The sequence below is a fragment of the Erpetoichthys calabaricus genome, chromosome 12, assembly GCF_900747795.2.
Source record: "Erpetoichthys calabaricus chromosome 12, fErpCal1.3, whole genome shotgun sequence".
Taxonomy (NCBI): Eukaryota; Metazoa; Chordata; class Cladistia; order Polypteriformes; family Polypteridae; genus Erpetoichthys; species Erpetoichthys calabaricus.
Genome location: NC_041405.2, coordinates 92,126,055 through 92,262,971, shown reverse-complemented (window position 1 = coordinate 92,262,971; position 136,917 = coordinate 92,126,055). Strand labels below are relative to the sequence as shown.

General features: G+C 39.4%; 1 protein-coding gene across 1 annotated transcript; it reads right to left on the bottom strand.

Moving 5' to 3' along the window:
- Positions 1-40,297: 40,297 nt before the first annotated feature.
- Positions 40,298-133,590, bottom strand: xpnpep2 (X-prolyl aminopeptidase (aminopeptidase P) 2, membrane-bound). Its single transcript, XM_028815885.2, has 21 exons — positions 133,220-133,590; positions 127,925-128,028; positions 92,955-93,065; positions 92,388-92,451; positions 80,140-80,244; positions 78,434-78,520; positions 76,707-76,850; positions 71,157-71,258; positions 64,304-64,385; positions 60,519-60,714; positions 58,578-58,667; positions 57,882-57,991; positions 57,706-57,783; positions 55,551-55,622; positions 52,416-52,476; positions 50,568-50,637; positions 46,472-46,576; positions 46,157-46,216; positions 43,328-43,404; positions 42,363-42,455; positions 40,298-41,150 (listed from the first exon to the last, which is right to left on the bottom strand). The coding sequence occupies exons 1-21, from the start codon at positions 133,275-133,277 to the stop codon at positions 40,947-40,949; spliced, it is 2,073 nt and encodes a 690-aa protein (XP_028671718.1). The 5' UTR covers positions 133,278-133,590; the 3' UTR covers positions 40,298-40,946.
- Positions 133,591-136,917: the final 3,327 nt, after the last annotated feature.

Sequence of the window (136,917 nt, the reverse complement as noted above, 5' to 3'; positions counted from 1 at the left end):
AGGTTGGAATACACAAAATTGAAAGGACAATATATGAGAAGGATTTAGGAGTCGTAGTGGACTCTAAGCTATCGACTTCCCGACAGTGTTCAGAAGCCATTAAGAAAGCTAACAGAATGTTAGGTTATATAAAACAATGTGTGGAGTACAAGTCTAAGGGGGTTATGCTCAATCTTTATAATGCACTGGTGAGGCCTCATCTGGAGTACTGTGTGCAGTTTTGGTCTCCAGGCTACAAAAAGGACACAGCAGCGCTAGCAAAGGTCCAGAGAAGAGCGACTAGGCTGATTCCAGTGCTACAGAGGATGAATTATGTGGAAAGATTTAAAGAGCTGAGTCTTTTCAGTTTAAGCAAAATGAAAGACATGATTGAAGTGTTTAAAATTATGAAGGGAAGTAGTACGGTGGGTCGAGACTGTTATTTTAAAATTAGTTTATCAAGAGCGCAGGGACACAATTGGAAACCTGTTAAGAGTAACTTTCACACAAACATTGGGAAGTTTTTCTTCACACTTAGAAGCATGGACACTTGGAATAAGTTACCAAGTAGTGTGGTAAACAGTAGTACTTTAGGGATTTGCAAAACTTAACTTAATGTTATTTTAGAAGAATTAAATGGATAGGACTGGTGAGTTTTTTTTTTGTTTGCTTCATCAGGCCGTGATCTTCCGCTCTCTCTGGATCGGTTCGCAGCTGAGTATGAAGTGGCTGGGATGGGAATCAGCACCTCCAAATCCGAGACCATGGTCCTCAACTGGAAAAGGGTGGAGTGCCCTCTCAGGGTTGGGAGTGAGATCCTGCCTCAAGCGGAGGAGTTCAAGTATCTTGGGGTCTTGTACACGAGTGAGGGAAGAATGGAGTGTGAGATCGACAGGCGGATTGGTGCGGCGTCCGCAGTGATGCGGGCTCTGCATTGGTCTGTCGTGGTGAAAAAGGAGCTGAGCCGTAAGACAAAGCTCTCAATTTACCAGTCGATCTATGTTCCTACCCTCACCTATGGTCATGAGCTATGGGTAGTGACCAAAAGAACAAGATCGCAAATACAAGTGGCTGAAATGAGTTTCCTCCGCAGGGTGTCTGGGCTCTCCCTTAAAGATAGGGTGAGAAGTTTAGTCATCCGGGAGGGGCTCAGAGTAGAGCCGCTGCTCCTTCGCATCGAGAGGAGTCAGATGAGGTGGCTTGGGCATCTGATCAGGATGCCTCCTGGACGCCTCCCTGGTGAAGTGTTCCAGGCACGTCCAACCAGGAGGAGGCCCCGGGGAAGACCCAGGGCATGCTGGAGGGACTATGTCTCCCGGCTGGCCTGGGAACGCCTCGGGATTCTCCCGGAAGAGCTAGAAGAAGTGGCCGGGGAGAGAGAAGTCTGGGCATCTCTGCTCAAGCTGCTGCCCCCGTGACCTGACCTCAGATAAGTGGAAGAGGATGGATGAATGGATGGATGGATGGATGGATGGATAGATGGACTGGTGAGTTTTGTTTGACTGAGTTGCCTGTTCTTGTCTAGATTATTTGAGACATAAAAGTTTATGTCCTGGTCCTTGGTTTTGAGTGTTGCCCTGGCAGCACTGAGCCTGCAGGTAGACCTCTTGTCTGTAAGCAACCTCATTGTTGTTGGTGACCAGGTGGTGATTCCCCCATATAGTGGGATTTGGCTCCAGCCTACACTCTGGGTAACAAACAGTATCAGGGTGAGAGACACAGACTAAATGATATTACAAAACGGTGATGCGGTTTATTTACAAAGCGTACAACTGAAAGCAATTCAGTGTCATGTAGTCTTTAGGACGCAATTCATCAGCAATCACACACAAAAAATGAAAAAGGGCAAAAAGTAAAAATAGTGATTATATACAATATTTTCAGTGTACTCCCAAAAACCAAATAATGGTGGAAAACACAAAAAGCAGTATTTCTCTATAAGCAAAACAGTTCAGGAAGAGCTCTTCTTTAAACAAAAATGAAGCAAACATATTCACAAAGAAAAAATGTATATATAAAAATATATCCACTAAAACTACACAGAGGCTTTCAAAATATTTAGAGGAAGAATACAGCAAAGCCACTGCTGCTTTCCACATTCACAAATGGTCAGTAGATCTGATTTCTTCATCAGTCCTTTTGACAAAAGACACCCTATACTGGATGTAAACTTGTTTTATATCAGGTTGAAGATTCTACAGCCAGTCTGCTCCCCCTAACCAAAAGCAGCAGATGCAGTTATGTCCTCCTGGCACAGCATGAACTGCCAATGCAAACCCTTCTATTATTTTGGACCAGTTTCTTGTGCACATGCATGTAAGAACCTGCCATGTGCGAGCAAGCAGACTCGTACTGTCTCTATGGTAAGTTTGCAACACTGTCTTTGGGATCCCATATACCTAAATTATGTTGACGCACTAAACTTAGATGCTCTGGTTCTTAAGAATTTGTTCTTGTGCGTTTTTATGAAATTTGATTGGCACATTTCGTTCTGTGCTGTGTCTTCTTTTTCCATCCATCCATTTTCCAACCCGCTGAATCTGAACACAGGGTCACGGGGGTGTCTTCTTTTTGTATTTTTCAATTTTGTAGTGTTGTGACGAGGATGGACAGGATTAGAAACGAGTACATTAGAGGGTCAGCTCAAGTTGGATGGCTGGGAGACAGAGAGGCAAGATTGCGTTGGTTTGGACATTTGCAGAGGAGAGATGTTGAGAATATTGGGAAAAGGATGCTAAGGATGGAGCTGCCAGGCAACAGGAAAAAAGGAAGGCCTAAGCAAAGGTTTATGGATGTGGTGAGAGAGGACATGCAGGTGATGGGTGTAACAGAACAAGATGCAGAGGACAGAAAGATATGGAAGAAGATGATCCGCTGTGGCAACCCCTAATGGGAGCAGCCGAAAGAAGAAGAAGAAGAAGAAGAAGAAGAACTATACTTATGTTTATTAGTCCATTGTCAAACCTATTTAATATACTTCAGGTTTGTAGTTTGTGATGAAATTCTTTCTTGGACTTGGCACCAAAGTACTTTAGATAACAAATAAGGGCACATTTAAACAAATGTAATAATAAGCAGGAAATAATAATATATTCAATCATGTCTGACTATTTGGCTGTATGTTGGTAACAAAGTGTACAGGTCATTGAGACTCTGGGGGTATGGAGTGGGTCACCAGTAGGCACACTTTAACTGACAGTCCTTTTATCAGGGTTCTGTGCCGCACTTTTGAACTACTCATCATCTGTTTCCCCCCCTTCCCCTTCCCGTGCAGCAGGTTCAATTGATACTTCATGGGGGTCTTCCCCATGCTCATCATTCATGTGTTGGTGCTTTGTGGTGTTTGTTATGTCATGTGGAAAGCTCTGTGTTAACTTGTTGGTATTTTGCGGCAACTGATTGATAATTCATTGGGGAAAGCTCTTGTAGTGTAGTAGGATTGATTAAATCAGCCGATAAAGAAAACTACCAGCACATTTATTTTTCACATTCACTCATCAGTGGAAATAAAAATAGTACAAAACAGAGGGAACATTGGCCATTAAGTATGAATGGCCTCACCTCAGTCGGCTGTAAACTGGCACATGACTGTATGTATATTACAATTATAAAGTTACAGTTTATATACAAAGGAGTATGTGTAAGTTTTTTTAATTCCACAGCAGTTCCACACCCACTCATACTGGGCCTGTTTAATTTTTTGTTTCCTTTTTAAATGTTTCTCTGGAACTGCTGGAACTACTTAATGATAGGATTTCCCTCACAAATCTATGATAAGAAACAATTTACAATTACTTCTTTGAAACAAGAGGGTGGCCCTAGATGACTCTCCACACCAAAAATAATGAATACAGATCCCATAAATATAGATACATAAATATTATAATATAATACGTTTGTCTGATCATAGGTAGAATATAAAGATAACAAAAACAGAAAACAAAGGAGCTGTTGTCTCTGACTGCTTGGTGGTGTGGCTACACCACTTTTCAAATTCTCATGTGCTCTTCCTTCTCTCCTTCTGCCTCTCTTCCTCTTCCTCTTTCTTTTGACCCTGGCTTGTCTTTTTACCACCAAATGTTGCCACAGAGAGCACTTCTGACACTAGACTCATCTTTGAAACTGGCAAAGGTAGCTTTAGACTCCATCCCAAGGTTATTTCCAGGTCATTCATGGTGATCTACAGCTTTAGAGGCACCAAGGTGGGGCTCTTTCTTGAGTTGCTATTTTAAAGCTCGTTCTTTTCCTTTTCATTGCTGGTTTCATTTTTTTTTTGTTGTTGTTGTTTTGTACATTTCTTGTCTTTTTTTGTTGTCTGTTTATGTGATCATTCTCCTTGATTTTCAATGGGCACTGTGCAATTACTAGGCAACGTGGTGAAGAAAAACACAACAATTTCAATGTGGCAACATTCTTGACTTTCTTCTGCTAACTCCCAAATGAAAGAATTTTGTAATATCTGCCACTTGCAAATTAACTTTGCTCCCAGAGAAGTGGCATCATAAAGGCATAATTCTGCATGGAGACATGAACGGGTAAGTTTGATGCTTTGACTATAAATTTATGAGTTTGGAGTTTATGTTTTTTCCTCTGTTGACTGCTCATTCAATAACTGGCAGATTCCATTGGCAAGAACCAAGATTTGTACTAAAACCAAATCCATTTAAAAGGCCTCATTCATTCGGTTTAGCAACAAATTAATTGCTACCAGGTGCCTTATTCACCGTTGTTATAAATACTAAGATGTTTATTGAAATACAGCACATAAAGAGAACATGTTAATGTAGAGGACTCAAATTTAAGACCCGGGCAATTTCACCAAACTATACTAAGGAAATGTAAAATACAACAGTGAAATGATCAGTAACATGTAAGTAGCCTCAGTGGACTTTAGTGAAGATTCAGGTAATATTAATCAGTGCAGTGTGATGTGTTATAAAGAATAAAAAAAATTAGATTAAAGGACTGGATACAATTTATCCTACAATTATTGAAGAAATGAAGATCTTTATTTCAAAGACCACTACACTACAAACAAGGGAAATTCCTAAAGCCCTATAGCTAGACAGTGTTGTGCAATTAAATATAAAAGTGCATACTAATGACTCTGCTAAGCACCATTTAGGACATAAATCAGAAATGTGTACACTATATACACTATATTTTGAAACTTTTGTCTAATACACACTATGTACTGAAATGTATGTTTTTTGCCATATTAATTATAAAAACTTATTCTATTTAATAATCCCTCAATGTGCCAAATATTACCAATTAATAAACAGCTGAAAAAAGAGGAACTGTACAGTAGAGGAAGTGTACTTTAAATGTACTCTGCTGTTGTTTTTTAGATTAACACCTAGACACAGTGAAATGTGTGCAGTCCTTTAACTCTGCCGTCCCTGAGCTGTGATTCCTAGGATACAAAGAAAACTGCTCAGCCATATCTTCATCGGTAAACACGTGTTGAACAGTGCCGTGAGCTGACATAGCAGGCTGCATTACAATGCCAGTCCCCTCACATAAATTGTCAAAACAATGCAAACACATATATGGTAACCAGGCATTCCCAGAGGAAAACTGCAGGCCCCCTCCAATTTAGGTGGTCCAACTTGTTCTTAAAAATTTTTTTGTTATGCCTGATTTGGTTGTGAATAATTTCTCAATAACACACTTGGGATTGTATGCTTGCAGATACATCAGTGAATTATGTTTAATTTACAGGCATATCCTGACATGCCTGTATAGAGTGCTTAGCCAATGTATGCCCCCTGCAAAAGATAATTTTTAGTGAAAAGTACGGCCCTAAAGCAGAGAACGACCAGTCTACAGCCGAAAAATAAAAATTACAGTGAAGTGCTTTTACATCTTGCCTGAAGAAGGGACCTGAGTTGCCTTGAAAGCTTGCATATTGTAATCTTTTTAGTTAGCCAATAAAAGGTGTCATTTTGCTTGACTTATCACTACATTCATAATGGCTAACAAGGTACAACACCCTAGTACTAGTGAAGTGCTCTGAGAGACATCTCCTCCAGTTTGCATATTATCACAAGCAATCTACAGATGATGCCATGTTCCCTACACCTCATAAAGTATAATAAAAATTGTTCAAAAAACTGTCCTGTTTATAGACCACAGCTCAACATTTATTGTTGTGGTACCATTACATCTTATCTCCAAACTTGAGATTTAGTGCCATTGTCTGCAGTTGGATTTTAGACATCATAATGGGCAGACCCCAGTTAATGACACTTAGTGTAAGCACACCACAGGGTAGTGTGTTGAACATTGTGCTGTATTCCATGTTCTCCTGTGACTGCATGGTCAAATATAGTTCCACCATCATAGGCCTGATCTCTAAAAATGAGAAGATGGCTTACACAAGAAAAGCTGTAACTTTCTGACACTGTGGTGTCATCACAAGAAATTTCTCTTTTAAAGAGAACCTTTACTTCCTTAGATGTCTGAGGAAGGCCGACATTTGTCCAGCTACGCTCACCAAATTTTGCAGATGCATGGAGGAATCCATTCTCACAGACCGCTTAATATCCCGGTGCAGCACCTGCTCAGCTCAGGACTGCAAAGCACTGCATGGGGCTGAACACGGCCTTCTTCTGTTCAGGACACATGCAACACTCACTGCCTCAGAAAGACAAACTGTGTTATTAAAGATCTCAGCCATCCTGCAGAGTCACTCTTCTTCTCCCTCTGTCTTACACCAATAGCACTTTACACACTGATTCAAGAATAGTGTTATCTAAAATTCATAAGGGCAACTGACATTTGCAAGATACAACATCCTTAACAGTAACCCAGTTATGAGTTTACATAGCCACATAATCAAACTAGTCATGGAGAAATCTACCTCTGTTGATCAGGTTTCTAAGGGACCAGTAACCTGAGTTCTATAATCAGAGTACAGGTTTACATGGCATTTTAGAAATTGGGCTTCTGTGAAAAATCGGTTTATTGAAGCATACGTAAATCTGAGGAACACAGATTGCAAAAGGTGCTTAATTTCAAAGAGAGCAAAGTCTATGATATTCTCAGAATCATCCTGAACTGAACCTTAAGAGGAACATTTTCAATACATAGTGGGGGGCAAAAAAGTATTTAGTCAGCCACCAATTGTGCAAGTTCTCCCACTTAAAAAGATGATAGAGGCCTGTAATTTTCATCATAGGTATACCTCAACTATGAGAGACAAAATGAGAAAAAAAAATCCAGAAAATCACAATGTCTGATTTTTGAAGAATTTATTTGCAAATTATGGTGGAAAATAAGTATTTGGTCACCTACAAACAAGCAAGATTTCTGGCTCTCACAGACCTGTAACTTCTTCTGTAAGAGGCTTCTCTGTCCTCCACTCATTACCTGTATTAATGGCACCTGTTTGAACTCGTTATCAATATAAAAGACGCCTGTCCACAACCTCAAACAGTCACACTCCAAACTACACTATGGCCAAGACCAAAGAGCTGTCAAAGGACACCAGAAACAAAATTGTAGACCTGCACCAGGCTGGGTAGACTGAATCTGCAATAGGTAAGCAGCTTGGTGTGAAGAAATCAACTGTGGGAGCAATTATTAGAAAATGGAAGACATACAAGACCACTGATAATCTCCCTCGATCTGGGGCTCCACGCAAGATCTCACCTCATGGGGTCAAAATGATCACAAGAACGGTGAGCAAAAATCCCAGAATCACACGGGGGGACCTAGTGAATGACCTGCAGAGAGCTGGGACCAAAGTAACAAAGGCTACCATCAGTAACACACTACGCCGCCAGGGACTCAAATCCTGCAGTGCCAGACGTGTCCCCCTGCTTAAGCAAGTACATGTGCAGGCCCGTCTGAATTTGCTAGAGAGCATTTGGATGATCCAGAAGAGGATTGGGAGAATGTCATATGGTCAGATGAAACCAAAATAGAACTTCTTGGTAAAAACTTTACTCGTCGTGTTTGGAGGAAAAAGAATGCTGAGTTGCATCCAAAGAACACCATACCTACTGTAAAGCATGGGGGTGGAAACATCATGCTTTGGGGCTGTTTTTCTGCAAAGGGACCAGGATGACTGATCCGTGTAAAGGAAAGAATGAATGGGGCCATGTATCGTCAGATTTTGAGTGAAAACCTCCTTCCATCAGCAAGGGCATTGAAGATGAAACATAGCTGGGTCTTTCAGCATGACAATGATCTCAAACACACCACCCGGGTAACGAAGGAGTGGCTTCGTAAGAAGCATTTCAAGGTCCTGGGGTGGCCTAGCCAGTCTCCAGATCTCAACCCCATAGAAAATCTTTGGAGGGAGTTGAAAGTCCGTGTTGCCCAGCGACAGCCCCAAAACATCAGTGCTCTAGAGGAGATCTGCATGGAGGAATGGGCCAAAATACCAGCAACAGTGTGTGAAAACCTTGTGAAGACTTACAGAAAATGTTTGACCTCTGTCATTGCCAACAAAGGGTATATTACAAAGTATTGAGATGAACTTTTGTTATTGACCAAATACTTATTTTCCACCATAATGTCCTCACAGGTGGCGCAGTGGTAGTGCTGCTGCTTTGCAGTAAGGAGACTGTGGAAGATTGTGGGTTTGCTTCCCAGTTCCTCCCTGTGTGGATAGTGCTTTGAGTACTGAGAAAAGCGCTATATAAATGTAATGAATTATTATTATAATTTGCAAATAAATTCTTCAAAAATCAGACAATGTGATTTTCTGGATTTTTTTTTCTCATTTTGTCTCTCATAGTTGAGGTATACCTATGACGGAAATTACAGGCCTCTCTCATCTTTTTAAGTGGGAGAACTTGCACAATTGGTGGCTGACTAAACACTTTTGTGCCCCACTGTTAAGTACGTTTTACCAACTATGAGGCATGATATGTTGGACCAGGATCTAGAAATGATTAATTCTCATTGTGTACACTAAGAAACAAGAGAGAAATTCCTGGTAATCATCTCTTGGCTGCTGGGCTTCAATAGCATGTGGTAAGTAAGCATTTCACGTCACAGTTTGCACATTACTGGGTCCTCAAGCAGGTCATCAGTAGACAAGGCATATGCATCATGATTTTTTGATGCCTTTCTTTCTGACATTACTTGAATAGCGCGGTTAACAGGCCTTCTGTTTGACTGGTTAAACATGAGAAAACATTCAACAGCACTACTTCCACGATGTGATGACGATCTACAATCCTTCAGTTCAATTCTAATGTACGCTTCTTTATGAAGCCCTGTGATGCTGGCTGTTGTATGTGTAACAACGCGGTCATTACCAGATGCTTCTAAACATTTCTGTGTACACTAGAAATAAATTAGAAACTTCTTACTACTTGAATGCTCTTGGGACTCTTCTGTAAAACTTGAATGTTCTAGAAACTTCCACTTGCAACTAGAATGTTATAGGAACTCCACCTTAGTATTGAATGTTCACTTTATCATTTTTTTATTGATTACAAATCACTCAGGCAGTTAAGAACCCTGCACAAGAGTATGTACGTAGTAACACTACAGATTAAATGTCCAGAATGGAGTGACCTCTAAATGTTTCACAATCAGGCTGAAATTTACATTGCAAAAAATTACATCTGAATAAGTGAAAAGTATTTATATCATGATGTTAAATCTTGTTTTCCTTATTGTAAGAATTGCATTTACAAACATTTAGGATACTTTAAGATTGAAAGCCTAACAACTCCCATTTAAAGTTTTTATTGTTGAGTTTTTGGATATGCATTTTTTGCATTGATAAGCAAGCTTTCTCTAATAGACAAAATAGGCATTGTGGAGATATGATTCTACAAACATCAACTGTTTGTATTAATTTGTGATCTACCCTAATCTATGTATCTGACTTGTCGCTACTTTTCATTCCATCATGCAAATGAGCAGCTTCAGAGCCGTCAGCAGGGGAGACTATAAAAGTGTAAAGTCTGCCAAAGTCATATAAGAATTCCAACTAGAGCACCCACAGTGAGGTGGGTCTGTGTGCACTTTTGGACTGTGAATAAACGTGTGGTCTGCCTGTCTGTGTCCGGGGCCCGTTCCACAGTGGCGTAGTCGGCAAGATGTGGCCTGATGTGTGCCACGGGTCCTAGCGCCCTACGCCCCAAGCTGGTGGCGACCCCGTGTTGGTCTGTAGGGACGCAGACGGGACAGGGTCTGTGCTTTTGCTGTTGGAAGACCCAAACCATCACGGCATCCCAGAGAAAGAGAAGGAATTGGGGGAAGAGAGCCGAGTCCTCTGATACGAAGGGACATGATGCTGGGAGCTCACGTCCAGAGAAGGGCCGCCCTCTGCGGAGGCAGAGGGAAACCCCACCACACGTTTATTCACAGTCCAAATGTGCACACAGACAAGCCCCAAGACTCCCCCAAAGTCCAGGCTTCTGCCTGAGCCTTCTCTCTCTCTCTTCAGGCCTCTCCTTGCCTCCTCCCAGACCTCGTCCTTCTCCTCACCTGACTCCAGCCCTCAATGAAGAGAGGCGGCCTCTTTTATAGGCGGCCGAATGGGTACCACGCCCAGCCGCGTGCCACAATATATATCGTTTTGTTGTAATTCACATATTTTTTCTTTACTTTGTTGATGAATCTGTTGCCTTGTAATTACATTTATTTAAATGCCTAAGTCTGTTTAATGAAAATGATGGCAGCTTTACATTTTTAATAATGGGACAATATCCTCCAGAGGCTGGAACATCTGGACAAGAGGACAGGCATTACCAGAAACTGACAAACCTGGTGAAATGTTCTCAGAGGTGGGAGAATGTCAGGTTTAAAATAATAGGACTGGGAGACCCACAGGGTGGTAGGACTAAGGCAGATGGGACTGTTGCAGAGTTTTTGTTTATCTGGGCATTTTTTGTTCTCCTTTAATGACTGGTGTTTGATGATGCTGTTAAAATTATCTGGGACTGATAAGATAAACATTTTGTTCTTCCTTACTTTGGCTAAGAGGAATAAAATAGAAGATTATTAAACTTCGGTTCAGCTAATAAAAGAAACCAATTACTTCCCAATCTGAAAAATAGATTTCTAAAAATAAAAAGGGGAAATATCTTCAAATAATTATGAGCAGGGTTAACACATGTCATGACAGGGTTTAGGAGCTAACATTTTATTTTATGTTATTTTATTTTTTTCGAATTGTTTTACCATAGGTATCCTCAAAACGAAACACCAGTCAAATCAAATTATCTTTTCCTAACATTTGTTGTTGTTTTCTTGTTTTTTCGGTGCTAGTCTCTAACAAAGTCTTTCCTTTGATTAGTTGAAGTTTACACACTTTGTTGTGCATGCTGCCCACTCCTGCAGTGGAATTGTGATGGCACAAGTACACTCCATGTTGAGCAGCAACGCACAGTATCATTGGATACAAAATGGCAGCACCCACTGGAAAACACATAGAACAATAAACATGAAAACAGAATGAAATCAACTATAATAACTAATCTCACGAAAATGGAAGTGTCTGAAATTGAATACTAATTTGTCCCTAACCATGATATTACTGAAACAATGATGCTATAACAAATGAGAGCTAACATTTAATGCACATAAAGACAAAAGCAACCAAGTAAAATCTAATCAATTATATACTCTTGACAATTTAATGTTTGACTTCTACCATGTTATCTCTTCTACCAGTCCAGCACTTTTAATTATGGATACCTGGATAAAGTCGCTTAGGTTAGAATCCCGAGTTGATTGAGTTTTATAATAGAAAGAACTTGCAGAAGGGCCTGTGCTAAGCTGAACTAAAATGGCCTTAAACAAGTAAAGAAAATGGGGGCACAAAACATCCAAATATACTCAAAAATACAATGAAATCTAATATGTAAAAGCAGAGGCCCAGATAGAAATATTCTTCAAAATATTTGCCAAAATGTCAAATTTTAAAATTACAGACTCTGACTTCCTTAGAAAGTAGTAGTAATAGCATTTAAACATGACCACCAACACCAAATCACTTAGGCACTGTGAAGTCATAATGTGGCAGCCATCTTGAGTGTTAAGAGATGAATAGGATTGTTAGAAGCGAGTGTAATGGGTTGTGAATAGAACACTGACAGCTAGGATATGACAGGAATAAAGTTAAATGACAAACAGGGGTGAGAAACCAGGAAAACAAAAAAAAGAGCCAAATCAAAACTGTTGGTAAACAGAAGCCATAGACAAAGAGGTTAACTCAACAACATTTATTTCTATAGCACATTGTCATGCACAGGATGTAGTTTAAATATGTTTTACAAGATGTCAAAGATGATGATTAAAAACAAAGAAAAATAAATTAAAACTAGATTACACCAATAATGAATAAGTAACATAAAAATATATAATACACACTTAATAAGGTAGTTAAGAGAAGAAGAGTCCTCATATATGGAATCAGTTTTTAAGTCTGAGTCTGATGATAAAGTCAAATGGCCAAGAGGACAGAAAAAAAAATCTCCATTTAAGTGGAGAAAGGTTCCAAAGCCAAAAGACCACCGAGTCCCAACTGGGCATTCTACCTAACATACCGTAGATGTGTATAAGTAGTTCCTTATTGTAGTGGAGTCGACGTAATTGGTCTCATGGAGTATCCGCTTTTATTCAGACATCAGAGGCAGCTGCACACCTTGCATAGATCAGCTGGTAGTGGTGCAGAATATCACAACCAAAAAACCAGAAAAGGAAACAGAGAAAAGTGGAGATTACCAATGATTGCATATTCATTGGGGAATATGATGATTCTGTGTATATCTAGTTTATAAAGAGCAGAACTAAAATGTAGCTATAAATAAGCAACAGAAAAAAGTGGATTTTTTTTAATGTTCCATGGTGTTAGCCTGGTGTATCTTTATTGGTAAAGAATTCCAAATGTTTATTGCATAATAGCAAAAGGCCGCCATCAAGTTCCTTTTAGTTTCCACTAACACTACCGAGAAAATAGTTGAACGTTTTAGGAAAAAGTTCCAGTACATGGATGCCAGAAGCTGTTTGGCACCATCTTTTATAGGAGGGACACAATGACTCAAAATGCCATGAGACCTCTGTATCATGTATCTGGCAACAAGCACAAGGTCAAAAAGTCTAAATGAGACAACAGACTAATCCAAAAGGACAAAGAGAAAGAGAGTCATCAAGTATTACTATTGCAAAATTCAGAAACAAACTATCCAAAATTATTATCTAACCAAAAAGGAACACATGTACATGCAGAAAAAATTGTTTTGATTTTATCCCAACTCTAGGATACCCAACACGCCATCTTAAATACCTGACATGGAAATCTCACATGAATTGAGAATGCCATTATGAAAATACATCTTAAAATGCTGATGTGATGATGTGACCATCAAGGCAATAAAACAAAACCAATAAAGAAAAAATCAACAACACAAATTCCATCCATCCATCCCGCTATATCCTAACTACAGGGTCACGGTGGTCTGTTTGAGCCAATCCCACCCAACACAGGCAGGAAACAAACCCCGGGCAGGGCGCCAGCCCACTGCAGGGCACACACACACACACACCCACACACCAAGCACACACTAGGGACAATTTCTACATTGTAGAAACATCTACACTGACTACCTGCCTGGAGGAGATAGAGGCATGGATGAGGCTCAATTTTCTTCAGTTGAATAGATCCAAAACAGAAGCCATCTTAGTTGGTACATCACATCATCTCCGCTCTTCTACCATCACCAGTATTACTTTCTCTGGCCAAAATATTCCTCTTTCCACATCTGTTACTAATTTGGGTGTTAGAATGGACTCCCAACTTACTTTTGACACCCACATCAAATATCTCTGTAAGTCATCTTTTTACCATCTCAAGAACATCGCCAAACTCCGCCCAATACTCACCCTGGCAGATGCAGAGAAGCTCGTCCATGCCTTTGTCTCTTCCAGGCTGGATTACTGTAATGCGCTCCTCATTGGGATTCCTGGCAAGAGTATTCAGAGACTCCAGTATATTCAGAACAGCGCTGCCAGGATCCTGATGAGGGTGCGAAAGCATGATCACATCACCCCAATCCTAAAAACCCTTCACTGGCTCCCTGTTTCATTCAGAATAGAGTACAAGGTCTCCCTTCTTACCCATCAGTGCATTTATGGACATGCCCCTCTTTATCTACAGGAACTCCTTACCCCCCATAACTCCTTACGTTCCCTCCGCTCTGTACACACTAACACCCTTCAAGTCCCCAGAACAAAGCTCAGCAGCATGGGTGACAGGGCGTTTTCATCTGTGGCGCCGAGGCTGTGGAATGCCCTCCCTGATTACCTGAGAGCCCCACAGTCGACTGAGGCCTTTAAGCGAAACCTAAAAACTCATCTTTTTAGAAAGACATTTTGTTAAAGTATTTTATAGATTCTTCTGTTTTTTATTAATCTATTTTTACTCTGTAGCACTTTGGGATTGCTAAAATATAAAGTGCAATATAAGTAAAATTTATTATCATTATTAATTTAGAATCGCCAATGCACCTAACCTGCATGTCTTTGGACTGTAGGCAGAAACCGGAGTACCTGGAAGAAACTCACACAGACACAGGGAGAACATGCAAACTCCACGCAGGGAGGACCCGGGACGCGAATCTGTGTCTCCTAACTGCAAGGCAGCAGCGCCACCCACTGCGCCACCATGCCGCTAAACACAAATTACAACTCAAAAATAATCTGGGGAAATTTAGTGAGAGTCCATAAGCTAATATTCAGAATAGTGGCTTTTTAAAAGTTAGCTGGAGTAGGCAGTTAGGGAAATCGTTTAGCACAGAGTGAGACAAGGGTAGTAAGCTCTTGCAGGCTTTGAAAAATGGCTATCATTTCCTGCTTCTTTCTTTTAGGCTTGCAACAGAATAGTAGAACTTCGTACACACCATGTGATGGTTATTTCTGGCAAGTGTTCATGTCTGAGTAAATACCAGGCTATGTTTTTATGTCTTCTAATTTTTTTCTGCTGGTTGACTTTTCACAATAATAACGTTTCCATGAATTTATGAGTCATAGATGATACTGAGAGTCAATTTGGGTGAGAAAACTGGAATAAATACATAAATGTTACTTGTTTTTCCCAGTGAACCAAAAGCACGTCCAGTCCTTTTCAGCCTAGCAAAAGTGAAATTAAGAAGAGACATAATAAAGATATTTAAAATGGTAAATGGAGTTACTAAGGTTGATTCCATATAATACTTGGAAACTACATTCTTCTAAAAGAACACAAGGGCTCAGATACAATTTGTAACAGTCAGTTAGTCATTGTCCACTCCGCTATATCCTAACACAGGGTCACCTGGGTCCACTGGAGCCAATCCCAGCCAACACAGGGGGCAAGGCAGGAACAAATCCCGGGCAGGGTGCCAGCCCACCGCAGAGCACACACACACACACACACACTCACACACCAAGCACACACTAGGGACAATTTAGGATCGCCAATGCACCTAACCTGCATGTCTTTGGACCGTGGGAGGAAACCATTAAACAAAATTCTTCTTTAATTGATTTTGTAGTTGCTTTATATCATAAAAAATGCAGTATGTTACCAAGACTTGACAAGCAATACTGGATTGAATGGCCTGCTGTCAAAAATAAAAAGTGTGGTTTTTTTTTACTTTAGTTTCATGTTTCCTTTTCAGTTGTGACTGTACTCTGAGTGCAAGCTCTGTGCATAGTATATGAAGACGCATTAATTTAGGGTATGACACAGTACTTTATTATTTGGAACTCTACACAGACAATGGCTCCAACTACTCTCCGGTATACCCAAAACACCAAATTGGCACATGTCTTAACCAAACCCAGAAGTAGTTGAACATGCAACACAAGGCTAATGGCAGGTTACATTTACTGTTGTCACTGTGAAGTCCATTCCTTCATCCTTCCAAGATGTCACAACTTGTTCACACAGCATCAGGAGCAACACAGGAAGCAGCAACGGGTGGGACATCAGTACAACGCAATGCACACTCGTGCACACATCCTCACTCACACAGGGCCAAAGCTTCAGTGAATGTGACGTGCACATCTTTGAGATGAGGGAGGCAACTGGACTTCACCAAGAAAGGATACCTAAACAGAAAGTGCAGCTCCACACGGCTTTGCACCTCCCTTTTGACGACACAGAAAATTCAGTAAAAAGAAAACTGCAGTAAGTATAAATAGTGGGCCCATATCAGTAAAAATAGGAACCACATTTTTTAAGTTCCACATTTTTGAAAGTCTCCTCTCACCAGGTTCACAAAGTCACTTTACAAAGGATTTCATATTATTCTACATTAAGGAGCCTGACTTATTACCCCATAGGGAATTTTTGTTTTGTTGGATTTCATTCTGGGTTGACTTGCACTTTAACCAAAGTAATTTGTGTGCAGCAAAGTTTTTGTTTTTGATTTGTTAGGATGAATGATATTGAGATAATTGTTTAGGGCATCATATTGGCACGGTGGGCAGTATTGCTTCATCAGACAACCTGGGGCATTGACTGGTGGCACCAAACTAACCCAGTGTGAGGGGCTGTGGGTGTGGGCACTGACCTGTTCTAGAATGCGGATAGCGGCTGACTTGCACCTGCGTCAGCAGAGACAGACTTTGGCAGTAAAAGGAAATTTTGAAAATTGTTGATTGGAAGGAGGAAGGTGACACCTTTAAATGAATGTCCACACAGCAGAGTGCTTATGCGTTTATAAATACAGCTCAGTGTCATCAGCATTTGAATAAAACCTAAAATTTCTAATAAAGAAGAAAGAAATTTCAAGGTAAGATAGTTAGACTCACTGACCATCGTTCGTAGAAATGTCAACTTGTTGCATGTTGATTAGCACAGGCAACTGAGAATTTGCTCCAATAACCCCGTTAGTAGCGTATCAGCGTTCAGTTATCGGGGCTGTACAGTACTTCTTGCATCTTTTAAAATCTAAAAGGTCATGCAGAGGAATGTGTTCTCAGGAAAAACATATTTTAAATTTTCATTTTTATCCCAGGTGTTAAACTACAATATGGCAAAGGAGCATTCTCCTACAGAACCAGCACATTGGACAACTGCTCTCTAAAGTTCATCCTCAAGCCCTTGTGGTTTGGAAGGACTCTCATGATTTTTTAAAAATTTAATATGGCTTTAGTTGAGTACGGTAGCTAAGGGCTAAGTCAGTGAAATAATAACAGTTCTTCTAAAGAGAATATAGGAACACACTTAGTGGTTTTCATTTCTTGCTTTGCTTTTTTTCAATAAGCAGATAATTAGCATTTAAACTTTGCCTGATAGTGCTAATAGTGGTTAGTGGTGAAACATAAAATTGTTTTTGACTTAATGCCCTTTGAAATCACCAGCATAATTAGTATGGGCCATGCCGATGCGATCAAAGCATCCTCAATAAACAGTGTGACAGATAGAGGGCGCTGTCATCCTCTTGAACCCTCAGACTTGACTCCAGACACCAGGTAAAAGTCCAATAATTCGTTTTATTTGGACAATACAGTGCACAAAGCACCCTCCACTCCACAATACTCATAAATTAAATAATACAATACTCAATAATCACAATCCTCTACTCCCAGACGCGTTGCCACCCTTCCACCCAGCTCAGCTCAACGTCTGGGATTTCCCATAGTCCTTGACCCGGAAGTGTTTCTCCCTCTCTGTCCATGTGACCTGGAACACTTCAGGGTCAGATTAAAACTCTTCTTCTTCACCCCGGAAGCATGTCATTCTTCCTGTCGCTATGACTACGACGTCCTTCCGGGTTATAGGGCACATAATAGTCTCGGGGCCTTTCTGCAGCATCCCCTGGAGGTTCCCATGGTATCCAGCAGGGCTGTGATGAAAAACTCCACTGTCCATGATGCCCTGCTGGAACTCGGGGCACCTCTATGTTGCAGGCAGGGCACCACCTGGCGCCCTGGGGGTATTGGCCGGGATAAAAGGCCGGCCATGTCCCACAACAGTTAAGCACAAAGTCTTGATAGAATGATCCCTAAGTACAGCAGAAGTAGACCAAAACTGCCCACTTCAGAAATGAGTTCTGCCATTTCGTGATGACTGATGTTGAACTTTCAGCTTTTACTTTACTAGAAACTCGGCAGTGCAAGATTGCAGAGGAATGACAAAAGAATTGCAGATACACTCAAAGACGATTTTGAAAAACAGTTAATAAATTTTAACTTGGTTAACTAATTATCAAGTTTTGCCTTTGGCAATACCAGTAATTAATCAAATCATTCGGCAAGGCTCCTACTTTCTTTACCTTACCTTTCTCTGCTGTGTTAGGGGGTCTTTTAGCCTTCAGACTTGTACCAAGGTAACTGAAGCACATTACTCTTAAGAAACAGAATGATACAATTTATTGATAAATGCAAGGATTATAGAAATATGATGACTCCCTATATATATTGACATTTAAGACTGGACGCAGACATGCTAGGCAGACAAACACATGACACAGAGAGGCTGTCTGTTTATTTGCATTTTAGAGTTGTAATTTACCTTGGAACAGATAAATAGTTTTCTATTACCAAGTCTTTAAAGATGATGTCTGATATTGTTTGGAGTTGTTGCTTTGTTGCTGCTCCGGGTTTAAGTAGAGGATTCTTCTTACATCGGAGTGGACTCTTTCTCTTTGATGCATGATCCTTTATTGGTGGAGTGTGGTGCTTTTTTCAGCTAAGTCCTTTTATGTGTTGTCTGCAACTCTTTCTGGCACAAGAGTTTAGATGCTGAAGTTCCCTTCTTGAAGAGATGGCCCACAACTTTGGCTTGGCAAACTGGATCTCTTCTTTCGGGCCTATAAAGAGGTTTCCAGTTCTCTGGTCCCCAAACACAGACTGGCTCATTGACTTTTAGTTTCAGAGCTTTTCAGTCGTTTTTGGAGAATGTGCTCAGGAGTGACATTATGCCCTAGGGAGTCCCCTGAGAGAGACTGGGAATATCCCAAAAAGATATATCTTCAGGATGGTGCAGAGAGAGTTAAGAGAATGTATAATTTTTCCTGATTGGATTAAAGGCACTTCCAGTTACAAAATCAGTGTCTTCTAATAGGTGAGTTCTTCTGTCCATCTGAGTTGCCATTCCTTGTATTACAGCTCTTTGTTCTTGTTTGAGTCCATTTCACACCTTCTGGCTTAAGAAGTCTGCAGAGGAGCCTCCGGAGAGATAACACTGCAACTCTGATTTGCACTTTTGTTATCAGATGAAGTCCAGGCAGACCCTGGTACAAGCTGGAGTCCAGTCACTTAGCTTGAAATGCAAGTGGGGGAAGGCGCAGCTGGAGGTTTGCTAAATTTGCTGCCCTACAGGCCTAGTGTGCCACTAAAGCCTAGCAGAATGAGCAATGCCCACTTTGTCTTACAGTGGTTAGTAACATATTAGCCAGTCTAAGTGAGGAAAGCAACTTATATTCAAAGTGATTGGTTATTGGATCCTAGGGGATCCCTTATTTTAAAACAGCACTTTAAGAATCTTATTCATACCAAACAAAGCTTTTATTAAGATCTTATTACATAGCTGCTAGTGGCTCATAGATGTACTATAATGGGTTACAGTGGGCTACAGTGGGTAGCCTCTACTCTAATATGTTGAAATTGATCATATTATATGTTATTATGAACAAATAAAGTGCTTTTTGTCTAGTCATATAGCAGTAACTGATTAATAGAAGAACTATACTGTAGGTAGCCAATGTTCTGAAGTGCTACCTGGAAGTTATTACTTTACTCTTCAAAGGTCGACATACTCAGTAAGCGTTAGTGGAAGAGCTGCTGTAGGGCACTGAGGGAAAAATCATGATTAGGGTCCAAACACACCTGCACAGCATAGCATGTAAAGTATTCTTGGAGAAAAAGGGGTTTCTGTTCAAAATTGGAGTACCATGCCCTTGAGTAGGTGCAAATTATTGTCACAAACAAAAAAGCCTGAAGCATCACTATTTCTCCAGTGCTTAAATTGGGCTAAGACAGGCAGTGTGGCATAGTATTGAACCTTAGACTGCAAGACTTCGGGTTCAGTCTTTACTTTCAGTCACTGTGTGACGCAGAGCTATTCAACATAACCTAATGAAATTACAAATGATTTAATCGTATATTTTAAATTGCCACTGGTTCAAAAATGTTAGTCATTATTCAGCATTAATAATAAAGTAACATCTCTTTTCTGAGTAGATTCTTCCTCTTCCAACCAGAAACAAATTAGTTTTTGCTCTGTATTTTAACTTGAGATTTGAAAAGAAAAAAAAATGAAAAAGTTTGTTCCTGCTGAACCCTTATGCTCTCTATAACATGATTTCGTTGTAGCTCAGTTGGTTTTTGGTTTAATCTTGTGGTTCCTTTTTAATATTATAAAATTAAAAATAGGTTTTAATGTTTTATTTTGTAACATCATTAAATGCAATTCTGTACTTTTTTTGATAATGCAGACATCTTGTGTCATTTTGTGCCAAGATTCTATCCCTGGCTGTTTATTTGATCTTTTAGTTGTGTGTTAAGAATTATTTGGTAAGCACTTTTCATGTTTATGTTATGCATATGTATGATTTTTGATTATGTAATATCTAATTCTTTTTATTTATTTCCTTGGGGATGTAATATTGAGCCCAAGGAGATGGGCCTCCTGATGCTGCAGATGTTGCTTTGCCATTTCTTAATTGTTCTGTTCTTTGAATCTCAGTTTTGCATTTTGGATTCCCTGTTTCTGACTTTTTGACTTTTGAGATTTGTTTAAGGTTCTGTTTTTGCATTTTAAATTTTTGGTCCCTTGAGGTTTAGGCAAAACTTGTTTTGTTTTCTTTATTTTTTGCTGTTTCCTTTTTTTGTTATACTTTTGATTTTTTTTTCTTCTCTCACATTACTGATATTTTAAAATTTTAAAACCTTTGCCCCATTTTGGGCCCAAGTTTGTGTGTTTTGCAAATTGGGTTTTGGATATCAATCCTTTCTATTCCTCATTGTGTTTAGACCTCCCACTTGGCTCTCATCTTTAAGCTTTTCAGTTCCATCATGGTGTTCTTATCTACCAGTTTTCTGCTATTATTGTCTCCTAAGAGCATTTGTTCTGTTACAAATTGTCCTTACCATATAGCATTACTTATTTCATTTGATTTGTGATGAACCTTGCCTTGTTTGGAATATTTATTCCCCAGATGATTTTAATCCACTTTACAATTTTGGAAAGTCTAATAGTTTTGGGAACAAGGTGTCAGTTAATCACAGGACATGCTTACATCCACACTGTGAATTCCTTTCATATTTTCCCTGTGCTCTGGTGCATTTGTGTACCTGATACTGTAGTTTCATATTTCAAAGATGTGCATGCTAAATTAATTAGTGAAGCTAAACTGGCTTGATGTGAGTGAGGGTCTGTGTTTAAATGAGCCAGACTATCCAGTGATGAACTACCTGATACAGTCAGGATAGACACCAGCTCTAGCAGATAAAGAGATTGGACAGCATGGTGGTGCAGTGCTTAGTATCATTGACTCACTTCTGTGGGACACTGGATTTGAATCCCAGCCATGTTACTTTTCCAGTTTGCATATTCTCCCGAATGCATATAAAACATGTGGGTATTCCTTTGGGTATTCTGCTTTATTGCACCTATCCCAAAAATGTACAGATTAGGTGTATTGTACACTCTGTATTGGCCCCTTTTTTAATTTGGGTGTTTGCACAAGTGACCTGTCCAGGATTGGTCTCTGCCTTGCACCCTACGTTTTAAGGAAATTTTGTTCTACCCATCTCATTTCTGAAAAATATGGAAAACAAATGAATGTATTACCAGCAGCCTGTACACAGGACGAAGAGATTGCAGCTTAATTATGATTTAAAAACTTGTACAACTAACAAATTCATTCTTAAATTTTTCATATCTTCCACAATTGAAATATGAAGAAATCTGACAAATGGCCTCAGGTTGCAACATCTCCACCATCAGCATTGAGTTGACTCAACATTTCAACATTCATCTTGATAAGATGGACAGCCTAATTTAGTTGAAAAATTAATAGAAGAATTAAAAAAAATAAAATAAAACTACAGTTGGATGAATGGACTGAATTGTTATTTGTCCAGAAACAGGAGAAGCCGACCCCCACTAGGAACCTGTCACATAAAATACACTTGTGAACAATGAGGAACAAATTGGAAGTCTTTATTAGCATATCTTGCATTTTCTGATTAATCCTTGTCGGCCCAACTTGGCTTTTTTCCTAAAATTTGAAAATAGTGCAGGAGAGATGTTATGTCTTTGAACATTTATAGGTGAGAAAAGTAAATACAAAATATATCATATCTGAAATATATGTTATCCAAAATATTCAAGAAATTATGTACAAATAGTACATGTTTTCCATTATTTGAAGAGTATAAGATTTTAGTGCAACATCTGATTCTGCAAATGTTCATGCACATAGAACAAAGATGGATTAAGTGGTTTGTTCACAGTAATTGATTTTAAATAAAATAATAAAATAAAATAATAAAACATTTGAGATTTAAAACTTCTACCTCTTGGTTTTGGGTAGCAGGAGTTAAAAAACGTGGTTCTCATGCCGGCCCAGCCACTGCAAGGCTTGAAGGTGGCAGGCAGCCTGTGCATGCTGCACTACACAGTTGGGGTTTTGGTGTGTTCCACATTTTCAGTTTACTGTACTAACCATGAATCCATCTAAATCTGTTAGCCCCTATTTTGTGCACAGCATTTGTGTAATATTTTTAATCTTCTCTCATATTTTAACTGTAAGTCCATTTTAAACAGAAAAACAAGATGTTTAAAATTTTGCAAAAACAATGTGTGTTAAGCTCTATATTTTAATAAAAAGTCAATTGAAATTGTTAGTTATGTCACTCTCATCTTTGAACCTTTGTGCTGTGTTACAGTATTTATCATCTTATTTTGTTTTTATTTACTTTTCTTGCTTATGCTGTGTGTATTAGTCCATCCATTGTCCAACCCACTATATCCTAACACAGGGTCACGGGGGTCTGCTGGAGCCAATCCCAGCCAACACAGGAATAAATCCCGGGCAGGGCGCCAGCCCACCGCAGTGTCTGTATTAGTGTCACAAATAATTTACTTTCTAGATTAGTTTGTTAGTCCAGAAAGAAATATTCTCACTTAAATGTTTGTTAATCCATCCATCCATTTCCCAACCCGCTGAATCCGAACAGGGTCACGGGGGTCTGCTGGAGCCAATCCCAGCCAACACAGGGCACAAGGCAGGAAACAATCCTGGGCAGGGCGCCAGCCCACCGCAGTGTCTGTATTAGTGTCACAAATAATTTACTTTCTAGATTAGTTTGTTAGTCCAGAAAGAAATATTCTCACTTAAATGTTTGTTAATCTCCAAATCTTTATCATGTTTGAGCATAATATTGGTGACACCTACCACTGAAGGCATTGCATTTAGAAGGTCAGACACTCTCACCACACCCTACTTCACTCTTAGTTCAGGCCCATTGTGACTCATTGTGACATTAAACCTTGTTCAATGGCTGCTGACTCATTTATTGTGCCTAAGACTAAGGCTAAGTTTCAGTTAGGTGCTTATTTTGGATAAAAATCATTTTAATATATCATAAGACACATTTCAGACACTGTTGTGGAAGCTATGTTGTGTTTTGTGTGTTTTTAAATGAATGCAATTAAAAAAAACCTCAAGATTAATATCTATCTATCTATCTATCTATCTATCTATCTATCTATCTATCTATCTATCTATCTATCTATCTATGGATAAAAATCATTTTAATATGTCATAAGACATATTTCAGACACTGGTGTGGAAGCTATGTTGTGTTTTGTGTGTTTTTAAATGAATGCAATTAAAAAAAACCTCAAGATTAATATCTATCTATCTATCTATCTATCTATCTATCTATCTAATACATGTGTGTCATTTGCCATATTTGAAAAGGTGGTGAGGTCAGCCCTGGTACTGGCACTCAAATGTTCTCGAAGTGAGAGCTGAGCCTGTAAAGTATTGTGCCGCCAAGCAAGTTTGTTCCAGTGGCCTGGTCAGTGCACACGTTTGAGGGAGGGCCTCCTCTCCACTCACAACAATAAATTGCAAAGAGAGGTACAATAAACACAATTTATTATAATTTCACAACTTTTGACTATGTACGTTTTTCTGCCATTGCACAATTTGTTTCGCTTACCTCTTAACGTTCTGAGGTATAACCCTAGGGGTGCACATACCCCAGGTTGGGAAATGCTTTTCTAGAATAACAGAATTTGTTAGTAGAGAAAGCAGAATCCTAGAATAATTCATGTGTTGCCACTCATCGTACATTTTACTAACTAAAAGATTATTTATTACAACTTGAGCATTATCAGTGCAGTAAAAGGACATCTTCAGAGGAGCCTGCAGTTCATTTTGAATTGATAAAGGCATTTCTTTTAAATGATTACAGCTTTCAAAAATTTTAGATGCTTCAATTCCTTGTAATGTCCTCAACTTCAGAATTGTTTAGTTTCACTACCGGACATTTGCATAGTGCAATTACAGTAATTTAATTTAGTGAAAATTTAGGGAACACCATAAATGGAAGAAACTCAGTCTTTCATTATTAAGCACAAAACAAGATTGACACCTGGACAGGGTGCTCCTTGAATGGCGGGGGCACTCATTCTTACATCTGCATTCTGGAAAAATACAGAGCTGTCAAGGAATGCATACTGCATATTAGTCGGGTCAGGGAAGAAGTGAATGTACATGGAGAAAACAAATGTAGACACGGGGAGGAAAACAAACTCCTTTTGGGCAGTTACTGAATCGGGCTTTTCAGCTAGGAATCTAAAGATGTGAGGAAGCAATCCTAATTGATGTGACACCCCAGATTTAAGGCAGACTAAAATTCAGTCAGTCCTAGAAAATGCTAGATTGTAGTCCTGTGTTGCAGTTTTATCATGGAGAGTAAATATTTTATTCAGTGTCTGTTCCTTGTGAGTTTACCTGTAGAGCAGGTTCTGAAAGCAGATGTCCATTGTGTGTGGTCATTTAGCTTTTCATGTTTTGAACGAGAGTCAACATTACTTGAAGCCATCAGCATTTCCTTCCACTGAGAACAGATGCCAGGCTACTTGTTCTTCAGATTACCCATGATGTTGACTCCAGCAATGAGAAGATCAGTACATTTTTTATGTCACATTTGTTGTATTTCTTTTGGATCTGTGGTCATCCAACAGTTCTTGGCAGCCTCATTAGCTCCTTTGTGTTCCTCACATTTAACTGAAGATTGTGATGTTGACCGCCTCTGCCTCAAATTGCACTTCAGTTTGATGGGGTCTATTTGTGTAGTGTCATCTGAAAACCCTATGTCCTAATCAATTATTACATTTACATTTACTTATTTAGCAGATGTCTTTATCCAAGCTGATTTATAGCATTTATGATACAATTGGTTACATTTCTTTTTGGTTTGCAATTGCAGCACAGGCTGGCCAAGTATCCTGCTCATGGTTACACAGTGTCAGTAGTGGGATTTCAACTCACAACCTCAGTGTCGGAACTCCAAAGCCTTAACCACTACACCACACTGCCTGTCCTTATTGCTCAGTTGTTAGCATAAAGATGGAGATGTGTAAGCAGCAATCACTGTGTATTTTGGAGCTCCTGTAGATGAGTGTCAAATGGCAGGTGAAAGATTATTGGTTTCTTCTTGAGCAAAAATGAATGAGATAGGACTCCACTTGTAGCTCCTGGTTTAGATTTTATTGTTGTTCAGTATGTTCTCAACAAGCACAGTTATAAAGTTTAGACAAAAAGTGTAACATCTCTCTCAGCCACGTTATTTCAGGACGTTTACTTAGTAAAATCGGGTCTCTGGGTATTGACTGACTTAATCACCATCATTACTTCACAAGCTCTCTCTCATAGATACTGTATTTATCAGGTCAATGTTTTAAATGATACAATTTAGAATTTTCATTATGAGAATATTAATATTAGTTTTTTTTTCCTGGACCTGTGCTATCCGCTTCTTGTCTCTATATTCATTTATCTGCATTCCCTAAGAAGGAACTTAGCTGTCTTTGTTGGTATTAGCACCTTCTCACCAGAAATGAATACTACAGGATGTAAAGAGAGAGAAAGAGGGAGAGACTCGTCTAGTGTTTCCTAATAAAGAACACTTAACAGTGCATCCAAGAGAGCCAATCACTGCAGGCTCACTGTGGCCTTCTCGGATTATTTCGTTTGCTTTAGTTTTTTGTTTTGTTTGTTTTGCATTGGTAGTGTCTCACAGATATTCTTGGTTCTTCTTGTTTCCTTTCAGCAGAAGTCCAATGCTGCTGTAGAGACAGAGCCCTTAAAGACATCAAGAGAGGCACATTTTGAGTTCACAGTATACTTACTGTGCAGTAGGTGGTAGCTGTATGTGCTGATGGATGTGCATACATTAACTTTAGAAACCTTCTACACAAACAGAGTGGATATAAGAAAATGCACAACAGTTCAATGTTTATTGAGCAAATTTTTCTTAATGTGTAGCATGCCAGCAGCATAATTCACAAGAAAGAATCAATAAACTAGAAGAAACTGTGAGAACCAAAATCAAAGACAAAACACAAAATGGAAAAAAAATGTTGTACAATCCTTGCTTTATTTGCCCCTAGCTAACTCTGGTGTTTGGATACCAGTATCTGTTCTGCCCCATTTTATATAAGGGGGACGAGATGATATAATATGTCATGTGACTGGCAGTGAGAGTGGCAACTGGAAACAACCTGGCTGAAACCATGCAAAGATTGGAACAATACAGCAGTAACCATTCTATAACAAGAAACAAAATGGTAAAAACATAATGCTAACTTTTGTAAACAATTTATTCAGGCACCAAATGAGAGGTAACAGAAACAAAAAGGGTAAAGTTGAAGAACTGGAAGAGGTGAGAAAAAAATCAAAGTCAAATGGGCAAAGTTCAACTAAATCCAACACACAAAATAAAATAAGTCATTGTTCTTGCAGAAAAACATTTGACTACCAGGAATTTCAATACATTAATTATTGCACAGAGATTTGCTTTTACATCCAGAAACTCTGACATGGTAGAGAACATGGTTCCATCTTAAATAGAAAATTCCTGATTCCATCATGCATTGCAACTTTTCCGTCACAAAGTAGCAACTGAGTACCTTTGCCAACAACTAGCAGCAGCACCAGTTAAAATGAAAAAGGTGGCAAGAATAAAACAAAATTTCATACAATTTCTAAACAATGGGAAAAAATTACAAAAATGCAAAGATCAGTTAAATTCTTATATCAGGGGATTTATCTTACATTACCTAGACACCTTCATTTGCCACTTTTTCTGCTCTTGACTAACAATTTTATATAAAAGTGCCTACCCTTCATGACTGCAGGCTTCATGATATCCATAGACCTTTTCAAGTTAAACTCAATTTCTCTAATCTGATGTCTGATGTCAGGTTATAAATATCTGATTATCCATCTTGAAGGCATAGTGAATTTTAAGAGATTTACTTGTGTCATCCCCAAACTCACAGTAATTCCAAGAAGGCCAAAATACAAAATGAAAGATTATTAGATAAAAATAAGAGAGTGAAGCATGATTGCAAGACCTTAACTCAATGCTAATTATAAAGAATAAAAAACAAACACTTACTGCCTTTTGGGCCTAATTAACAGGTATGTCACTGGCTACATTTTCAAGTGGCCACCCCTTTACCAGTATCTCACATACCAATCACCCTCATCAACATCTCTAGCTAGTCTTCTGGAAATTTCTGGCTTCTCTTCCTTCCACTAGACGAGTGCTTGTCTCGTCTCATCTCTGGCCACCAAATTCAGTACATGTGTATCTGAAAGAGGCGTTTAAGCCCATGTTAAAGATCGTCTCAGAGGTGAGTCCCCTAATTGCTTATAGGGCATGGGTGTTGAACTCCACAGTGGCTGCAGGTTTTCATTCTAACCCTTTTCCTAATCAGTGACCAATTTTCACTGCTAATGAACTTCTTTTCCCTTCATTTTATTAGCCTTGTTTTTAAAGGATTCAGTCCTCTGAATTTATTCTTGTTTTCAATAAATGACTGCCGAACAGAAATGAGATGTGAAACAAGGCAACAGATGACCAGCTAAATTGGGATTTCAAATACAACCAATTTCACTCCAAACAGTCTCTTAATGAGAAGCCCATTCTTGATGTTAATTAAGCCCGTTATTTAATTCCATGGCTTGTTACTGCTCTCATTTTGCCACAGCAGACATTTCCAAAACTGTTGATTTTTCTGTTTTTTCTAAGAACATCGTCAAAATGTTTTGGTGACCTGAGAGATCAACCTTACTGAGACCTTCACCTTTCTTTATTTTCTGATATTGCATGTGGCGGCTTGTTTTGTGTCTCATTATTGTTGGCTGCTAATTAAGGAAAGAAACACCTAAGGGGGCCTGAGTCAAGTTAATTAAAACTAAGGTAAAAGAAATGAATTAGCAGCAAAAACTGGCCACTAATGAAGAAGATGGTTGGAATGAAAACCTGCAGCCACTGCGGCCCTCCAGGACTAGAGTTCGTCACCCCTGTTATAGGGTCAGGGTTGTTCTGTAGATACCCTGAGACCATACACTTAGAGGACATCATGACTACAAAGAAAAATTAGACAGAAAATGCAAATGTTGACTAGAAAGGCAAAGTAAGGGGAAAGGGGAAATCTTTGCAGAGCAGAATCACTGATTTTGCACAGATATTACAGTCAAAATATACACAGTGAACAAAGTTAGAAAGTCAGAGAGAATCGAGAAACAAGTGTCTTAACGAGAGGTCAGTAACATAGTCAGACGCAAACTAACTTCATACCAGTGAAATCTGAACTAGTATTTTTTATGTTTGTTAATTAATTAGTGAGGATGGTGACCTTTATCCCATCACATTAATGGCTTTACATAGCTTGCCTTTCAGTTGTGCTGCCTTATAATAACAGCAGCACAAAATGGCGGCGCCCATAACAAAACTAGCCTGGCGTCACAGAAGAAGGCATTTCATTTTTAACCTCATTATAAGCACATCCTGGAGGGAATGTAAACCTGCCCATTGAATTATCTGACCTCTAACATGCCCTACATGCTATTCAACGTATTTTTAACAGTTCAGGAACATAGTAAAAAATTTTCAAACTGAATTCAAATCTTGACAGAGGATCTTGAAGCAGCCCCAAATGCTCATTTAAAGTGGCAGACGGTCTGTGTTACCCAGTATAGAGCAGGGGTTGAGGAGGAGCAGATGGAAAATGAATGGACTAGACAAGACATCTGAGTGAAGTATACTGTAAAGTCACAGAATTACTATTCAAAGGTCAAAAGTCTTAACTCCTGATAAAATATAATAAATGCATTATAACAAAGAATGGAGAGTAAAAGAAAGGAACACTTGACTTCATATAATTTTGTACATTTACTGAATAATTGCATCACAAACAAGGGGCCCCAGGTGACAATATGGGAGAAAAGAGTAATAGAAAGGGAGAAAACTCAAACCACGACTATTATGTTGCAAAACCACAACTCTTTTTAAGATGGGAGTTGCCAAGCAACGGTGCCCACAATTGGTGCGAATGTTTCTGCAAGAGAAGCAGCTTTCAAGAAAGTATGCCAATGGATCCATTATTTTCAGCAAAGGTTTCTGAACTCCTACATCAGTTAAAAATAGAGTGTTGTGAAAATTAATGTAAGCCTATTAAGTAGGTGAAAATAGAGATGAGTATAATTGTCATTTCTACTTCTCATTTTCAGCAGCTTTTTATTGTTTGGCCATGAAAGCAGGTCTTCCTTTAGTGCTGTGACCCCAAGAAGCTTACTGATTTAATCATGCAAACTAATGATCATGGCTCCCCATTCCAACGTGAGCAATGGGCACGGCTCTTGACAAAATGGTTAGTGTAAAATTGTGAAAAGGGAATGTCAGTGTTGGCCAAAGAATTCTAGGGGTAAACCTTTTCTGTTCTTATGTAGTAGAGTCTTAGTGTGTGTGTGTATTTCCTGTTTGTGAGAGTTTTGTTTTTCCAATACTCAGTTCTTCCTTCACATCCAAACAGAATGTGCAGGTCAAGATGACTGGGTGCTTTGAACTGGTCCTGAATGAGTGAGTGTGGGTGGATGGATTCCTGTCACTTCTTATCCTTCTTTTCAGTATTCTTTGTGTTTTTGCTTTTCTCTTACTTCCTTGTCGCTGCTCTGTTTCAGTTTTTTCTGGTGTCTGATACTTTTTCCCCAGTCTCTTACCTTTAGTTATGTCTGCCATTTGAAGAAACAAGAACTGGTGGCGATTTGGGCTCTTGGGTGTTATGGTCAGTTAGGCTGCTGTTACTGGAGTCCTGTGTAAGATGCCTGCTGCCTCAGCCTCAGTGCGGTGGTATTAGTGGTGGCTGATTGTGTTCTTCGGCACCCTGTCTGTGCTTCTCTTGTTGATTGAACTTGCAGCCTTTGACCGTTCAGGTTTTAGATTTTCATGTACCATATTACATCTGTTAAAAATGTTTACATTTAGAATTTTGGAGTTTTTACACTTGTTTTGTTTTCTTAGCTCTTTTTGCTTGTTATATTGCTTTCTTTTCTTCTTTGCTTTAGTTCAGATGTTATTTTCCATTCAGATTATTGTGTTTTCTTATGGTTTCATTTTCTGTATTTCTTTCTATATGGTATTTTCCGTTATATTGTTGCCTTTAATCTTTACATTCATAATTTGTTTGTGCTGTGTTTTAATTCTACTTTTTGGAAGAATTCTTACAATAAAATCAAGTTGGAATATTTAAAGTTGAAAGGCATTTTTTTCAGCTTTAGCCACTAATTACTCTAAACTTCCATCTGTTGCTTCCTGCCTTGTGTCCAGTGCTGCCTGACCAGGCTCTAGAGGGTTTTCTAATGAAATGTTTAAAAATACGCAGGACACAGTGAAGGACAGCAGTGCAACATTTGCTTCAAGTTGACAACTTCTTTACTTTTTGATTCAGTGTTAGTAAGATGAATGATGCAGAATGGTGTCATCTTAGTTGAATAAAAAACAGCATTAAGCGATGTCACTGGTAAAGTGTTACGGGTAAATAATACAAAGATGCTAAATGTAAATGTGCCGTGCAGCGCTTCTGCATTATGTACAGTATTCTTTCATTGTACGCTAAGTAAGAACAGCTCGGTGACAATGCTATAGGCATGTGCTAATACTGCAGGCTTTTCAACATCTTTATTCAATTCCTATTTTACTTGATGATTTACAGCATTTCCTGTACACTTGGCAGTAATGTCTGGCGAGTTCTTGTATATGGCTGTGGGTTTGCTTTGTTGTTAACAGACATTAATTCGCTGAAGTTAACACTGTGGCTTCGCATCTCCACAGTGCTGGGTTCAGTTCCCAGCATGGTTGCTTTCTGTATGAAGTCTGCATGTCATCATCATGTTTATGTGCTTTCTTTGATTTCTTCACAGGTCCAAAGCACATGTTGGTTAATTGTTAATTATAAACCAAAGTGCTGTGAGTGAACTGGAGTAATGTGTGGGTCACACTGCCATCATAACCAGACCTTGTGCTTTATGCAGAGTGTATATGCTGTAGATTCACACAGTCTTCATCATCCCCATTTTCTTTCCACCTTTCCAGATGATGGCTGCGGTAAAAACAACACACTGAGCTGGGCTGACCAGGTCTCCTTATACCCAACACCTTCCTTCAGACCTTTTTGTTACTAAAAAAGGTTACTTTGATAGATTTAGGTTATGATATATTAATGATAAACTTCATAAATTGTGCCTTTTGTTTACATTTTATTTATATACAGTCATATGAAAAAGTTTGGGAACCCCTCTTAATTCTTTGGATTTTTGTTTATCATTGGCTGAGCTTTCAAAGTAGCAACTTCCTTTTAATATATGACATGCCTTATGGAAACAGTAGTATTTCAGCAGTGACATTAAGTTTATTGGATTAACAGAAAATATGCAATATGCAACAGAACAAAATTAGACAGGTGCATAAATTTGGACACCCCTACAGAGATATTACATCAATACTTAGTTGAGCTTCCTTTTGCAAATATAACAGCCTCTAGACGCCTCCTATAGCCTTTGATGAGTGTCTGGATTCTGGATGGAGGTGTTTTTGATCATGCTTCCATACAAAATTTCTCTAGTTCAGTTAAATTTGATGGCTGCCGAGCCTGAACAGCCTGCTTCAAATCATCCCATAGATTTTTGATGATATTCAAGTCAGGGGATTGTGACGGCCATTCCAGAACATTGTACTTCTCCCTCTGCATGAATGCCTTTGTAGATTTCAAACTGTGTTTTGGTCATTGTCTTGTTGGAATATCCAACCTCTGCGTAACTTCAACTTTGTGACTGATGCTTGAACATTATCCTGAAGAATTTGTTGATATTGGGTTGAATTCATCTGACCCTCGACTTTAGCAACGGCCGCAGTCCCTGAACTAGCCACACAGCCCCACAGCATGATGGAACCTTCACCAAATTTGACAGTAGGTAGCAGGTGTTTTTCTTGGAATGTGGTGTTGTGCTTCCGCCATGCAAAGCGCTTTTTGTTATGACCAAATAACTCAATTTTTGTCTCATCAGTCCAAAGCACTTTGTTCCAAAATGAATCTGGCTTGTCTAAATGAGCATTTGCATACAACAAGCAACTCTGTTTGTGGCGTGAGTGCAGAAAGGGCTTCTTTCTCATCACCCTGCCATAAAGATGTTCTTTGTGCAAATTGCGCTGAATTGTAGAACGATGTACAGATACACCATCTGCAGCAAGATGTTCTTGCAGGTCTTTGGAGGTGATCTGTGGGTTGTCTGTAACCATTGTCACAATCCTGCGCAGCTGCTCCTGTATTTTTCTTGGCCTGCCAGACCTGCTGGGTTTAACAGCAACTGTGCCTGTGGCCTTCCATTTCCTGATTATATTCCTTACAGTTGACACTGACAGTTTAAACCTCTGAGATAACTTTTTGTAGCCTTCCCCTAAACCATGATACTGAACAATCTTTGTTTTCAGATTTTTTGAGAGTTGCTTTGAGGATCCCATGCTGTCACTCTTCAGAGGGGAGTCAAAGGGAAGCACAACTTGCAATTGACCACCTTAAATACCTTTTCTCATGACTGGATACACCTTTCTATGAAGTTCAAGGCTTAAAGAGCTAATCCAACCAATTTGGTGTTGCAATCAGCATTGAGCAGTTACATGCATTCAAATCAGCAAAATTACAAGGGGACCCAAATTTTTGCACAGCCAGTTTTTCACATTTGATTTAATTTCATACAACTAAATACTGCTTCACTAAAAATCTTTGTTTGGAATACACCCCAGTACTCAAATGTTCCTAGGAAATGAAAGACATACCACTGTTATCTTTTTTGTTGAAAGTTGAGTAAATTATTATGTGGGCTAAGAGGGGTTCCCAAACTTTTTCATATGACTGTAGCGCCTGGTGTTGATCTGTGGCAGTCCATCGTTTCAATCTAAAAACCAAAAGAATTGTAAAGGCCTTATTGGAAGGACAATCTCAGAAGTGAACACCTGCCTAAAAGTAAGGCAGCCATAAATATCATCAGACACAGTAATTCTTAAGAAATGAAATGAAAACACAAGAACAGAACAATGTGCAAGTTACAACAGCTAAAGGAAGCAAACTCTTAGCAATAAAGGCTGAAACATACATGCAATGAATCTGGTGTTTGCAGGCTGTATCAGAAAAATGGGAAGTTTCTTTTGCATTGCTTAAGTCTTTTTATATTGAAAAATTGGCCAGCACTGTACACCTGCTGAACACAAGCATGTCCGTATGTTTCAGCACCCAGAGGCTGAACTTTCTAACAATGTGTTCTGTGAAACGTGTCCAGCTGAATCTCAAAAATACAGATCAGGCAAACTAAGAGCAAAATAGTTACTCAAAATAGTAGTCAAGCGTCAAAAGCAAATGTTGTAAACGTAAGAAGATAAAGAACAGACATAATGAAAGACAGGAACTGGCAAGTCCATGCTAGAAACTTCTTTAAACTTTATATCACATTGAGCACAGTGGCATAGCGTAGTGGGGGCGGCAGGGGTGGCCCGCCCCAGGCGGCACTTTTAGGGGGGCGGCAAAATTTCACAATAAATAATAATAATATCTTGTAAAAATTTGAACCATACCTAAATAAGAGGGCGGCGGAATTTTCCTCCGCCCCGGGCGGCTGACACCCACGCTACGCTACTGATTGAGCAAAAACAGTTTCAGGTAAATTCAAAGTAATGGATAGCACAATTCAGTCTAGAGGATGTTGATGTGGATGAAGATGTAGCGAGGCTAAGATCAAATCATCTTAATACATAATTCGACTGCCTCCTCACTCACTCACTCATGTCCATCCGAAGCCGAATGTGCAGTCGCCTTCTGCGCAGCTGCCCGAAAAACCTTACAAGACCGAAATCCAACCCCAACATCGCGGCAGGCAGCGGATTTAGCCTACGCATTATACAACTGTCTTCAACTGATACATTCATGACTTAAACATTTCAAATTTCGTCTCACTTCCAACTTATACAAATGCCTCTAAAGAGAAAATTTGCTTCATCGCGGCAGGCGGTGGATTTAGCCTACGCATTTCGGGATTATTATTCTGAAATCCCAAATTGTTCCGCCCAGGCGTAGGATATTAGCCCCGATCACTGCCAATCCTCACACTCAAAATAATACGTAAGAACATATTATTATTAAGTACTTTCAGCGGGCGAGTGATGTGAAGGTGCAAGTTAAAGATGGGCCACATCAAGGGAAATTACTACCAAACAGTGAGAGTGTCTTCACAAAAAATTTAATCTACAGAGAGATTTTACAACTTTAGTTGCATACTGACAGGCCTTCAGTATACAAACAAAAAACGTTGTCATAGATAGCATGTCTTTTTTAAGTGTACAGTATTTTTTGCCGTGATAAAGTCATACATATCCCAAACCTCTTAGTTAATTATCATTACTTACATCACTTTCTTATTTATTTCTTACTTATCATTTGTTCTTCATACACTACTGACACAAACTCGTGCCTGTTTCATCTTACGTTGTCGAAACGGGCTTTTTGTCTAGTCTCTAATAATCATTTCAAATAATTCCTTAGATTTTGATCTCAATTCAATTAAAAGTATTTTATTTTGAATTGATGTTGATGGGGTAATCATTTTGAATGTGTTTTAGTTATTTTCCTTTCTTTTAGTCTCATGCTTTCATGGAGAAAAAGATAACTGAGGCAGTGGGCATCAATGGAGATCTAAATTGAAAAACAGCAAATAATATCGAAACCTGTTGCATAATCCAGATTCCAGGTGCCTAGTCATATACTCACAAGACGCATGCATTTTTGATAAAATAATGTTAAATAAATCACTTCCTGCAAATCCTCTTGTGCACCACAAAGAAGCCATTCAGATGGGATCAAGCCTTTTGAACTGAAGACCTGCCTGCTCCCAGATTCACTTTGTCATTAGATTGATGTTCATAGCGTTAACCTTCATACTTTCCGATATTTTCCTCAGCAGTTTATGAATTAACCCTCTGCTTGTTGAGGCACCTTGAATATGCAGAAATACATGACTTTCCAGCTGATAATTTGACTATAATTCCTATTTGTAGGCTCTCTCAGACAACACTCCACAATGCTGATATCACGAAGCACCATGATGACTAAAGTTTGAACCTGTAGCTGGACATGACGACTCCTGACCAATGAATGAGGTGCTCTTCAGCTCAAAAGCTCAGTCCTCTCTGAACGCATTTCTGCATGGTGCAGGAGAGAATGTTCTGGAAATGGTTTATTTAACAATATTTTAGCCAAAAAAATGTCTTTAGGATGTTGTGAATTTGCCACTGGATACCTCATACATCGATTATACAACAAGGGTAATTTGTGATTGTTTTTCATGGAATTTTAGGTATTATTTGATGTTGTTCAATCTGGAACTCCATTCAAGCCCACTGCATCAGCATTTCTTTAAATCCCCGCTCCCCATGAAAACATAAGATTAAAAGTTTTTTCCTTGACTATCACTACAAACAACAAGAGTAAGTATCAGCTAAAAAATAAGTCATTTTTGGGTGGGGTATTCCGTTAAAGACCACTTGAACTATAATTTAAAAATGTAACTTATAACATGCATGTTAGTACACAGATCTGCGGTGGGCTGGCGCCCTGCCTGGGGTTTGTTTCCTTACAAACCCTGACTTGGTCAGGGTGTAGCGCATCACTCTGCACACTCACTCCCTCACACACACTGGCTCAGGCAGTGCCAATCTGTTAGACTTTTCTGAGCAGGCGACTGATGCAGCAGACGAAAACAAAGCCCATGATGTATGGAATTTATTTAGACTTTCAAAAATGAATCTATCTAACAGTTTTTTTTTCCCTTGAAGGTTAATCAACTGGAAGCCATTGGCATCATAGGAAATGTACAAACCTGTATTGGGTAATCTGGCCAAGAAAAAGAGTACGAATCAGCGAAGAATGATCCCCTTGGGTTAAGGTCATTGATGGGACCCCTCAAGAGTCAGTGCTTTGAATGTTTCTCTTTCCAATTTATCCTAATGATATGTACTCTGAATTAGTGATCAAAGTTCTGAATTTTTCAGATAATAACAAAACTGGATGGATATTAAATAATGAAAGAAAAATTCTAAAAGACCTGTAGGATTTTCAGAACAGGATGAACGCTTAAAAAGTGCAGTTTATTGTATAACAAGGGGGGCTCCGCCCCCTGCTTGCTTCGCTCGCCTACCCCCGGCGTTGGGTATCCTGAAATACATTCGTCGAGCTAGTTCATCTTGGAGCCGTGCCTGCTTTGCTTGCGGCATTTCAGACGCATGTTGTAGGCGCCTGCGTTCATTGATTTTATCCAGCCGGGCTCATGTTTGTATATCTGTCAGTCGAGCTCGTTCGTTTTGAACCTGTGCCTGCTTTGCTTCCGCAGTTTCAGACGCGCGTTGTAGGCGCCTGCGTTCATTGATCTTATCTAGGTGGGCTCGTGTTTGTATCGTTGAGCTGTATTGTGTTTGAATTCGGTGTAAAGCGTTCAGTGGTTTGTACAATCCCAAGCAGCACATTATTCCTAACTTCACTCCGCAGTAGTGCCACTCACAATATGGTGGTGTCGCCTGTGCCTTCCGTAGTAGTGCCACTCACAATATGGCGGTGACGCCTGCGCCTTCCATACTATCATTGTGGACCTGTGGGGCCGCCGTAGCCTCTTCCGTTTGAATCTGGGCTGCAGCGCAGAATCCTCTTTTTTGTATGGCTGTGTCGTTAGTTGTTAGCTATGGGCGCGTTGTTGCTTCATTTCTCATTCACGTCAGTTGAGCTCTTTCGTTTTTGGGCCGTGACTCCTTCGTTCGCGGTGGATACGACTTTGCGTGCGGTTTATGAGACGCGCGCTGTACGCGCCTGCGCAGTATGTCTCATGGTCCCATCGCCGTGTACCTGCGTCCATGCCATCCGGTTTACCATTCTCGGTTAGTAATATGGATTCCAGCAGCTCCATGTATGACTTTATCTTTTTACCTTTTTCTCTATTTTTCTGTATTTCACTGATCACTCCTACCACTTTCTTTTATATCAATATGCTGCTGCTGGAGTATGTGAATTTCCCCTTGGGATTAATAAAGTATCTCTATCTATCTATCTATCTATCTATCAAAGTATACTGGCAAAGGAAACATGGATGCCGCTGCTCAACAGGAAGACATGTCTAATGTAAGTGTTTTAATACAGCCTGTTTTTAGGCAATATACAGAAACAGTGAAAAAGGCAAAAAAAAAATGTTGTAAAGAATGTTAAATATTAATCAAGAGGCATTATGCTAGGGAGGTGATGCCTGAAGAGGAAGTTTGGTCACCGTGGTACAAAAACAACATAGCAGTACTTTGGGATGAGCAGAGAAGAAAAAAAATGTGCATCCCTGAACTAAAGGACATGTCCTACTCTGACAGGCTTTTTGAATTAAATCTCTTCAGTCTTGAGAAGAGAAGGTTGTTTGGGAAATTTGAAAGAGATGGAAATACTCCTACAAAAGATCAAATCAGATTTCTAGCTTTGCACGTTTGTTTTGGTGGTCAGTCAGGCTCTACACACAAGGAATTGTTGAAAGGAGGACAGGTTAGCTATTAGCTAAGCAAATGAGTTCAATGCACTAAATGGTCTGCTCTCATTTTTTAAATTTCTTATGTTTTTATGTTGACTAAGCACCATCCTGTCATAGTGGGGTTCTCAGAAGGTAGGGTAGTTTGCTGCTTTTAGCCCTGACTCTGAGACAGGTAAAGGTTGGTTGTTCAGATAACAGAAGATCATACACTACAAAGGGGATTTACCCTGTTAGCTGTCGGGATGTTGACAGAGGACCTTTTACAAGAAGAAGAACAGCTTGACATTTCTGTACACAGTAACTGAAGAGGTACTGTAGTTCTATGCGCTTCACTGAACCATGTCAGCCAGCAGCAAGTTGTTTAATGCTCTTTTTTGGCTGAGTTTTCATTGACTAGACTGGGGTGGGCAATGTCAGTCCCGGAGGGCTGTAGTGGCTGCAGGTTTTCATTCCAGCCCAATTGCTTGATTCCTTGCCAATCTCAGCCCATATTTAATTTTATGGGTTGTTAGTCTGTGCAATGTAAGGTTCTTTTTCCTTTCCAAGGATATAATCCAAATGATTTGAAGCCTAAAACGAATAATTTTCAGACTCACATTTTTCTATTAGGCTAAGTGTTTTATTAAATCAAACAGTGCATGATGAACACACACAGACGTAACTGGAAAAAAGCTAGATGAAGAACAGCTGGCTCTTTTGTCATTTACATCTTATTGCTAATAAGGAGCCATTAAAACACTGAATGCAGTGGCGTATCTATGGGCGGGAGGAGAGAGCGGTCCGCCCCGGGCGCAACATTTTTGGGGGCGCCATTATTGGCCTAAAGGCTGAGTACAATTCGCGTGTAAGCAGCAGGGTTTGGAAAAATATCACTCATGAATGAGAAAAGTAAAATTCTCTGATTTTTTCCAGAAATGCTTCAAAAATAATTTTCAGACTGTCCTCCTGTGATGGCATCAGACACAGCAGTTGAAATTTATGAGGCAATAACAACAATAAATATAAACATTACACTGATAATAATTTCTAGGAAGATAACAAGAGAACAACTAATTTAAAATTTAAAATTTCATTTTGTTATCAATCCGAATGCATTCTTAAAACATCCCCACCTATCACTTGTACACTACACTGGTTCTGGTTTTTGCAACATAATTATATTAAACTAATAATTAGAACATGGCTTATCAGTGCATCTATACTATATTCTTGTCTGGTTGATGCTTATAAATAATTATATGTGAAAAATTATTGCTGTTTCTCTATATATGAATAAATCTATGCAAAATGTATCTTAATTTTTCTCTATACATCATTTTAATTTTCTATCTAAATAGGTTAACATATTCAAATATGTTGGAGGGCGGCAAATTGAAGCACTGCCCGGCCCCGAGCAGCACCAACTCTAGCTACGCCACTGACTGAATGCAGCAGTTTAAGATTGAAATAAGCAATCAAGGGTGGAGAACCTTAACAAGTGAGACCACTAAAATGAAGCATCAAAATATCACTTAAGCAATAAGTGCATCATCAGCGGTAATTGACTTCTCATTAAGAAACTGGGCTGGAACAAAAACCTGCAGCCACTGCGGCTCTCCAGGACCGACATTGCCCACCCCTGGACTAGACCATTTGCAATACTTAATGTTCCCTTATTTGATGTTGCAAGTTGCTGATGTCTGGAAAACAAAGCAAAGGTCACAATTCTAGACTGGATAAGGCAGACATCTCTATTTTAAAGCAATTAAAGCAAGAAGATTGATGTGCTAGACTCTTTTTACATGCCAAATGAGAAGAACTGCAGATTTGACCCATGTTTCTAAATATTCTCACACATATAATCTGACATTATTAATATAACTAAACCCTGCAAAGTAGTAGAAAGTGAGCAAAAAAGAATGACTTAAAGAGGAAACAAAAGCAGAAGAGTAGCAGCAAGGCAAAATTCAGACTTCCTGTAAACGCTTCTTTCCACTCACTGGCGTCATAGTTTGCCATGTGCACATGTGAACTTCCCCTTTATGAGATGAATCATGGCAACCAAACCAACACTGTGACATGACATTAAAAGCAATTGTGGTATGGAGGTATCTGCTCAAATGTATTTGAAGCTCACTTGTGGAGTAATTTACTTGGGCCACCATTGCTTGCACTTGGTGTAGTAGAGACGTGGCAGCTACCTGCACCACGAGGACTCAACCTAAACACTCGCCACTTCCATGGGGCAGGGCTGAGGGAGAGTTTATTGAGACTGAGGGAACAAATAGGATGAAGTTTTTAAATGTTCTTTACATCATAATTCTTTCATAAGTTCTGATACTTTATCGGGGATTTGGTTTTGAGACACATACTGTGCACATACTGAGTTTCTAGATTATAACAATTCAGTCAATGAATCATTTAGTCTTCTCCAGAGCTATAATAATCACAACATAGTCCACATGACATTTTATGCTATTGCACTTTATGACAATCTCGGTCCCACGCTCTGATCCTTACCTCATGCTCTGTTGTAGCAGCACAAATAGAAATAGGGGAAATGTTTAAGTTAAAACCTGGACCTTTGATCATACAGGATCCAAATTGTAGTCACTTTTTCTTTAAAAACAAAGAGTAGAAGAATGCTGCTTTCATTATGTTGTCATCCAGCAGATATGCTTTTTTTGTGAATATATGAGAACATATCATCTTATACCGCATGTGTGAATAAATAGATTTGTTTCATTTTAGGTACTAATCAAAAACCAACACAATAATTTTAATTAAGGAAAAAAAATACACATTTTAGTTTAGTTATAACTTATTAAAATCCTGAATCCAAATTTTCAGTAAAACTGACCATCCAAAGCTGCAGTGCCAATTAGATGAAAGTTTTTAGCAAATACTTTGCAACACGATGGCATTTGAAATGAAGGCCGCTGCCACGCTGAGGACTGAGGCTCTTGTCACAAGGCTGCCAGATTCAAAGGGCTCTGTGTTTTTTTGCAGCCAATTGTATTCTTTTGTCAGCTGCTGCTCCTTTAGTTTCGGTGCAACCACTTTGCGAATCTCTTGGTAGTAATCATTCAGCCATTCAATCTGGAAAGAAAAAAGCAATTAAAGAAGAGAAGAGCCAGCATCTTTTTTTTTTTTTTGTTTATTCTCTTAGTCAAAAAGAGTAGTATAGCCATAAGAGACCCCATCATACAGTATTTGTGTTCTGAACAATGGGGGCCTGTACATATAGGTTAAAAATAAAATAATAGCAATGTCATTATTTCAGCAATGCCAATTAGTGTAAAAAATGAGTGACTTTTTTTTTTGGTCTTATTTGACGCAAACATTGGAGCAGGAGTTAGAGCTGCTGCCTCAGACACCGGGGTTTAAATCTGAGCTTGCACTGCCTCCCCGTGCCCACATTAGTCTTCACTGAGTACTCGGGTTTACACCCACAATCCATAGGTGTGCATGTTAGGCTGATTGAAAATGTGGGCACGTGCAAGAGTCTGCCCTGTGAAGTACTGGCACCTCATCAATGCCTGCCTCCTGACCTAAGCTCATACTGTTGTGATGTGTGGCTACAGAAGATGGACGGATAAACCTTACCTGTATTAGATCATATAACTATATACAGACCTCAGGAACACTGCTTACAAAGATGAACAAAATAAGTGAAATATTAAATATTAGATAAAAAAAGATGTTGTCCTTGGAGACTGCAAATGTGGTGAAGCCCAGTGACTACATTTGTATCCATTCTGCATGGGTACCTGATTTCAAACAAGATTAACACCAGTTTAGAGTTGGAGGCTGAAAGGAACTCAAGATGAGTCAATGCTGTGGATCAGCACATCCTCCTGGCGTTACATCAGCATATGTACAAGAACGTGATGTTCAGTAGTGTGTTTGTGAATGCTAACATATAGTCATAAGGTGAAAGGCTGGAGGCAAAGTCCTGTTTCAGGAGGCCATGTTCATACATCGGCACAAGCGTGATTCAGCTGGGGCTGCTCAGGATGGAAGAAACCTGCAGCTCCACTGGGTCAGCGGAACTGAAAGGGAATTGAATCACATCATCTAAGATTAATGAAGTCTGAGTGGGTAAGGTGATTAAAAAACTTGAAATGTGTAGCTTTTGTATTTTAAATTCATTCTGACTTTGTGAAGACCACCAGATCATTTTCAGATTGTGGATAGTTAATATATTTTTTCTCTACTAGCCCAAGTGAAGAATGAATACCACTGGCAATCACTATGCTTGTTGGCTAAGTTCACATGCTCATGTTTATGTGGTCAGAGTGATCTTCTTACCTGCTCCTTCATCATGATGGAGGTGTCAATGAGTTTCCTGTCATATGGGACCAGAGAGACTGTCTTGAATGTGAGGTATGGGGTGGTACCAAACTGTTGGAAAAGAGAACAAACGAGCAATAGAAAAGGCAAAAAGAGGGACGATGCTGTTCTGCAACATTTAGAGTTATAAACAGTACTTTAATTATGGGCTCTTGCTCTTCTTCTCTAGTGACAGGAATTTACCGTTTTCAGTTGACCAGTTAATTTTAAAGACACGTGAAACTTCCCAAAAAGATAAAAACACATTGTTCACAGTGACATATGAATTAAATGGAGGATTCTAAACATCATATTTTCTTATATACATTTAAGATGAGTTCTTATGGTGTATTTTATAACCATGTCCTACTCTTGGTGAGTTTCTAAACATACAGTATGTTGAGGTGGGGTACTTTCTCATCACATATAGTAAAGTTTAATTATGAAATGAAAAATAATGATACATAAATCAACTCATTGTGTGATCCTCAGTAAATTAACTGCTCAACAAGTTACATTTATTTATAGGACTATAATATTAACAACATGTATAAGACTTTAATATTAACAAATCAATGAAGCAACTATGAGGGAAATTTCAAGACATTCATAACTCCCAGTTTCTTTTATCTGAAATTGTCATATTTAAATGTATATTGCTGATTTTGAAAGTCTTAGGAAAGTCTCAATAAACTGAATACTTAATCGTTTATGACCCTGCCATCAGAATAATACTTCTAGGTTCAGAAATACATGGAGAGGAAATTTCCCAGTTGTCAAAGATGTTGTTTTTGACAGTTTAGTTTTTGAAATAATAGGTTCAGAAATAATTATTATACATTTTAAACAATCGATCCAAATTATTCTGAGTTAGTTCTGAGGTCTTCATTCATTTGGCTGTAAGCTGCCGGCCACACAAGTCCTTGACAGTTTGTTATTCTCACCTGTGTTTCAGCCTGGATCACAAGAGCAATATCTTCAATTCGAATCCCAAATTCACCATCCATGTAAAATCCTGGCTCTGTGTAAAAACACTGAATAAGTAACTTTATATGTCAGAAAACAATATTGTGCATAAAATGCATTTTATGTTCCATCCTTCAGTACCAAGTATCTAAATTAGAATCACAAGTTAAACAAGCCTATAGGTCTTAAACAATAACTCAGAATTCCTTTCCTAACAATATATTTTTTGTAGTTTGTGCTTTGAATTTTTTGCTTTTTTTGTTAAGCTAAGATACAAGCTGTACCATCGGCAGTGCAGTGGCTATCAATAGGATGGATATTGTAGACAATATGGCAGCGCCAGAAAAAAACAAAAAAAAACAAATGGTAAAGTCAACAATACACCATCACATTAAGTAAAAAATAAATAAATTAAAAGTACAACTAAACAAACCATAATAACAAGAGATGACAAGTCATAACAAACACCTAGTTCTGAAATTCAACCACCACAAGAGTAGATCAGAATGCCAAATCTCAAATAAATTTGCTATTCAAAATGCAACAATTTCTTATGTCAGTGTGATGTGGAGTCAAGTAGGCTAGAATGTGTAAAAAGTCAGGTTAAAATACAGTGCTGAAAATTAAATATGGTGTGTGGCGAGCGGCTGGGGGCAGTACCCTGCTGGGACACCCGGAAGGACCGGAGGAGGGATTGCGCCTCCTCCAGACCACGAGGGGGTGACCGCTGTGGTGGCTATGGGTACCACGGGAAAGGAGCTTGGAAGCTCAACCCTATAGGGGCCCGTGGTCATCGCCAGGGGTCACCCAGATGCCTGAGGAGCCCTGGCCTTCAGCACTTCCGCCACACCCGGAAGTGCTGGGGGGAAGAAGACCAGGGACACCCGGAGTGCACAGCCGGCACTTCCACCACACCAGAGAGCGCCGGTAGGCGCTCATTGGGAAGGCACCTGCAGCACGTCTGGGAGGGATATAAAAGGGGCCGCCTCCCTCCATTCGATGGCTAGAGTCGGGAGGAAGAAAGACAGAGCTCGGGAGGAGAGGAGTGGAGGTGGACCTGAAGAGAGAAAGGCATTGTGAGAGGCCTGGACTTTAGGGTTGAGAGTACTGGGTTGTGTGCTGTTTCACTGTAAATATGAATAAACGTGTGTTGGTGTTTGAACCATCGGTGTCTGCCTGTCTGTGTTCGGGCCATATCCCACAGGTGTATATAATAAACCTTTTAGTCACCTTAGCTCACCTTCAGAGCTTTCAGACTTTTTGATTTGTTGGCCAAGGTGAACCTGGAACTGCCTAATTCTATCCACATTCATCTCTGCCTCCATTACTGGCCTTCTGAAAATGGCTTCCCTTCTTCCTATCAATAAATGTCATCCCCAGAACTCTCTGGCTGACCCCAAGACGTCTCCCAATACTGTATATCTTGCTTTATTGACAGCAACTGTTACCATTTCACCCTAGCCCATCACCCCACGTCTCACATTGGCCATAACCCAGACATGTGGTCAGGAAGACTCTTGTCCTATCTGGTGTGTCTGTTGAATCCTGCAACTGAAAAAAGTTGAGCTAACCTAACGTACTGCAATGTTAGGAAATTAGTTGGACAACATCCTATCCTGTGGTTACTTCGTGTCTCTAAATTGTGCTTATTATTGTGTGCCCAGTGTTAAACTGGAGTGCAGTCCTGGACTGACAAGATGCACTCTGACTCCTTGTGACACTGAACTACACTGAGAAACTGCTTGAAACTCTTTGTAAAGTTTAATTGTAGACCCTCCATTTGGAGTAGAGATGCCTCTGGATAACTTTTAATTATTGTGTGACTAATCCATCCCAGGTACTAATGCTTGCTCTAGTTTCAGCATATATTATGCCTTTTATTAGGTGGTCTGTCAAAGAGTGGGTCATTTCTAGCCCTTGCCCTATTACAGCCGCTTCAACTGGGAGGGTCTTCATTTTTTTTAACATGTAAACCTCTATACACATTAAAAGGTTGTGTGACTGGAGGATACAGACCATGCTCCAATACATATTTCTGTCATTTTCCAAACCCACTTATTCCATTTCTAGGTGATGGAGTGAGCAGAGCTGATCCAAGTTGCATCAGGTTCAAAGTAAAGTAATGACCAACCATTGCTGGGCAAACTCACTCCTACACCAACACTCACTCTTACTACTGCATAAATTTAGAGTCCCCAATACCTTCACCCATCCATCATCAGGAAGAGATTATGCCAACTTCATACGTCTAGTGTTTGGACTGGGATTAAAAATGAGGACACCTGAGCCCTAAGACAGCTGATCCAATCAAAGCTTCTATTGTAGGCCTACAGTAAAGTATAAAGACAGAAAACTGGAGTGAATTGAATAGCATCTGTAAAAACATTTCCAAGAGTTCAGTATTAGATCTAGTGATGGATAATTGACTCTTGCCTTCAAGGGAGACATTCAATTTGAGAGAGTGGAGCCGCACACACTCAAGGTAAATTTAGAATCCATTTAATCAACAAGTCTTTGGGGAAGTGGCAGGAAAATGCAAGTGTCTGAAATAAAAACTACACAGATATGGAGATAATGTGTAGACCCCTCATGGACAACAACCTGGTGTGGGAATCAATCCCAGGACACTACCTCGTTGAGGTGGCAACATTATTTCATGTACTGCTAAACCTTGAGTAGAGCATAACACATTAGGCTGCATTTGCTTGAGAAAAGGTGATTCTGTCACCAGCTGTACCACCCAGAGAACTCGTGCCTCCTTGGAGAGGCCTCGGTATGGAAAGATTACAAATTGATGAGGGTCCTACCTATAGAAGTGAACATCCCTGGGCGCATGCCAATATTGTTACCTTGAAACCCAACAGGCCCTATAGAGGAAAAAAATAAATTATATATATTAGAGAAATGCATAAAACAGAATGTTAAAATATCTAGAAAACAAATGCTCAGTATTGTTTCCTTTATATTTACATTACAAAGGTCCATAGCTCCTTCCATTAGGAACATTTCAATATCTTCCTTGAATGTGAATTTATGATTTCATCTTTTTTTTCAGCTATACAGTAGGCTGTTATTTTTTCCCTAATGCCTTCAAAGATCATCAGCACAGTCTTAACACTTACATTCATGAACACAAAAGTAGTTCCCAATTCCATGCCCTGTTCCATGACCATAATTCAGACCAACTTTCCAGAGTGCCTGCCGAGCCAGCATCTCAATGTTTCTACCTGAGGGAGTAAGAGACTTTTTTTAAGCAGCAAAACACTGAAAATACCATCACTAAAAATGCAGTGCATGCAACAACAATTAGGAAATAATCACTCTGCACCCCCCCCCCCCCCTTTAGACTCCACTCCAGAAGATACTCTGTGCTCTTTTGATGATCCATTGTGGTCTTTACTGATACACATTGGCTTGATTTTGTTCTCCCTCTCAAGCCTATCCCCTTCCTATGCCAAAATCATGCCATCTCTGCATGTGGAAAACATTGCCAGCTGGATGGCTCTCCAAGATAAGTTAAAAAAAAAACAACAACTTATGAAAGGTAATTATGTGTGTGTGCGCATATATATATATATATATATATATATATATACAGTGAATCCAGAAAGTATTCACAGCGCATCACTTTTTCCACATTTTGTTATGTTACAGCCTTATTCCAAAATGGATTAAATTCATTTTTTTCCTCAGAATTCTGCACACAACCCCCCATAATGACAACGTGAAAAAGTTTACTTGAGGTTTTTGCAAATTTATTAAAAATGAAAAAACTGAGAAATCACATGTACATAAGTATTCACAGCCTTTGCTTAATACTTTGTCGATGCACCTTTGGCAGCAATTACAGCCTCAAGTCTTGTTGAATATGATGCCACAAGCTTGGCACACCTATCCTTGGCCAGTTTCGCCCATTCCTCTTTGCAGCACCTCTCAAGCTCCATCAGGTTGGATGGGAAGTGTCGGTGCACAGCCATTTTAAGATCTCTCCAGAGATGTTCAATCGGATTCAAGTCTGGGCCACTCAAGGACATTCACAGAGTTGTCCTGAAGCCACTCCTTTGATATCTTGGCTGTGTGATTAGAGTCGTTGTCCTGCTGAAAGATGAACCATCGCCCCAGTCTGAGGTCAAGAGCGCTCTGGAGCAGGTTTTCATCCAGGATGTCTCTGTACATTGCTGCAGTCATCTTTCCCTTTATCCTGACTAGTCTCCCAGTTCCCTCCACTGAAAAACATCCCCACAGCATGATGCTGCCACCACCATGCTTCACTGTAGGGATGGTGCCAGGTTTCCTCCAAACGTGATGCCTGGCATTCACACCAAAGAGTTCAATCTTTTTCTCATCAGACCAGAGAATTTTCTTTCTCATGGTCTGAGAGTCCTTCGGGTGCCTTTTGGCAAACTCCAGGCGGGCTGCCATGTGCCTTTTACTAAGGAGTGGCTTCAGTCTGGCCACTCTACCATACAGGCCTGATTGGTGGATTGCTGCAGAGATGGTTGTCCTTCTGGAAGGTTCTCCTCTCTCCACAGAGGACCTCTGGAGCTCTGACAGAGTGACCATCGGGTTCTTGGTCACCTCCCTGACTAAGGCCCTTCTCCCCCGATCGCTCAGTTTAGATGGCCGGCCAGCTCTAGGAAGAGTTCTGGTGGTTTCGAACTTCTTCCACTTATGGATGATGGAGGCCACTGTGCTCATTGGGACCTTCAAAGCAGCAGAAATTTTTCTGTAACCTTCCCCAGATATGTGCCACGAGACAATCCTGTCTTGGAGGTCTGCAGACAATTCCTTTGACTTCATGCTTGGTTTGTGCTCTGAAATGAACCGTCAACTGTGGGACCTTATATAGACAGGTGTGTGCCTTTCCAAATCATGTCCAATCAACTGAATTTACCACAGGTGGACTCCAATTAAGCTGCAGAAACATCTCAAGGATGATCAGGGGAAACAGAATGCACCTGAGCTCAATTTCGAGCTTCACGGCAAAGGCTGTGAATACTTATGTACATGTGCTTTCTCAATTTTTTTATTTTTAATAAATTTGCAAAAACCTCAAGTAAACTTTTTTCATGTTGTCATTATGGGGTGTTGTGTGTAGAATTCTGAGGAAAAAAATGAATTTAATCCATTTTGGAATAAGGCTGTAACATAACAAAATGTAGAAAAAGTGATGCGCTGTGAATACTTTCCGGATGCACTGTATATATATATATATATAGTATATGCCAAAAAATGCAAAAAGTACACAACATGTGTTTTCCCCTAATTGGGGCTCATTAGGTGTACCCACCTTTTCTTCCCCCTGCAGGGATCAAACCTCAGACGTTGCACCACGGTGGCTGGTTCATTTACCTGACAGGGTGTAGATCAGAGAATTGCATGCATAGGTCTGATCGCAATCTGATATTTGGGTGGTTACCTACCAGGTAACGCTTGTGGTTGTTTGGCCATTCGGCAGACCTCTTCCACTTTCTCTCAGTTGGAAGAAGCAGATCACAGACATGATATATAGTACCAGCTAATATACACTAATGAGTTTTATAATGCATGTAGTAATAAAATGGATTGCATTTTTCATATCAACAGATGGCACATCACAAACATTTGTAGTAATAAAATGCATTCTGCTGTAATGACAAATGCAATGCATATGTCTCTGTTATGTGCCATTCAGCATGGGAATCGTGAAAACATTGTTAGTGTTAGTGATGCACCATCTGTTGGAATGACAAACATAGGAACTGGACAGACACACAGACATATATCCTTTTAATAAGGTGAAAATTCTAGCATTCAAAAAGCAAATTATGGTTAGCATCCAGGAGTCATCTTTTCTTTGTCACAGATGACACTGGTATGTGGCATGTATTTAAGGCAGAAGCCAACTGAGGACCTGTAAGACGTTTGTTTTTCAAACTCCATCTCCTCTTATGCAGCTACACGTCAGGGCTTTCCCTTTCTTTGTCTATCATGTCTAAATCTAGATCACCCTTTTCTCTCCAGACAGTAGCAGACACATTTGTATGAAGTCTTCAGTTTGTTGGTAGCCTCCATTCTGCATAGAAACACCACACAGACACATGTACAGTACATACTCTACATATAAGTGGAATATTACAGTACTGTTGAGAATATTTTACTTTGCCCTTTCGTCTTTATTCTTGTGACTCAAAAGAAATAAATGTTATTCATTGATTCTCATGGTGCTGAATTCACTTTTTGCTCCTTGTGTATTTTTGCCAACCAGGATAGTCTTTGTTTCCTAACATATTGTTGGAAAATGCTAGAAAGTCCCATCTATCACTTCTCTGTTTCCTGGGTGCCTCAGTTTTCAATATAAATTTTCTCATCTGGGGAATACATCTGGCTGTGAACCCTATGAGATGGCTACAGTGTATTCCACCTGCAGCATTTATGAAGTCTTCCCATAGATAAATGCTTTATGACACCATGTGATCAAAAATTTTCATTGCTTTAGTGAAATGGATGAATTGCTGTCTGTTAAAAACTGGTGGTCCTGAGCCTGCAGTCATTTCACACATGTGATAATGAACTCAATTACTTGTGTAAGATCTTAGTTTTTCTTAATGTGGGGGCTATCAAAGTCGGGCTAGGCATAAAGCTTTGAATTTCAAATGTGAGTCAGCATCACATATACAGTATATTATGGCAGGATCTAGTAGTATTTTGTATTATTTCTTCTAATTTTGTGGATTGATGTATTATCTTTTTAATATGTTTCATGTTTATGTTTTGAGTCCTTTTTTGAGCAATGATGATGTGATTGAAGGTTTGGGGCATACTGCTGAAAGTTGACTGTAGCTAAACCTCATGAATGAGAAGACATCTTGTCCTTAAACGCATTTATGGCTTTCATTCTCAGACTTGTGTATCAGAAAGAACAGACTAAATTCTGTGTGAGAACAGAAAATAAATTCTAGTGATTTAAAGAAATCTTTAATGGTTTACATTAGGATAGTTTTATGGCATCAGCATCTTATTTTCTTTGTGGTTCTGGTATGATGTAGCTAGCTAGCTTTATCTCTACTATTCATACAAAATTACAATCCGATCTAAAAGTCATCCAGATAGTTTATGGGTCTGGCAGCACCTTGGCATGTAATCACACTCATCTATATGTACAGTATACTCTAAGTTCACCTACAGTATATTTATTGAGTGTAAGAAAAATAGGATTCCCTGATATTTCAGGCTTACCTCTTGTGCCATCAGGAAAAATGAGCTTTGACAAGTCAATGTTGCCCATAAGAACTCTGGTGTAGGCTGTCTGAAAATGAGAAAATCAAAACCACGTTATTTAAATCAATCTGTTATAAACCATGACAGTTGTAGTGTAATTAAACTTGTTTCTGAAACCTTAGTAACAAAACAAACTGCAACGTAATCCACCGGTTAGTAAAACAAAGTCCTCTAAAATGCTCACTGTAAGCCAGATTTAAGTCCCTTTTTATCTTCACTAAAGATTGCTATTATACATATCTATCCTGGTCCTGATTTGGATAAATCTGATCAGAGGAACTGATTGATGGATGGATGGATTGGCTGATGTTATGGATGTTGAAAAAGATTATGATTAAGTACATCAACATGAACTATCCAGAAGTGTAATTTCTTTTGTAACTCCTGTTATTTTGGAGCAGTACTCTCGGTATACAGTATCTCTCAATCAGGGTCTTGTGTAATACAATAGCGTAATATATGACGTATCTAACTGCACAAAATGATTCACCCCTCTGCGGAGACACTAAAGAGTGAATCGCCACTGGCTTGTAAGATTTCAGTGTTACTCGCCAAACTTTTGTTCATTGCGTATGGAGGTGGGTGACTGAGCCAAAAACGTTATCATCTTTTTTCTTAATTGACTGATCTTATTCTTATCACAATATAGAAATTCATGTTACTGTTATAATTTTTAAAGAGTATCTATCTTAGTGATAGATAGATATATTTTCAGATTCTTATTCTGTTTTTTTTTAAATTATAAACTAAAAAATACCAAGAACTCACTCAAATCCGTTGGATTTTGGGGACAAGCTCTCCCATCGTTTTTGACGCCTGACGTCATCAATGTGATAGGTTGAATACCGAAGTGACGCTCCATTCAGTATCTGTGATTTGGATAAATAAGTAAACAAACCCCTTTCTTTGTGTATTTCTAAGTTTGTTTTTCTGGTCTTGAATGGCTGGTTTATTCCTTTTCATCCATGAAAGAATAGTTCAAAGGTAATAATAGTTAAGTATTTTGGCTTACAGTGCACACTGAAATATACAAGCGTTTGTTTTAGAAATGTCATGTAGAAACTGCTCAAATGGTCAAGTAAGCAAGCAGAATGTTCCAGGGGAATGGTTCAAGAAACTGGCTGATGTTATGTTCTGTCATGCACCTAGTGAGACTTGCTAGTCAGCACGTGTACAGTTTTCATAACAGAATAAGAGCTGAATTAAAGAAATATTGAAGAATGCGGATATAATGGAGGAAGACTTTTGTTTTAGGCTGGTTGTGCTCTATGCTAAAGCACCTCATGTCTTTTAACCAATCAGAGTATTATATGTATGTATTAATCAGCACTTTTATGCAAATTCAATTGCCTATAAATATAAGCCTCTACCTGTACTTTGTGATCACTCTGACTGTGCTGTAACGGACTGCTGTGATGGATGCTCCCTCTTCAGCAAGGTGTGCTGCATGAGTAATAAGTGATACAGATGGACAAGCTTTCTCCTGCTTGATTACTGACTCAAAAAGGCTTAATCAAACTTGTCCTAGTAGAGGATAAGTTTCTTCCTTTAATTAAAGTGTGGATTTCTCCCACACAGCTTTGTTCATGTTTAACATTCTGTTTTTTAGGATGACTTTGTGTTATTTTTACGTTTTTTTTTTGTCTCATTTCCTGGTCTTAAATATTCATCCTGTTTGCTCAGCTTGGCGGTGTGCCTGTACAATTCTTGACTAATTTTTCTTTCTATTTACACTATTAATTATTTCTAAATATATTCAGCACCTAATTTTCACACAAATAATCCAAATAACTGAGTCTGACTGACCTTTTGGAATTCTGAAGGAGTTCCCCAGTGTAGAGTCCTTGTAATGTCAGTGGTGCCATCCCTGGGTACGTAAAACAAACAGAAATGCTTTTCAGAAAATAAAATGCAGACAATACAACAGAAACGGGTAGCAGCAAGCCTTGTTTGGATGAATTTGCATCCATCATGATATAGCTTGCTGGAAAGTCACAAGTTACTACTGCTCTTGCAGCCTGATGTAGTGGACAGTAATGGTTTGCTCAGCAGTAGCCGTGAGGCAGATGAATCAGTCATGAATGATACCTGGCTTCCTCTGCAGGGCAGATAAACAATTCTTTCCTTGCTACCAGCTGCCTATAGGCACACTTTGTGACATTCAGTGGTAACAGCTGCTCAAGTGAGGCCTCAGTGCCACTGCTGCATTTCAGTTCTCATTTCTTTAAATATGATGGCAAATAGCTACAACTATTAAAAGTATTATTTTCAGGATGCACTAAATATGTTCTCAGTATATAATTATACCTCCACAATTCTTGACAACTGCAACAAATTGTGTGTGTTGGTTGCTTGCTAAGGTACCAACTACTCACTCTTAATATAAAATTATTTTGTATATCTATTTACAGTGCATTTAATGGCAGTGGGAGATGTGGGCTTTCTGTACAATTGTATTACAGACTCTCACAGCAACATGAGTTTCTAGGCCTTTCTTCCTCTGTAGTTCCCCCTGCCTCACATTTAACTCAGTCCACGGGAGACTTTATAGAGGGTGTCCCAAAATTCACGCAAGAAGTAATTTTGATAGAGAACACAGGTTTTTAATTAAAAATTGTAAATTTTTAATTGATTCATAAAGTATACAGTATAGGGTTATGTATGGAATAGCATATCGGGTAAATGGCCTCCACGGCTTTGCTGGCACATACGCACTCTTTTGTCGAAATTTTCCATGACCGTTTTGCATAAATGTGGCTGAATTTCGTTGATACATCGCTCAATTTCCTCCTTCAAGGCGTGGGTGGTCGTGGGCTTGATGGCATAAACCTTAGACTTCAAACAATTACTCGTGGATTTTCTGAACCCCAAATGCAACAATTTTTACAATTAACGAAGCCATCAAGATGAAAATGAGCCTCATCGCTGAAGATGATTTTATTCGAAAAATCGGCATTCACTTGTTGTTGTTCCAAAATCCATTCAATGAACTCTCTTCGCTGTGCGTGGTCAGTAGGCTTCAGTTCTTGACTCAATTGAACTTTGTAAGCATGAAGATGCAAATCTTTTGTGAGAATACGCTGTAGAGAGCTTCTGGAAATGTTAAATTCTTGACCACGGTGCCGAATTGATGTTCCTGGACTCTCAGCAACACTCTCACGAACTGCTTCGATGTTTTGTGTTGAACGACTTGTTGAAGGACGGCCAGAGTGTCTAAGATCGCTAATTGATCCAGTCTCCCTGAATTTTTTAATTAATCACTTCACAGTTGATGAAGTTAAATCACTATTCCGACCATATTTTGTACGAAAATTGTGAACTGTAGCTGCCAAACCTTCATTATTTTTAAAATATTGCTCAACAATGAAAACGCGTTGTTCTTTTGTGTAGCGCTCCATTTTTAATAACCCTGAACTGTGAGCTGTCACGCTGTCTTTTTTTTTTCGTTGGCAACACTTTACCGCACAAATGGCACAGTATTAATACTAATCTCTTCCATTACTTATTTCCTGCATTATGTTTTCTTCTCATAGATGATATTCTTCATACTTCTGTTAGTTCAAAGGGGTCTGGTCTTAAAAGATTATACACAAACAAACATGACATTTGATGGCAGTAGCCAAGGTTCCCATAAAACTCCTATATACACTCAAAGGACACTTTATTAGATTCACCTGTTCAACTGCTTCTTAACACAAGTATCTGATCAGCCAGTTACAAGGCAGTACCTCAATAAATTTAGGTATGTAGACGTAGTCAAGATGACTTGCTGAAGTTTAAACTGAGCATCAGAATGGTGAAGAAAGGTAATTGAAGGGACTTTGAACGTGGCATGTTAGTTGGTGGGCTGATCTGAGAATTTCAGAAACTGCAGCTCTATTGTGATATTCATGCACAACCATCTCTAGGATTTACAGAGAATGGTCTGAAAAAGAGAAAATATCCAGTGAGTGTAGTTCTCTGGGCAAAAATGCCTTGTTGATAACCGGAGGTCAGAGTAGAATGTCCAGACTGATAGAACAGCAAAAGTAATTCAAATAACCACTCTTTACAACTGAGGTATGCAGAAGTGCATCTCTGAACGTACAACACATCATCTTGAAGCAGATGGACTACAGCAGCAGGAGACTACACGGGGTGCCAGTTCAGTTAAGAACAGGCAACTGAGGCTACAATTCTCATGGGCTCACAAAAAATCGGACAATAGCTGATTAGAAAAACGTTGCCTGGTCTGATGAGTCTTGATTTCTGCTGTGACATTCAGATGGTTGGGTCAGAATTTGGTGTCAACAGCATGAAAGCAGGGATCCATCCTGCCTTGTATCAATGGTTCAGGCTGGTGGTGTACTGGTGTGGGGGATATTTTCTTGGCACACTTTGGGCCCCTTAGTATCAGTTGAGCATCGTTTAAATGCCACAGCCTTCCTGAATATTTTTGCTGACCATGTTCATCCCTTTCTGACCACAGTGTACCCATCTTCTGATGGCTACTTCCAGCAGGATAACGCACCACATCACAAAGCTCAGATCATCTCAAACTGATTTCTTGAAAATGACAATGAGTTCACTGTACTCAGATGGCCTCCACAGTCACCAGATATCAATCCAATAGAGCACCTTTTGGATGTGGTGGAACAGGAGATTTGCATCATGGATGTGCAGCTGACAAATCTGCATAAACTGCGTGATGTCAATGTGGACCAAAATCCTTGAGGAATGTTTTCAGTACCTTGTTGAATCTATGCCACAAAGAATTATAATGGTTCTGAAGGCAAAAGGGATTCCAACCTGGTACTAACAAGGTGTACCTAAGAAAGTGGCCAGTGAGTGTATAATAATAACAAGAACTTTATTATACAGTATACATCATAGTCACTAAGATTACATGATATTTTCTATGTAGTAAAACTCTTAATTATTGCTTATTTTTTCAGTACCCACAGATATTGTCCTCCAGAATCAATGAGATACATCTCGTCAACACTCAGCCTCCGACTGCTGTTCTCATTGGGGCTGGAAAATAAATATACAGGAAAGCTTTTAAATGAAAGTAAATGATCAGAAAACAGAAAATCTACAGAACCATTCAAAAAGGATGGCATTCTGTCATACCTGAGGACTGTGATGTGTCACTGGAACATAAATCATAGATATACAGTACTTAATCTTAATTGTGAATTTCCCATTGGGATTAATAAAGTATCTATCTATCTATCTATCTATCTATCTATCTATCTATCTATCTATCTATCTATCTATCTATCTATCTATCTATCTATCTATCTATCTATCTATCTATCTATCTATCTATCTATCTATCTATCTATCTATCTATCTAATCCTAGAGCAGTTTTGTAGCTTGTGATCAGCCTGCAGTGTTAGGATTAGAGATGTGAGATGTGGAGTTTTTTCCCTTTTCCATTCAATGTTTTCAAGGGTGCACCACAACTAGTGACATGAGAACATGCCAAGAATAATGGGTGAGTCTTATTATACTCAATGTCCTATTCTTTCCTTCACTTTTTTATGGTTTATGCTAAGTAAGGTAAACCAGGCATTGACAATTAAAATGGATGAGCCTGCTCCCTTTTCTCCTTCAATATCATTGTGTCATTAGTGTGACATTTTACAAAATCACGAGAGGTGAGTATCTCCCACAGCAAGGAGTGATTCCGAGATTGATGGAAATGTAAAGCTTGCTTTGAGACTTGTGTAGTTTTAGTTACTTAGAAAGTTATTCTACTGCTCCACTGGTTGCAAACTGTAAATCACTTGGGAAGAGGCTACAAATTAAAAAATATACAGCATTGTTCATAATGGCACTCAGTTTTGTTTTCATTCTCTCCTTCACTACTACCTCCAGGAGGTCCAGAGTGCATCCCATAATTGAGCCTGCCCACTTAATTAGGTTGTTAATTCGGTTGGTCTCTCTTAAAGTGATATTACCAGCCCAGCACACCACAGTGTAGAAAATGGCACTGGCCATCACAGAGTTGTAGAATATGTGAAGGATGTCACTTCCCACATTAAAGAAACACAGTCTCCTAAAAGAGCTTGCTCTGCCCATTCTTGTGAAGTACCTCTATGTTCTGAGACCAGTCCAACCTGTCATTAATGTACTTGTAGGAGTGGACCACATCTACATACACTCTTGAATAGTGAATGGACATAGAGGCCAGATGACCAGAATGCAAATTGAGAATGTTTCTGAGGCACCAGCACATGACTCAACATTACTGTGCTGCACTAAGAAAAAAAACAAAAAAATGTATATATATATATATATATAGCTAGAGATCCACAAAGGGAGAAAATGAGTCACATATCTTCAAATAGTTTTTTATTCCTAAGCTTTCAACAACCTATTAGGTGTCATCATCAGAGGAAAATGATTAGACATACAGGAATCAAAGGCAACATACAGCTGGTGAAGGGCAGAGGTGGGGTGTTTTCATTAGAGAGCCAAGAGACTCTTAGTATTGGCCCTGAATTTTACTTGCACAGTGCCCGTTAAACATGTGTATGTGTGTAAATCAGAAACCATGGGTATTTCCTTCTGACGGCATTGAGATGTTCCTGTATACATGTTGAGAGTGTTTTAGATGTTTGTCCCACATATACCAATGGGCATGCATTGCATGGAATTCCGTAAACTGTGTTTCTTATCTCCTTGGTTGGCTTTTTGCTTTTAGCATTGAAAAGGACAGTCCATAAAGTGTTTGCTGGTTTGTGCGCTGCCTTCATCTCAGATCTGGAGAGGATGGACGCGTGTTATACTTTCTGACATGCCACAATGATAAGGTAGGGTGTGGTAAGTGCAGTGAGGGACCAAGTTAGAGGCTATGTCTAAAGCTGGTAAGTTGTTGAAAACTTAGGAATTAAAAACTATTTTAATATACATGACTCATTTTCTACCTTTGTGAATCTCCTACAAATATATATATATATATATATATACATACAGGGTGAGTCAAAATTACGTTAACACTAATGGTACTGCTATGTATATACTTATATACAGAATCTTGACATTGATTGATGACAACTACAGGAAAGAAGGGGATGTAACAAGTCATTTAAAAATTCTGAAAATTACCTGTAATGAGCCAATGCAGCATTTGGGCCACTGGCAGAAATGGTCGCAAAGCTTGACCCCTTTGCATGTGGTTGATGACTGCAGATTAGCAAACAGATAAACGAGGAAGAGGTTACAAAAAACATGATTTATCAATGAAGGCTTGGTGAGACAAAATGGATGAGTTTGGGCCTCACCTACGCATCTTATCCACATACTCAGCAGCCATTATTTCATCAACTGTGCCCTTTGGGACATTCTCCTCTAGCCAGACCAGAAGCTGAATGACGGCCACGGCATCTCTCACCTTTGGGGCAGGGAGATGAGAAACACATTATAACTATGAAAAAATGTAAAGAACTGCTTTGTTTTTGAGAGCCTTTAGGCAAGCATGTTCCACTCTTCTGAGCTAATGTTAGATATCTTACAGATACAAATACTTCTGTTATTTTTAGATACAAATACTTCTGTTATTTTTAAATCTTATCAATTTGAAAAAAGTAAAAGATGCAGTTTCACGATGTGTTGAGTGTTATGATTAAAGTCTTGCTCGAGATTCATAAATGAATGCAAACATACAGTACATATTCTCACACACTGAACAATGATAAGCCCCAAAAATGTGGATGTACCACTTAAGTACATTTTTCCAAATAAGAAATCTTTGGTATATTTCCATGGTAAATACTTAGAAGCAAAAGGCAGAACATCCAAAGCACTGAAGTCGTCCATCTTATCAAACAGAAAACCGTGACACATAGAGAGCCATACCCTGAAGCAGACACTCCAACATTAGGTATCTTTTGTAATGGGTTTACACATTGTCATACTGACCCCACCCTGCACAGTGCCACCCTCCATACTACTACTAATAATAATATAAAAATTCTTACATGGGCCTCCTTTAGGATTCTCTGTTCAGTTTCATCCTTTACGGACTTGGTGATGAGCACTGGAGAGTATTCACTCAGAACCAGTTTTTCCTATTTAATTGGAAAAAAAGAAACACTTAAAAGGATTTTCCCAGCAGCCTTTTTGGCAGCCATCACATTCTTAGCCTGATTTTACTTTGAAAAATTGTCTACTTTGCATCTTTTGTTCAAAGTAAATGAACAAAGGAAATGCAAGGACTGCTCGACTTTTCCAGAGCTTTTGATTTGTAGATTGAAGCCTTGGTCTTAAATTGAACAGGTGAATGTAAAATGTTGTGTATGGAAGACTGAATGTCTACAAGAGCTATGCTTTTGTGAAGCATTTTGATTAAATCTATTCAGATGTTAAATAGTGAAATACTTATATTGTGGAACAGAGAAGTAAACATTTGAATTGTTTAAAGCATTGCTGAAAAATCCATTCTGTCTTCAAAGATTGCTGAACATATTGCTAGACTGTACAATTGTGGTAATCATTTTGAGCCAGATACACACACACACTCACACACTCACAACATGAGGCACTTAAAACAATTTCTTTTTGTTTATACTATACACATGCTTCTAATACGTGTGCAGTTTTTATTATATTTAACAAATGTCCACAATAAATACCATTCAAACAAGCATATTCTTTCCATGTTTCCACATTCGGCGCCTTGGGAGTTGATGTCTCTTAATCAGGATCAACCAGAGCCTCTCTTCATGAATATTCAGAGAGAGACCCCCTTCCAGGTAGGTTGAGTATGAAAATGGGTGTCAAAAAATGGGATAAGTACAACACACAAAACAGAACACAAGTAATCTGCTCTACAGAGCTGGACGGCCACCTCAGAAACACAACAGTACAAACGAGTTTGTTGTTGCACAGCACTCCTCACCAAGTGCAGGCACAGAGTGCCTCAACAACTCTCATGGCAAAATGTAAATTATAGCACTCACTAAATATAGAACTATCATGTTAAAGGATACAGATTTGTTCAAATACATCAAAAACAAACTAGAAACTAATTAACATAAATGATAAACAACGATATCTGTCCATCAGCTAATTGCAGGACCATAGCCAGATTGTACAAAAGGAGGCAGCGACAAGCCAGACACAATCAGAATCCTGGAGACCTCAGCCAACAAGCTGCCTCCTTCCTACTGGCCATTTTACAGCTCAGTCAGTGGTGGGCTGGTCAATCTGATGAAAGGACCCCTCTACCCAATGATTCCAGTGCTCCTTTATCTGAGAAGATGGAAAAAGTGCAGCACATGGTTGTAGGGAGCCAAACACTTTCAAATGGGAGTCTTCCTTGGACAGGACATCTAACCTCACAGGACATAGTCAATCTTATACATGCCTTCACTCACAAATTTTTAGAAACAACAATTAGTCTTGCATGCATGTAGGAAAAAAGGCAAAATATCTGGAGAAAAAAAACACACAGACACAGGGATATTCCACACAAACACTGCCCAGGTCAAGAAAAGAACCCACGTCTGAGGAGATGTGAGGCATAGATATGAGCTGCTGCAACAAATACAAAAATAATAATAATTGGACATTCTATAAAAGTAGTAAAATTTTATACTAAACATCTGTAAGATCCTAAGGATTACGTTTCCAAACCTACCATTTCTATTACAGTAACAGACAGCAGATCCTGATAGCACTTGGAGCAAAGACATTTATCTTATGGAAACTAAAATGACTAATTACAGCAGCATAAAACAAATGTCTTTCTTCCCTGTACACTTGGATTGCATGTTTCACACAAAAGAAGGAATGCACACAATCAGAACATTTTGGTTTGCCTTCTTTTTAACTAGACGTTTGGAAAAGTAATAACTCTTTTGTCTTGCCACAGACCCAACATACAAAACCTCAGTTAGGAGAGTGGCTCTGCATTTTACCTGGGGAATAACTTCATAAATCCCATAGTTTGTGAATGCTGTTCCAATCCACACCTTGACGTCACCTTTGCAATATGTTTCCACATGGGAACGGACAGAATGGTAGTCCAGTATCTGCACACAGTCAGAATTATTGCAGAATGCATTCAAGTATGTCTTGATGTTGTCGGTAATTCGACTGGGATCCACAAACAACCTGGCAATGGAAGACAAGCTCAGTGATGCTGCATCATATGGTGCTCTGCAGGTTCATGGCTACGGTAGAATGGTTTACCTAGAAATGTTACAGTTCTGTTCAAGCAAACTCTATTAGAATACCACCTGAAAGCAAATGCACAATACCACACATAATGCTCTTTATTGTAAATCTAAATGAATGAATTGATTGAATTCATAATTTAATTCTTCTGTATAATTTTTCAATAAATGCCTACTCTGACCCTGTGCTCAGCTCACTTACTGCTATTTTGTAGTCTGCAAGCTCTCTTGTTCCATGACACAACATTGTCATTGTTTAGACATCGAGCAGTGGCAATTAAAATGGTGGATTACAGTGTTAAAACTGTTTTATGCGCAGACTGTAAGATAACCAGGTATGAGTGAATGATGGAGCAAACCTGGCAATGGACTGACACCCTTTTCTGGGTTGGTTCTCGCTTTGCTTTGCTGGGTGCTGCTGGGATATTCTTAATTTCCCTGCCACTGTAAATTGAACAAAATGGGTGTAGCAAAGCCATGGATGACTATGTGAGTTAGAACATGTGCTGCCATTTCATCATTGAAAACAAATTCAATGGAATAAAAATTACTTTATAGTGAGTGGAAAAACAGAAACATTGAACATACTCCAGTATATCTTCATCCTTTTTTATATAATAATGTGTCTGTGAGGACAGGGCTGCACAGATAACAGTTTTTGTTGTGATGACAGTAAAGTCATATTGTTGGTATCCAGGAATTCAGTCCCACCGTGAAAGTGATATAGCACATTTTGAATGAACTACATGGCAGTACAAAACTACAAATGCCTCAGAGCAGCCATGGCTTTTCAGCACGCCTGAACTGCTGCTGCTGCTATTGCTTAAGGTTCTTTAAACCTTGACATGAAGGGATTTTTGGCCCAATAACAGGCTTCATATGCAGCATTTGGTTCCACTTAGGGATGGATTGAGGCCAGGACTGTATCTCAAATCAATTACCCTGTAATGTTATATCAGTGTGGGAAGCAATCAGTAAGGGAAAAGACATTGCCATGAAATAACAAAACAGGAAAGAGTACATTCCGACCCCACTTTGGAGGAAAAACATTGGAACAGGCAAGGCCAGATACTGTATGTAACCACAGTAGTGGAATGTTCAGTGGCAGAGCTATGTGCAGATTCAGGTCAGGTCAAGTCAGATTGGGAAGCATGCAATGTAACAGTGCATTGCCACACCCACCACATGGCAAAATAGCTTGGAATCCTGGTTGGCAAACCCCCAGGAAGACACGTGGTCCAGTCCCACCCTCCGGAAATGACCATCTATCTACTGCAGCTAGGTATTATGGGGTCGTCTCCTTGACCTGGTTCAGCCACTTGGGTCCTCAACAATGAGGATCCTGTGAGCCGGATCAATCTTGGGGAATCGTGTGACATGACCATAGTGCCGTAACTGATGCTCCCTCACAATGCAGGTAATGTGCCTTATTCGGCATTCTGTGAGGAACCACTTATTCGACACAAAGTCAAACCAGCGATACCCAAGGATTCTTTGAAGAGACACAGCAGCGAAGGAGTCCAGTCTTCATCTCAGGTCACTAGATAGTATCCATGTCTCACAACCACATACCAATACAGGAAACACCAGGACTCTGAAGATTTGGACCTTTGCCCTTTTGCATAGATAGCAGGAGCGCCACACACCCCTTTCCAGTGACCTCATGACCCCCCATGCTCTCCCAATCCGTCTACAGACCTCATAGGAAGAGTCACCAGAGACATGAATGTCACTGCCAAGGTAAGTAAACCTCTTGACAAGGTCGACTCTCTCTCTGCAGACAGACACACTGCTGATGGCTGTGCCTAAGAGGTCATTAAAAGCTTGGATCATGGTTTTTATGTCCTGGGTATGATGTTAAACTACATCTGGCCCTGCAAGCAGTCCTCCAACTTTCAGTGAAATCATGGGGTGGTTGGTGACAGGATTGGCTCTCCAGCCACAGTAAAAAACATCACGCAGCTTTGAGATCACAGACAGAACTCCTTTCTGCTCTCCACGGGAGTAGTTCTGCTGTAGCCACCCATTGGTAGGCTGCTTGCATTATGAAGAGGATGGGGGAAAGCCCTCAGGAGCCCCATCCTCGGAAGAGTGAAAACTGTCAGAAAGCCAATAGGGTCAGGCCTGTTGGGGCTCAGAACTGGTGTAGTGCTGAGGTGTCACCCACTGCATGGCACCCTGGCCAATTGCAAAATAAAGCACACTCAAGTGATCACTGTAGATTTGCTTTATGTACTGGGTGTGCTGGTATCATCACTGTGGTATGGGTTGAGTGCTGTAGCAAAAAAATGACCTATGTTGGGGTCCCAAAAACATAATTGTTGCAAAGTTTATGTGAATAATCGCACCCCTGTTTTGCTATGATTCTAAAATGTTGTTGATCTCATAGTACGGGTGTGTAACCTGTGGATAAAATGGCTAACATGCTCATTTTTTTTTTTGGAGCCCAATTCAGGGCTTATTCTTGCCTTGCACCTGTTGTTTCTGGAAAATGTTCATTTCCCCACGACCCTATAATGGAGAAGCAAGCTCAGAAAATGAATGGATGGACGGATGGTGAGACTGTGGCAAACTGGTCAATTTATCGTATATGCATTTAGAATGTTCCATTGAGAAATCCCCACAAACTGGGGCTTCACTCTCACTCCTGCTATTAATTCAATCACAAAGAAAAATGAAGGTGTAACATCAGTTCTCTAGTTCTTCTTCTACATGTGTGACCAATCAATTGGATCATTCGATCAGAGTGATGCCTTCCTCTCAGCTGCTCATCTGCCTTGAGCCACTAGAAGAGGGATACCAGCTCGGGATTACAGAGCAACCCATTCAGCCACAGGAGCCAAAGAAGACCAAATTTTCATAACAGTGGCTGATCACAGCTTCTGACTGTAAGAGGTACTAGTTATGTAACACCAGACTCTTTTTCTTTTCTTCATTATTATTTCACTCTCTGGAGTGAATCCAGGTCACTACAACATTTTTCTTTGCTGAAACATTTGTGACACCTGAGCAGCTTGTTCTCCCTAAGACAGCAGTAGTGGGACTCAGACTCAGGGCCTTTGTAATACTGAGCATCCTTCTCAGCCTTCTCAGACAGTATATAAAGGAGAACTTCCTTTGGTCCAGTGGCTGAGTGAACTTTTTAACTGGGGGTGCCTCCTATGTAGCAGCAGGTTCTCTTTCTGTCTCTCTCTGCCTTACTATGCCAGCAAATGTGACACACAGGTGTTGACATTCACACAAATAAAATAACAGGAGTCACATGAAGTGACACTACTGTGTGTAGAGCTAAAACTTTCTTTAGTCAGTCATAACATTAGGGGGATACTAATGGGAAGTGACAATGGCAGCCCTACATTACACTTTGGTTGAATTCCTTCCGACGAATGAGAGTCCGTCATATTCATTTTCATTTCAATATTTTTTTACTTTAGCTGCTTAAAGAACTCTTTACTGTTATGGCTTAATTTTTCCTTCCATAAATCATTACACAACAATGTCAATAATACTCACACTCCGCTACTCACCAGATTTCATTTTTGCTCAGTAGAGTGTAGGAGTAGAAGAAAGGGTTATAGGGAATGTCATCTCCTCTCAGGTTAAACAACCCTGAAAAAATAGGTATTTACAGTGTTTAATGTTAACTTTATCCTTTAATAATCTGGCAGTATCCCAAATCATTCAAGAACTTGTGCTGCCATTTTCCTCCTACATCCAAAAGTGGTATGTGTGTCACAATATTTGGTGACACTAAACTGACCCTGTGTGAGTTACTGTGTTTGTGTACAAGAGTAGGGCCTATGATAATGACTGATCCTCAACCGTAATGGGATCTCATTCAAGGTTGGCTCCTGTCATATTCTCAGTGTTGCTGGGGTTGGCTGCAGTCAACACGTTATGCTGTATTCATATAAATGATCTAAGAAACTGACAGACTGATAAAAGGAACTTTTTCATTTTACTTCCTTTAAGCAGACTTAATTACGGGGTTGCAAAATCTGATGAATACCACATTCAGACATTCCGAATCATAGGTACTGCATACAAAGAGTGCTGACTGAGGATTTTACAAAAAACATGGCCTATTTTACTGTTCAGTGAATTCAAAATGTATGTTTTTTTTTGTAATAAACATCACTTTTTTTGTTAGTTTCAGATAATTGATATGCACAGGACATCCAACTTGACATTGTGGGGTTTCACCCTTGGTTACATAAGCTGAGTACTACATTTACTTTTATTTATCATTTAGTTATTTATCTGTTTATTCCTAACTGTTGTTTAATGGTCCTTTTAGCATAAGGTGTCATTTAATACTTCATTAATTTTTAACTTTATACTGTATATGCTACATACTGAAATGCATACACTGTATGCTGAAATACTATAGTCCTATACACTGAAACATAGTGATGAGCAAAATAGCTGTTTTGTTTTCCATATAGATTTATGAAACTGCCTTTTAATTTTCTTTTCCATGTAGTTTCTCAATTGTGAAATGAGAAACTGACTAAAATGAGGTTGTATTTATTTATTTAGAGGGTGAATACATATTTTAAGAAGAGGGAGGAACATAGGTTTACGTACAAGAGTGGAGGAAGATGCACACAGATAAATTACATCCTATGCAGAAGAGTCAATTTGAAGTAGATTGAAGACTGCAAAGTGGTGGCAGGGGAAAGTGTAGTTAAGCAGCATAGGATGGTGGTCTGTAGGATGACATTGGAGATCAAGAAGAGGAAGAGAGTGAGGGCAGAGCAAAGGATCAAATGGTGGGAGTTGAAAGAGGAAGACTGCAAGGTTGAGTTTAGGGAAGAGGTGAGACAGGCACTGGATGACAGTGAAGAGTTACCAGACAGCTGGGAAACTACAGCAGATGTAGTAAGGGTGACAGCAAGAAGGGTGCTTGGCGTGACATCTGAGAAGAGGAAGGAGAAAAAGGAAACCTGGTGGTGGAATGAGGAAATACAGGAGAGTATACAGAGGAAGAGGATGGCAAAGAAGAAGTGGGATAGTCAGAGAGATGCAGAAAATAGACAAGAGTACAAGGAGATAAAGCGCAAGATGAAGAGAGAGGTGACGAAGGCTAAAGAAAAGGCGTACGATGAGTTGTATGAGAGGTTGGACACTAAGGAGGGAGGAAAGGACCTGTACCGATTGGCTAGACAGAGGGACCGAGCTAGGAAAGATGTGCAGCAGGTTAGGGTGATAAAGGATAAAGATGGAAACATAAACACAAGCAAGGAGAGTGTGTTGAGCAGATGGAAAGAGTACTTTGAGAGGCTGATGAATGAAGAGAACGAGAGAGAAGAGGGTGGATGATGTGGAGATAGTGAATCAGGAAGTGCAATGGATTAGCAAGGAGGAAGTAAGGACAGCTATGAAAAGGATGAAAAATGGAAAGGCCGTTGGTCCAGATGACATACCTATGGAAGCATGGAGGTGTTTAGGAGAGATGGCAGTGGAGTTTTTAACCAGATTGTTTAATGGAATCGTAGAAAGTGAGAGGATGCCTGAGGAGTGGAGAAGAAGTGTACTGGTGTCGATATTTAAGAATAAGGGGGATGTGCAGGACTGTAGTAACTACAGGGGAATAAAATTGATGAGCCACAGCATGAAGTTATGGAAAAGAGTAGTGGAAGCTAGGTTAAGAAGTGAGGTGATGATTAGTGAGCAGCAGTATGGTTTCATGGCAAGAAAGAGCACCACAGATGCAATGTTTGCTCTAAGGATGTTGATGAGAAGTTTAGAGAAGGCCAGAAGGAGTTGCATTGCGTCTTTGTGGACCTGGAGAAAGCATATGACAGGGTGCCTCGAGAGGAGCTGTGGTATTGTATGAGGAAGTCGGGATTGGCAGAGAAGTACGTAAGAGTTGTACAGGATATGTACGAGGGAAGTGTGACAGTGGTGAGGTCTGCAGTAGGATCGAAGGATGCATTCAACGTGGAGGTGGGATTACATCCGGGATCAGCTCTGAGCCCTTTCTTATTTGCAATGGTGATAGACAGGTTGACAGACGAAATTAGATAGGAGTCACCGTGGACTATGATGTTTTCTGATGACATTGTGATCTGTAGCGATAGTAGGGAGCAGGTTGAGGAGACCCTGGAGAGGTGGAGATATGCTCTAGAGAGGAGAGGAATGAAGGTCAGTAGGAATAAGACAGAATACACGTGTGTAAATGAGTGGGAGGTCAGTGGAATGGTGAGGATGCAGGGAGTGGAGTTGGTGAAGGTGGATGAGTTTGAATACCTGGGATCAACAGTACAGAGAAATGGGGATTGTGGAAGAGAGGTGAAAAAGAGAGTGCAGGCAGGTGAAATGGATGGAGAAGAGTGTCAGGAGTAATTTGTGACAGAGTGAAAGGGAAGGTCTACAGGACGGTAGTGAGACCAGCTATATTATATGGGTTGGAGATGGTGGCACTAACCAGAAAGTAGGAGACAGAGCTGGAGGTAGCAGAGTTAAAGATGCTAAGATTTGCACTGGGTGTGACGAGGATGGATAGGATTAGAAATGAGTACATTAGAGGATCAGCTCAAGTTGGACGGTTGGGAGACAAAGTCAGAGAGGCGAGATTGCGTTGGTTTGGACATGTGCAGAGGAGAGATTCTGGGTATATTGGGAGAAGGATGCTAAGGATAGAGCTGCCAGGGAAGAGGAAAAGAGGAAGGCCTGAGCGAAGGTTTATAGATGTGGTGAGAGAGGACATGCAGGTGATGGGTGTAACAGAACAAGATGCAGAGGACAGAAAGATATAGAAAAAGATGACCCGCTGTGGCAACCCCTAACGGGGGCAGCCGAAAGAAGAAGAAGAAGATTTATTTATGTATTTATTTATTTATTTACTAGGTGGGCAAGCCCCCCTGGTGCCCAACCCCCAATTGTGGCCAGAATATTAGTAAAATCTGCAAATGTACAAAAGAAAAATTATAATTTATTGGACTCAAAATCACAAAATTCTATAAATATGTAAAAGAAAAATGTATTATTATGTAACGGAGTAAAAATCATGAAATGAGAATTTAATATTTAGTCTCTTACCGATTGGAGTATTCCCATTAAACTGAGGTCCACTATGCTCGATGAGTATTTATAAGAGACTAAATAAATGAACCAATTTTTTTAACTGACATTCTTATATATTAAAAAACTTTTTTTAAAAAATGACAGGAAAAATCATGTGAAAACTAAAGTGGTATGCAGTGGGTCATCGTAACTCGACCTTCAGCTAACTAAAATCGAAAAATTCTGAAAAGAATGACACCAAACATATATACGTAGGTTTTAAAATAAGCCCGATTTAAAGCATGACAAATAACGTGGCATAAAAACGTCACATAAAATTGTTGCACAAAATCGTTGCACTTTTAGGCTTAGGATTTTATATACTGTATAGAGAGTAGATTTATTGTGGTAGAATGCTATTAACATCTTTCTCCTTCCTCTGCCTCCCTCCAGTGCTGCCCTTGTATTCCATCAGTTCTTCCATTCCGCTCATTTGGAGTCACACATAACACGATGTACACTCACTGTTCACAGCCCTGAAATCTGGGGGTGCTCAGCAATCCCAACAAAGGGATTTTAGCAGCGAAGACTGTAGCTGTGCTGCCCCTTTCCATGTTTTGCACCAGAACACATTCTTCCATGCTTTAGGACATGGAGATAAACATTACAGATAAGAACATATATGGACTAATGGAATGAATTTCGATGGTTGTGAAACAATATTTATTTTGCTAATTTTTTTGCAAAGTGAAACTCTTAGTATCACGGTAAATTCAATTTCCTGTAAACCTTTAAAGTCCACACTACAGTACAGATATTTTTATTGATTTTAATTTACATGTTCTGTCTGGAAATTATTCCATTCATCCATTATCCAACCCGCTATATACTAACTACAGGGTCACAGGGGTCTGGGAAATTATACTCAGGGTAATAATCTGAAGTCAGGTTTCCAATTTAGAGCAGACTGAATGCCCAAAACTACAGACAAACTGTGCACCTCTATTGGAAACAATACGGTAGTTTTGAAAATGTATATAAACAAATGATTCAGTTCATAAACATATTTGCTAATTCTTGTGCTGTCGATGTTTTGTGAGCAGAATAAAAGGCACCTCCATTAAAAACTAGTAGTATTGCCTAGACAGCACTTGACAAGCGTCCTCATGGTCTTTTTGTGGAAGTGCATTACAAAGTCTCCGTGACATTCATTCTTGTCTGTGCCTCCTGCTAACCATTTGCTTTCCAGTTACCCTGTGCTTGTGTTTAAAGGACGCCCTCTTTAGTCTTTTTATTGCGATCTTTATTTTTTTTATTTTAGTTTAGTTTAATTTATTTTCTTTTATTCTTTAAATTTCTAATTTGTCTTAAATTCTGATGAGGATATGTAGCAATTTGTGAAATAACTAAAATTTCAGAGGTTTGCTTTTTCTGAAAAATGAAATTTTCATATTGATTTTTGAAAATTATACCTTTCAATACTAGAAAGTTGATTCAGTTTATCTGGACATAGTTCTTTTCCAGGGAGATACGTTACATCACTCATTGTTCAGATGAACTGAATCAACTTTCTAGAATTTCCTTACCTGGATTATTGAGCATGAGATATACCTTTCAATAAACTTTTCAACCATTATATTTTTTGCATGTTCCTTTGCATTTAGCCACAACTAAAAAGTCATTTTTCTCAATTTTCCTAAAATAGATACCGCATATAGGGCCTCAAAAAGGAATGATTTGAGTTACTATATAACGTCATACAAGAGAAAACTGTGTTCCCTAAAGTCTTGAAGACTTGCTAAAGTAGATTCCCTCTATGCATTTCAGTAAATTGTTGTGAAGCAGAAGCCCTTCTCTTTGCAAACTGCTTTGGTGTAACAAAGGCCTGCAGTATGCTGTAGGTTGGCTTATCGATGGATTGTCAGTATTACAAAATGGTAAATACGCAAAGGCAGTCAGCAAATTTGAAAATGAACTGTTAGTGATATTAAACAAAATATGTCATGTCACCTGGTTGAAGGAAAAGTGTCATGGGACAGAAATAACACAGACAAAGGTAAGCAAGGACAGCATAAACCTGTCCCTACCAAATTAAGAGCATTACCAGAAGTTTCTCTGGAAGGGGAAAAAGAGGGAGCAGAAGAAAGAGAGAAAAAGAAAGAGAGAGAGAGAGAGAGAGAGAGAGAGAGAGAGAGAGAGAGAGAGAGAGAGAGAGAGATGGGTACACAAAATGCCAGAGACAGCAGATACTAGCGATGTTTAATGTCATTGACAGTGTCAAAGCCATGCAGGGTTGGCTGAAGGCAGCACTTGATCTCCAAGCCAGAGAAAAGGGCTGTTAAACATTACGGCTGGTACAAGATCATCAAGTCACAGCACATGGTCCCAGAAAGACCTACATGGATCTGTATTACTGGTTTTATGTAAAGCAGTCCAGGGATTGCCTAGAATACCTTGTCCATGTAGATACTGTGGACAACTTGGGGGTACAGTGGTCTTGGGGAAGCCGGAGGGCATTGTGACTTTGTTGTTTCCAAGACTTTATAGATGTTAGAAACCCTATCACTGATCTCTGAAGTAATTCTAACCTTAGCTGGAAGTAAACCCTGGAGGAGGTTTAAAGCCCCTTCAGACAAGAGTCCTATCAGTTGAGAGGTGAGTTGGTCGAAGGAGTCACTAATGGAAGGAAGATGAGCCAGAGAGGGTGCATAAGAGAAACAGAATGAAAGAAGACTCCTTTAATACTAGTTTTTATTTTTAACAACTGGGGAAATTTTCCTTACTGATAGGAATCAGAAAGTCTCATACAATAAGCTGATGGGGAAATGCTATGTTTTTGCTTTTTTGGTGTTGCTTTTAGATTTAAACATAAGCTTATGATGATGTTATAGGTGGACAGAGAAGGAAAAAATGGTTGTGGTTTATAGTCACAAGCTTTCATTTTCAGTTATTTGTATGTACTTTATACTGAGGAATATCATTCAGGCATTTTGTGTTACTGGTTGAATAGCCCTGTTGTACTATTTAGCAAAACATAAAAGCACAACCAAATCAAAACAAACAAAACATTACATCAAAAAGGTATTCTTATTATATGTTTTTAAGTTGTTTGTATTCTGCATTTGAAATACAAAATTGACAAAGAATAATCAAAATTCTTTCTTGCATTCACATATGGAAAACACAAGCAAAAGGCTATTTGGGTAGCATCGCCATACTGTGGGTCACCAACAAGATGCAGGCCACAAGCAAATGGTGAGGACTGTGCTGTCTTTAAATGTAATAACCTGCTTATTTGCTGTTACGATACACCATCATCCAGTTTGAATGGCAAGCAGAGCAACTATTAAAAGGACAAGTTTAGGGTCTTACAGGCAGTTTCATCCAATGCAGAGAGGAGCACAGAAGTTGGTTTATGTATGTTTTCCTGCATCTGATTTCGAATTTCAGCCACTCGCTCCTGCCAGGTTCTTTCTACAAAAACAAGAAAGAGAAATACAATTGGAATTTTGAAGCAATTCAGCTCACCTTGACCAGGATCCACGTGGCTTCTAAAAAACCGGAGTAGATTATCACAACATTATAGTTCACAGCAGGCACAAATTTTAAGAAAAAGAAATATATCCTTTTTAGCCGCCTACTAGTGAAGGTATGCAATATTTACAATGTGTGCTACTGTAGGTTCTTTTGGTCTGTTGTGGGTACTGAAAGCTAGAAAGATGTTGTCTAAGGGGCAAGGCCCTGGCAGCAGGAGAGGTTCTACAGAGAGAAAACCAGGGGCTGCTAAGGAGCAGAAGGAACTGTATACAGTATATCACAAGTGCCAGAATGCCAGTAGGTAGGGGCACCAGTGTAAATGAGAGAAGGAGAGACATTTGAGATAGGCAACCCACCTACTGGAAGGGAAGACTGACCCTCGCCTTTGAGAGAGAGTGAGGCTGAGAAAGGAGCAACACCTCCCGACTGCTGCAGGGTGCACAGGGCCAGAAAGGCATGTAGAGTGTTGTGCTGCTGCTCTCACTGAGCAGACAGCCATTCTGCTGCTGCCTTTCAGACCTTACCAACTGAGTGCAGATTTGAGTAGAGTGGGCATACACTCAGATGGAAGGAGGTCCAGGGATCAGGGTTAGAAAAGAGAAAGAGAGAGAAGGACAGTTAGAAAGGTTTTTTGTGATCTTGCATGATGCAAGTAGGGAATAAATCCAGTCATCTAGATTGGGGCTCTAGGATATTATGCTCAGGATGTCAGCACATTTATGTTTTGTTTGATTTAATCCCTATTGTGTATTCCTGCCCTATAAGTTATCTTGTTAATAAATGCTACTGTATCTTTGTATTTTTTTTGCCTAATTGGTCATTTTTATGAGTGTAGAAGGACTGGTATGAAGGTCACCTCCTACCACAATAAATGAAATCATTTTCTAAACCAATATGTAGGTTGAAAAAAAGATATATATACACACAGTAGTGACCAGATACAAGTCCTCAGGTACAAATGTAAGATTTTCCAATATAGATATAGCACACTACATATTAAAATTATTTCTCTCCCTTCCACTTGTTCCTCCACTCCTCCCACGTGAGTGTTGCCTGTCTCCATTCCTAGCTGAGACTTGCCTCGATGTGGCATAGCGTATCCTTTTATGTTTGACCTGGGAGTACTTTGGTGCTAGGGCAGAGCCCAATGGAAGCACTTCCGAGTCAATTGGAAGTCTTAGAAAGTAGGGATTACTAATCCCAAACACTCCCTCTGGCAGACCCCACAGAACCCAACCGAGCTGTTCAATGGAACTACAACTCCCATTATGCCCTGTTGGTATCAGAGTGGGAATCCTACCCTGGGTGTGCTGTTATTTAATGCATCGGGTGAGCCACTGCTCTGAATCCAATGTCTCCTCCTGTTCCCCAATTACAGTCATATGAAAAAGTTTGGGAACCCCTCTTAATTCTTTGGATTTTTGTTTATCATTGGCTGAGCTTTCAAAGTAGCAACTTCCTTTTAATATATGACATGCCTTATTGAAGCAGTAGTATTTCAGCAGTGACATTATGTTTATTGGATTAACAGAAAATATGCAATATGCAAAAGAACAAAATTAGACAGGTGCATAAATTTGGGCACCCCAATGGAGATATTACATCAATACTTAGTTGAGCCTACTTTTGCAAATATAACAGCCTCTAGATGCCTCCTATAGCCTTTGATGAGTGTCTGGATTCTGGATGGAGGTATTTTTGACCATTCTTCCACACAAAATCTCTCCAGTTCAGTTAAATTTGATGGCTGTCGAGCATAGACAGCCTGCTTCAAATCATCCCATAGATTTTCGATGATATTCAAGTCAGGGGAGGGAGAGTGGCAATCTTAATGGATTTAACAAAGAAACGGGCCCCTAATGATGTGACATGGGATAGTAAAGCAGACGCTGCATTTTGTGAGTTAAAGTAGGCCCTTACATCAGCACATATTTTAATTGCTCCTAACTTTTCTCTGCCTTTTATCCTCCAGACCGACGCTTCGTACAAGGGACAGGGTGCTGTGTTGAGCCAAAGCATTGACGGTATCAAATGTTCCTAAGCCAAAAACTGCTGGACTGGGAAACCAGGTATGCAGCGGTGGAATGGGAGCCTTGGCAATCAAATAGGCAGTAACACAACTGAGGTATTACCTGTTGGGCCGTGAGTTTGCCCTGGTCGCTGATCATGCCTGCTCTACAGTGGATGGCAGCGCACAAGGAGTCTAACCCATGGGTCACTCATTGGTTTTTAGACCTCCAGCCTTATAAGTTTACTGTTGTTTATCATTGAGTCTCTCTCCAAGCCAATGCTGATGATCTTTCTCGGGTTCATGACCTCTTAGTTCTAGCCACCCAACCCAATGGGTCTAGCCTGAGGGTGGGCCATGTCATACACATGCACGTGGGGAACAGTTTTACAGGTTCAAATACTAATATTCGTCAGCCACAGCAGGGTTGGTGCCCTCACTCCTCTCTCCTGTGTTCCTCTGCAGTTCACTCAAAGACCCAGCCTCTTGATGGCATCACCACCAGTCCACCTTCTGTCGATGTCACTTCCAGCCAACACTGATGATGTCATTACCCATATTCCCATAATCCATCATAATGCCACATCAGTTCCTATACTGGCCATCCCAACTCCACCTCTTCCTTTTTTCCACCATATTTAAGCTCAGTTGTTAATCTGTTAGCCAGTTCCATTTTGACTCCACCTGTAAAGATGTGTTTTCATTATTTTTGCATTTTTGCATATTTTGCAGTTCACGGGGTGGCCATCCCCAAACCTTTTTCAGTGTGTTGTCTGCTTTTTACCACTATATAAATATATATATATATATATATATATATATATACAGTGGTGTGAAAAACTATTTGCCCCCTTCCTGATTTCTTATTCTTTTGCATGTTTGTCACACAAAATGTTTCTGATCATCAAACACATTTAACCATTAGTCAAATATAACACAAGTAAACACAAAATGCAGTTTGTAAATGGTGGTTTTTATTATTTAGGGAGAAAAAAAAATCCAAACCTACATGGCCTGTGTGAAAAAGTAATTGCCCCCTGAACCTAATAACTGGTTGGGCCACCCTTAGCAGCAATAACTGCAATCAACCGTTTGCGATAACTTGCAATGAGTCTTATACAGCGCTCTGGAGGAATTTTGGCCCACTCATCTTTGCAAAATTGTTGTAATTCAGCTTTATTTGAGGGTTTTCTAGCATGAACCGCCTTTTTAAGGTCATGCCATAGCATCTCAATTGGATTCAGGTCAGGACTTTGACTAGGCCACTCCAAAGTCTTCATTTTGTTTTTCTTCAGCCATTCAGAGGTGGATTTGCTGGTGTGTTTTGGGTCATTGTCCTGTTGCAGCACCCAAGATCGCTTCAGCTTGAGTTGACGAACAGATGGCCGGACATTCTCCTTCAGGATTTTTTGGTAGACAGTAGAATTCATGGTTCCATCTATCACAGCAAGCCTTCCAGGTCCTGAAGCAGCAAAACAACCCCAGACTATCACACTACCACCACCATATTTTACTGTTGGTATGATGTTCTTTTTCTGAAATGCTGTGTTCCTTTTACGCCAGATGTAACGGGACATTTGCCTTCCAAAAAGTTCAACTTTTGTCTCATCAGTCCACAAGGTATTTTCCCAAAAGTCTTGGCAATCATTGAGATGTTTCTTAGCAAAATTGAGACGAGCCCTAATGTTCTTTTTGCTTAACAGTGGTTTGCGTCTTGGAAATCTGCCATGCAGGCCGTTTTTGCCCAGTCTCTTTCTTATGGTGGAGTCGTGAACACTGACCTTAATTGAGGCAAGTGAGGCCTGCAGTTCTTTAGACGTTGTCCCTGGGTCTTTTGTGACCTCTCGGATGAGTCGTCTCTGCGCTCTTGGGGTAATTTTGGTCGGCCGGCCACTCCTGGGAAGGTTCACCACTGTTCCATGTTTTTGCCATTTGTGGATAATGGCTCTCACTGTGGTTCGCTGGAGTCCCAAAGCTTTAGAAATGGCTTTATAACCTTTACCAGACTGATAGATCTCAATTACTTCTGTTCTCATTTGTTCCTGAATTTCTTTGGATCTTGGCATGATGTCTAGCTTTTGAGGTGCTTTTGGTCTACTTCTCTGTGTCAGGCAGCTCCTATTTAAGTGATTTCTTGATTGAAACAGGTGTGGCAGTAATCAGGCCTGGGGGTGGCTACGGAAATTGAACTCAGGTGTGATACACCACAGTTAGGTTATTTTTTAACAAGGGGGCAATTACTTTTTCACACAGGGCCATGTAGGTTTGGATTTTTTTTCTCCCTAAATAATAAAAACCATCATTTAAAAACTGCATTTTGTGTTTACTTGTGTTATATTTGACTAATGGTTAAATGTGTTTGATGATCAGAAACATTTTGTGTGACAAACATGCAAAAGAATAAGAAATTAGGAAGGGGGCAAATAGTTTTTCACACCACTGTATATATATATATATTTGCAGCTGGAGATCCACAAAGGGAGAAAAAAAATGAATCACGTATAATAAAGTAGTTTTTATTCCTGAGCTTTCAACCCCTACCAGGGGTCTTCATCAGAGGATAATGCTTAGACTTACAAGAACCAAAAATATATAGCAACACATTAAGGGGGGGGGGGAGGTGACTAAGTCAGTACGATCAAGGGGGGGGGGGGGGTTGTATAGTTTATTTATTATGTACATGTTCTTCTTAAGTTAGCATATGCTGGATTTATGTTCAAGTGTCTGTTGATGGCGTTTTCATTTGATAGCCAAGACTCGGCTAACTCTCTGGCACTTTTAGTACTGGCCTTAAATTTTACTTTTACATTGTCCCAGTTGAATGTGTGTCCTGTCGATTTAGTATGTGCATAGATCAATGATAGTGCGTCCTTTCTTCTGACAACGTTGCGATGTTCCTGCATACGTGTTGAGATTCTTTTTGAAGTTTGTCCTATGTATACCGCTGAGCAAGAATTGCATGGGATACTATAAACTGCGTTTCGTGTTTCTGCTGTCGATTTCTTGTTTTTGGCATTAAAGAGGACTGTGCGCAGATTCTTCGTGGGTTTGTGTGCTATGAAACAAAGATGAGCTGTAATGGGTCTTGTTTCTGGCAACATCAGGATTGTGCCTTTCCTGCAAGGATGACTGAAGATGTTTCCTAAGCAGTGATCCCTTGAGTTCATCACAAGCACAGAGACTTTGTTAACATGAACTCTGTTAACACTGGATCCAGCCAGGTTAGAAGGCCTTACTTTTTCAAGCAGAGAAAGTAATAGACCCTCAGATTACTGAAGAGGTTAAGTGTTTAGAGATTTATGATTTGTGCAAAAATATTAACAATGACTTACTGTAATTTTGTCAATGAGTATAATGTGATGATTAAGAATACTAACCAATAAATTCATCAGGGAGGCGCTCAATTGCTTTGAGAGGTGGTGGGGGCCGATCAGTCCAGATTTCATCTACAAGGTTATCAGGAATGGACTTCAGTGTCAGATCAGCCTTTGATAGACCAGCGTTGTAAGCTTCCCAAGTGTCTGCAAACAAAAGAGGGTAAGAAAAATAATACTATCATGTACTGAAGTAAAAGAACTCCAATCACTGAGTTAGACATTTGATCAGGATGAAGATTTTAATAAGGTATGAAAATCCTTCACAGCATCAGAATTTGATGGTATCATGCATTATGAACACTACAATTTGCTTTCTAGTATCTTCAAATAAAGTGGATCAAAGTGGCTGTCCTAAACTTGATTGCAGTAGTCTGTTAGTTCTTAATATTGATTAACGTTTATAGCCCAGTTGGTGAGATCACCCTACATGTGGGCCAGAAGATAACACATAACATTCTCAGACTCCGTTAATTCAATTCAGGGCCACAGGAGTCTGGAGCCTAAGCAGCAGAACTGAGAGCAGGACAGGAATGAAACCTGAATGGTGTGCTAGTCCATCACAGGGTTCACGTAGGCATACACCTGCACCACCTGAGCACCCAGTGAGAACATACAAATTAAACACATAAAGGCACTACGTGTGGGATTTGCAACCAGAAGGTTGAATCTGGGACACAGCAATACTAATCACTGTGCTGCTGCTGTACCAGCCTGAAGAGGATAATTTAATGCAACCTTAACAAATAGAGTGGGTTAGGTTATTGTATGAATTACATGCATGCATCACTTTATGACTTATTGGCAAATTTATAAATAACCTCACTGATACATTTATTTGGTCTGAAAACTGCTAGAATTTCTGGATTCACATGCATTTTTCCTCATTACAGTTCTGAAATTTTTTCTCCGTATGTCCAGCAAAGGCCTACGTAGCAAAAGGTTGGCAGTACCTTTTCTGGCACCTAAGATAGTATTCTTCATGCTTAGCAGTTCACTTTGGTTCATCTAAGATGTTTAAGTAACAAACTTTCACCTGATACACTAAAGGGTGTTCCCCGAATGGCATCGGCAATAAAATCATGTCTGGCACTCGTTTTTGTAATTTTCTGGCAGTAACTCATGCAAGAAGCAGTATATTAGTCTTGAGATGAAATTATTATTTTTATTTGACTATGGAAACTGTGACTTATTGCTAGGAAAGCAGTTTTTAAAATGTTACACAGCTATGATCCTCTACCATAATAATTACTAAACTGCTTATGGTGTTGGAATATTTGTGGTTTCCTTTACAGAGCACCAAATAAGAAATGAAATACATTTGAAAAGGTGCAGTTTCAAAGACACTTTATTCTTATTACTTCATCTAGGGTACACATTGTAGTTTTAGAGACACTTGCCTTGTAAAAACGTCACTGGATTTCTCCAGTGATTTTATAAGAGAGTAATCTCCACTAAATCTACCACGTTACTGGTGCAAGTAGAGTGTAATAAAATGTATGAAATGGCACATTCATTTGATATCTTCCACCATGAAATTGTAACTATCTGTGGCCTCCTGTTGAATTCTGAATGTATGGTAACTGTCTAGTGTTCATCATGAAGAAGCTGGAAGAATACGCAATATTGGGCATAAACATGAGGTGAGGTCAGTGCTCATCAATGCCTCTGAGTGGCATCTCTGTGTAAAATGATCTTGTGAGGTTAGGAAGTGCGTGTAATATTCTTACCTAAAGAGAAGAGGAAGGGATCAAATCCTATTGCCTTCTTTGCTGGAATTTCTTGAATTAGCCATTCGATGATTGTATTTATATAGGCTGTAAAATGTAAAGGTTAAATAAAGTTATGCAACTCAAACAAACTAAACCAATAAGTCTTAAATGTGTCACAGCTGTTTCAGAGGAAGTCGGCTCTGTCACTGAAAGGTAGTCTCATTATGGATTCCATTTTAGCTCACTTTTTGGATGTAGCTGTGTGCCAAATCTCAATGTGTAACATCCTCATCACTGCCTTGGGCCTTAACAGCAAAGTTATAGAAATGCTTAAGCAACTGACATGCTCCGGCAACGTCATTGACAATAAATTATCTTGGAAGTTCTAGTCCGATGCAGAGGCCCTGCTAAGGTCACACATTTTTACAAAAGCTAAGGGCATCTAAGATAGACACAGTCATTTTAACTCCGTTTTATGCATTTATCTGCATTCATTATAGTTCAAAATCATTACATGATGGAGACGTATACTTACAGCTAGGCTTATAAAATTGCAATGAACCCCTCACATCTTCAAATACATTAATAAGATTTAAAAAAAAAAACCTTTGAATTTTGTTGTTCTAGTGAGCTTGAAGGGTCTCAATAAGAAGGAAACAACCAACTTAAAAAAAAACTGTAGACTTTTGTGAATGCGCAGTTCTACGCAGTAATGTGCCGTGCTAATTGTTGACATTGTGTTATTTTTCTGTGTCTCTGTGTTTCTAGTTTATTTCTTACTAAGCATCCTATAATGTGAAAAGCCTCTTCCCAGACTTCACTTCATAAAGTACTGAAATCTCCATAGCAGTGCACCAGCTCCATTTCTTGTGCAAATCACGTTGTGATAGCATCCACCTTCCCATCTACAGCGTGGCTCTCATGTGGCCCTGTTGACCTGACACACACAGTAAAGCCATCTAACAAGCTGCAGTCCAAAGCCTTGTCTAGCGGAGTGCTGCAGATCTGGATGTCACATTCTTTTTCTGGAGTTTCTTTCCATTAAAAAAGAGACAGAAATAAAAATGAAGGGTTTTCAAGGTAAGTATTTCTTGACTATGTGACTTTTATTTTTGACTGGATTTTTCATTGCTAACCAACTTGCACAACTGCTCTTCTTTTATTTGAATTCTTTTTACAGAAGACACAGTCATATCAAAGATCGGGATATGGCCACTAAATCATTGATCTTCTCCTAGACACATGGAGTCTTAAACCTGCATTTTTTCAGAATGATGTCACACAACATCTTGTGACATACAGTGTGTTCCTTAGTGCCTACCAGGACTTGTACCTAACACGTGGTTGAACCCCACTCAAGTGTTCACAATTGTGTTATTGAGCAGACATACAGCCATCATTCATTCTAAAGAACTTATTTGGCCCAGGGAGGAATGTCATTGTTATTAGCATGATTGGTGCTATCATTTCAGCATAACTTGCTTGTACAGTATATAAAAAAACTAGTACAACATAAAATATAGAGACATGTTATATTAAAAAAAGAAAACAAGAACTAATATTTTAGCAGACATTCTAGCAAGAAATAGTTTTTTGCATGATCAATGCAAGAAAGTTCGAAGCTTTGATGTTGGGAAAACCAAATACACAAACTTGAAATAATGGAACATGCACCATTGACAAATTGATTAGGCGTAGAGTTGGAGCTTTGGCCTTTCACTTACAGTCCTCATACAATTCCCAGTTGCAATCCATTTGTCTCTTTGCTTGAATCCAGTATCGGCTGTCTGTCCAGAGCATGGCTCGGTTTGAAGTCACCACGGCTGTACCTAGAGAAAGAAAAACAACAAAGCATGTTTCCAGATTCACCACAGACTATTGGGCAAATGCATCTAAATTAACATCTATAGCTGTTAAGCCCTAAAGTATACTGGAATTAAGTGGGTGCAATGAAAAACATTAATGTGATCTCTTTAGAACCAGCCAAAGCATACTTCAATTAAAGCTCTGCTCTGTTTCTGCTTTCTTTACAGAGCTGTTCATACACTGTCACACATAAGGTGAGTACATCTTTATCTTCTTTAGCCCGTGATCCATGAGCACATACATGCACGAGTGCACAGACCCGCATGCCCAGATGTGTACCAATGTAGTGCCTTAACTTTTTGTAATAAACCTTTTCCAGTTAATACCAACTCAAGAGATTCATTTTAGTAACATAGAATGTTTCTGATTATGAAAAAAGAACATGCTAAAGCAAACTGAGACGGTAGGTCATCTCCTCACACTGGGTGTGGTTTTGAGCTTTTATCTTTATAAAGAGACTAGTCATTTAGCCCGTTACAATAACGGGCGCTAGAACAGTAGTGCATAAACATTAGTAGGAACAGTCTATATTAAATGGCAAGGGACTTTGACCTCATTCTTTTTGTTGGTCGTATTTTACTTTCTTTCAGCCTTTCTTTTGTTGATGTTTACTTGCTGAGCTGACCGTTCTTCGTGGGCTGCTGCCGTGTATTGTGTGTCTTTAATTTTCTGTGACAGTAACACTGTCTTGTACGGCTCTATTCAATAAGGGCGCGTACAAAAAGGCGAGCTTCAAAAGGGCGACCTCAATTGAGCATGGCGAATAAAGGCGTTCGTAGATGATTTAGTTCAAATGGCTCTGGAATATATGAAGAGCAACAAAGGTGCAGATCTTTATTTACGCGCGCCTTTATTCGCTGCGCCCAATTGAGGTAGCTCTTTTGAGGCTCGCCTTTTTGTGCGTGCCCTTATTGAAGGATGCCTGTGCGCGCCCTTATTGAAGGATACCATCTTGTACGTCCGCTGGCTTGTATGTCCGTAATATACCTATAATTTTCTCTGGCGGTAATACAGGCATGCACGTCGGTAATATGCCTTTAATCTCCTCTGACAGTAATACTGGCTTGTATGTGGCTGTAGTATGCGTCACTGTATTGTGTACCTTTAATTTCCTCTCGCAGTAATACTGGTTTGTATTTCCGTAAAACGCCTCTAACTTTCTGACAGTAATATCGCGCATCGCACCGTGCCCCGCGCATGCGCACTTCACCAGAAGACACCAACACATGGACACCTGGACGCACACAGAGATTTTATATATATAGATTACATTTATTTACCTGCGGTTATTTTGACAACAAAACCCATCTGTATGTGCAGAGTGACACACAAAGATTTACTGTACTAAAACAATTTTTATACTTCAAATTGGGGGCTACAGGTTAAAAAGTTTTTTTTGGGAAATTAAAAAATGACTTTTAAAAGTGTTATTGATCAAATGTGTGTTGGACCCAAGAATAGATTTAATTTAAAGAGTTCAAATATTAGGTGTATTAGGTGTAGGTGTATTAAGGAAGGTTGTCTTTCCTTTTATTTTTTTATTTGGAATTATAAATGTTGATATTTTCTGTCCTCATGTCTAGGATATTATCAGAGAGCTTCTCATTCATTTTATATCATTAGAAACTGTTAATGTCATATTTTCTATGTTATACATTCCCATTGTTATTTTTTGAATGATGCCATGTTGTTTACAGCATTTTCGGTTAAGTCACAATAAAACTCCTGTCTGGAGTAAAACTTCTGCTTGCCAAAGACCTTGCTGAGGCAAGAGAACCTGTCGCCATGTTGTGGGAATTGACGATTTGAACGTCAATGGAACGATTTAGTTTGGTTGTCTTTCTCCAAGGTTGATTCTGCTCCCATTTCTGTTTCAGTTCATCAGTTTGGCTCAATCAGGTCATTATATCATTGATCTTAATCATGCACTGGGCCATACGTGTGCAATATAATCGAGTTTTTAAAAGTGGGCTATTACTTATTAAGTACAGTAGATTCTTTGATAAAATACAAACATTATTCTGTTACATTTCTTTTTTTTGGAAAATGAATGTATGGAAATGTGAAATTTTCTCTTTACTGATAACTAAAATGGAACATGGAAATGGAATAAAAATAAATGTCTTATAACAAAATGTATATTAAAAAAATTTGGTTGGCTAAGACACAGTACACTACATATATACTATATACAATATATCTCTTTATCTATCAATATATACTGTATATATCTATTTATATTGTATATATATATATATATATATATATATATATATATGAATGAATGACACAGTAAAAATATTTTAATGCAGGTAGGAGCGTACAATAGAACTTAAACTGGAATCTTTGATTTGCCTGTGACTTCAGTGTGCGTCTGGGACTATGACTGTTCAGATGAGATACTGAATAGAGAAAGTTAATCAAGCTAACCTGAATAACATTTAAGGATGGTGGCCACTCACAAAGTGCTGATTTCTTTGATTTTGCAGTAGATTTTATTTAAAAATTTTAATTGGCATTTTTCTGTATCCTATTAGGCTTAAAATTGTGCAACTAATAAACGAATGATAGACTCTGAAAAAATGAGTAAATGCAGTATTATTTTAATATGCACACTTTACCTTTTTATTTTCTTTGCAGTTCCATCATGCGTCTGCATAAGTATGAAGAAGCAGAGTTTATCTAAATGCCTTATCAGAGCCTGACAAGACCCTATCTGACCCTATCAGAGCCAGCAGAGTTTGTCTTAAGAGCTGGATGTGTGGGAAATGGCTGGAAAGGTAGGTGACATGTTTGCTGTAGTTCAAGAATGATGGCAGTATGGAAGGGCCGCTCAGTAGTACATTGCTTGTAATGCGCTCTCGAGTATTTCCTTTTTCGGACTTGCATTTAAATGTGGAACAGTTGTTTTAATTTATGCTAGTGGAGAAGGTGTTTGTTTTCTTTTTCCCTGTATTTTATTTTATTATATTCTTTTTTCAGTAAACAGTTCATACAGTTGTCTGCTTGCTTTTTCATCTGTCTTGGTTTTCAGTGCTTTTTTCTTTCTGCCAGGTTTTTTTTTTGGCTAAGACGTTTTATGCAGTGCTCTACTTGTGTGTAGAATCAGTGAGGTTGTTACGACTAAATTTGCTTAATAATTAATTTTTATTTTTGGGGGGAACCAAATCCTATCTCAGCTGTAGCAGTGCAAGTGTGATTTCCTTCTAAATAATAAGATAGGAAAATGTATTTTTTTTCTCTTTATTGGAGATGTGCACTTTTAATGCACTCCTCATGAATAAGAAAGCCAAGAAGATTAAGCATCTTTTTTGTCTTTTTTTTTTGTCTTGTTCAATGCTAGATACTTAAAAATCTCTCAAAGCGTCTGTACTTTCTGCTCAACTATTTAAATTTATTTATTTATAAATCACAATATCTGTACTTCACATATTAATTGAACATTCATAAGTAGATTACATTTTCACGTGAGGAATATACCATTAGGCCAAGACACATGAGAGTGAAGTCTGCAAAGCAAATGTGTTGCAGACACTGAGAATTGAGAGTGCACAAAGTAACTCAGCTGGGAAGGGAAAGTCCGCAAAACAGCAGACAAAACTCACGGAAAGAGAGCAAGAAAAAGGGAGCAGACCAGACAGACGGAATAAACCAGCTGTCAAACCAAAAGCCAGGAAACCAAAGTCATTGTCTGAAAAGAAGTTTGTTATCAAGAATCCTACCACAAACCTTTAATCAGATTACCTCACACTATGCAGCTTAAGTTTATTTTTTAACTAAACAGATCCAAAGCTAAGATGTCCGAAAATCTACATACCATCTTAGATGAGGTTTGTGTGATGCTATAATACATTGCAATGAAGGCAAGTATGTGGCTGGCAAATAAAAATTATAGTCATAAACAATATGACCACAGTCATAAAAATGGAACACAAAATGGAGTTGAGATGACATTGATAATAATAGCACAAAAAAATAGAAATGAATGTCAAGAGAGCCTGCCCTATAATTGGGAACAAACAGTTTAAGCAAAGGGAGACAGCTTGCTGTGAAACACCAACATATTCGCACATGATGATAATTGTGATTGGGGCCAAAGGACAGTGATAGTGAAAGGCCTTGTGGTAACCACAGTGAAATGCATAAAACATCAAGATAGATCTAAGCAAATTAACTAAAAAATCAAGTTCCTTAAACTGACAAGCGTCTTGACTTTCATAACTTTCACATTCCAGCTTTTCCATTGTCATCTGTGATTAATTTGTAATTTTCAAATAAAGGTCCACACTACAACTCCACTACGTGTAAGTGAAAGGATTACCAAGTCCTGAAAGTGCTCATGCTGCTGCTGCTGCAACAAAATATTTTTTTCACTGATTCACTCCTGGCTGGAATAAGGTAAAGTCACTGAAAATAATTAGAAAAATGTTTATATCCAGAGTGCAGTTTTTATTAATTCAACTGACAACAAAGTTGAAGGCATGAAAGAACCAGTAGCTGTACTTCATTCAGGGGTTTGGCTTTCTAATGTGCTCCTGTTGTCCATGCTATTTCCCCAGTATCTTACGACAAATTATGAAAAGTAATCAAGTTCATCATTAAGTCGCTGAAAAGTTTCACTACATATTCACTGAAATTTCCTCATGCCTGGACAAACTGGTGAGGAAGGCAGGCTCTATTGTTGGCATAGAGCTGGACGGTTTGACATCCGTAGCAGAGCAACGGGCACTCAGCAGGTTCCTATCAATTATGGAGAATCCACTACATCCATTAAACAGTGTCATCTCCAGACAGAGGAGCAGTTTCAGCGACAGACTGCTGTCACTGTCCTGCTCCACTGACAGACTGAGAAGATTATTCCTCCCCCAAACTATGCGTCTCTTCAATTCCACCAGAGGGGGTAAACGTTGAACATTATTCAAGTTATTGTCTGTTTTTTACCTGCATTTTTTATTACTCTTTAATTTAATATTTTTTTTGCTGCTGGAGTATGTGAATTTCCCCTTGGGATTAATAAAGTATCTATCTATCTATCTATCTATCTATCTATCTATCTATCTATCTATCTATCTATCTATCTATCTATCTATCTATCTATCTATCTATCTATCTGTCTGTCTGTCTGTCTGTCTGTCTGTCTGTCTGTCTGTCTGTCTGTCTGTCTGTCTATCTATCTATCTATCTATCTATCTATCTATCTATCTATCTATCTATCTATCTATTTGCTTTAGGATGGCTTTGAAACGTTGAATCGGTTTATCTGCCTCACTTACAAACTGGAAGAAAAGTGTCAGGTGGTGAAAATAAAACACCCCCGGGTTTGAGTCTCTAATAAATGAAAAATTCTTGGCATGTTATACTTGAGCTCCAGTCTGTCCATCCATCCATTTTATAGCCTGCTTCTCTATAGAAACTAACCCTTGACAAGGCACGAGTCCAACACAAGGCACTCTCAAATATGGCCAGTGTAGAGTGGAAAATTCACCTAACAGAAATGTCTTTGGGATATGAGAAGAAACCTGGAATGCCCAGAGAAAAACTCATGCAGACATGGAAAGAATGAGCTTACTGCGCAGGGCCCGACCAGAATTCAGATTCACCACTCTGGAGGTGTAAGCAGCACTAAGCACAGGGCCACAGAGCCTACTGTGGTGCCCAGTTGTTCAAATCATTTGGTTAATTTTTCATCCTAGCATGTACAGATACTTTGTCTTCATTGTTCAGTTGAAGGCTTTATTATGAGTTAAAAGGTAAGCTCACTATTTTTATAAATCAAAGTTATTTTTTTCAGTCCTTGTGTACACCTTGCACTGCCCCTTGTGTTCATGTGTGAGGCTGTACTTATAATAATGCCCCTCTTCCAGTGGCTTACGATTGTGGCCAATGAGGCACCAAAAGAAGTGCAAAACAAAAAACTTAAAACTTATCAGTAGTAACATAATGAAATTATTAGCTTGATTCTTTCTCATAATGCCAACCTTTTTGTCTCTGTTTCTTCAGTGACACTGTACTTTGAATCTCATATCTTGGCTGCAGTCAACTGAGAAATGTCGCCGCATACTACTTTTACATCGCCCAAACATCTATGTTTCCATTTTCGGGACCTGCTTAATCTATTGTTTTGGGTCATGAGTGGCTGGGGCACATCCAGCAGCACTGAACAGAAAAGAGGAACCAGTCCTAGCAGGCGTACTCAAAACAAAAAGCACAGAATAAAGTAACACCTCCTGGGACTAATGCAATGGGTATGAAAGTGACTCAGCAAGGAATAATGACATCATGGACTTTATGAAATAATAAAACTGAATCGAAAACAACAAAACCACGAGTGTTTATGTACAGTCATATGAAAAAGTTTGGGAACCCCTCTTAATTCTTTGGATTTTTGTTTATCATTGTCTGAGCTTTCAAAGTAGCAACTTCCTTTTAATATATGATATGCCTTATGGAAACAGTAGTATTTCAGCAGTAACATTGTTTATTGGATTAAAAGATAATATGCAATATGCACCATAACTAAAGTAGACAGGTGCATAAATTTGGACACCCCTACAGAGATATTACATCAATACTTAGTTGAGTCTCCTTTTGCAAATATAACAGCCTCTAGACGCCTCCTATAGCCTTTGATGAGTGTCTGGATTGTGGATGGAGGTATTTTTGACCGTTCTTCCAAACAAAATCTCTCCAGTTCAGTTAAACTTGATGGCTGCTGAGCATGGACAGCCTGCTTCAAATCATCCCATAGATTTTTGATGATATTCAAGTCAGGGGATTGTGACGGCCATTCCAGAACATTGTACTTCTCCCTCTGCATGAATGCCTTTGTAGATTTCAAACTGTGTTTTGGGTCATTGTCTTGTTGGAATATCCAACCCCTGCATAACTCAACTTTGTGACTGTTCCTTGAACACTATCCTGAAGAATTTGTTGATATTGGGTTGAATTCATCTGACCCTCGACTTTAACAGGGTCCCAAGTCCCTGAACTAGCCACACAGCCCAACAGCATGATGGAACCTCCACCAAATTTGACAGTAGGTAGCAGGTGCTTTTCTTGCAATGCAGTGTTCTTCTTCTGCCATGCTAAGTGCTTTTTGTTAGATAGATAGATAGATAGATAGATAGATAGATAGATAGATAGATAGATAGATAGATAGATAGATAGATAGATAGATAGATAGATAGATAGATAGATAGATAGATAGATAGATAGATAGAGTCGCATAGTTTGAGGGAGGAACGATCTCCTCAGTCTGTCAGTGGAGCAGGACAGTGACAGCAGTCTGTCACTGAAGCTGCTCTTTTGTCTGGAGATGACACTGTTTAGTGAATGCAGTGGATTCTCCATAATTGATAGGAACCTGCTGAGCGCCCGTCGCTCTGCCACGGATGTCAAACTGTCCAGCTCCATGCCTACAATAGAGCCTGCTTTCCTCATCAGTTTGTCCAGGCGTGAGGCGTCCTTCTTCTTAATGCTGCCTACCCAGCACACCACTGCATAGAAGAGGGCACTCGCCACAACCATCTGATAGAACATCTGCAGCATCTTATTGCAGATGTTGAAGGACGCCAGTCTTCTAAGGAAGTATAGCCTTGCACAGAGAATCAGTATTGGCAGTCCAGTCCAATTTATCATCCAGCTGCACTCCCAGGCATTTATAGGTCTGTACCCTCTGCACACAGTCACCTCTGATGACCACGGGGTCCATGAGGGGCATGGGCCTCCTAAAATTCACCACCAGCTCCTTGGTTTTGCTGGTGTTCAGGTGTAGGTGGTTTGAGTCGCACCATTTAACAAAGTCCTTGATGAGGTTCCTATACTTCTCCTCCTGCCCACTCCTGATGCAGCCCACGATAGCAGTGTCGTCAGCAAACTTTTGCATGTGGCAGGACTCCGAGTTGTATTGGAAGTCAATTTTTTGTCTCATCAGTCCAAAGCACTTTGTTCCAAAATGAATCTGGCTTGTCTAAATGAGCATTTGCATACAACAAGCAACTGTTTGTGGCGTGAGTGCAGAAAGGGCTTCTTTCTCATCACCCTGCCATACAGATGTTCTTTGTGCAAATTGCGCTGAATTGTACAACGATGTACAGATACACCATCTGCAGCAAGATGTTCTTGCAGGTCTTTGGAAGTGATCTGTGGATTGTCTGTAACCTTCTCACAATCCTGCGCATATGCCGCTCCTGTTTTTTCTTGGCCTGCCAGACCTGGGTTTAACAGCAACTGTGCCTGTGGCCTTCCTGATTACATTCCTTACAGTTGAAACTGACAGTTTAAAGCTCTGAGATGGCTTTTTGTAGCCTTCCCCTAAACCATGATACGGAACAATCTTTGTTTTCAGATCTTTTGAGAGTTGCTTTGAGGATCCCATGCTGTCACTCTTCAGAGGAGAGTCAAAGGGAAGCACAACTTGCAATTGACCACCATAAATACCTTTTCTCATGATTGGACACACCTGTCTATGAAGTTCAAGGCTTAATGACCTATCCAACCAATTTGGTGTTGCAAGTAATCAGCATCGAGCAGTTACATGCATTCACATCAATAAAATTACAAGGGGACCCAAATTTTTGCACAGCCAGTTTTTCACATTTGATTTAATTTCATACAACTAAATACTGCTTCACTAAAATCTTTGTTCGGAAAACACCCCAGTACTCAGATGTTCCTAGGAAATGAAAGACATACCACTGTTATCTTTTTTGTTGAAAGTAAATTATTATGTAGGCAGAGAGGGGGTTCCCAAACATTTTCATATGACTGTATGTATTGATGGAAATTTTTTAAAAAGTACACGAAAGCTCTAGATAAGGCCTGCTTTTATTACTAAATTAATAATAATAATAATAATAAAAATATTCAAGTCCATCAAGTTTTCTTTGTCCCTAGGGCTTCCAAAGTCCCGATATGATCTTTCACCATTATTAAAGATAGCCCATCTGTCTCAGTATTTAGTATTCAACACTGAAAACTCTTCTTAGATCAGATGGCGAGGCTGTTTCATTTGCTTTTAAAAAATCCTGGCTATTATTGTAACATACTAATCCAGAAATTGCCTGCTGCCACATAACTGTTCACTGTGTTATGGAAGCACTTGGTTTCAATGCTGGTTTGATCACTTTACCCCTCCAGGGATGAGAATCTACTCAACAATTACAGAACCATCATCATAATGAGAAGTGAGGAGCCTGGCAGGGAAGTTGGCAGGGTCCAGATAGAATTTTGACATCCCTTTTTCCTAATGACTGTCAAACATTTCTGAGTGAGAGTTTTGCTCTCTTTCTTGTCTGGGTCTAGTTGGCTATACTTACAGTATGAGGTGTGACAATTTAATTCCTGGAATGAACCAGCAGAAAAAATGCAGCTCTGTAAACTAGTGGCTACTGTCACCTCTGAAGTAATCTTCATAAGCCATGCATTTAGTTAGATGATGCTGCCATTGCTGCAGACATACTGTACCTGGGACTGTTTCTGGAATACAATGGAGTTCCCTTTTCACTTTATGCTGCATCTGGGCATTATTCATTGTTCTAGGCTTTGGTAGCACACCAGGCCTGTTAAGAAAGCAGATTTTGTATTCTAAACTAAGTGACTGACCAAGGGCTTGTACCAGGATTTGACTGAACTTCATCTGATAACAAAAGTATAAATCAAATGGTCAGCTGACATCTTTCTAGAGGCCCCTCTGCATACCTCTTGAGCCAGAAGGTAACAAATGAACTCAAGCAAGAACAAACATCTCTAATACAAGAAGTGACAACTTTGACGGACAGAAGAACTCACCTATAGGAGACACTGATTTTGTAACTGAAAGTGACTTTAATCCAATCAGGAGACGTTATAAATTTCCTTAAACCTCTGTACCAACCTGAAGACTCGTGGGGCATGCTCTGGTTCTCTTAGGTGTTTCTCTCAACGAAGCTCTGAGGGAACTCCAATGCGAGCTCTGCTTTTACTTTCCAAAAATGACTGAAAACCTCTGAAACTAAAAAGCTATGACCCGCTGTTCCTTGTGGAGCCCAAGCTGACAAACTCCTCTGTTTGTGAACCTGAGAACTGAGATCCAGTTTGCCAAACTAAACACTAAGCTAGTCAGAAGGCTGAGAACCAGCCATCACTTCAAGAAGGTAACTTCGGCATCTAAACTCTCGTGCCAGAAAGTGTAATGCTCTTTCCTATGAACCAGCAGACGAAACAGCAAATGACCTAACTGAGAGAAGTACTGCACACCACAAAAAATCATGCAGCAAAGAGAAAGCTTGTACTCCAACACAAGATGAATCACCCACTTGAACATGGAGCAACAACAAAGCAACGTCTCATCATAAAACATCGAACATCGCACTCTTACCAGCGTTAGAAATATCTAAACATCTTCATCCTTTCATGACAGTTTTCACTTTTTGAAAGAGCCAGAAATCACAAGGGGCTACGTCAGATGAACAGTGTAGATGATCCAACTTAGTAATTGATTTTTTGGTCAGGAAGTCACTAACACTGAATGTATCATGGCTTGGGGCATTGTTGGGATGGATGATCCATTTGTTAGATTACAGTTTAGGTCTTTTCCTTTGAATAGAATTCCGTAACCTTTTCAGCACATCAAAATAACATTGCTTGTTGACTTTGTCCCTGTTTAATTAATCTGTGATGGACTATCACCTTGTGAAAAAAAAACCAAATAATTTTTACTCACATGGGCAACACAACGTGGCCATTCCAGAAATTAAATTGTCACAACTTGCATGTGTGTTGGTAATCACCATCATATCTCTGTGCAGACACCACCTTCTGCTCTAGGCATGAGCAGATTTTCATGCTTAAAAATCCTAATTTAGAATTTTCAATGCTATTTAGACTGATGGTCATCCTGAGGATTGTGTCCTCTTGCTTTTACTTTGCTGGTGCAACAGCTAAAGTCTTCCCTGTGACCCTTAAGTAAAGCTATTCTACAGCTAGCGACACAGAGGACTCATTCAGAACACTCTCACTTGTACTGGTCTCATGGACACTTCTGTAAATTGCTGTTTCCTTGTATGTTAAGTCAAAATTGCAAAACTAAATTATAAACAAGTAGTAACTAGTGGTCTGTTTGATCTTTTACAGGTGTTATGTTGTTACATTATGTTGTCTTTTTATTATTCATTTCATTTTTGGTTTTAGTTGTGGTTTTATATTGTTTTATGCTTGTTTCGTTGTAAGTAGACATAAGCATTTAATCTTAAAGATAATGTTGAAATACTTTAAATGGATTTTTTATTTTAGAGTCCGTTTGTGCTTTTTACCATTTTCCATTCAATTCTGACCTTTTGTCATTTTATTTTTCATTATTGACTTAGATTTGTTTAATTTAGTTTAGACTTCTTACATGTAATTTAATTATTTTAATGAAATGTCATCAATAATGGGCAGCCTGGTACTGTTGTCACCTCACAAATCCAATGTCTTGGATTTAAATCCCCAGTCTGGGGAAAATTATCTGTATGGAGTTTCCTTGTGTTTGTGTTTTGGTTTTTCTTTGATGTACTCAGGTGTTCCTCCCATATCCCCCAAGGAGTTCAGGTCAGGTTAATCAGTTATTTGAAACTGGCATTGAGTCAGTGTGTGTGTGTGTGTGTGGTGTGTGTGTGAGGGCCCTGTCATAGATTGGTGCTCCGTCCAGGACATTATTCTGTTTTGTACCCAATGCTACCGGGCCATTAAATTGGATTAAGGGAGTTAATGAATGTTAGAGCAGGTTATGTTATTTGGTCTTCAATATGAAATAAGTGGTAAAAAAGTAACTTCTTTTGCACATTTAATTCAAACTTTAACATTCATTTACTCAAAAGAGATTTGTTTCAAGCAAATTATTCACAGGACAGTCTGTGTCTATGGTCCACCATGCTCACAAATGACCACTGACTGAAAATCTCTTTCACGGTATTTGTTAAAAGGTTATATTTTCCACTCTGCTGTACTCTATTCAGGAACTTGCAGTATAAGCCAAAGTGTATGTGAAATGTGACATTTTTACTGGAAGCAGCTTCCATAACATTTTCAAACTTTTACACCTCAGTAGTCCCTGATAGTTCATTTTTATATAGAGCTCTGAATATACCTGCTGATCCAGAAAATCCAGATATCATTTCTTGTCTTCCATCTCGCTTTGCAATGTATTCACTCTAATATAATAAAACAAAAACCACAATATTTTAAGTGCCTTAGGTGATTGGTCAAATCAATCAAGCAAGGTTTATTTCATACCGTATAGTATCTTTCTCGGTGCTCAACATTTCAGGTTGCTTTACAAAGTTAACAAGAGCACAATTAAATTAAAGTGCCATGCATGGAAAATTCAGTGAAGGGTCATTTTCAATCACTGCCCTTTCCTGAGTGATTAACATTTGTGGAGCTTGGACAGTATCAAAAGCTCTAGCTTATGAATTAACTAAATATTAAGGATTTAATATGAAGTGCATCCTGTGTCCGTGAGGCACATGTTAGAGTATTTAGCATTTAAGTTATAAACGGCAAACAAGGAAGTCTATAGGACTCAGTTCTGTAGTTTGATAGACTTTCATCTGCCTGTGCAATACAGATATTTCCAAAAAATAAATCTAAAAACAAATTGGAAAAGATGTAAAAAGAATAAAAAAAAATAGAAAAACAGGACTATAGGACCTACCAGATGAGCATCGTTGGAGGGGATGATGTAGGCGCTGATGTTGTAGATGGTCATCTGCTGTCTGAGGGACATCAGCCTCTGGGTGGTGTGGACGACAGTTGGTGGTAAGTACTGTGGACACAGATGAAGAATGCACCTTAATAAAAGGATTCCCTAGACGTCCCTTAAGATAATATAGTGCAATATACCAGAAAAACAGTTCAACTCAACGTAAAATACATTTAGTTCAAATATATACAGTATGTACTATATCTCCAGACCCATATTTCTGCCAGATCGTTCCTTTATTTTTACCTATTTATTTATTTGGAAAAAGTAAAAAAGCGTCTTCCATTAGAATTTACTCCCTGTAACTCATTATGAGCAGATTGTTGTGTAAGTGCAGGTTGGAAAGGGACAAGTAAATGTTTGTTTCCATGCTGTTTCTTTGCTTCACTTTTGAGCATGAACTTTACTTGTTCCCTTGCTCACAGTACGTACTCAAATTAGGTGCTAAAGCAGAACAATTAACTACTAATTTCTTTCAGGATTATAACACTTTATTGCATATGTTTGTGCACCAAGGTTTATTAAAGTACTTGGTTGACAAAAAATTAAGATAAATGAACACAAACAATGTTTGGATCATCCTACAGAATTATTGTCTAAATCTGTACTAAACAATTTGTATTCAGAAAATGGAATTCTAATATTGGAATGTATTATTCACAAGATATTAAATGCATATAATATATAAATATATATATTGTTTCATAAGGTAATTCTTACCATGTTTTAAAAGTCTTTGAATATGTCGAACATGTATTCTTTCTTAATGTGTTTATCATAGCTCGTTTTATAGAGCTGTGATTGAGAATATTGTTAATGTAGTTGGGCATCTGCATTTAATGAAACCCATTATCAACAAAGCAGATCATCTGTTAATTTAATAAACTAGATAGATAGAAATGTGTTTGTCTCCGGGGGGAAATTTAACTTTTTACAGAAGCTCATCAAATAAATAAATAATACAACGTTGAATGACTGACTCACTCACTTACTCATCAAAAAAACATTATTTCCCATTTAGTTAAAAAGCTACAATTTGGCAGGATGATACATCCAGAGTGGTATGTGGGTATCCACTAAAGCCCTATTTGGATAGAAACCAGGAGGTGTGCTAAAGTGTTTTTTACTGGAGTAACTTTGTAATTTTGGTCCTATCTGAATGGCTCATGTGCTTAGTTTGTGGAGAACAGATGGCTGTTTTTAAGGATTACAGTTTGAATCACCATTATGAGACTAAACACCCAGAGAAATATAAGAACTTGACTGATGTAGAGCAGACACAGGGATCTGAAGCTTTGCTAGCTAATCTACAAAAGCAACAAGAACTTTTTTTAACCAAGCTTTACACATGCAGGGATGGAACAGTTAAGACCAACTTTGCGATATCCTGCAAAATCACAAAAACAGTAAGCCATTCTCTGATAGGGAGTTTATCAAAGAGTGTTTGGTGGACTCTGCAGCGCTAATATGCCCTGAGAAAAAAGAGGCATTTCAGAACATGCCCCTCTCCAGGCGAACCATATCAAGAAGGATCGAGGACATTGCAGAAAATCAGGAGCTTCAGCTGCAAAACAAAGCGGTCAATTTGGACTTTGTTTCCTTGGCTCTGGATGAGAGCTGTGACGTCCATGACACAGCCCAGTTACTCATCTTTGTACACGGGATAACAAAAGACTTTGAGATTAAGATTACGGAGGAGCTGGCAGCAATGCAGTCAATGAAAGGAACAACAACGGGAAGTGATTTATTCAAGGAGATAAATACATGCTTGGACAAGCTGGGATTGAAGTGGGACAAGCTGGCAGGTGTCTAAATCTGACAGGGAAAAATGTCAGACTTTTGAAGTGGATGCAAGATAAAGTGACTGAAATGAACCCAGAAAAGAAAGCTGTATTTTTGCATTGTATTATACATCAGGAGTTGCTGTGTAAGTCTGAGCTAAAATTAATCATTTTATTGATGTTGTAACTAAAACAGTTAACTTCAGAGCAGGGCAAATGCATTGAATCACACTTTGTTGCATTTTGGAGGAGCATGAAACCGAATATGGTGACATAAGCTATCTCACAGCTGTCAGATGGCTCAGCCTGGGAAAAGTGCCTAAAAGAGTATGGGACCTGAGGAGCGTTTTGTGAGAAGAAAGGCAAGGACATCCATGAGCTGTCAGATGCCGACTGGTTGGCAGGTCTTGCATTTGCTTTTGATGTGACTACATTAATTAACAAATTAAATACCAAACTGCAAGGCAAAGACCTCTATGCACATGAAATATACAGCCTGGTGAAGGCTGTCATGAGAAAATTGCAGTTTCTTTCAAGCCATTTGGAGAGAAACATTCTCACTCATATGCCATAATTGAAAGTAGTTATACCATCAGTTGATCACCTCCGCAGGTACTCATCCAGGTTAGAAGCACTGCAGGGTGAGTTTTCAAGGAGATGTGAAGATTTCAAAACAGTTGAGAGTGAAATGCACATGATTTCTTCCGCCTTCACTTGCATTGTGGTAAATGCACCCAGTGATGTTCAGCTCAAACTCATTGACCTGAAGTCTGATACACTACTGGCAGAGCACTTAAAGTCAGTGTTTTATTCTTCTCTCAAATGTGGGAACTTTCAACACATGAGGAAGCATGCTTAGAAGATGTTGGTTCTCTTTGGATCTATGTGAACATATGTGAATAAACATTGTCAATGATGAAATTGAAAAATCCAGATACAGATCATCTCTCACTGACAATCACTTGTCAGCTGTCCTTCGCATATCCACCTCATACATTCAACCTGACAGTGCATTTGTTCAAGCCCAAGATAGATTAAATTTCTCTCACTGAACAAAGAAGATAAAAAAAAGGTTGGTCTCATTAGTGACGCTTTTGATGGACCTCAACAGCAGTGTTATTTTACCCTTTTTTTTCTACTATCATCCTGAGGTATCCTGTATTTACTTGTCTTAGGAGGATTCAATTACATTATACAGTACAAATGTATAAATAAGCATGAAAGGAAAAGGAAAAGAATAAGGCAGCTAAAGTTCCATCAAAGTGTAAACTGGCCTCAAGTTCACACTATGACGTTCTAGAGATTCACCTGGAACAAATGGGCGAAGGAACAGATCTGCCAGGACCTGATGCTGCAGCATCGGCTCCAGCCAAGAGCGAAAGTGAGAGTGAAACTGCGAGTGAGAATTCTTTAATTCCAGGAGGATTATTGGAACTGAGCATTGCTTTTTTATCGCCACTGTCAACTACAGCTAATACCTCCCATAAGTCAGCTGCTCTTACAACTCCACACAAAGAAAACGGAAAAGACTGAAACGCACTGTCCGAGATGAAGGTAACGACTGGCGTACTCGGGAGGGACAAAAATGATATAAAGAATGATATAAAAAAAGAATGATATAAAGAAGGATATAAAGGATATAAAGAAAGAAAGAAATAAGAAAAATGAGAAACATCTTCAGGATATAAAAGGCCTGGAGAAATGTTTGAAGTACTACAGGTAAGTCCATCCATCCATCCATTATCCAACCTGCTATGCCCTAACTACAGGGTCACGGGGGTCTGCTGGAGTCAATCCCAGCCAACACAGGGCGCAAGGCAAGAAACAAACCCCAGGCAGGGCGCCAGCCCACTGCAGACAGGTAAGTTTACTGCAACATTTACAGAAATTCTAGAAAAAAATTGTTGAAAAAATACAGGAAAATATGATAAGTTTGAGAGTAATATTAAAGTGCTTGCTGTTCAGCTTGAAGATGTTAAGCAAATGTTTACAACTTGTATTAAAATAGTTGAACAATCAACAAAATGAAAAAGCAGACAGCTACTAAATCAGAATGTAAAGTGCTCACTTGTTGTTTCCTGCAAATCTGAAAGTGTTTAATGAAGATCAGTTTTATATTTTAGGTCTCCAGATGAAGCAGAAAAAGAGCTAAGAAGACTGATCCCGACATCTTTTTGAAACATGATCATGCGTCATATTGTGTGTCATATCGTGTCCTGACAAGGCAATGAAGATTCTGCTTGCAACTCGGTCCATTTGCAATGTGACATTTGCCATAGCTATACATTCTTTTTCCTTTTCTACCATTTTTTCTTTTTTTTTTTTTTTTAAAACTTCAATATGTTTATTGCAATTTCTTCCATTGAATGTACATACATTTTGGCAACCACAAAGTAACTAGCTATTTCCTGTGGTTTTTTTTCACATCATACTTTTTGTTTATTGTTTCGAGAATGTACTATCATACATAATCTCTGTTTCCACAAAAACCATTTAACATCATTCCCTACATTTATTGTATTGGGACTGTTAAAGATCATATCCTAGGTTTATTGTATTTGGACTATACTATCATAAGATAATTCAATTTTAACCTTTTCTACACCACTGCCGGTGGGGGTTGTTTTGTTTGGGATGTGCTCTGTCTCTTGGTATATCAGAGGACTGGGACTTTGTGAAGTGTGGTCTAGCCTCACTTGGGGAAACAAAATGGTCCTGGATCTTGGTTTTTATCCAGGACACTCGTAAGCCCAGACAATCAGACTCCTTACTTAGTCTCTCGAGAGCACCGATCAGAGCCTCCATTGATTCCGCGAAGATCACAGCATCGTCAGCAAACTCAAGATCAGTGAATCTTACTTCACCAACTGATGCCCCACAGCTTCTGGACTCCACAACCTTGCCCAACACGCATTCTATGTAAACACTGAACAGAGTTGGAGCAAGAACACACCCCTGATGAACCCCAGAATCAACTGGGAAAAGCGCAGAGGTTCTGCCTCCACTCTGCACAGCACCACGGGTGATTATATACAGTAACTTTGAGGTGATCCTGTGAAATGTCAGGATATCCCACAGGGCAGCTAGATCAAGTGAGTCGAATGCTTTACAAAACCATGAATTAGAGAGATAAAAGTATTCTCTCAGCTAACTGGTCTAAATGCCAAGACAGTATTTTTACAAGAGACTCACTTAATAAGTAAGGACCAATTTCGGTTGCAAAGAGATTGGATTGGCCAAATTTTTCACTTCAGCTATAGAAAGAAAACTAGAGGTGTAGGAATCTTAATACACAGAACAATTCCATTTGTAATATCAGACATGGTTTCTGATCCTGAAGGGCGATATGTCATAATGATGGACAATTTATTTGATAGTAAAGTGATTTTGATAAATATCTATGCACCTAATATGGATGATACAGATTTTATCTAAAACATATTTGCATCTATTACTAATGTGACTACTCATAAAATTATAATGGCCAGAAACTTTAAATCCAGATCTGGATAGGTCTTCAGCTACAGTGGCAATAACATCTAATACTGCAAAAATAATTACATGGTTTGTAATGGATCATAATTTATCAGACCCATGGAGATTTGTAAATCCAAACCTAAGAGGATATTCCTTCTTCTCCCCAGTACATCATTGTTACTCAAGAATTGATTATTTCTTGATAGATAATGATTTTTTGCCCATTATCAAATCTTGTAAGTATGACACTATTGTTATCTCCAACCACACCCCTCTGATCATGCAGCTTAAATCACTGTACTCTAAACACTCATTTTGTAGCTGGTATCTTAATCCCCTGTCATTAGCTGATGAGAACTGTACAGAATTCATATCAAAGCAAATTGATTATTTTCTTGAGAGAAATGCATCCTCAGAGGTTTCTGCAGGAATACTCTGTTAACACTAGAATTACCAGAGCCTACGAAAAAACTCGTAAATCCGTCCCACCTTAAATCGCGTCTTAAATCCGTTTGCACCTCTCCGCCAGAGTCCTTTGTCATCTAAATGTGCTGATAAACAAAAGCTACTAGCAGCCAGCTATTCCATCCCCCCACCGACTTAGAACGAATTTCTCCTAGCTCATGCCTTGCCTTGATTTGATTATCTGGGATTGAAGTGGAGTTTTAGAGTGGAAATAATATAGTGTTATTTGGAATACACGCATTTCATGTGTGTTCCGTTTCTATAGTAGTCTGTGCAAACACATTTTTAAAACAGAAACGTTTTTTCATATTCTAATAGTAAATGACAAAATGTAGGCATAAACTATATAACGTATGAAGCCTGAAGTCCATATATCAAAGAAACACTTTCACAAAAGGTACAAATAAGAGAACACGTGCGCTTTTATTCAAAAATATAACTGCACAAAAAAAAAAAGCCGCGTTAGCATGCCACATTGACACTCATACTACAACCGCTGCAGTGGCGTAATGGTATCAGCTCCTGACTGGGAATCAGAGGGTGGTGAGTTTGATCCCGCACGGCTCCACTTCGAGAAGTGAACTGCTCTTATTCTTACAATTTTAGAATAACAACATAAATTTGATTTCAGTCTGTAACAGCCGGTGTAACTTATGATACTAGTAAAGGTTAGCTTTTTTTTAATTCACTTTTCATTCTCGCAGTCGCATTCAGAATCAATCCATACAACCCCATCTGACACAGCTGTTTTCACATAAATAAAAGTGCACTTTTATTCAAGACTATAACTGAAGAATAAAGAAAGCAAGTTACAGTTGGTGGTTGATACGACAGCTTGCGTGGTGCAATGCAAAGAACAGATGATTTCAAGTGATGGTGAGATACGAAGAAGGCAGCTTCGCCAGCGTTTGTGTGTCAGAACCCTTTTGGGGGGGGGGGGGCGGTAGTATGCATCGTGGTACACTGCAGACCTTTAGCGCGTCTTTATGTCAGATGGGGTTGTATGACAAAGGACTCTGGCGGAGAGGTGCAAACGGATTTAAGACGCGATTTAAGGTGGGACGGATTTACGAGTTTTTTCGTAGGCTCTGGTAATTCTAGTGTTAAACTCTGAAGTCATTTTTAAGAGGACAGATTTTTCATATCTTTCTCACAAGAATTAAGTGGGAACCAAAGAATTACTGAGTTAATCAGTGAAATTAACAGAATAAATCAAGAATATGCCAGTTCTCCAAATGAGTCAATCTTCTTTAAATTGCGACATGGGCACCTGGAAGCACTCTTGGTGTACCTGGTTCCTGTTCCACAAGCACTTCCTGGTGTGGCGGAAGTGCTGCAGTCTATGGCTCTGGAACTATCCAGGCGCCCCCTGATGTAATCCAGGGAGACTGCCCTCTTGCACCCCGGGGAAGATATTGCTCCACTCCTTGTCAATATCTGCAACGTCCCCGGTCATCTGCCATACTGTGTAGTTAGTAATGATTTATCACAACATAACAAATGTTAGTGGAGTGATAGCAAAGGCAGTCTGTACTGCCGGGTAACTGCTGGTCCTGGAGCTTCCTAAATTAAATAAACTTTCCTTCCAATATGTTTAGTGTAGCTCATTTTATTATTTAGTAATATACATTTCAGACAGACAGACAGATTTAAAAAATGAAAATATTCATGAAGTTAATTAGCAGCAAAAAGTGGTCACTAATTAAGAAAAGGGTTAGAATGAAAATGTGGAGCCACTGCAGCCCTCCAGGACTAGAGTTTGAGACCCTTCATATATATATATATATATATATATATATATATATATATATATATATATATATATATATATATATATATATATAACTGGCAATCGGAAGGTTGCCTATTTGAATCCCGTAAATGCCAATAGGGACTCTACCCTGTTGGGCCCTTGAGCAAGGCCCTTAACCTGCAATTGCTGAGCGCTTTGAGCAGTGAGAAAAGCACTATATAAATGTAAAAGAATTATTATTATTAATTATATATATCTTTCTGTCCAGGATTTTAAATCACCTGTATCTCGCAAACCGTTTGACCAATTGACCTGACATTTGGCACACATATACTATGTGACGTTTACTATGTGCTTTCAGGGTGATGATTGACCTCCAAGGTTATTCCTCTTATTATTTTTATTTTATTTTATTGTAGAATCAACTCTTGGCATCGGCCAGCAGAGCAGCTGTGTGGCGCATGTGTACGGCCGCCGTTCTCATCCCTACCACCTTTGCCATCACGTCTTCTACCTCTTCATATCTTAAATCATTCTTGAGGCAGATTGAAGACTTAAGTGCCAGCTTAAGTGAAAAATTACTAGGTGATTGGAACACAAACACTGACTTAATCAGTTTTAACGTGAAAAGATGCAGATGGAAGAAGAGAAGCAGTGAGCCACTAGGGTGGAGAAAAGAAGAGCCACTCAGCAAGGAGCAAGCACATTAACCTCTAAGCATACGAATGTTAAACGTACAGAGAAAGAGTATGAAAAACTATGAATGCTCAAGTCAAGTGTATTCAATGCACGTTATCATGCAGTGCACCGTTACTGGTATATATATATATATAAGTGCTGGGGTAATGCCACTTGGTGACAGCCATCAGGTGTTTCTGAAGTAAATGGCACTCAAGCCTGCACAGCTGACCTCACCAACTACAAGTGACACAGTATAAGAGCTTAAACAATTAAGTATAAAATGTCATACAAAAACGTTTTGATTCTATATTTGTATTCTGCTTCATAAAGTTCAGAAAAGAAATGCAATTTAGTGAAATCCTCAAATCAAATACTCAGAAAGCACAGGGTTCAAAGATGTAATTTTCTTCTCTTTCTCAAGCACCTCATAAGCAAGCCAGATGCTCCTTTGAGTATAAATGGGTGTATTTATTAATTTGTGTTTCAATCTTTTAAATGTATTCTTTTTTACTTTTAATGTCTAAGGTTGGCTTTGTTAGTAAAGCATAGTGTTAAATGAAGGTAAGACAAGCTCATCCAACCTGTTTGCCTGAAAGAGTCAAAAAAAAATTAAAGAATGATGGACGCTGAGGAGATTAATGAGCCGGCCACCGACCTGCATATTGACAGAGCTGAACTATGTAGGATGTGATGACAGATCCTGAAATTCACAATTTTGCTTTTTCAGGCAATGTGACGATTGCAGCGGATGATATTTTGAACAGCTAACCTTCATCAAGTAAACAAAAAAAATCAAAAGCATTTTTTATTAATATATTAAAACCTTAAAAAATGCCAAGAAAAAATTCAATTAAAGCTGCTCCTGTAGTTCTCCATCAGCTCATGAAGTGAGTGCAAATGGTAGTCTTGCAGACAGACCTAGGTTCCTATGATTTGTATGCTAAGCTATTTCAAAGCGCCAGCTTCCCTAATCCAATTTTAATGAGTCTCCTGTTTGTTAAAAAGAATGTAATAATTTTTGATGGAGTGTTGTTCTTTAATTTACATTAGAAGCTGGCCCTTTCATGAACCATGCTGTCAGGTACACTGGTGGACACTGAAGAGAAATGAACCTACGCTGAGAAATGGTAAGCACTTTACATGGAGGTTTGTGGGAGCATGGAACGACTATAACTGACCACATTAAAATTAATAATTTGTCCTCTCTTATGAAACAACTGAATGACATTTATTTAGTTGTCAGTTGCCTACTACCTAACCAAGTGAATCACTCATGTTACATTTCTTGTCCATGTTCTTTGTCAATGTAAGTAGGAGACTAGGCTGCCACTTTGTGAAAATACAGCGTGACTTTCAGATGATGCCCAGTTTAGGATAATAAACGGTATAAAGCTTTCTGAAGAGGCTTGAACTAGGTTAGTGTGGTGTGATGCTGATTGTTAGATATTGCAGACTGAAGGCACAGAAAATGTCACTGGGACTAACACTCATGTTTATGAACATAGTGTTAAATAAGTAGCAAGTTCAGTAAAGCTAATGGGGCATTCAAAAGTATAATTTTAAATTTCCAAACATGCTTATTCCAATAGGTGGAGTGGTGGCTCTGAGGCTAGGGATCTGAGCCGGCAATCGTAACATTGCTGGTTCGAATCCCATAAATGGCAGAAATGACTCTACTCTGTTGGGACCTTGAGCAAGACCTTTAAGCTGCAATTGCGTTAACCTGCATCTAGTCCTGCAAGCAGATCCTCCAAGTTACAGGGAAACCTTGACCTCACACTGTTCCAGTGTGATGCTGAGGTGTCACCTGCTGCACACGGGTCCCATCCAGGTGGTGTGGTGGGTGCGGCGATGCTCTATCAGTGCACACTCCCAACCTCTCTGTTTTCTCCCTATAGATTCACAGAAGGGCCAGATGCCATCCTAGCAATGTTGTGTAGAACACAAGGACTAACACTGGGTGGGCACCACACCTTTGCAGGACACACTGAATTTTACCAAGTGTGGGAAAACTGGACCCTGAGCAAAGCCAACAAACACAAGGAAAACAAATAAACTCTACAGAAACAGTAACTAGAACAGGACTGGACTTGGGACTTCTGATTTTCAGGTACTTGCAACTCCCCATCTCTGTTTTTAATGGTATGTGTTTTTTATCAAATGTGTATTTCACTTCCTAAGGAGGGGGCATCTGTTATATCAGCGGTTCTCAAACTGTGGGGAAGTAACAAAAAAGGGGGTGTGAATGTTGCCATATGTGGCGTATTTTTGCTATTCGTAGGAAAATTTTAAACTTGTAGCGGTGTATCAGCAGCAAAAAATATAGGAATAAATTTTATTAGGGTTTCAAAAAAACATTAGGGGGGCACTATTAAAACTGTTATGAAAACTCGGGTCGCAAATACTTAAAGGTTGAGAAATGCTGTGCTATATATATATTTTTGTAATCTTCTGATTTTGTCTAATAATGCATGTTTAATGTGATATCATCACAGAATAATAATGCTGGCTAGCGGTTTCTGCATCTGAAGTCTAACTGCTCCCAGGGTTCAATACTTTTCCTTGTGATGAGCTGCAGATCTATCAAGGTACTTTTTTATTTACAGCTAAACAATAATTGCACAAACAATTTCATGGCCCTAAAGCAGATGGTGTATCCTCTTAATGTAAAGTCCCCAGAATCTTATTTATGGTCTGGAGCGCCAAAGGGAATTGTATTTCCAACATCTGGTCATAAAAAATTACTGCATGCAAACAGCACATTGTTTATGATGGTCTATAAAATGAAACAAATGAGGGTGCATATTTCCATGGTCTCCCAGAGGAATGGAATATATTGCGCATCCCTGTTTCAAAGTCACTAATAACCTCAGTGCTGTTACTGCACATGTCCCGCAAGTGTCATTACGCTAATGTATGCAGCAAGGCAAATGAAACGGTCACACTTCAGCTTAAGCAGGTCTCATGTCCTGAGGAAGGGTAAGCATGCTGGGCTCTAATATGAACTGGTTTATAAAATGGTCCTTTTGAATGAAACAGGAGGAACAGTGTTATGTGATAAACAATGTAAAAAGCATTGTGAAAATATGATCCTCAGGTTTAGCGTTTAAAGCGTTGCATTTTATTCCTTTGCCCCTTCAGTACTGCTTTATGTACTCTTAGTAATTTATTTGCCCTGCACAATATTAACCTCTGTATTATTATGATGTATAAATCATCAAGTAAGATCATTATGGAGCTAATTCATTGCAGACCCACTGAAATAAACAGTTACCCTATCACCACACTGCCCGTTCTCCTCTTGTTATGTGGGTTTAGTTCAGAACATCAAACGGTTTGAATGATTTTCTGTTTTTATTGCTACAGATATCCTTAAGGAAAAGGAGATAGGAACGCATTTTTGAGTTTTCAGCAGACAGTTCCAAGAGGATGAAGTTGTAAAAGGGTATAAAGCAGAGGTGAAGGTTTACTTTATTCTGGAGATATGCAGAGCATCTAATATACTGTAATTAGGCAGCTTGGCTCAACAAACAAAATGGATCTTGGTAAAAAATGTTAGCAATCTTGTATTATTATAATAGTAATTATTATTTTCTTTGTAAGTTGAGATTAAACATTGCTTCTTAATTTTCATTTTGTATTACTATTTCAGACAATGTACAAAACAACATGAGCATTTCCTCTGAAAACAAAGATTCAGTTAAACTGCATGTTGTTTCATATTGCGTCAATCCAGAACTGAGAAACAGAGCTCATTCACATGATATAGGCCTAGTAGTAGTATGTGAGTCCTGGTCCAGGCGGTGCCAGCGTGGTGTTTGCACACTCCTCTTGTACCTCTGGTGCTCTGGTCTTTGTCCTGTGGTCTAGAGCTTTACACTTGTTCTTTATTTCACCTTATACAATTTCTCGTATTAGGAATTTGTTAATTTTCGCATACCCCTTGGGGTCAGAGTGCAGGGTCAGCCATTGTACAGCGCCCCTGGAGCAATTGGAGGTTAAGGGTCTTGCTCAAGGGCCCAGCAGAGTAGGATCTCTTTTGGCAGTGACGGGGATTTGAACCAGCAACCTTCGGGATACCAGCACAGATCCTTAGCCTCAGAGCCACCACTGGTGACAGTAAGCCGGCTCAGAATGCGCAAGAGTGTGCAGGAGAGTGTGCCCTGTGTTAGACTGGCTTGGAGGATTGGTCAAATTCTATCGGGACAGGCAACAGCCCCCTGAGACTCTGATCTGAATATTAAATATATATTTTTCTTTAAGCTCGCTAGTAATCACAAGTGTGTAAACTACACGGACGCAACTGCCCCTGTTTAGCATTCAGGCAGTGTGGTGTAGTGTTAAAGCTTTGAATTGCAAACCCTGAGACTGGGGGTTCAAATCCCATAGCCGACCCTGTGTGACCATGAGCAAGTCGCTTCACTTTGAAAAACAAAAGAAATGCAACCAATTGTCTCTCAAATGCTGTAAGTCGCCTTGGATAAAGGCATCAGGCAAATGAGTTAAGAATGATTCATCATTGTTTGCATTTGTTTTTACTTTATTTATTGTTGCGCGTGGGGTCCAATAAACTAACAAAAACTATAAAAAAGCTAAAGATAAGGAAAGTGAATTTCTGTGTATTAAATGCTATGACACACATATCTCTAATTTCCTAAAATACTGTATAACTTACACATTGTGAAAGACCAGCCACTCAGACAGACACTGAGACCGCCAGAAGTCCAAAGACACACGGTTATTTCACAGCACAACACAGCCACAATAAACTCACATGGCTCAGTCTTTTTCCTTTTCCTTTTCTTTCCTTCTGCCGCCTCCACTCCTCTCTCACAAGCTCTGTCCACTACCACCAGGTGGCATCTCTCATAACACCCCAGATGTGCTCCATGATGATCTTCCAGCAGCACTTCCAGGAGCCCCCTGGCAGTGGCCACAGATCCCCACAGGGTTGAGCTTCCCAGCCCCAAATCCGTGGCCCTGATACAATCCAGGGGGGCTGCCCTCTTGCACCCCGAGGAAGATATTGCCCCTTTCCCAGTCCTTCCCTTCTCCAGGCATTCCGGTGGGGCAAGGTCCCTGGTTGTCTGCCACAACATTGCTTTGGCTTTCAGATTGCAGAACGAGAGTTGATAAATTATATCTCACTAAACGGGGAGTTCAGTTAAAGGAGGAATGAGACAGCCATTATGACGGTGGTCAGAGCCACACCAGCAGGATTAGATTATCCTGCAAACCAGAGGCTGAGAAGCACCTTTTTTGGAGTAAAATGTGCAGCCACTAAAAGTAACATTTTGCTTTGTATATGAGATAGCACAAACTGTTTTTTCAGTGTGGGCAGTAATTGAAAGGCCAGTACTGCTTATTCTTTTTGTTTTTTTTAAGATAAGAGAGAAAAGCATCTGAGATGTCGCATGCAAATGCATTCCTAAAGTCCGCTCAGCGCAGTAAAGGATCTGTTGGCTTTGAAGTGCCTAACAGCAAATGAAAATGATTTTAATCACAAAGACGTCAGAGGGAGCAGAAAGCAGATAGTCTAGTGGGTTTCTGTGACAGGCGAGACGTGAGAGACTTTGCAGCCATTACTGGGTAGCTAATCAAACAGTGGAGAGCTGCAAATGTTCAGCAACCATGAGGTGGGACATTTAAAACAAAGGAATCAATGCCCTAGCTGAATCATTTACGTGAAATGTGCTATAGAAATAAACATAGTTGTTGCTGCAGAGCAGTGAATTTGAAAAAATCACTTATCCAGCAGTGATGTCAAATCTTGAAATTTTAGTAAAAGTTTCACTTTAACTGAAGGGTTATTTAAAACAATAAGGAAACTAATGGAGAATGAAAACCAAGCCACTGAAGGCCAATATACCGAAACATTCTTTTATTAATAATTACTCTGGTATGTTAAAGTTTGTCATAATGCATTTGCTTTCAGTACAGCATTTTTAAAGTAATGCATTCCACAGTGAACACCATCACAAGATGCTTTAGAGGGAAAAAAAAAAAGCACACAGAATAATTTTAACATCTATTTTTATAAATAATTAACTGACTTGTTCAGGGTTACAAAATGAGTTGAAAACTGAAATGGCAACCTTGTGGTTTAAAGCTCAATGACTTCGCCACAAGGTTGGACAGATCAGCTTTTATATTGTGAATGTTACGCTGATGCAATCAGTAGTAATGTGTCATCCCATTACCTTTATAAGATCGCTGCACAATGGTAATATTTTCCAAATGTAGTCCCAGCAATATTTAATCTAATCTGTGTTACTTGAAAGATAAATATTTTATTGGTGATATATGCAGTTTTTAATGAAACATTTGTTTTAATATATACTAACAGTCAAACGTTTTAGAACTCCTCAGTTTTTTCAGTTGTTATGGAAATGCAGGCAGTTTAATGTTTTAATGTTTCATGAAAGCAAGGCATAGAACAAATAAACAATGGCAAATAAAAAAAGAAATCAAAGAATCATTAAGAATACAAAGTTTTATTCAAAGTTTTAATTCATCAAAGTAGTCACCTTTTGCTGATATAACAGCCAGACATTCACAAGGTATTCTTTCTATAAAGGAAATCAAATATTCATCAGAAAGATCTTCCCAACACTGCTACAGAAGTTCCCACAAATGTGTTGCACTTGAAGACTGCTTTCCTTTCACTGTTCTGTCCAGTTCATCCCAAATTAAGTCAATGGGGTTTAAGCCTGGAGACTGTGCTGGCCAGTCCATGTTTTGAAGTGTACCTTCTTGTTCTTGTCTTTTAATGTAGTTCTGACATAGCCTGGAGTTATGTTTTGGCTCATTGTCTTGCTGTAGGATGAACCCCTGACCTACTAGGTGCAGACCAGAAGGTATTGCGTGGTGCAGCAAAATGCAGTGTTAACCCTTTTGATTCAGAATGCCAGTTACTCTGTGCAAGTCAGAAACTCTGCCACCAGCAAAAGAACTTCAGACCATCACATTTTCTCTTCCATTTTTGACAGCTGGTGTCACAAACTGAGGAACCATCCTTTCATTGACTCAATGGCATGATGAATTGAAGATTTCAAATTTTGATTCATCGGTCCATAAGACTTTCTTCCAGTTTACAGTAGTCTGCCACCGGTATGGCTTTCTTACTGCCACTCGCCTTGTGAAACCTGCAGCACAAAGTCTCCACTTCACAGCAGAAACTGAGACTTGTTTTTTTCGACCACTGTTAAGCTAAGCTGGGCTGTGAGGTGCCTATTGTGCAAGCTGATGACGCTCAGAAACTTGTCTTCTGATTGGGTTGTGACTTTGAGTCAGCCAGATCTCTTCCTATCAGAGTTTCTTCCAGTTTTCAATTGCCTTAGGATTGTGTAGGACACCATACTCACTGACACTTGGATTGTTTTTGCAATTTTTCTAAATAATATGTCTACACTTCTAAGGGAAACAATAGTCTCTTTCATTTGATTTGTTAATTGCCATTTTCTTGCCATTATCACTAGAATTTACAACTTTTGGCAGTGTAATATTGACCAAGTAGTACTTCAGAGGGTGTAGTAACAGTTTGTTCCAGCTCTGCTTTAAGACAGACAGAGAGGTTTTTAAGTAATCAACAGAGGTTGGGACACCTGTGCAAATTGTTTGCTTCAACTTGCAAGGCTTAATTTACTTTAATTGCTGCAGAACATCTGTAGGTTGTAACCTATTAGTTGTTCTCTGAAGAAGGCCCGTTTGTAATATTCTTAAATGTCCTTTTTTCAGGTTTTGCTAACCTGAACTTTAAATTTAAACCTCTGGCAGTTTACTGCTTACCTTTTCACCATTTAGGACATTCATTGCATTTCAACTGATTAGATTTGAAGAAAAACTGCAAAAATTGAGATGTTCTAAAATTTTTGACCAATAGTGTACCATAATGGCGGCACGGTGGCGCAGTGGGTAGCGCTGCTGCCTCGCAGTTGGGAGACCTGGGGACCTGGGTTCGCTTCCCGGGTCCTCCCTGTGTGGAGTTTGCATGTTCTCCCCGTGTCTGCGTGGGTTTCCTCCGGGCGCTCCGGTTTCCTCCCACAGTCCAAAGACATGCAGGTTAGGTGGATTGGCGATTCTAAATTGGCCCTAGTGTGTGCTTGGTGTGTGGGTGTGTTTGTGTGTGTCCTGCGGTGGGTTGGCACCCTGCCCAGGATTGGTTCCTGCCTTGTGCCCTGTGTTGGCTGGGATTGGCTCCAGCGGACCCCCGTGACCCTGTGTTCGGATTCAGCGGGTTGGAAAATGGATGGATGGATGTACCATAATGTAACACCAGCGTAGTCTGTCCTGTGGGGTACATTTACGTGGTAAAACAGCAAGGCCTCTGTGTTCTAAAGAATGCTCTGTATTGTTGCAAGCACACAGCAAGAAAGGAGTTGTAGCTGCACATGTGGGATTTGTTTGTCAAGTTGTGGATATCCTGAGGCATTTTGGAGTGAATGAGAATGCAAGTATGCAGGAGTGTATCCTGGGCAGTGAGCTCAAAATATTTCATGTTCATATGTTTCAGCTTAGAGTAATAATGAAACGTCTTTAATGCTAAACTCACATGTATGGAAAAAAAAGAGTGAGGTTCAAACATAACATTTAAAAGTGTAATGGTATGATTACCCCTTGTGTCTCTTATGAGCGTAAATCATAATTTAGATCAATAGTGTTAAAATAAATGGTAAAAGTAAACCTAAATTAAACAGTATCAAAGGAACAAATTCATTTCTAGACAACAAGCTGTGACTTGTGGCAATGAAAAAAATAAACACCCAGTTCACTCTTCTCTACAATTGCAAGCTGACTGTAAGACACTGCCTTACTGTGGCTCCTGTATCAATCTGATAAATGCAAAACCAGACAGTTTCTGTGGCCTGTGGCTCAACTGTAATTTTTTATCAGGTGCAAAAATTTTCAATAAGTAAACTGCTCAACAGACTCCATTCAGAAATACTCGATTACAGTAGGTTTACCAGCCTCTTTATTTTACACATAACTTGATGACATTCTAGACTTTTTATATTGGTCACGTGGAACTGTTTGTCGTGTATTTTATTTCACTTAATAACAAAACAAAAATATTCTATTCTTGTTCTGAAAACCCAGAAGGGCTGATTTTTGCGTTACATTCATTTCTATGAGGATAACTTCCAGCACTTCTGGACCCTGTGTTAGAAATGTGGGCTCAGTAAGCAGATTTACAGGAAGAGAAATTAAAATAGAGTGTGTATTGATAGACAACAATCACATAGTGTCACGTAATAACAGTTTCCTGATTAAACAAACTGTAACTGTACATTATAAACTGTTTGAAGACTAACAATTTGCCAACTATGTATCCATTTCTTAATTCATTCTAAATTTGTTTTTTCCAGCACCATTCCAGAACCAATTACAGGTGGACCCTCAGATCAATTTCCATGTCAGGGTTGACTCCTACAAAGTAACAGGGCCACCACAGTACAGTACCCTTTGGCAGCTCTACAAGGTAGTGCAGGCCCAAATCTTTCAACAGCCAGGTTTCCAATTGCTGAGTTTATCTGAGGGACAGCACAGCTTCCAAAAATTGTACATTCACTAGTGGTCTCTACCATTTCTGTACAATTGCTGTGTATATCACTCCTTGGCGATGTACCTTGTCCTGCTCAAGCACTACCATTACATGACTTTGTGCTAGTAGTGGATTTTGCTCGCTCGCCTTGTGGAGCTCTGTTACTATGACAAAAATTACAAGAGTACTGTACGGGATTAAAAGGAAGCTGATCCCCCCAGGCTTTAAAGTTTTTTTATGAAGAACAGTTTTCTCAGCCTTAAAGAGACTGTATTTAGTTTTAGTATTGTAATTATCCAAGACTATGTTTTCCTGTGAGACTTGCCTATTTCACTAAACAATTGTGCTCATATCTTTCCAGTGCTCAGAACTCCTTAATGTTACTTGGCTTCATGTTGAGTACAAAAAAATGAGGGGGTGAAGGTTATCCTGTTATTTGAGCTCAAATTCAAAAGCATACACTCTATTTAAAGTGACATTTTGAGAATTGCAAGGGTGTAAAGTAAAGCCTTTTTTCTAGTATGATCTGAAGACATACCATGTACATTGTGTTTAGTCGAAAACTCTGCCAAATCAGAAGGCTAAATCATTTCTTTTAACTTACAATATAGTCCATACATGTTTTGGAAATGAGAAGATCAATAAGATAATTTGAGTTCCCATTTTTATTTATACTTGATTTTATTGGTTTCTAAAGCAAATGTAGTTTGAGGTCACTTTCCAAATTTGTGAGTTATTTTGTCAGATGTTTAAACTATCATTTCCACCCTCAGATCACTTCTTGTTTTTCTGTTTGTTTGTTCACCAGTCAGTCAGTCAGTTTCCAAGCCGCTATATCCTAACTACAGGGTCACGGGGGTCAATCCCAGCCAACACAGGGTGCAAGGCAAGAACAAACCCTGGGCAGGGCGCCAGCCTATCGCAGGGCACACGTGCACACACACACACACACACACACACACACACACACACACACTAGGGACAATGTAGGAATGCCAATGCACCTAACCTGCATGTGTTTGGACTGTGGGAGGACACCGGAGCACCAGGAGGAAACCCACGCAGACACGGGGAGAACATGCAAACTCCACACAGGAAGGACCTGGGAAGCGAACCCAGGTCTCCTTACTGCGAGGCAGCAGTGCTACCACTGTGCCACCGTGCCGCCCTATTTGTTCACCAGTTACTGTACATAAAAATGGATGAATTGATTTTTAGATTTCAATCAAATGCAACCCCATTAAAGCTAACAAATCTCAGAGGTTGTCTTTACACTAGATGTGATCTAAATCCCTCCTGAGTGAGCCGGACATTTTTGAATGCACACCATGGCACATTTTCTGCAATGCTTTGTTCTTCCATTGAGCTACAAAACACAACTTTGATTAAAGTAGGAACTTGGTAAGATCTTTGTTTGTTCTAACTACATTAGTATATATTTGGCTATTTTTTAAGTAATTATTATATTTATTTCTTGGCTGAGTGTGTTGATTATGTTTAAGTATCTTTCTTATTTGTTTAATTTGCTTCCCAAGAAATATAACTACTACTTTTTTGCTAGGGGAGTCTGTTTGGAAGTGTTTATGTTTTTTCTAGCCCCTTAGGAATAAATCACAACAACGTGTCCTGTGTCTTGCTTGATGTTATTTATTCCTTTTGAACACTAAGGACCTCATTTCAGCCCTCAGATCACGTCTCCTCTGTTTTTCTGATTGTTTGTTTTCACCAGTTACACAATAATGGATGAACTGGTTTTTAACAGAATTTTGCATTTAGCTTGCTGTTGGTTTAACTTAAAATAGAGGCTATGTAGTGTTTCAGGAATATCATCTGGGAGGGGCGTTGTAATGGGGGTCGACCCAAAACGATTTTAATAAAATTTTACACATGCAATTTTACATTATAGTTGGATCAACTTAAAATCCAGGCTCCACAGCATTTGAAACATTTCATCTGGATCTATGGTTGTATTTGGGGGGTTTCAAGAAATGTTCACTCCAAAATGGCTAAGACGAAAGTAATGAAATTTTGTAATTTGTATTATTGTAGTACATCATTAGACTTGTTGTTGAAACCACTCCACTTAAAATATAAACTTTAAAGTTTCCTAAAAGTTCCATTGAGAAATGAGGTTTTATTGGGTTAGGGGGCAAAAGCAAAACTGCGTTTCCACATTGAAACGGTTCAGTTGATGGTAATAAATTTGGCACACTATTTAGGTTTGACTCTAGTAAGAGTACAGGCTACATTAAACATCAGTGATTCAATGGAAACAATGGTGGGGTAGGGGTGCGGTATGATGGCGGACCAACACAACAATCACACACCACTCAAAAATGGCTATGTCTATTTTCACAAGTTTTGTATTTATTTTATGGTTCATGCAATATAGGCCTCATGGTGTTTCATGCATTTCATTGGGGAGTTGTAATAAGAGGGCTTTCTTACCTTAATCGATTACTCAAAATATAACTGCACAACGCTGGCTAGAACTCTATAAACCACAAAAGCTTGTAATTCATATATTTTAGTACACTTTGGTCACTTACAGAATCAGCACTCTAGAATATTCTTTTCAAGCTCACGTTCAAAACCTTTATATCACACCTCATACAGTACATATGATTTATTTATTTATTTGTCTTAATTTGTTCCACAAATAGTACAATAGATTTTAATTAACTAAGCCAGTGGTCTCAGCCCTAGTAAACATGCTGAGGATAGAAATTCTATCTCTGTCTCTTCAGTGAGTGTGAAGTGAAAAGCATGCAATCAAACTACAAATCACTGGTATACTGTAACAGTACAATCAATGTCTTTGCTGAGGGCTGCTCCACACTGAAGTGCACACTTGTTCTCTTGGAGCATGAAAGTTAGCTGGCTTTCCACGTCACTGTTTCTTTGGCTAATGGCACTGTTGGGACTCATTTTGTAAGAGCCTCGGTTCATCTAAGCATCATTTCATTAAGTTTTCCTAATCGATATTGAGAGGAAGTCAGTATTTACCAGTAGGCTTATTTTCACTTACTTTTCTTACATAAAATAAAAATATGCATGGAATGGTTTTACTAGCTTACTATACCAGTCCAGGAGTCTGCCCAGCATGTGTACATCACTCACAGCTGTCCTTTGGGTAATGATTATAGTTTGTTTTTCCCTGATGAGACCATCTCATTTAAAGCAGATCCCAAGGAACCTTACTGACTTAAAATACATTGAAGGCAAATGACTTTGGGGGAAAAGAAACCAGTAATGGAGAACAAATTATAAGCAATTCCAGAATCTGGAAGATAATTGCATATATTAATTATCATGATTCTAAAAGAAAAACACAAAAACAGACAGCAATAATGCACACATCACTTTCTCATCAGTAATACTGAAATGCTGACATTTCATTTCAAAGCGTTTTTGTATGTTATTTTTATTTTATATGGGCATTTATATTTTATTATAATTTCTGCACTACAGTATTTGTTGTGTTGTAGACAATCTTTGTCCAAACCTAACTATTCTAGTAAAGGGCTGCAGGGGGCTGGCATACATTCTGAACCTCATCCGGCATAAGACAGAGAATACCCCTGGGTGGGCCTCTGTAGTCTCATATAGCTCCCTTTAGAATTCACATCTTCAGATGAGGAAGAAAAAATGAAATAAAATACTATATCATAACAATCGCCAAACTGATTAATCCTATTTTGGCTTGTGAGAACCTACAGGCCATCCCAACACTTAGTGACACAAGGCAGGAGCCAACCCTGGATAGGGCACCAGCCCATCTCAGGGCCCACTACTGCACACACCCATGGTCAGTATGGAATTAGCAAATAATCTAACGCAGGCATATTTTAGGATGGGGGATGAAAACTGGAGTACCCAGAGGAAAACCCATGGATAGAATTACCAACTCTGTGCAGATTGTGAATGAAGTTTCCTGGAGCTAAGGTGCTTTAATACTGTACTACTAAATTATGCCCTCAACCACATAAAGTGAAGTTACAGAGTGGGTGGTTGATTGGACAGTATTTGCACATTTATATATATTGTGACAGACGTCCAGGGACCTTGCCCCACCGGGACGCCTGGAGACAGGAAGGACCGGGAGATGGGCTATATCTTCCCCGGAATGCAAGAGGGTGACCTCCCTGGATTGTATGGGGAAGTTCTACCTTATGGGAAGATGTGGCCACCACCAGGGGGCGCCTGCACAGCTCCGGAACTTTGGTCCGCAGAACTTCCGCCACACCCGAAAGTGCTGCCGTCTGTTAATTGTGGAGCACCTGGAGTACTTCCAGGTGTGCTATAAAAGCAGCCACCTCACTCCAATCCAGGAGCTGGAGTCGGGTGGAAGAGGACAGAGCTTGCGTGTGAGGAGTGGAGGTGGCAGAAGAGAGAGAGGAAAGAGCATTATTATGGCTAGTTTGTGCACTGTGTTGTTGTGCTGAAAATAAACGTGTGTGTTTTATAACATTTGGAGTCCATGTTTGTCTGTGTCTGGGTTCAAGATTCACAATATATATATAATTTAATTCTTTATCTGCACTATTGCCTATACAGAGTATTCCAGCACAAAAATAACGTTACACTGAATTGTTCTTGTGCAGAATGCATTTTTCCAATTGAAAGCAGAACAAAGACTTTAAAAGATAATTCTGATTAACAGGTGTTGAAAGCTTTTACAGAGCCCTGCTTCTCACATCCCATTCTTACCATGGGTGGCTGCCACTCTGAAATGCTTATCTAGCCCAGATTTTTCCTTTGTTGGAAAAACACTTCTATAAAACAATGCATCAGACATGGAAATGCCAGGTACTCACAGTTCAAACACACTTTGCCCCTTCCATAATCCCAGGCCACTGAATCTCCATCAAACGTGCACAGGATGCTACACCAGTATTTCATAACACGGCATGCTTCAGTATTTCACCGGCACTCATTGATGATTGGTCTACTGGGGCACAGAGCATTTACAGGAGTACCCAGAGAATGCCGTGACAAACACTAGGAAAACATTCACCTCCCACATAGTAACTGGGCTGAGAATTATACACCAGTTCCTCAAGCTGTGAGGGTGATGTGGCTAGAATCAGTCCAAAGATCTGAACATCAGTATCAGCTTTACAGCCACTAGACAAGCTTCAGTACCAAGTTACAGTATTGTATTTATGTGACTTTTTCCTCCATGCTATTGTAATTTTCTTTTGTTTGTTTCACAATACAAGGCATTAACATTTTTCTTTCCTCAAACTACTAATTTGTCTTTCACACCAGCTTTCTGATCAAATGCTACAGTTTTGGCCTGGACAATCACTGGGGTAGCACTTTACAGAACAACTAGTGCACCTTCAAGTCTTGCATCGCCTCCACCTTTGCCTGTTTTGTTAATTTCAGCTGTTTTCTTTATTCCCATATGTGATGATGTTATTTTTCCATGCATATGATGTGAAAAACAGCATAAAACAAAGATGGGCTGCAAGATTTCAAATTGGTCTGCTTTATGGTGCTATGTAAGATATAGATTTTACACAAATATGTCAGGCCCCATCACCAATTTTTAATCTCTTTCATGTTTGGGGGAGCCTAAGCCTGTTCCAACAATGGGTTCCACTACCTCTGACAACAATCACAAAAATGCTGACATTTTGATCTAAATTGAAAATGTCAGAGTTAACATAACTTGCCCTAATTTGAGGTGTTTATAAGAAATGCAATGTTTTACTTCATGAAGTAGAAGTGCATAATAAACTGGGAAAGTTGCATCAAATATTTGAAATATTAGAATGTGTTTCAATTTAAATGTTGTGGCAGATGACTGGGGACCTTGCCCCACCAGGATACCTGGAGAAGGAAAGGACCGGGAAAGGGGCGATATCTTCCCAGGGGTGTAAGAGGGCAGCCCCCTGGATTACATTAGGGCCATGGATGGGAAGCTTGGAAGCTCAACCCTGTTGGGGTCCGTGGCCACCGCCAGGGGGTGCCTGGACAATCCCAGAACCCTGGATGGCAGCACTTCCATCACACCAGAAAGTGTAGCCAGAAGAGGAACCAAATGCACCTGAAGTACTGCCGGTTGCCCATGCAGCATTTCAGCCACACCAGGCCTTCACCAGTAAAGTCAGGGACAGCTTTTATGCCGAGGTAATAAGGCTACTCAACAGCGTCTCACACTAACATGTGCATGAGGGTTTCTTTTTATATGCATTTAATGTAAGGATCCATATTCATTTTCATTGGCATGGTACTCTTATCACTATTGTGTTGGTGGCAGGTATAGAAGCTTTCCAATGTACTGTACTACTGAATGTACACATAACAATAGATTTGAGCATGAACTTTATTAAACTCATCCACACTCACTTGTCATCAGATTTATATGCAGATGTTTCCTGCCATTAAATGTTTAGTTACACTTGGCGGCTGACTGGCTTCTGGGACTTTACTTCTGTTCACTAAACCAGCCAAGAAGATTCCAGGGGTCAATTAAACACTGTACTGTATAACTTGTGCCCAGATACCACTGCAGTATGGAAATCATTTTACTGGGGAAACTTGGCAGCAACATGCCCTAGACACAGAAACCACAGGGTGTAGGCTGCTGTAAGCCATTATGTTATGTTTGCCCTGGCTCTGACATGATAAAGTTGCCCAAGTGTTGTACAGAGCAGGGTGCTGCCTACCGCACAATTTTAGAACACACACACTACACTTGTCTCAATTTGGACATCCTTAATTTATTTGGGATTTTTACTCTTCTAACTGTTCGATTCTGTACTGGGGCAATAGGAAATTTTTCTGTGCCATTAAATCTCTTTCCCTTACTTTGTCTGGAGCCTGGGATATACAGTGCCATAATATTTACCCCTTGGCTCAGGCTAAATCAGGGTGGGATTGGGTGGGTTATCCTGGGTTGTTCTTTTACTGTGATGGATGGATGCTACATATTCTACTAAATTTAATATAAGAAAGCCCAAAGAGAATCACTCTTATAGCACCCAACCTACCCCTAAGACATGCAGTTCACACAACTTTCCTTGTTTAAGGTTTGTACATTGTACATCGTAAATACTTGGGTGTGAAAAACTTTTTTTTCTTGTTGCATTGTTAGCAGACTCAGATGTGTAAAACAGTTATGATATACAGTATATGGCATTCCTCACATGCAGCTTTATCTTTTCCATTAATAATCTTAGTTCTTAACAAAATTTAACAGTAATTTGGCAAAGTATTTGCCTTTTGTTAAAGTGGAGAAATCTGCAAATGCTGGTATTATCATATTAATAATAGGACACCCAAGAGGCTCAGTGGTTAGTGCTGCTGCTTCACCAATCCAGCATCCTGCAACCGAATCTCAGTCTGGGCAATGGCCTCTGTATCAATTACTCTTGCTTCCCATGTCTGTATTAGTTTTTCTCAGGGTATTCCAATTCTCCTATTCTAAGACATCCACATTTATTGAAACGGCAACTCCAAATGTGCCCAGTGTAGGTAACTGAGCACTGCAGAAGACTGGTGCCAAGTCTAGGGTTGGTACCTATGTTGTACCTGTTGGGGACTCTGGCCTGGATTAAGTAGGTTTGAAACTAGATAGACAGATAGATAGATAGACAAACAGACAGATAGATGAGTATGTGTTTGAGTGTACCCTGGGATGAAATAGCATTTTGTTCATGGCTGCTTGCTACCTAGCACCAAAGTGGATGACACCACACTCTGTAATTGCTACTTTCCACTAGGACTGGTGCATTTCAAGGTCCAGTTCAAATTTCTTGTTTCGTGAACTTAATACAATGGATTTTTTACTTGAATGTGTCTTCAGAGTAGTGAAAGGGATACGATATGCAAAAAAAAAAACCAAAAACTGACAAAAAGTAAACATAGAGTGCAATACATCTGCACAATTTCACAATATGTACTATATACTGTATATAAACATTGATAGTCGGATTTAAATATTGCAGTAGTAATAATTTATACAAACAATGGCAGTTTGTAGAGCTACTTCTTGATTACAAAGTCAAACTTAATCCAATCCGATGTATATTATTTCTTAATGCCTTCTACTTCCTCTCTGGTTGAGATAACAAACAGACTACCACCCAATTGCCTGAAGTTAACTATGTATCATCCTTCTATTTTCCTGTGCATGACATAAAAATTAGTTTTATATGAGTTAATATCAATAAAGCCTCTGGTCTGGATGTAATTTCAGGGCATGTTTTAAATCCTGTAGTGACTAATTAGCTGACATCTTCTGTGATATCTTTAATATTTCAAGGAGCAAATCCATGCTTCAAAAGGACAGCCATTATCCCAGACTCACTGAATGACCAGAGATCAGTGGGACCCACATGCAGTTAGGAAGGGCTGCACCAGGACAGTTGAAGTCACACACTTGGGGTGAATTCTTTAAAACTCACTTTCTACCCCCCCCCCCCCCAATAGATTTTATACTAACAAATTAGAAATTTGGCATATCATTTAAGACATCTACATTGTGCACCTGGGAGCATCTTGGATTCCCACAGTGTGAATTGGCAAGTGTGGCTGGGGAAAGAAATGTGTGGGCCTCACTGTAAGACTGCAAGGTGGTTTCAGATAAGCAGCAGACGATAAATGAATGAATTAATGAATGAAAAATAGGCTGGCCACTTTATGGAGAAAAAACTCACTAGAAGAAGCACTGATGATAGGAAAACTTGAATTGCAAATGATAAGTAGAATTTTTTTAACAAAAGATGAATAGATTTCACCGCAGTAAACGTTGAAGAACACGATTGAAAGACTTCTGTTATCACTGATGGAGAAGTCTGGCATTTTGGGTTATCTTCTGCATCCAATGTGTCAGATTCTTCTTTACAACTGCAACTCTTGTAAAGGTGTGTTCAAGTTCAAGTTCAAGCACTTTATTGTCATTGTGTAGCACAACAAAATTACTTTTTGTGACAGCCCTAAGGTGCATTTAAAGAAAAGTCAAATAATTCCAAATATGTCGTATACAGTGTTAAGTAACCAGAGCAAATTATTATTGTACAAAGTACAGCAGCATAAATTGTTATTGCACCTGTTAATGAATAGTACATTACATATTATATATTATATTACATTAGTATATTGCACATTATCAATATAGTTTATTGCACATGTTCAATTAAAAATGATCTCAGACTGAGGAGATTCAGAGTTTAGGAAGTTTATGGCAGATTGGAAAAAGCTATTTTTTAGTCTTTTAGTTTTTTAGTTTGTGCGTAGATGGATTGACCTAAAGCGTATGCCTCACGGGAGCAGCTCAAACAAAGAATTTCCAGGATGAGTTTTGTCCTTGAGAATGTTTTTGTCCCTTCTCACACAGCGAGTTAAAACATGCAGTAATGCAGAAAGTCAGGAGTTGGCACTGCTTTGTCAATGCACTGGAAATGGATGATAAACATAAAGACACTCACAAGCTGCACATAGTGTGTCAACTGCGATTTACTACCCATTTGTAAAGTATCATCATGTCAGGATTTGAAGGCACTACAGCAGTATTCTCTGCCACATTAGCTGCTAAATGATTCCTCTTAGCTGGTTTTCTCTTTCTGAAGTTTGTGTAAAACTGAACCTTAACCTGTGTGGAGTTAGTGGTTAAACAGCAGGCGTCTGCCTACTAACTTAATCTGTAAACATTCACGTTCTTCAGTCTTGCCTTGTAGCTCATACCTCACAGCCTAGGATTATGGCTTGTTGCTTTTTCTGGATGTTCTCTAGTGCTGTTATATGTTTTTGTAATAAAGAGGCATACATAGCACATAATATTCTATCTTAGGTGTTAGATTGTGTCAAAACCAAATGAAATGAAAATAATTCTAAGCAAATTATTAAAACAATTACAACATCCGCTTTCAGACATACAGGGATACAGTCAGACAGAGGGAAGTCATTTGATAATTTACAAACAACTAATTAATATTTTGCACAGTGTAGTGCTTTTCTGCAAATGATGACATCTCAAAGCATTTTACCGAGCACAGAGAAGCCTCATTGAATTTTTTTAATGTGCTTGTTATTCATGAAGCTGAGGCAGGCTGAATGACTTGCTCATATTCTCACACTTTTACAGCCTTACACTACACTGAAAATAGATTCAGTGTAATATACAGTATGTCCAATAAAAATGTCATCGGGCATTGTTAACAAAGGAAAAATAAATCAGCTACCAAAGATTTTTAACAATAGCTCTTGTGGATAAAAAAAAATATAAACATTCCACTGCCTCTGCTTTGAATTTATTGAAAATGAAAGAAAAAAAATTCAAGTACCAATCCACAAGCATTTTTTTAATTTCAAGTCGTAACAGTTGGGTTGTCAACTGCACAAAATCAGATTTGAACTGTTTAAACCAAAAAGGCTACTTGATTTTTATCAAAAATTTGATTTTTGCCACTCACACACACATTCATATTTCTTTACGGCACTTTAGGAAATTGCCTTTCAATCCCAATTTAGTGTTATTTACATTTCCCAAATCCATGCACATCTGGTTTAACAATTGCCATGCATACAGTACGTGTCTATGGGTCACCCTCAGGCCTTTCTCTAAGGTATGTGGTACCATCCTGGGTCAAGAGGGGGCGCTGTGGCTAATCATGTCCTCTACTGTTCCTTTCACAGCACCGAGAAGATGCCCAGTGAGGCCACCTGACTCCGCCCCTTCCCGTCTCCCCCCTATAAGTGACAGGGTTAATGGAAGAAGGCATCACTCTGCGAACAGAGCACAGAACATAACTCCTGCGCGACTGACCACATTGAAAAGACCACGTTTGTTTTTTTTTGTATACATTTCATTTCACTGCCTTGTGTACTTGTACTTTAGCTTTTATTTCTGTTTCAAGTAAATGGGGAGACCAGGTTGCCACCCCAACATTTACAAATTGGGAATTGTAATTCCTCACTTGACCTCACAACATAAGTGGAAAATCACATTCACATATGGCATTACATCTTTTCTTGATGCCTATTATATTGTGATATTTGAGGCATGCAACAATGATATATTTATTAGAATGTGTAAGGATATTTAAAACGTTTTATTTTTCAATGAACATGTTCATGAACATATTTTTTTGGAAAAACAGAGTATCATACATGTTGAATCCAAAAACTTATGTCATTCATCATAGGTTTGGCTCTTCCAAACTCCTAGAACGGCACTACCACTAGTATTGATTTCAAGCAGAGTTGCTTCCATCCTGTTTCAGTCTACAGGACTGATGTGATCTTTTATGTGTTGCATTGTTTAAATTTGATGTGTTCTTGACGATAGTTTTTTTTTAGATAGATGTTTTTCATCAGGGGATATAAAAGCTTAGGTAAATTGGATTTGCTAAATAGTGTGTGTGTGTTTGTGTGTGTTCAGCCATTTATTGGACTGTTTTAGGATTTTGAACATTTTGAACAATCCAAATAAAAGTCATGAACAACCATACTTACTCTGGCAGCATCAGGCACAAAGCCAAATCTGTATAGGGTATGACTCCGTGGTAGGGCCTGCTCACAGCCATACTCACTCATAGGCAGCCAATTAACAAGATGAAACTTTTATGTCTTTAAGATGTTAGAGTACTTGGACAAAAAAACAAAACTATACATTCATACTATAATGTGAGAGACTTGACACAAACAGTAATTGAGCTGAGATTCAAAGCCAATCTCTTAGACTGCCACACGAAGCAATGTCATACTTTGTAAAATGATCTTCTCGTCTGTAGTTTAGTTTCAGAAGAAAATAACCACCTTGAATTACAAGAATGGAAACTGTAATATGTATAGAAGGACTAAAGTGGTGCATATGCAGTTGCTAGTTGTAGAACATAGATGGCGATGTTTCATAATTAGTCCCAGTAGCTGCCAAACAAGGCTATCACTCAGCTGAGCCTGGTGTCAGTCGATCAGAAGAGAAATGATTTAACGTGAAGACCTTTAGTATTTCATGATCTATTTATTACCATTATCACCCTGAGACAGTGGAACACATGTTGTATTCAACTCTAAATTCTGTGAGATCTTTACAATATATTTCAATTAGACAGAGATGTTTATAGGAAAATGTGAGAGTAAAGCAGTTAGTGATACGGAAAAGTGGTACCATAACAATAAAAAGGCACTATATAAATAAAATGTATTATCATTATTATTATTATTACAGAACAGTGGTACTGTATAAGGTCTTCTCTTGTTTCTAGTTCTTTTATTTCCTGTTAAATAAAGGGTATGTGGCAAGAAGTGAATCTTGGATAGACTGTGGCAACACAAGAATTGTAAAACATCTGAACCAAATACTGTAGATGTTATATTTTCCACACACTGGGTCAGGTCAGGTTTGGGAGCATGTACCCATCACACAATGAAACACCTTGGGATTCTGGTTGGCAACCCCACAGGCAGACATGCAGTCCAGGCCCACCCCCCCAGAAATGACTATCTATCTGCTGCAGCCAAGAGTTAGTGGGCGTCCCCTTGGCCTGGTCCAGCCGCTCAGGTCCTCAACAATAAGTATCCTGTGCGCCGAATCACCCTTGGGGAATCATGCCATATGGCCATAGTGCCATAAATGACGTTCCCTCACAATGCAGGACATGTGCCTCATTTGGGACACCATGAGTAACAGCTTGTTTGACACAAATTCAAACCAGCGGTACCCAAGGATTCTCCAAAGAAACACAGAACCAAAGGAGTCCAGTCTTTGTCTCAGGTCACTGGATAGCATCTATGTTTTGCAATTATATAGCAAAACAGGAATCACCAAGACTCTGAAGACTTGGACCTTCATCCTTTTGCATAGATATCGGGAGTGCAACACACCATTTTTTAGTGACCTCATGAACTGCCATGCTCTCCCAGTTAGTCTACTGACTGCATAGGAAGAGTCTCCAGAGACATGAATGTCACTGCTGAGGTAAATAAACCTCTAGATGCGGTTGCCATTCTCACCGCGGACAGAAACACTGAGATGGCTGTGCCCAACAGGTCATTAAAGTCCTTGATCTTGGTTTTTATCCAGTACACTCGCAAATCCAGACAATCAGATTCCTCATTCAGTCTTTTGAGAGCCCCAATTAGAGCCCCCATTGATTCTGCGAATATCACAGCATTGTCAACAAAGTCAAGATCAGTGTATCTCTCTTCACCAACAGATGTCCTATAGCTGCTGGACCCCATGATCTTGCCCAACACCCAGTCCATACAAGCATTAAACAGAGTAGGAGCAAGAACACACCTCTGATGAATCCCAGAATCAACTGGGAAAAATGCAGAGGTTCTGAGTCCACTCTGCGCAACACTCACAGAACCAGTGTATAGGCCGGCCATGATGTCCAGCAAGTTCTGGGGGATCCCACAAGTCTCATGATGTCCTACAGGGCAGCTAATCAATTGAGTCGAATGCTTTATGAAAATCGACAAAGGCTGCAAAGAAACTCTGCTGATATTTGCGTTTGCGCTCCATGAGCACCCTCAGTGCCAGGATGTGGTCAATGGTAGACTTGTTAGGTATAAAAAAGACTGCTCTGGTCGCTGGTAGGTGAGCAAGTCTTCACGGATCCTATTGAGCATGACTCTAGCAAGGACCTTACCCGGCACCGAGAGCAGTGTTATCCCTTGTAGTTGATGCAGTCCAGATGATCACACTTTCCTTTCTAGATAGGGACGACAAGTCCCATTTTGCAGTCAGTTGGGATGATGCCCATCTCCCAAAAAGAAGCAAAGATTGTTTGCAGTGCCAGGAGGACAGCCTTACCACCAGCCTGGAGAAGTTCACCCCGGATACCACAAATCCCTGCAGCCTTCCCTACCCTCACCTGGTTCACCACCTGTGCAACCTCAGTGAGATTGGGTAGTTCACAGCTAATTAGAGGATCAGCCTCAAGAACCGTGGACCCAGAGATGTCCAATAACCTAGCCGGGAGATCAGCATTAAACAGCTGCTCAAAGTGGCCAGTCCAGCAGGTCACAGCTGCAGCATTATCCATAAGGACCGTTCTATCACCTGTCCTGACTGCGACTCTCCGAAGAACAGATTCAGATGTGCATAAGGCATCGATTCCTCTGTAAGCAGGATGTGGGTCGCTAGACCACAGATGATGTGTCACTTGCTCACATATTCCTCTAACAAACATCTCCTTATCTGCCCTCAGAGCCCATGCAGCCCTCCTTCTCAGTTCCTGGTACAGACCAGAGTTGCTACCAAGCCATGCACTATGACACCTCTTGATGATATCCAGGGTGCCCTGCGAGATGAAACACCTCCTTCTGGGCACATTGGTAACACCAACACAACCCTCAGCAACCTTCAGAGTCTTGTCACAGAATGTCTCCCACATCACATTAGGATCAACAGTCATTAGTTCTCAAATCTGTGAGTTCCTCACACAAACTGCATGCAAACTCATTTGAAACAGCCTGATCTTGGAGTCTGGCCAGGTCCAGCCTCATTCTCCATGTAGGTGGTAGCCTACTGGGCCTAACCTGGATCTTCACAGTAGGAACAAGAAGTCTGTGGTCAGAATTCACAAACTGGGCACTTCAGTAGATGCTTCAGTTTTGTAAGAGCCTCCAGCATCTTCCCACAAGGATGTGATCGACCTTCACCGCATCACCAGTATTGGAGTACTCATCACCAGTGTTATAGCGCAGGGTGCTAGAACCAGGATCCAGTGATTCGAAGCCCCTGACCTTTTGCAAGGTCAAGGAACAAGGAGCCACTTTCACCACGGTTGCCAAATACAATCCTCATAGTCAGCCCTGTCATTGCCAGTGGTCGCACTGAAATCACCCATGACTAGAGGAGTGTCACCACGCGGGCACCCATCAACCACCGAGCGAAGTTGCAAATAAAATGTCTCCCTCACCAAGACATCACTCACACTGGTTGGAGCATACACTGAGACAAAAGACAAGGCACCCACAGATTACCTTAATCTGAGTCTCATAATATACTCTTTAAAAGAAGTGACATCGGACACCATTGAAAGGACCTGATCCACCACAGCAACAGCTACTCCTTGAGTATGACCGGCATCACAGTGACCAGACCAATAAAAGGTGTACCCAGCTACAGAGATCTGGCCAGTCCCAGGTGTGTGCACCTCAAAGAGTGCTGCCACTGAAATGTGGAGTTTACGAAGCTCCTCTAACAAGATGTTCCACATGCCTACCATGTATGGGTGCCTTCAAATTGGGACACGAGTGCTGCCGTGTAGCAGGCAATGCCTCAGAGCCACACCCGTTCTGATCCCCAACAGGCCTGACACCATTGGCTCTTCAGCAGTTTTGTTTCTTCTGAGGATGAGGCTTCTGAGGGCTTCCCTTATCCCCTTCATAATGCGAGCAGCCTTCCTATGGGTGGCTGCAGCAGAGCTACTCCCATGGAGAAGAGAAAGGAGTCCTGTCTGTTGTTCTGGAGGTGTGTGAATTTCTTTTTACGGTGGCTGGAGTGGCAATCGTGCCACCAACCCCCAAGTTTTCCCTTCAAGTTGGAGGACCGTTTGCAGGGTGGATGCAGCTTAACACGGTTAACAGGGCAGGGTGGATGCAGTTTCCACACAGCAGTCATGTATTTTTGGATGGAATCCTCACGGTCTGTTAATTTTTTAACTTTTATTGCTAATAAAAATAAAGTCATATGCTGTCACTGACTTGATTTTATTCCTTTATTTCTCTTACGCAAGTAAGTATCCCCCTGGACTTTCACTTTACTGTTATCAATACTTCCCAGCTCCATCAAACACAAAAGTTGTCAACAGATGTATGGTAAGAATAGATAAAACATTTTAACGCTTAACATGCAACCCTGGCTTGAAACCAAGCATACCATTAACATGATATCAGCCAGAGTTCAATGCCTCAAAGCCACAGATCAAAGACTAATCTTTAATATTCCCTAAAGTTTTAATGTTCTGTTATTTTTTAAAAGCTTTATTATTCTGTCTCTTAGTTTAAGATTTGAAAACTTGTTACACTTGGCAGGAAGGCCTCCACTGAGAAACAGAAGCTGGAGGTGTAATGCAGCAGTGCTAAACTGCAGTTCCTCCATTACAGATCCACATCTGGGCTTGTCCCATACCTTTCACGTCTCTAGATTTCTTGTGCATGACAGGCAAATCTTTCACAAGAAATACTTTAATCCAGTCTTTTTTTATTAGTACATATTAGACAACTGCAGTGTTAATTCCTATTGAGATGGTTGGCTTTCCTACCAGTTGAAGCAATGGCAGATACTTATAAACAAGGAAAGTGCCATCCTGTTACTGAACTTTGAGCAGTCAGTCCTCCAGAATAAATGAAACAAAGGACACTGAGCGAGAAGATGTGTGATGGGAGACTGTCAGAATGTCAGCCTTGCTGAGGATGAGCAGCATGTGAGCCCAGTAGGCAAAAACTGGTATTGTAAAGCTTATAAAGGAACCAGAAGGCTACATGATTTTATAGAGCATCTGATGAATCAAAAACTTTATGCCAGGATGCAGTAAATGACTTCTTGCCAGTGTTCATTGAGGAGGGTGGAGTGGGATGATGACAAGCTGGCGGAAAAAAATGCAGACAGGGTGTTAAAAGAGGAAGAAAAAGAATGGCAGGAGCGAGGCAGTGTTTATTGTGGGTCTGGTGTGAGCAAGTAGACAGGCCACCCGCACTGCCTAGTTAGGGAAGAAACAAGTGTCTGGTTAGGAAGTGGAGCCATTAGAGGTTTTATATTTTATATGTACAGTATATTTTATTTATACTGTGTACACTCCCAGCTATTAATCCTGGTATTATTTATGCATTTTATTTTGAGTCATGGAGCTCCCCTAAGTGAGTTACAAATGTTTGGGACACTATCTGTCTCTGTTGCTTTTTATCACTTTAAATATTCATTCCAAGTAATGTCAAATCCAGAGCAATGAAGAGCAGCTCTGCAAACTCTCCAAAAAGGCCTCTGATACGTACTCTGCCCCCCACAGCTGAAAGAACAATTTGAATTATTGTTCAGTTTCATAATTCTGCATGGAAATGAAACTATACAGAGTTTAAGTAATCCCCATGTTACTCTTATTAACTATCCCGATCATTCCTTTACAATTTCTAAACAATCTTCTCTAATATCTGATGAGATTTATGCAACCCCTTGAACCTTATGGAATACTTTCTCTTTCTGAAGAGCAGTGCTTCTTTCTTAATTTATTTTCTCCCCCAATTTTATGAACTTTCATACCGGAGGTGTAACTGTGCAGTTTCTGATGCTTTCATCCCTGGCGTCCTTTAACTCGGTCTCACCATAGCCACTCACAGAGAAGGCTGACACATATTGAGGAAAATCTGCAAAAATAAACAAATAAATAAAATGAAATGTTGTCAGGATAGGCTCCATCACCTGTGTGGGCTTGAATTAGAAAGAGAGGGTTAGACAATTAATGAATAAATACATAAATAAATTTAACAACAAACATAAGATTTTGGCTTGTGCAAATCAGTAAGCTGTTTGGGTACCGAGGTTGTGCAAACTTTATGGTACCTCAAGTCATCATTCACTATGGCATTACGCATATCCATAGCTGATATCCAAATGTGCAACAACAGCAGACTTCTCTGATGATGGTATTTGTCATGGCAATGTGGGCTTGTGTGCATGATGTTGATGGTCAACCAGATCGAGCTTCGTCAATTACGCTTGTTTGTCCTGCTGAAAACGTTTCTACCAATTCAAAAACTTTTTCCCACATAGACAGGGAATTACCAGGCTGATATTTGAAGCCAGTCTTGTGGAGCTGCTGAGCAGGAACATCAGCTACTGCTGCACTATCAGTCATGCTTCGACCCCTCTCCACAGTTTCCTTTCCATTTTTTAAAGCCTCTAGTTTATAGTTATGGAATCAAAGATGAACCTTTGCTAGCTAAGGCTGAGAAATGTGTAACTGATGAAATTTGTTCTAAATCTTTATCCATATTATGTTACTACCTGCCATTTAAGACCTTGACCCAACAAACACATACCGTGGACTAGATTTCTCTCTCCTTATCCTTCTTACTTTAGAAAACAGAAACTTGTTTATGCAGCCACCATGCTTTATAAATATATGCTAATTGCCCTAAGATAGTAAATTTAAAGGAAAATGAGGGAAGATAATGCCTGTCAATATAAATTATTGGTCACTAGAGCACCTACATACACTTCAGAACATTAGAATATCTTCATACAGCAGCTATAGTCAGGGCAGTCATTTCATGCCCTGCCCTTTACTTGGCCCTGTGTCAAATGAATATTAGGTTAAAATATTATTTATGAAAATGTGAAATATGACAATGATATAACCTATTATATAAAACATAATGGGTGGCATGGTGGAGCAGTGGGTAGCGCTGCTGCCTCGCAGTTAGGAGACCTGGGTTCACTTCGAGGGTCCTCCCTGCAAGGAGTTTGCATATTCTCCCCGTGTCTGTGTGGGTTTCCTCCGGGTACTCCGGTTTCCTCCCACAGTCCAAAGACATGCAGGTTAGGTTCATTGGCGATCCTAAATTGTCCCTAGTGCGTGCTTAGTGTGTGTGTGTGTGTGTGTGTGTGTACGCACCCTGCGGTGCCTGGGGTTTGTTTCCTGCCTTATGCCCTGTGTTGGCTGGGATTGGCTCCAATGGATGGTGACTTGAGAAGGTCGTGTATGAATCAGAGCAACTCACTGATGGAGTAAAAAAGCTAAACGCTATGCATATTGGTGCTCTTATAGTCTCCTGGATCATGGACTACCTGACCAAGAGATAGCAGTTTATGAGACTCAGGGACTGTGTGTCAGAAATGGTGGTGTGTAATACTGGAGCACCTCTGGGAACCGTCCTGTTTCCCTTCCAGTTTACTCTCTACATAATGGACTTCCAAACAATAACCAGACTCTCAGGTAACTTTTCCTTCATAGGCTGCTTTAATAATGGAGACAAATCAGAGTATAGGAGGCTTGTGGAGGACTTTTTTGTGGTGCAGGAACAACCACCTGCAGCTCCACATCAGCAAGACAAAAGAGCTGGGGGTGAACTTCTGGCGTGCCAAAGAGCCTCTGGAATCAGTCGTAATTAAAGAGGAGGACATGGGAGTGGTGCAGAGATCCAAGTACCTGGGGGTCCATATAAAGAGCGACTGGACTGGTCTAACAACACAGTGGCGCTGTACATGAAGGATCATGGCAGACTGTACTTCCTGAGGAGACTCAGGTGTTTTGATGTGTGGAGAAAGCTGTTGGAAATGTTTTACCAATCTGCAGTAGCCAGTGCATTGTTCTATGCTGTGGTCTCCTGAGGAAGCAACTTGAATTCAAAGGACGCACAATGCCTGAACAAACATATCAAGAAATCCTGCTCCATTACAGTGCTAACCTTGGACATGTTGGAAGTGGCTGTGGAAAATGGGATGGTGGCAAAACTGGAAGCCATCATGAGAAATCTCCTCCGTCCTATCCAGATGGTGCTCTCTTGGAGCTCTTTTAACCACAGGCTCATTCCACCTTGATATGCTACCAAATATGTATCTCTGGCGGGGTCTTTTCTGCCACCTCCTATCAAACATTTCAGTGCTTCGTCCTAACATTTGAGACTAAATACGTACAGTATATTCTTTAGGTTCCCTTGTATTCATTTTGCTATTTCTGCACAATACAATACAATACAATACAATACAATACAATACAATACAATACAATACAATACAGTTTATTTTTGTATAGCCCAAAATCACACAGGAAGTGCTGCAATGGGCTTTAACAGGCCTTGCCTCTTGACTGCCCCCCAGACAAGGAAAAACTCCCAAAAAAACCTTGTAGGGAAAAAATGGAAGAAACCTTGGGAAAGGCAGTTCAAAGAGAGACCCCTTTTCAGGTAGGTTGGGCGTGCAGTGGGTGTCAAAAGAAGAGGGGCAATACAATACAATGCAGTACACAGAACAGAACAAATCCTCAATATAGTAATAAATAAAAAATATAAATTTTAGAAGTACAGAGCAGAATTTAACAGTAGATGATATATCCCATAATAAGATTTACATATCATATTTATTATTTATTTACTTATCTATCTATTGATTGATTGTATTATATGTCTTATGAGTCTGTATCTTTGTTGTTTAGGTCTCAGCTGCTTTATGCTTCTAAATTTCCCCTTAGCATTAATGAAATTTACTTAATCTAAGCTTACGAGCATCATAAATGTACTGTATATTCAGTTTCAAAGTATAGCTGGCCTGTAGAGCAATGGGTTGTCTTGTATTCACCTTAACAGATAGGCCTCTGTGTATGTTACTCCCCCAGGCCATGCCCAGCCATTGACACGGTCCTGGTTTCAGTAGCAACCATAATTTTTTTTTTTTTTTTACAATATGAGAAACAGCATTTTTGACCGCATTACACAGACAATAGTTAAATGTCCCCTGGCAGCTGGTTAATACTCAACTCACTGGGCACAGTCAAGTTCTCTCACATGCAATACGGTTCCACTTGGGGCTGATTTTGGTGGCCTGGACTCCACATCTCTCTCCTTCACCCTCAGTCCCCGGATTGACTGAGCAGATGACATTTCAGGTCAAGGCGACTAAAACTCTAGACACTGTGAGACCCTTGAGGGATGAGTAACTGCTCCTTTCTGACTGGGGAGAAGCCAGTTCCTCAGCAGGAATTCAGCTTGTCTCATCCCAATTTGGTATCAGTCTAATTATCAGGTAAAAAACAGATTCCCTCCTGATCTTTTAGCTCCATCCGTTTGGGTATGAGACACGTCGAAGTCTAGAAAAGACTTTAATGAATGTCACTTTACTTTGAGACATTTTATAAAATGTCACTTAATTTTCTTTGATTATTCCACATCATTGTTTTTTACTTTAAATGCTGTGTGGAGCTGTTCTTTGTGCCAGGCACATGGCATGAGAAGGTGGCTACAATAATTCCAAGTCTGTGTGTATGTGTCTATAAGCAGAGGACGTGGAGTTTCCTAGAAAACCTGGAATGGCAACCTGCTGAGAGCTGCCTCTGTGGTTATTGGGATTATGGACTGTTGGCAGAGCATATGATGTCAACAAATACTGTATGTAAAATAATATAAGCCCCCTATAACAGGGTATTTCTTTTGAATTTAGCTCGGTTTTTGGTTGTACCCTTCACTGAATACAGGCTCAGCAGCCCAGTCCAACTTTCCAGCTGCATTTTCCATACTAGTACCCAAGATATAAGTTGCCAACGCAGTAAACAGACCAACTTCAGTTTGATCTCTTGTAAGCGCTAAACGAAAAGGCTAGATTTTGCTGCTTTTCTGGGTCTTAAGAATCAAATGTTTTACAGTATTTGTCATCCTTTCCTAAACGTTTTTTTCACTACTATCGCAGACAATGCAGTGCCCACTCCCATGTACCAGTCTACATACGCAAATATAAACCAAAGTGCCTCAGCTGCCAAAACAACTGCTTCCATCTTTAATCTGTAGCAGTTAACTTTTACTCTTCTTTACTCGTAGCACATACATTTGATGTAACACTCTGTTAACTTTACTGCACTTCCCTAACCCTAACCCTAAGCCTAACCCTAATTCTTTTTATGTGTTTCCAGTGTATTGGCTGAATTGTATTAGTGGTGAAAGATGCCAGGCATTATGAAATTAGGACTGATTGCCTTCATGAGTTACTTTCCTGCTTATTTTACTCTTTCTATTTGTTATAGTGATTACGTTATATACTTCTATTTAGAATTTTAGGCATTTTGCTTTGTAAAGTACTTTCTGGGACCACCTAATTTGGAATATGCAGTAAAGTACAAACTGACCTTGTACTAGACTTTTGATGAAATGTGCCATTCTGCACATTTCTTTGTTTGTGCACACTCATGTCTAATTATAAAAGGAATGCAATAGCCATGTAAGGAACAGTACAGAGGAACTTGCCTGTGTCCACACATGCATGACTTGTAAGAAAATAATTACCCAGCAGTGTAATTTAAAGCCAAAACTTTGAAATGCTCCCATAGTAGAATCAGCAGCCCATAGGCTCAGAATCCTGGGTATTATCTGTGTGAGGTTTCTGTGCTCTCTCTCTGTATCAGTACAGTTTTTCTCCCACATCCCAAAGTCCCGCGTGTTAGGTTAAATATGAATTGTAAAGTGGCCTCACATGAGTAGGTATTGGGGGGTGTGATTGTTCCCCTGGACCAAAACTTGTTCCTACCTTTGTTTCAATGCTACTGGGATGGGCTCCAGCCCTAGTGCCCCATTATTGTGGTAAGTGTGTTTAAAAATGGATAGATGGTGTGCTCTGCAGTGAGCTTTATAAAAAGTTCACAGGCTGAGCAAGAATTCCGCAACCCGAGCTTTGTTATTTCATAGTGTAACATTCACCTGATTTGTTAAGCCTCTCATAATCAAATGCCCCTTTTGTTAAAACTGTTTTGCCCTGTTCACGGTTCTAGGATGCTAGAAAGTAGAAACAAGGCTCAAGTAGATAAAGTAGATAAAAAGGTCCTTGAAGAGAGGAATTCAAAACAGTCCCTACCTTTCAGGGTGACACTGCTCAGCAGCAGTGCTAATCGACACCAGCTAGTGGCTTCCATGGCGAGCAACTCCTCAGGTAGAGATGAAGTTTAAAGGTCCAAAAAACTCAAACAAACAGTATCTCAGCCACCAGCACCCTGACAGGGTTAATCACACACTCAAAGACTGGGTGTACTGTTCATCTTTATCTTCTGCTTCAGACCAATCTGCTTCCTCCTACACGGAGAATTGCTTTGCCAGGCACCGGTTAGATTCCATAAGCTGCAGCATAAAGAAGTTCAAGGCGGCAACCTTTGAATATATTTTTGTGGCTTGCTATTTGTATTATTATTACATGTAGGCAGATTCCATATGTCCTCTCTTGTCTGTTCTTATCCCTTGAAGTATTTACTTAAGTTGAGAAAAATGAGAACAGTCAGATGAATAATAAAAAACATCTGCATGAGGGGAGCTAAAGACAAGCCTTTTAAAGCAACAGCCTGACATTTCCTAATCTGCCGACTCCACAGGGACAGCACAGAAAGAGCAATGAGAAAGCACCTCCTTGCGCCATGCCATATAGTCTATAAGCTGCAGTTATTTGACACAGAAACATATTGGTCTTGTTAAGACAATACATTCTAAAATGTAATAAATGGCAGGCTTGTGACATTCACTTTCATGATCCAATGATCCTTGTGCTGAGGTTGCCCTGATGCAGCTCAGTCCGAGGTGATGGCATTTAGTTCACCTCAGGGTCACAGTGTTAGCTTTCAACTGTAACACACCAGTGAAGCTCTTCTGTGGGGTATAAAATACGTCTGGGTGGCATGCCTTATTTTGGGTTGTTTAAATTAAATTGTGCAAGATTTCCAAGAAGCAGAAATGATATGCTGTATCATTTTTATCACAAAGCTTTGCACTTTTTTCACTTACATTAACCCAATTAAACACTTAAACATTCAGTGTGTTATGGTATTACATGTGTTTATGTATTTTATTGTTTTTTCTAAGTCATTACACATTTTATTTGCATGTATTTTCTGTTATGTTTATAATTCCATACTGTCTCTTTAAATGTGAATATGTTCCTTGTGAGTGGAGTGTCAGTCTCTGTTTGGGATCTGCTTTCCCTGTAAAGGCGATGGAGACAGGCAGACCAAGTCGGAGTGGGAATCAAGTGGGGACTGTGCAACCCTCAGAGCCCTGCTCTATGGGTAAAACAGGAATGTTTTAAAAGTAACCATGTTAAGTATTTAAAGACAGAGTCAGTGAAACTATCAGGTGATAAATGACCTCACAGTTCATGAGTCACATATTAAATGTCCACAGCTTAATTATCACTAAAATGTTTTGGCTGTAGTTTGGCAGAGTGCGCCTTTTGAACCCAAGATCTGGCCTTGCATTTGTAGAGTCTGATATGGGCAAATGAAGGTAGGGCAGTGGAAATAAGCACAGCTGTATGGTCTTGTTACGTATAAAGTTTAAAGTGGCATGCTGCCTGAAACAATATGGAATGGGTACTGGGAGCAGAGACTGCTGGGATGCATTGTAGTTTTTACACAAACACATTTACAGTAGTCTTGCACACGGTGGCTTTAAAGAATGAAACCTAACAAATACAGCCTTCAAAGTTGCTATAATAAGGTACTTTAGTTACCGTAGTTTACAAAACACGTCATGCACTTGCTGGAAGCCTATTGCTATGTTACAATGTTTCCTACAATCATTTTGAAGCTGCTTGCACATAAGATACTTAAATAGAAGTAGAAATCTCTAAACAGTCACTCGGATTGTTGAAGTTATTTTATCTATGCAGCTGAATGATACAACAACATTCATTCACTTGCATACATTTTGTCTGCTTCAGGATTTTGTCTTTTGACAAAAATCTGGTAAAATCCTGGCATGACACACGTACTCTATACAGCATCTGCTTGTTTTTTTCTATTGACATGCTGCATGCCTTTTGTCTCCTTCAAGGGAAATATAAAATGAACCTCTACATGTTTGGCATATCAGTTTGTTGTTCTTGGAATCAGAAAGATGTTTTTTCAGAAATTTAAATTCTCTCTGAAGTTCTTCATTAACCAGTCATTTAATCATCGAATAGTCAAAACACGTAGTCATCCTTTCATATTAAGCTCGAGGATAAAGCCAGCGCCTTGATGTTGCACTGGCGCAGGTCCCAGGTTCTTTAACCTTCCATTTGGAAATACAGAATACTGCAACTGATTAGAGTGTCACATGAATTACTGAACCAAAAATATGGGACAAGTGAAGACTTTTTAAGAGTAAGACGGGACAGCAAAATGGGACATGTCTGGTCACCCTACATAAGAGATACAGGAGGCAACATCTCTTAAAAAGACTGCAGGACCTAAGAGGTGACTTGAGGGCACGTTTATTTACCTGATGGGATTAATAAAGAGGGAGCTGACCAAACCATCCATGGGATGGAAAGATAAGAAGCCACACCATCCTTGAGATGACCAGATAGCAAGCTAGAAATATGGAAAGGAGACACTAAATTGATCAAATATAACGGACTGATCAATAGGACTCTTGATGTTTGATCAGGCTTTATATATAGCCAGCTATAAATAATGGAAACAACATTTTAACACATGGTAATTCATGTAAACAAGTATGATATAGAAATTTGAAGCAATTTAACAGGGCTATGCACAGGCATCCTATTGGAAGCAGTGAGATTCAGAAATTGTAAGATGACCCACCAAGATCCTGGACTGCCAGAGAGAGAAAGAGTAAGGGCTCTTTTGGTTGCTGCTTAACCTTTTGGAAAGTATAAAGCATTTAAATGCTTTGCAAAATTGATGTTGACTTGATGAGAAATGGGCTCTTGTCTGTCATTGTCTGTCCTGATTCCTGATGGAGTTGTATGCAGTAGTTTGTATCACCAGGAGACAGGCCAAGGAGTCTCTGAGAACTTTGTCTATGCGAGGACTTACAGAGGTGTAGAAGACCCTCAGTGGCGTACAAACATTTAAGAGAAGGCTTTACCTCTGATAGGAGGGTCAGAAGCTCTTCAGAGAGGTTAGAAGAGAAACCCACTATTGTGACTTAATTACCCATGATGAAACTCAAACGAATAGACCCATGATCCATGGAGGGGGATGGAGATCATGTGATCATGATTAACTTTTCTTAAATGTTAGAATATGGTCTGGACTCACGGTTTTTACTGTTTTTACATCACGCTTTTTTAAGTGATACGTTTTGTGTGCTCTCGCCCACTGGTACACTAGTAATAATTTTACTATACTTTACTGACTCTGTGATTGAAAGTGTTACTGTGTCTAAATCAGTTTTAATTGTTTTAATTAGTATTATTTTTTTTTTTTATTGAAAATTCTTTTTTGGAAACTAAAGGCCACTACTGGATGACTCATTTGTTTGAAGTGGCACGGCACCAATGTACATCATGTGGTTTAGTTTAACTATTGAACTCACGTTCACTTTTATTGCCTATTTCCTGGTGGTTAAAATACTGAAAAAACATTTAGATGTCACCCCTGTAATTTGCCTGTTGTACATATTTGCATGAGTTGAAAGAGCAATGTAAAAGTAAAGAACAGAAATGAAAATGTGATTGCTTTTCCCAGACATTAAACAGTTAAGTAATTTTGTTACATTTTGAAAGACGTAATTGGCCATTTTTAATGGATTGCTTTTTTTGAGTAGCAATCCCAACTCTGG

Bases quoted from the DNA above. Each gene is read 5' to 3' on its own strand.
- xpnpep2 (XM_028815885.2), bottom strand. From the start codon at position 133,277: ATGGAAGCCACTAGCTGGTGTCGATTAGCACTGCTGCTGAGCAGTGTC. The intron at 92,452-92,954 runs GTAGGTCCTATA...TTATTATATTAG, and splicing joins CCTCCAACGATGCTCATCTG to AGTGAATACATTGCAAAGCG. The intron at 80,245-92,387 runs GTATATTCAGAG...TTCTTTCTCTAG, and splicing joins TGGATTTTCTGGATCAGCAG to GTACAGCCGTGGTGACTTCA.